The following is a 144,179-nucleotide window of genomic DNA, read 5'->3' as shown; positions in this document are numbered from 1 at the left end:
CCAATCCATGGATATCTTTCCACTGTGTTTTCTTCAATCACTTTCATCAGTGTCTTATGGGCTTCAGTGTACAGACAGTCCCTAACTTGCAATGGTTCAATTTACAATTTTGGGGGGGTGCCTGGGTGGCTCAGTCAGTTAAGCATCTGACTTTTGATTTTGGCTCAGGGAATGATCTCAGGGTTCTGAGATCAAGCCCCTGTGTCGGGCTCCATGCCCAGTGTGGAGCCTGCTTAAGATTCTCTCTCTCCCTCTCCTTTGGCCCTCCCCCTGTTCTCTCTTATAAAAAAAAAAAAGTGGTGAGAGTGAGCATCCTTGTATTGTTCCTCATGTTATGTTGAATATGATGTTAGCTGTTGGCTTGTCATATATAGCCTTTATTATGTTGAGTCATGTTCCCTCTGTATCCATTTTATTGAGAGATTTTATCATAAGCATATATTGAATTTTGTCAAATGCTTTTTCTGTGCCTATGGAGATGATCATATGATATTGACCCTTCATCACGTTAATGTGGTGTATCACATTGATTAATATGAATGTCCAACCAATCTTGCATCCCTAGAATAAATCCCACATGATTATGGTGTATGATCCTGCCAATGTATTGTTGAATTCAGTTTGCTAATAATTTGTTGAGGATTTTTGCATCTGTATTCATTGGGTATATTGGCTAGTACTGTTCTTTTCTTGTAGTGTTCTTGTCTGGATTTGATATCAGGTTAACACTGGCCTCATAAAATGAGTTTGGAAGGGTCTCTCCTCTTCTATTTTTTGGAAGAGTTTGAGAAGGATGTGTATTAATCCTTTAAACATTTGGTAGAATTCACCAGTGAAGCTATCTGATCTTGGACTTTGTTGCAAGATTTTTGATTGCTAATTCAATCTCCTTATTAGTAACTGGTTTGTTCAGATTTTCTATTTCTTCTTGATTTGGTCGTGGTAGATTGTATATTTTACGAGCTTATGCATTTCTTCTAGATGCCTAATTTGTTGGTGTATAATTATTCATAGTAGTCCTTATGATCCTTTGTCTTTCTGTGGTGTCAGTTACATCCTTTTTTTCCCTTGGTGAGTCTAGCTAAAAGTTTTTCAATTTTGTTTATCTTTTTTAAAAAATCAGCTCTCAATTTCAGTGATTTTTTTTTTTTTTTTTTTTTTGCTATGCTCTTTTTAGTCTCTAATTCATTTACTTCCACTCTGATCTTTATTTCCTTCCTTCTACTAACCTTGGGCTTCATTTTTCTCCTTTTTCTAGTTCCTTGAGATATAAAGTTAGGTTATTTGAGACCTTTCATGTTTCTTTTTTTCTTATAATAATTTTTTATTATGTTATGTTAGTCACCATACAGTACATCCCTAGTTTCTGATGTAAAGTTCCATGATTCATTAGTTGCATATAACACCCAGTGCACCATGCAATATGTGCCCTCCTTACTACCCATCACCAGCCTATCCCAATCCCCCACACCCCTCCCCTCTGAAGCCCTCAGTTTGTTTCCCAGAGTCCATAGTCTCTCATGGTTCATTCCCCCTTCTGTTTACCCCCCTTCATTCTTCCTTTTCTTCTCCTACCGATCTTCCTATTTCTTATGCTCCATAAATGAGTGAAACCATATGGTAATTGTCTTTCTCTGCTTGACGTATTTCACTTAGCATTATCTCCTCCAGTGCTGTCCATGTTGCAGCAAATGTTGAGAAATCATTCTTTTTGATAGCTGAGTAATATTCCATTGTATATATGGACCACATCTTCTTAATCCAATCATCTGTTAAGGGCATCTCAGCTCCTTCCACGATTCAGCTATTACAATGCTGCTATGAACATTGGGGTGCATATGGCCCTTCTCTTCACTACGTCTGTATCTTTGGGGTAAACACCCAGTAGTGCAATGGCTGGATCATAGGGTAGCTCAATTTTTAACTTTTTAAGGGACCTCCACACTGTTTTCCAAAGTGGCTGTACCAACTTGCATTCCCACCAACAGTGTAAGAGGGTTCCCCTTTCTCCACATCCTATCAAATATTTATTGTTTCCTGCCTTGTCAATTTTTGCCATTCTAACTGGCGTAAGGTGGTATCTCAAGGTGGTTTTGATTTGAATTTCCCTGATGGCTAATGATTTTGAACATTTTTTCATTTGTCTGTTAGCCATTTGTATGTCTTCATTGGAAAAGTATCTGTTCATATCTTCTGCTCATGTTTTGATTTGATTGTTTCCAGTGTATTAGTTTGAGAAGTTCTTTGTAGATCTTGGATACTAATCTTTTATCTGTAGCGTCATTTGCAAACATCTTCTCCCATTCTGTGGGCTGCCTCCTAGTTTTTTTGACGGTTTCCTTGGGTGTGCAGAAGCTTTTTATCTTGATGTAGTCCCACAAGTTCATTTTATCTTTTGTTTCTCTTGCCTTTGGAGATGTGTCATGAAAAAAGTTGCTGTGGCCGATGTCAAAGACGTTGCTGCCTATGTTCTCCTCTAGGATTTTGATGGATTCCTGTCTCACATTGAGGTCTTTCATCCATTTGGAGTTTATCTTTGTGTATAGTGTGAGAGAGTGGTCAAGTTTCATTCTTTTGCATGTAGCTGTCCAATTTTCCCAGCACCATTTATTGAAGAGACTGTCTTTTTCCCACTGCATGTTTTTTCCTGCTTTGTCAAAGATTAGTTGCCCAAAGAGTCGAGGGTCCATTTCTGGGTTCTCTATTCTGTTCCATTGGTCTATGTGTCTGTTTTTGTGCCAGTACCATGCTGTCTTTGTGATTACAGCTTTGTAGTACAGCTCGAAATCCGGCATTGTGATGCCCCCAGCTTTGTTTTTCCTTTTCAAGAAACCTTGGCAATCAGGGCCTTTTCTGGTTCCACACAAATTTAAGGGCTGTTTGTTCCAGTTCTTTGAAAAATGTCATTGGTATTTTGATTGGGATAGCATTGAAAGTGTAGATTGCTCTGGGTAGCATAGACATTTTAACTATGTTTACTCTTCCGATCCATGAGCATGGAATATTTTCCCATCTTTTTGTGTCCTCAATGTCTTTCAAGAGTGATTTGTAGTTTCTAGAATATAGGTCCTTTACGTCTCTGGTTAAGTTAATTCTGAGATAACGAATGATTTTTGGTGCTATTGTAAATGGGATGGATTCCCTAACTTCTCTTTCTTCAGTCTCATTGTTCGTGTATAGAAATGCAACTGAATTCCGAGCATTGATTTTGTATCCCGCCACATTACTGAATTGCTCTATAACTTCTAATAGTTTGGGAGTGGATTCTTTTGGGTTTTCCATATAGAGTATCATGTCATCTGCGAAGAGAGACAGTTTGACTTCTTCTTTGCCAATTTGGATACCTTTTATCCCTTTTTGTTGTCTGACTGCTGTTGCAAGGACTTCTAGTACTATATTGAATAATAATGGCGAGAGTGGGCATCCTTGTCGTGTTCTTGATCTTAAGGGAAAGGCTTTCAGCTTTTCCCCATTGAGAATGATATTTGCTGTAGGCTTTTCATAGATGGTTTTTATGAAATTGAGGAATGTACCCTCTATCCCTACACTCTGAAGGGTTTTTAATCAGGAAAGGATGCTGTGTTTTGTCAAATGCTTTTTCTGCATCAATTGAGAGGATCATATGGTTCTTGACTCTTTTCTTGTTGATATGATCTATCACACTGATTGATTTGCGAATGTGGAACCACCCTTGCATCCCAGGGATGAATCCCACTTGGTCATGATGGATAATCCATTTTTTTTTTAAAGATTTTTTTTATTTATTTATTTGACAGAGACAGCCAGCGAGAGAGGGAACACAAGCAGGGGGAGTGGGAGAGGAAGAAGCAGGCTCCCAGCAGAGGAGCCCGATGTGGGACTCCATCCCGGAACGCCGGGATCACGCCCTGAGCCGAAGGCAGATGCTTTAATGACTGCGCTACCCAGGCGCCCAATGGATAATCCTTTTAATGTACTGTTGGATCCTATTAGCTAGGATCTTGTTGAGAATTTTAATGTCCATATTCATCAGGGATATCAGTCTGTAATTTTCCTTTTTGATGAGGTCTTTGCCTGGTTTGGGGATCAAGGTAATACTGGCCTCATAGAATGAGTTTGGTAGTTTTCCTTCTGTTTCTATTTTTTGAAACAGCTTCAGGAGAATAGGTATTATTTCTTCTTTGAATGTTTGGTAGAATTCCCCAGGGAATCCATCAGGCCCTGGACTCTTATTTTGGGGGAGGTTTTTGATCACTGCTTCAATCTCTTCATAATTAATCAGTCTGTTTAAATAATCAATTTCTTCCTGTTTCAGTCTTAGTAGTTTATAGGTTTCCAGGAAGGCATCCATTTCTTCCAGGTTGTTTAATTTATTGGCATAAAGCTGTTGGTAAAAGTTTCTAATGATCCTTCCTATTTCATTGGTGTTGGTTGTGATCTCTCCCCTTTCATTCATAATTTTATTAATTTGGGTCCTTTCTCTATTCTTTTGAATAAGTCTGGTCAGTGGCTTATCGACTTATTTATTCTTTCAAAGAACCAGCTTCTAGTTCTGTCGATTTGCTCTACTGTGCTCCTGGTTTCTAATTCATTGATCTCTGCTCTAATCTTGATCACCTGCCTTCTCATGCGTGGGTTAGGCCTGTTCTTCTGTTCCAGCTCCAGCTTCTTGAGGTGAGAATATAAAAACTGCATTTTAGATTTTTCTATTCTTTTGAGTGAGGCTTGGATGGCTATGTATTTCCCCCTTAGGACTGCCTTTGCAGTGTCCCGTAGGTTTTGGACTGATATGTTTTCATTTTCATTGGTCTCCAGAAGTTGCTTAATCTCCTTCTTAATTCCCTGGTTTACCCAATCATTCTTGAGCAGGATGGTTCTTAGTTTCCAAGTGTTTGAGTTTCTTCCAGATTTTTCCTTGTGATTGAGTTCCAGTTTCAAAGCATTGTGGTCTGAGAATATGCAGGGAATAATCTCAGTCTTTTGGTATCGGTTGAGACCTGTTTTGTGACCCAGTATATGGTCTATTCTGGATAAAGAGGTCCATCTGGTCCAGTATGTCATTCAAAGCTCTTGTTTCTTTGTTGATTTTCTGCTTAGGTGATCTGTCTATTGCTGATAGTGGAGTGTTGAGGTCCCCTACTATTAATGTATTATTATCTATATGTCTCTATTCTGGCTAAGAGTTGGCTTGTGTATCTAGCTGCTCCCCTGTTGGGGGCATAGATATTTATAATTGTCATATCCACTTGTTGGATACATCCTTTAAGAATAATATAGTGTCCTTCTATATCTCTACCTACAGTCTTTAGTTTAAAATCTAATCTGTCTGATATGAGAATTGCTACCCCAGCTTTCTTTTGAGGTCCATTGGCATGAAAAATGGTTTTCCATCCCTTCACTTTCAGTCTGGATGTATCTTTAGGTTCAAAATGAGGCTCTTGTAGACAGAAAATGGATGGGTCATGTCTTTTTATCCAATCTACAACCCTGTGGCGTTTATGGGAGCATTTAGGCTATTCACATTGAGAGTGATTATTCCGAGAGATGATTTTAATGATGTCATGTTGCCTGTTAAGTCTTTGTTTCTATAGATTGTAAATTTCTGTTCTGTATCACTCTTGGGGCCTTTTTACTTTTATAGAACCTCTCCCCCCTTAATGTCTCCTGTAGGGCTGGTTTGGTGGTTACGAATTCAGTCAGTTTCTATCTCTCCATCAATTCTGAATGACAACCTTGCTGGATAAAGGATCCTTGGCTGCATGTTCTCCTCAGATAGAGCTTTGAAAATACCCTGCCAACCCTTCCTATCTTGCCAGGTCTGTGTAGACAGGTCTGATGTTATTCTGATATTTTTACCTCTGTACATAAGGAACCTCTTCGCCCTGGCCGCATTCAATACAGTATCCTTGGATCTAGCATTTGTGAATTGCGCTATGATGTGACGTGGTATAGGTTTGCTGTCATTGACCTTGGGAGGGTTCCTCTCTGCTTTTTGGACATGAATGCTTATTTCCTTTGCCAGATTAGGGAAGTTTTCAGCTACAGTTTGTTCAAATATCTCTTCTAGACCTCTCTCTTTCTCTACCCCCTCGGGGATGCTGATGATTCTGACATTGGAACATTCCATTGAGTCAGTAATCTCCCGTAATCTACATTCTTGAGATAGGATTTTTTTGAGCCAAGTTTCTGTTTTAACTTTCTCTTCTACCATCCCATCCTCCAATTCACTAATTCGATCTTCTGCCTCATTCACCCTGGCCGTCAGAGCATCTAGTTTTGACTGCATTTGATTCATAGCATTTTTAATTTCTGCCAGATTCGCTCTCATTTCCGCCCTTAGAGATTCTATAGTCTCGTTAATATTTTCGTTAATATTTTTTTCAAGTCTACACATCATCTTGACCATTGTTACTCTGAACTCCATTTCTGACAATTTGGTTATATTCATATCCATCAGTTCTGTGGCAGAGTCATTATCTTTTCTTTGCTGGGGGGGATTTCTCTTCCTCCTCATTCTGATGAGGAGAGGTTGTGGGGATGCCCAGGGCCCAAATTATTGAGCAGGACCCAGGCGGTGTGCACTTGTTTTATAGGGACCTTAGGGATGTGGGCTTCTTGATTTTTCAGCCTGTCATCTGGGGGAGGGGCCTGCCACACTGATATTCAGGAAACCCTGTTTGGGTAGAGTCGCCCTGTCCCCTGCGAGGGGGGATGGAGATTGGCACAATGTGAGCTGGTATTTCTGGGCTTTTGTTCTCTGATGGCTTTCCTGGAGGTTTTCTGTGGCTCTTCTGAGAGTCAGAGCAGCAGTGGCCGAATCCCAGCCTCTGTCTCAGAACAGAGGGATCGCGGTCCGCTCTCCACTGAACTCTCCTGGCCTCTTTAACTCTGTCTGTCGGTGCTGCTAAAAACCCTGCAGCGTCCCGGGATGTGCGCCCCACAGCCGGTGTCCCAGCCCTCATTTCCAGGGCCAGCGCATCTCTGTCCTTTGTGCTTCTGACACCGCCAGCCGCCCCCAGTTCCCGCATGCGCTCCCCAGCTCCCTGTTTCAGTGTGGTTCACGCGTGCTCCAGAGCTCCGTTTGTCAGTCTGGTCGCACGCGTTCCCCGGCTCACGGTCTCGGTCTGCTCTCTCGCCGGTGCCGGTCTGGGAGTCCGCCCGCTCCCCCGTGCAGGTGGCTACTGCTTCCCGGCGCCGAACGCAGCGGCTCCCTCCCCCTTCCGTTTATCTTCCGATATCTGTGTGCGGTTTCACGGCTCCCCGCTTCGTACCTCAATGTTCACACTGAAGATGTTCGTTTGTAGAGATCCAGATGTATCTTCCTGCGTCTCAGGCTGATTTCATGGGTTTTCAGAATGGTCTGGTACCTATCCAGCTTGACTCAGGGGACCAGCTGAAAAAGGGGTCCCCTACTCCTCCGCCATCTTTTTTCCCTCCCCCTTTCTTGTTTCTTAATGTAGTCATTTATCACTGTGAACTTCCCTTTTGAATGGCTTTTGCCGCATCCCTTAAGTTTCAGTATGTTGTATTTTGGCTTCATTTGTCTTGAGGTATTTATTATTTCTCTTTTGATATGTTCTTTGACTCATTGGGTGTTCAGTAGCATGTTGTTTAATTTCCACATATTTGTGAATTTTTTTCCTTCTAATTGGTTTTTCTTGCAATTCTAGTTTACTGTTGAGATAAAAAAAGATTCTTGATATAATTTCAGTCTTCTTTAATTTATTAAGACTTGTTTTGTGGTCTAATATATTATCTTTCCTGGAGAATGTACCATGTGCACTTGTGTATCCTGGATGGGGTTTTTTTGTTTGTTTGTTTTTTGTTTGCTTGGTGTGTTTTTGTTTTTGTTTTTTTTTGGGTTTTTTTGCATGGAATGTTCTATATATGTGTGTTAAGTCCATCTGATCAAATGTGTAAGACTGAAGATCTCTCCATGTTAAGATGAGTTTCTTTGGTGACCTGTGAGCTTCATGAACTTAGATATTATCCCCACCCAGATCTGGGGAGTTCCTTCTATTTCTTTAAATAAGCTTTCTGATGCCTTCTCCCTCTCTTCTCTTTCTGGGACTCTAAAAATGCACTAATTGTGTCTTTTGATGTTATCCCATAGATTAAGTTGGCTTTCTCTATTCTTCTCTTCTGACTGGATAATTTCAAAAGTCCTATCTTCTAATTCACACTTTTTTTTTATTCACACAGTTTTTGTTTTTTTTCCTTTTTGACCTATTTTGTTGTTGGTGTTCTCTATTGTAGTTTTCATCTTACTCATATTCTTCAGCTCCAGATTTTCTGTTTGGTTCTTTTTATGACTTCTGTCTTTCTTATGCTTCTTACTTTGTTCCTGTATTTTTTCTGATTTCATTGAATTGTCTTTCTGTGTTTTCATGTAGCTCATTGAGCAACCTTGAAACAGTTCTTTTGATTTATTTTCTTTTTCTTTTTTTAAATTAAAGCTTATTTATTTATTTTACAGAGGGAGAGCACACATGTGCATGCAAGCTGGGGGTGGAGTGGTGGTGGTGAGGGGCAGAGAGAGAGAGAATCTCAAGCAGAATCCACCCTGAGCACGGAGCCTGACATGGGCTCAATCTCATAATCCTGAGATCATGACCTGAGCCAAAATCAAGAGTGGGACACTCAACCGACTGAGTCACTCAGGCACCCGTGATTTCTTTATTAAGTAAATCACAGATATCGATGTCTTTGAGGTTGGTTACTAGAAGATTTTTTTGCATGTGGCCAAATCTTTTTTTATTATTTAATGCCAGTATAGTTAACATACAGTGTTATATGAGTTTCAGGTGCACAGTATAGTAATTCAAAAACTCCATACATCACCGTGCTCATCATGACAAGTGCACTCCTCAATCCCCATCACCAGTTTCACCCATCCTGCCACCCACCTCCCCTGTGGTAACCAGCAGTTTGTTCTCTATAATTAAGAGTCTGTTTTTTGGGTTGTTTTTTTCTCTCTTTTTTTTCCCTTTGCTGTTTATTTTGTTTCTTAAATTTCACATACGAGTGAAATCATATGGTATTTACCTTTCTCTGCCTGACTTCCTTCACTTAGCATTATACTGTCTAGCTCCATCCATGTCCTTGCACATGGGCTGGGCTGCTTCTGTATCTTGGCTATTGTAAATGAAGCTGCTCTAAATACAGGGTTGCATATAACCCTTTGAATTCGTGTTTGTATCTTTGGGTAAATACCCAGTAGTGCAATGGCTGGATTGTAGGGTAGTTCTATTTTTAACTTTTTGAGGAACCTCCATACTGTTTTCCAGAATGCCTGTACCAGTTTGCATTCCCACCAACAGTGCAACCAGTACCTGTTGTTTCTTGTGTTGTTGATTTTAGCCATTCTGACAGGTGTGAGGTGGTATCTATCATAGTTTTGTATTTCCCTGATGAGGAGTGATGTTGAGCATGTTTTGGTCTGTTGGCCATCTGGATGTCATCTTTGGAAAAATGTTCACGTCTTCTGCCTGTATTCAATTGGATTTTTGGGGGGGTGTTGAATTGTATAAGTTCTTAACGTATTTTAGATATATTTTTAAAAGATTTTATTTATTTATTTGACAGAGCGAGAGAGGGAACACAAGCAAGGGGAGTGGGAGAAGGAGAAACAGGGTTCCCATTGAGCAGGGAGCACGATGTGGGCTCCATCCCAGGATGTTGGGCTCATGATCTGAGCTGAAGGCAGACGCTTAAAGGCTGAGCCACCCAGGTGCCCCCTGAAGGGAGACTCTTAACCCACTGAGCCACCCAGACACCCCCTGGCTCTTATGTTTTAAATTCACCAATGAATAGTAAGCCTGTGAAACCCCAGGTCCCCACCCTCAAGTCAATAAAACCAGAACCTCAGGCCGGTGAACCCTCTGGCGCTCTCTACCTGTAACCTCGCTCACTGTGTGGGCCTAGGTGTGCTGTGTAATTTCCAGGTCTTTTAAATAATAAACCTGTCTGTGCTCTCATATAGGATTTTTACAGTTTCAGGTCTCACGTTTAAGTCTTTAATCCATTTTGAGTTTATTTTTATGTATGATGTAAGAAAGTGGTTCAGTTTCATTCTTTGCCCGTTGTAGTGCAGTGTCCCCAACACTGATTGTTGAAGAGACTGTCTTTATCCCACTTCGTATTCTGTCCTGCTTTGTTGTAGGTTAATTGGCATTTAATTGTGGGTTAATTTCTGGGCTTTCTGTTCTGTTCTATTGACCTATGTGTCTATTTTTGTGCCAGTACCATACTATTTTTATGACTACATCTTTGTAGTATAATTTGAATCTAGAATTGTGATACCTCCAGATTTGTTTTTCTTTTTCAATATTGCTTTGGCTATTTGGGGTCTTTTGTGGTTGTATACAAATTTAAGGATTATTTGTTCTAGTTCTGTGAAGAATGTTGGTATTTTGTTAGGTATTACAATCTGTGGATTACTTTTGGTAGTATAGACATTTTAACAATATTTGTTCTTCCCATCTATGAGCATGGAATGCCTTTCCATTTCTTTGTGTCATCTTCAATTTCTTTCATCAGTGTTTTATAATTTTCTGAATACAGATCTTTCACCTCTTTGGTTAGTTTTATTCCTAAGTATCTTATTATTTTTTTGGTGCAATTTTAAATGGAATTGTGTTCTTTTTCTTTCTGTTGTTTTATTATTGTATAGAAATTCAACAGATTTCTGCACATTGATTTTGTATCCTTCAACTTTATTGAATTCATTTAACAGTTCTAGTAGTCATTTGGTGGAGTCTTTCAGGTTTTCTACATATAGTATCATGTCATCCGCAAATAGTGAAAATTTTACTTCCTCCTTACCAGTGTGGATGCCTTTTATTTCTTTTTGTTGTCTGATTGCTGTGGCTAGGACTTCCAGTACTATGTTGAATAAAAGTGGTGAGAATGGACATCCTTTCTTGTTCCTGATGTTACGAGGAAAGCTCTCAGTTTTCCCCCCATTGAGTATGATATTAGCTGTAAGTTTTTCATATATGGCCTTTATCGTGTTGAGGTATGTTCCCTCTAAACCTCCTTTGTTGAGGGCTTTTATCACAAACAATGTTGTACTTTATCAAACATATTTCCTGCGTCTATTGAAATGATCATATGTTTTTTATCTTCTTATTAATGTGATGTATTGTGTTGATTGATTTGCAAATATCGAGGCACCCTTGCATGCCAGGAATAAATCCCACCTGATCATGGGGTGAATGAGTTTTTTTAAATGTATCTTTGGATTCCATCTGCTAGTATTTTGTTGAAGACTTTTGCATTCATGTTCATCAGAGATACTGACCTGTAGTTCTCTCTCTCTCTCTCTCTTTTTTTTCCTATGGTATCTTTATCTGGTTTTGGCATCAGGGTGATTCTGGCCTTATACAATGTATTTGAGTTTTCTTGCTATGTGTTGGAATAGTTGGAGAAGAATGGGTGTTGACCACTTTAAATGCTTGGTAAAAGTCACCCGTGAAACTCTGGTCCTGGGCTTTCGTTTGCTGGGAGTTTTCTGATTACCGAGATTACTGATTCAATCTCCTTGCTGATAATTAGTCTGTTCAAATATTCTAGTTTTTTCTGCTTCAGCTTTGGTAGGTTATATTTCTAGGAATTTACCCATCTCTCCTAGGTTATCTCATTTGCTGACACAGTTTTTCATGACATTCTCTTAGAATTGTTTGCATTTCTGTAGTGGTTCGTCTCCTCTTTCGTTTGTGATTTTGTTTGAGTCCTTTGAGTCTGACTAGAGGTTTATTAATTTTGTTGATCTTTCAAAGAACCAGCTCCTAGTTTCATTGCTCTGTTCTGTTGTTTTATTAATTTCTATATCATCTATTTTCCTTTAATCTGTATTATCTCCTTCCTTCCGTTGGCTTGGGGTTTTGTTTGGCTTCTTTTTCTATCTCCTTTAGAGGTAAGATTAGTCTGTTAATTTGAGATTTTTCTTGCTTCTTGAGGTAGGCCTGTATTGCTATCAACTTCCCTCAGAACCACTTTTGCTGCTTCCTAAAGGTTTTGGACCATTGTGTTTTTATTTGTGCTTGTTTCCATGTACTTTTTGATTTCCTCTTTGATTTCTTGGTTGACCCATTCATAGATTAGTAGCATGTTATTTAACTTCCATGTATTTGTGGCCTTTCGGGATTTTTTCTTGTGGTTGATTTCTAGATTCAGAGCGTTGTGGCCAGAAAAAATGCACGGTATGACCAGTCTTTTTTAATTTGTCGCGGCATGTTTCGTGGCCTAATATGTGATCTATTCTGGAGAACATTCCACGTACAATTGAAAAGAATGTCTATTCTGCTGTTTTAGGAGGGAGTGTTTTGAATATATCTGCTAAATCCATCTTGTCTGGTCCAGCATGTCACTCAAAGCCCCTGTTCCCTTTCTGAATTTCTGTTTGGATGATCTGTCCATCAATGTCAGTGGGATGTCAAAGTCCCCTACTATTATTGTATTACTATCAATTAGTTCCTTTATGTTTGTAACTAACTGTGTTATCTATTTGGGTGCTCCCATGTTGGATGCATAAGAATTTACAATTGTTATGTCTTCTTGTCGCATTGTCCCCTTTATTTTTTTTTCTGGGAAAGCATTAGTCTCCTTTATTGCACATCCATGGGGACACCTCAGCACCGATCAGGCAGCCGGAGAAGAGAAAGCAGGATGGAGGCGGGGGACAGGGAGATGCCCACCCTCATTTCTAGTCCTGGAAGAATTGCTTGAAGATGGAGCTCTTGGCTCCTCTGCTTCCTGTAGCCTACTATTTATTCCATCTGTTGTATTTTTAATTTCATTTATTGAATTCATCATCTCTGATGTGTTATTTTTATATCTGTCAAGGTCTCACTGATGTCCTCCACCCTTTTCTGAACTCCACTGAGTATCTTTATAGTCATTACTTCAAATCTTTATCAGTATGTTACTTATTTCTGTTCACTTAGATCTCCCGCTGTGGCTTTGTCCTGTTCTTTAATTTGGGAATATCATTCTGTCTTGTCTGCCTTGCCGTGTCTGTTTCTGTGCGTTAGGAAAATCGGCTACACCTTCTGCTCTTGAAAGTAGTGGCTTTACGAAGGGGAGGTTCTGTAGTGCCCTACGCTCCCGTGTCCCCTGTTTATCAGAAACTTGCCGCTTCAGGGGCGTCTCCTATGTTGCTTGAGTCCTACTTTGTTTGAGTCACTTTTGCTTTCAGTCCAGATGTCTGCACTGACTCTGCCTATTGTCGGCTGTGCTTGCTCTCTGGTGTTAGTGAGACCCGCGCAGTCCAGCTCTGAGGGGGTGAGGCCACAGGAGGGCTCTGGGGCAGGGTGGCAGCGTTAGCATAATTTGTGCTGAACCACTAGTCCTAGGCTCGATTCCTCAAAGCGCGGCGGCTGGGGGCGTGGCATGCCGTGGTTGGGCAAGGCACACGTGGCATTAACAAACTTTGCACTGACCCCTTGCGGGCTGGAGTGGGCGCGTTCTCAGGAGAACTCGTGGGCGGGTGCACTGCGGGCAGGTTAGGTAGCAAGTGTCCGTGCTGTGCTGCGTCCTGCAGGCAGCTCTCTGTTTATGCTGGGGGCGGGGGCAAGAAGGAAAATGGCTCCTGCCAGCTCCTTTGTTCCTGGAGAAGTCCCTGTACATGCTCCAAATTCCATATAAACAGATCTCCTTCCCATCTGTCCCAGGTGTTATGCAAACTTGACCTTCTATGTTGCCTCTCCATGGACTATTGTCTCTCATGGGTGAGGACTCAGCTGTCACTCATCTTGCAGGCTTCCCCATGCCAAGTCAGCTGACTTTTAAAGCCCCAGGCTCCAAGTCCAGCTGGTTATACAAACTCACAGAATTCAGCCCCTCTAGTTTTCAAGGCCAGACAATATGAGGATTTGCCTTCCCATGTGGGCTCCCTGGTGCTTTCCCTGTTCTCTGTCAACAGCTCCCTCCCTCCTAGGGGCAGCTCCTGACCACTGTTTCTGCCCTTCCTAACCTCTCAGATGCAGCTTTTTTCATCTACATCCAGTTGTGGAGTTTGTTCTGCCCATCTTTGGATAATTCTTGGTTTATATACCCAGCTTGAGTGATGTCTGGCTGTAAACGTGGGACGGGGTGAGCTTAGGGTCCTTCTACTCCCCCATCTTCCCTAGGATCCTTGGTTAATGGAAGATTATTGTGATCCTTTAGTGTTGTCATGTTTATTTGATTTTTCATGTTCCTTAAAGTCTTGTGTTGCTGTCTTCACATTTGAAGTAGGGCTCATCTCCAGTTTTTAATAACTGCCTTTAGGAGAGGAATAACTTCTGTCATCCTTGCTAAGGATTCTAAGACTTTCTTAGATCTTCTATGCATATACCTGCTTCAAAGCAGATTAAGTTTATTCTTAGGTATTCTTTTTATTTAAATTTTATTTATTTATTTATTTATTTATTTATTTATTTTTAAAAGATTTTATTTATTTATTTATTTGATGGAGAGAGAGACAGCCAGCAAGAGAGGGAACACAGGCAGGGGGAGTGGGAGAGGAAGAAGCAGGCTCCCAGCCAAGGAGCCCGATGTGGGGCTCAATCCCAGGACTCCGGGATCACGCCCTGAGCTGAAGGCAGATGCTTAATGACTGACCTACCCAGGAGCCCAGACATTTATTTTTTGAGAGAGAGAGAGCACAAGCGTGTGAGCAGGGGGAGAGCAGAGGAAGAACAGAGAGAGAATCCAAAGCAACTCCACACTCAGCTCAGCACAGAGCCCAACGTGGGGCTCAAACTCATGACCGTGAGATCATGACCTGAGCCAAAACCCAGAGTCTGATGCTTAACCCACTGAGCCACCCAGGCACCTCTATTCTTCAGTATTCTATTTTTGGGGGGGTGCAGTTTTAAATGTGATTGTTTTCTTAATTTCTCTTTCTGCTACATTAAGGTGTGTAAAAATTCAACAGATTTCTGTACATTGATTTTTGTATCCTGTGATCTTACCGAATTCATTGAACAGTTCTAGTAGTTTTTTGGTGGAATCTTTAGGGTTTTCTACATATAGAATCATGTCATCTGCAAATAGTGAAAGTTTTACTTCTTCCTTACTAATTTGAAGGCTTATTTTTTTTTTAAAGATTTTATTTATTTATTTGACAGAGAGTGAGACAACGAGAGAGGGAATACAAGCAGGGGCAGAGGGAGAGGGAGAAGCAGGCTCCCCACTGAGCAAGGAGCCCAATGCCAGGCTCAATCCCGGACCCTGGGATCATGCCCTGAGCCGAAGGCAGACGCTTAATGACTGAGCCACCCAGACGCCCTGAATGCTTTTTCTTTTTGTTGTCTGATTGCTGTGGCTAGAACTTTTACTACTATGTTGGATAAAAGCGGTGAGAGTAGACATTCTTCTTTTGTTCCTTATGTTAGGAGAAAAGCTCTCAGTTTGTCCCCATTGATATGATAGTAGCTATGAGTTTTTCATATGTAGCTTTTTTTAAAAGATTTTATTTATTAATTTGAGAGAGAGTGCACGTGTGTGCATGCGTGTGCACGAACGCGAAGGGGGGAGGTGCAGACGGTGATGGAGAAACAGGCTCTCCACTGAGCAGGGAGCCTGATGTGGGGCTCAATCCCAGGGTCCTGGGATCATGACCTAAGCCAAAGGCAGATGCTTAACCAATTGAGCCACCCAGGCGCCCATCATATGTAACTTTTATTATCTGAGGTATATTCCCTCTAAACCTACTTTGTCGAGGCTTTTTTTTTTTTTTTTTAAAGTAAGCCCTAAGCCCAATGTGGGGTTTAAACTCACAACCCCAAGATCAAGAGTCACATGCTCCACCAACTGAGCCAGCCAGTACCCTTGTTGAGGGATTTTATCATGAATGATTGTTGTACTTTTTGAAACACTTCTTCTGAATCTATTGAAATGATCATATAGTTTTACTCTTTCTCTTATTGATGTGATGTGTCATGTTGATTTGATTTGCAAATATGGAATCACCCTTGCATACAGAATCAATTCCACTTGATTGTGGTGAATGATTCTTTAAACGTGCTGTTGGATTTGGTTTGCTATATTTTGTTGAGGGTTTTGCACCTATGTTCATCAGCAATATTGGTCTTAGTTTTCTTTTTTTGCAGTATCTTAATCCGGTTTTGGTTCAGGGTAATGCTGGCCTCATAGAATGGATTTGGTGTATAGCATCTCCTGCATAGAGTAGTCTGTATTAAGTCGATGATCGCTTAAATTCGAATCCTTTTTTTACTCTTCACCCCGCACATTTTAGGTATATGGTGTCATACTTTACATCCTTTTATTTTGTGAGTTGCTTGACTCATTTTTACAGATATACTTATTTTTACTGCTTTTGAAAAAGTTTTATTTATTTTAGAGAAAGCTCACATTGGGGTGGGGGAAGGGCAATGGTAAAGGGAGAGAGAGAATCCCAAGCAGACTCCCTGCTAAGTGTGGAGCCCGACCCGGGGCCAATCCCATGACCCTGAGATCATGACCTGAGCTGAAATCAAGAGTTAGATGCTTAACCAACTGGGCCAGCCAGGTGCCACTATTTTTGCTGCTTTTATGCTCCCTACTTTTATTACTCTTACTTATGGTCTTCCCTCTCCACTCAGAGTCCCCTTTAACATTTCTTGTAGGGATGGTTTAGTGGTCATGAATTCATTTAACTTTCGTTTAGAACCTCTTTATCTGTCCTTCTATTCTGAATGATAGCCTTGCTGGATAGAGTATCCTTGGCTGCAGATTTTTTTCCCTTTAGCACTTAGAATATGCCACTTACTCTCTTCTGGCCTGCAGAATTTCTGCTAAAAAATCAGCTGATAGTCTAATGGGGTACCCTTCTATGTAACTTTTCTTCTTTCTTTCTTTCTTTCTTTCTTTCTTTCTTTCTTTCTTTCTTTTAATCTTTATTTATTTGACAGAGACAGAGAGGGAACACAAGGGGAGTGGGAGAGGGAGAAGCAGGCTTCCTGCTGAGCAGGGAGCCCGATGCGGGGCTCGATCCCAGGACCCCAGGATCATGACCTGAGCCACCCAGGCGTACCTGTAACTGTTTTCTTTTCTCCTGCTTTTAAAATTCTTTATCACTACTTTTTGCTATTTCAGTTGCTGTGTGTTTCGGTTGGACCTCCTTTGGTCGCTGACTGATTTAGAGTACATCAACAGTGGGGAGAGGGGACCACAGAGGGAAAGGGAGGAGCATCTTAAGCAGGTTCCATGCCCCCCCTGCCCAGTGTGGTGAAGCCTGATGCAGGGCCTGATCTCATGATCCTGAGATCATGACTTGAGCCAAAATCAAGAGTTGGACACTTAACCAACTGAGCCACCCAGGTGCCCATCCTTTGGTTGATTTTGTTGGGGGATCTCTGCTTCTTGGATCTGAATTTCTGTTTCCTTCCCTGGATTTGGGTAGTTTTCACTTTTATCTCTTCAGATAAGTTTTCTGGCTCTTTTTCTCTCTCTTCTCTTTCCAGGATCTGTATAATGCAAATGTTATTATGCTTGATGGAGTCACTGAGTTCCCTGAGTCTATTCTATGCTGCATAATTTTTTTCATTCAGGTTGATTACTTTTCATTAGTGTGTCCTCCAGGTTGCTGATCCATTTTTCTGCTTCCTCTAGTCTACCATTTATTCCATCTAATTTCATTTACTGTATTCTTCATCTCTGATTGATTCTTTATCTCCTCATTAAGGATCTCACTGATGCCCTCCACTCTTTTTTCAAGTCCATTGAGTACCTTGAAGATTATTACTTTAAATCGTCTCTCAGGCGTATAATCTCCGCTTCACTTAAGTCTCTCGCTGTGGTTTTGTCCTGTTCTTTCATTTGGAACATATTTCCCTGTCTGCTCATTTTGTTTGCCTGTTTCTGTGTGTTATGTAAGTCAGATGTGTCTCCCGCTCTTGAAAGGTGTGGCCTTATAGAGATCCTCTCGTGCTGTGCAGTGCAGTGTCCCCTGTTTACTGAAGTGTCTCCTGCCTGTGTCTGGTGCACCTTGCTGTTGTGACCAAACCGCTTTTTCCTCCAGTCTTCGGCAGTGGCTCTCTTTGCCTGTTGCGAGCAGTGTTTGGTCCCTGTGGTATTAGTGGATCAGTCTGTGGCTGCCTTGGGCTTGAGTTGAGTCAAACTAGGCATTTAGCAAAGATGTAATAGCACCAAATTGCAGGGTGCTTTCCCTGTGTTGTGCCCTGAGAAGCTTTGTTGGTGGGTGGGGCCTGCAGTCAGACCAGCTGTCTGCCCCCAGCCCACTTTCGGGGTCACGGTTGGGCTGCTGTGTGTGGGTATCTTTCCCCCTCCAGCTGGCGAGTGTGGATATCTTTCTCTCTCTCCAGCGCAGGAGGCACTTCAGAGTAGTGTCGGCCCTGTCAGGCCCGCTTGCACACTGCCAGGTCCTTGGCCCCCCTTTGAATGGGCTCTGGCCAAGAGATTAGAGGGGGCAGATGCACAGAGTGTGTGGGGCAGGACTTGGGGTTTTAGCAAGGTTTGTGCACAGGTCCCCTGGGAGAAGGGACTTTGCTGCTACTGGGACGGAGGCCCCACAAAGTGTGCAGTTTGGATACAGGCGTGCAGTTTGGATACACAGTGTTAGCACGGTTTGCTCAGGATTTCTGTGGGAGGGGACCCTTGGTGCCAGGACTGAGGCAACCCTGGCTGCAGGGGCCCATCTGCCAAAGCTGGGGAGGCAGCGCTTAGTGTAAGCAAGTCAGGTCGTGTATGGTGGCGCCACACCGGTTTCCACAGGTGGCTGTGTGTTCCTGCTGGGGAGCAGGGTAAGGTAAGTGTTGTCTGCCAGCTCCTTCGTTCCCGGAGCAGTTTCCCAACCGGCTCTGCTCCTCCAGACACACTCCTTGATTAGTAAATAACCCTCCCTCCTGTATGCCGCAGGCACTTTTCTGACTGCTGTTTCTGTGCGGTATCTCTGCAGGCCTTGTTTTGTGCTGTCTCTTTAAGGGCAGGGACTCAGTTTCCTCTTGCCCTCCCAGCTCTCCCAGAGCCAAGCCTGCTGACTTTTTAATTCCAAGTTTTAAGTCCTGTTGGTTGTAAGAACTCTTGAAATTCTGCCTCTCTGGGTTTCAAAGCTAAATGTTGTGGGGATTCTTCTTCCTCACGCGGGCTCCCTGGTATGACAGTCGGTCTGTCTCCCGCCTCAGCGCTTGTGGGTCCATCCCTCCCGCAGAGAGGCCCGAGGTCCGTCTGGCTCCTCACCGGTCTCCGCCCTTCCTTCCCTCTTTGATGTGGCCTCTTCTCGGCGCTTAGCGTGGAGCTGGCTCTGCCAGTCTTGGGGTCCTTTTCTGGGTTACTTACAAGGATGTGAGCGTTCTCTCGCTGTGTCCGGGGGACAAGGTGCACTTAGCGTCTCCCTACTCTGCCATTCTCCGGGCAATCCCTTGGGAAACATTTTCAATGGAAGAAGTGCTAGCACGCCCTTTGACCTTCCTGTGGGAAGCATCCTGATTGGTCGGTTGGGGCCTGTGGCTGTTTCCAGGGCGGTTACTTAATAAGCCTGTTTGCACCTGCCGAGCTTCACTGTGGACCATTTTGCCTCATTGAAGTCTTCACTGCCCAAGCCTGTTGCCTAAAAGCTCCATCTACATTTACTTCTGACATTAGCTGAAATGCTTTAAAACAACTTTTACAATTAAACGTGGTATTTACTGGAGGCGTGTAGTAGATAACCTAATGAGATTGAGAAGGGTCCCCTCTACTTCTATTGTTCAAAGCTTTGTTTGTTTTAAATCAGGAATGTACGTCATACACCTTTCCCCTACAATTAATATTATATGTTTTAAGACTGGGCTTTATTAATAGATTTTTAAAATATTGATCCCTTATTCTTGGGATAGATGATACCTGGTTAGGATATTTTTTTATTTATAGTTTCCTGTGCCAAGTAGTTTGCTAATTTTTAAAACATGTATTGAGGGATAATTTACATGTAATACACATATTTTAAATACACCATATAAGAGTTTTGACAAAGGAATACACCTGAGTAACTACCACCATGATAGAGAGCAGTTTCACCCCAAAATGTCCTTTGTGCCCTTTCTGGTCAATCCCTACCCTACCCCTCTATTCCACTGTTGCCTCTGAGAAACAGTAATCTACTTTCAATCACTATAGATTATATGACATTGTAGGGGAAAAGTTTAATCAGAACATTCACTCTTACGTATTTAGCTTCTTTAACTCAGCATGTTTCAGCGTTTGATACATGTGGTTGCATATATCACTAATTCACTTCATTTTATTGCTAAGAGATAAAGGGATATACCACACTTCATCCATTCTCCTGTGGATGTAAATCTAAGTTGTTTCTAGATTTTAACTATCATGAAAAATGCTATGAAAATTCATATACAAGTCTTTGTAGGTATGTTTTCAGTTCTCTTGGGTAAATACCAAGGAATGAAATTGATGAGTTATATGCAAAGCATATGTTTACATTTATAGGAACTATGAAACTTTTTCCCAAAGTGTAGGTACCATCTTGAAGTTGTACCAGCAGTATATGAAAGTTCCAGTGGCTCCACATATTTACCAACACATAGCATTGTCAGTCTTTTAAGTTCTTTCAATTTTATTTGGTGTGTAGTGGTATCTTATTTGACTTCAATTTGCATTTCTCTGATGACTAATGATCTTGAGTATCTTTTAATATGTTTTTTCGGCATTCATATATCTTCTTTGGTGAAGTGTCTGTAAAACTTTTGCCCTTTTTTCAAACCGGGCTATCTTATTAATCTAGGTATAAATCCTTTTTCAGGTACATCTTGCAAATATTTACTTCTGGTCTGTGACTTATCTTTTCATTTTGTTTGGTATATTTCAAAGACAGAAACATTAAATCTTGATAAAATCAAAAATTTTTTTCTTTTGTGGTTAATGCTTTTTATGCCCTAAGAAATTTTTGCCAACACGAAGGTCACAAAGATTTTCTCTTATATTTTTTCTAAATTTTTATAGTATTACCATTCACAGTCAAGTATATTATCCATTTCAGGTTTTTCTGTATGTTTAGTGTGAGGTAAAGTTTGAGGTTTGATAGTTACACAGGTGATAGGTAGGAAGATAGATATCCAATTATTCCAATAATGTTTGTTGAAAAGGCTATACATTTCCTTTTGAATTACTTTGAGTCCTTTGTCAAGAATCAATTGACTATATATGTGTTTATCCACTTCTGGACTTCGTATTTGGTTCCATTGATCTATATGTCTTATAACAATACACACTATCTCAACTACTGTTTCATATAAAGTCTTTAAATCAGGTCATGTAAAACTGCCAACTTTGTTCATTTTTTCCTAATTTTTTTTCTTCTACATATAAAGTTTAGAATGAGCTTGTCGATTAGAAAAAAAAAACTTGCTTGGATTTTGACTAGGATTATGTTGAATTTGGGGATAATAATATTGAGTCATCTGAATCATAAATATGATCTATATCTCTAAGGTTTTTAAAAATATTCAGTGATTTTTTTTTGTAATTTTCAATACAGAGCTAACACAAATTTTGTTAGATTTAATTCTAAGTTTAACATTTTTGGTCTTGTATGCACATTGTTTTTATAAAGTTCAATTTTTATAAGGTTTTATTTATTTATTTGACAGAGCACAAGTAAGCAGAGGTGCAGGGAGAGGGAGAAGCAGGCTTCCTGCTGAGCAGAGAGCCTGACATGGGGCTCAATCCCAGGACCCTGGGATCAGGATTTGAGCCGAAGGCAGATGCTTAACTGACTGAGCCACCCAGGCACCTCTAAAATTTGATTTTAAATTGATTTTTATATATGGACTTTATATTCTTGTTAATCTATACTAGTTTTTTTTTTAAGATTGATTTATTTATTTGAGAGAGAGAGTGGGGGTGGGGGATCAGAGAGGAAGAGAGAATCCCAAGCAGACTCCAAGCTCAGTGTGGAGCCCGACACAGGGCTCGATCCCAGGCTGAGATCACAACCTGAGCTGAAACCAAGAGTCAGGTGCTTAACCAACTGTGCCACCCAGGTGCCCCTGTACTAATTTTTTTTAAGTTTATTTTAAGGTTTTATTTATTTGAGAGACAGCATGAGAGAGAGAGAGATCATGAGCAGGGGGAGAGGTAGAGGGACAAGCAGACTCCCTGATGAGCAGGGAGCCCAGTGTGGGACTTGATGCCAGGACCCTGAGATCATGACCTGGGTGAAAGGCAGATACTTTACCTACTGAACCACCCAGGTGCCCTAAGTTTATTTATATATATATGTGTGTATATGTGTGTGTGTGTGTGTGTGTGTGTGTGTAGTTTACATACATATGTTTATATATATGTTTTTATATATATGTTTTATATATATAACATATATAAAGTTTATTTTATTTATATACACACACACACACATATATACATACACACATATGTATATATGTATGTATGTATAATCTTTATACCCAACATGGGACTCGAAGTCATGACCCCAAGATCAAGAGTCACGTGTTCTTCTGAGCCAGCCAGGAGCCCCAATCCATATTAGTTTTAAAGTTTTTATGTAGATTCCCTAGGATTTTCTACAAACACAATTATGTCACCTGTGAATAAAGACCACTTCTTCCTGTCCGATGTATGTGCCTTTTATTTCTTTTTCTTACCTTATTGCACTAAGATCTTCATACAGTAGGTCTCAGTCCATTTGGGCAGCTATAACAAAACACCACAGACCAGGTAGCTTAAAATATCAAATTTATTCTCGCAGTTCGGGAGTCTGGAAGTCTGAGATCAACCTGCCAACGTAGTCAGGGGAGCCCTCATCTGGGTCACAGAGTTCTTGTGTCCTCACATGGTGGAAGGGGCTAAGGAGCTCTGTAGAATCTTTCATAAGATCATAATGCATTTCATAAGGGCTCCACCCTTATGACCTAATCACCTCCCAGAGGCCCCACCCATGAATATCATAATATGGTATTAGTTAGGATTATAATTTCAAGGTATCAGTTGGTGGGGGAGGGACAAAAACATTCATACCATAGCACAGTATTAAGCAGGAGAAGGGAAAGCAGACACTATTGCCTTATTCCAAATATAGTGAGAAAACAGGATGATAGAGTAAGGTTTTTATAAGTGCCCTTTATTGAGTTGAACAAGTTTCTATTGCTAGTTTGCTTTAAATTTTGTTTTGAACTGGAAATCATTTTAAAAAATATGAAACACTTGGGGCGCCTGAGTGGCTCAGTTGGTTAAACGTCTGCCTTCGACTCAGGTCATGATCCCAGGGTCCTGGGATTGAGCCCCACATCCAGCTCCCTGCTCAGCGGGAGTCTGCTTCTCCTTCTCCCTCTGCTATTCTCCCACTTGTGGGCGCACTCTCTCTCTCTCTCTCAAATAAGTCAAATCTTTTTAAAAAAATATGGAACACTTCACAAATCTGCCTGTCATCCTTGCACGGGGCCATGCTAATCTCTGTATTGTTCCAATTTTAGTATATGTGCTGCTGACGCGAGCACTGCTTTATTTTTTTAAAGCACAAATGCTATTGAAATTTGTCAAAAGTTCCATCTGCATCTACTGAATCATGTGATCATTTTTTCCTCTCTCCTTCTGGTAACATGGTAAATTTCACAGATTGAAGTTTGGATGTTATGCCAACCTTGTATTCCTGAGATAAATACAACTCGGTCATAGAATATTAACCTTTTTATTTATTGTTGAAGTGGACTTGCTAATATTTTGCAAGGTATTTTGCTTCAGTGATCACAAGAGCTTTTATCTGTAGTTTTTTAAAATTGTTTTTGTGTGGTTTTAGAATCCGGGTAATGCTTATTTCTTAAATGAGTAAGAAAGCTTTTATCTTCCTCTATTTTCTTTTTTTTTTTTTTTTGAAGATTTTATTTATTTATTTGACAGAGATAGAGACAGCCAGCGAGAGAGGGAACACAAGCAGGGGGAGTGGGAGAGGAAGAAGCAGGCTCATAGCGGAGGAGCCTGATGTGGGGCTCGATCCCAGAACGCCGGGATCACGCCCTGAGCCGAAGGCAGACGCTTAACCGCTGTGCCACCCAGGCGCCCCAATCTTCCTCTATTTTCTAAAAGGATTTGTATAGGGTTGGTATTCTTCTGTATGTGTTTGATAGAATTTACTACTGAAGATATCTAGGCACCAACTTTGCTTGATGGTAATGTTTTTAATTATTCAACTTCTTTACTTCATATGGGGCTATTCAGACCATTTCTTCTTGATAATTTGTACCTTTCAAGAAATGTGTTCAGGGGCGCCTGGGTGGCTCAGTCATTAAGCGTCTGCCTTCGGCTCAGGTCATGATCCCAGTGTTCTGGGATCGAGCCCCGCGTCAGGCTCCCTGCTCAGCGGGAAGCCTGCTTCTTCCTCTCCCACTCCCCCTGCTTGTGTTCCCTCTCTCACTGCCTCTCTCTCTCTCTCTGTCAAATAAATAAATAAATAAATAATATTTAAATAAATAAAAAAAATGTGTCCAGTTCATGTAAGTTGTCTAATTATTGGTATAGATGTTCATCACATTCCAATATTATCCTTTTAATGTCTGTAGAAACTGTAGTGATGTCCCTTTTTAAATTCCCAATATTGGTAATTTGTTTCTTTTTCTCTGCTCTTTATCATTCTGGCTAGAGGCTTAGCAATTTTATCAATCTGTTCAAGAAATTGGCTTTTGGTTTCATTAATTTCTCTGCAGTTGATCTGTTTTCTCTTTCATTTATTTCTGATCTTTATTGTTAAGTTGCCTTCTGCTTTTGATTTGTTCTTTTTCTAACCTTTGAAAAACGTTTTTATTGAACTATAACTCACATACTATACAACACAACTTAAAATGTACAATTTGATATCTTTTAGTTCATTCACAGAATTGTGTATTCATCATCACAGTCAATTTTAGAACATTTTCATTATCCAAAAAGGAAATTCTATACACTTTAGCCATCACTTCCTGATTACCCAGTCTTCAGGCAACCACTAATCCGCTTTTGTTCTCTCTAGATTTGCCTATTTTAGACATTTCATATATATGGAATCATACAATACATTGTCCTTGGTAACTGATTTTTCATTTAGTATATGTTTTCAGGGTATATCCATCTTGTAGCTTGTATCAATACTTCATTCCCTCTTGTTCCTGAGTAATACTCCATTGTATGGCTTTTCAAGCTTCTTAAGGTAGAAACTTAGATTATTAATTTTGGACCTTTCTTTTTTCTAATATGGATACTAAGTACTCTAAACTTTCATCTAAGCACTAATTATTTCCATCATACTTACCTAGGGTTTTCTCTATTCTTTCTCTAATTAAATATATTTATTTTATTGTATTTTTTATAATGTCCTTTAATATTCTAAGAAAAAACTAATAGGACAAAAAACATGATATCTGATGTATATATCTCTCAGGCTCAACTGCAATACTCCTTGAAAAAAAATTGGGGGAGGGGTTTTACTTGTGGAATTTTTAAAAATTCTTTATTTAAATTCATATTTAGTTAACATATACTGTATCATTAGTTTCAGGGGTAGAATTTAGTGATTCATCAGTTGCTTATAACCCCCAGTGCTCATTGATCAAGTGCCCTCCTTAGTGCCCATCACCCAATTAACCCTTCCCCTCCACCTCGCCTCCAGCAACCCTCAGTTTGTTTCCTAGAGTTCTGTGTCTCTTACGGTTTGCCTCCCTCTCTATTTTCATTTTATTTTATTTTTCCTTCCTTTCCCCTATGTTCATCTGTTTTGTTTCTTAAATTCTACATATGAATGAAATCATATGGTATTTGTCTTTCTCTGACTGAATTTCTTCAAGAAAATACTTAATCACAATTAATACATTTCTATCAGCTGTTCTTGATCAAACTGCTGAGATCAGGGTTTCTCAACTTTGGCTTTATTGACATTTGGGCCTGATAATTTTCTTTCTTTCTTTCCTTTGTTCTTTTCTTTTTTCTCTTGTTTATTTGTTTGTTTGTTTCTTTCTGATATAACTGACATACAAGATTATATTACTTTCAGATGTACAATATGATTCAGTGTTTATATAGTGAAATAATCATAATCATTATCATCCATCACCACACAGTTACAATTTTTTTCTTATGAGAACTTTTAAGATTTACTCTCATAGCAACTTTCAAATATACAATACAGTATTATTAACTATAATTACAAGGGTGTACATTATATCTCCAGGATTTATTTATTTTATAACTGGAAATTTGTACCTTTTAACTACCCTCAACCATTTCACCCACCCCCCTTCCGCCTTCCCTCTGGCAACCCCCAATCTGTTCCCTATGAGTTCAGGGTTTTGCGTTGTTTCGTTTTTGTAGAGTCCACACATAACTAAGATCATACTACTTATCTCTGCCTGACTTATTTCAGTTAGAATAATGTCCTCAAGGTCCATCCATCTTGTCACAAGTGGCAAAATTTTCTTTTTTTCTATGGTTTAATAGTATTCCATTGTGTGTGTACACACACACTCCCCCCACATTTTCTTCATCTGTTCATCCATTGATGGACACTTAGGTTGCTTCCATGTCTTGGCTGCTGTCAATAACGCTCCAGCGCACATGCAGGGCCTATTTCTTTACAAGGAGGTGCTTTTATTTCGTTTAGAGAAATACCCAGAAGTGGAATTACTACATCATATGGTTGTTCTATTTTTAGTTTTTTGAGGTACCTCCATATTGCTTTCCATAGTAGCTGCACTGTAAATACATTGATTTAAAAACTATTTTGGTATTTTACTGTAAACATTAAAAGTAAATTTTCCTGTAAATGCTGTTGTATCCCACAGCATCCACTGTCTTTCATATCTAAATATTTCATAATTTCCCTTCTGGTATCTGACTCTCATTTTCTAGATTTCTTGGGAAGGGATCATAGGAACATAGAAGTTCCTACATGTTCATAGATTTGTCTGTGCCCCTTATACTTGAACGTTAGTTATGCCAGATACAAAATTCTTCGTTCACATTTTCTCTCCTTGACCATCTTAAATATATTAACCCATGTTCTTCTGGGATAAAAGTGTTGCTGTCAACATCTGATCATGATCTTATTTTCTAAGTCATGTGGACTTTCTGCCAAAATGCTCAAAGAAATTTTCTCCCTCTAAAATATTTGGTAATTTACAAGGATGTATTGGTGTTGGTCATTTTGTCCTATTCACAGATATACAATGTTCCTTTTCAATATATAGTTTTAAATATTTTAAAGAAAGTGTTGTGTCGGTCCCAGACTATTGATAGTGATGCTGTCACCTAGGAATGCCTGAGACACTTGCCTGGGCCCATATTACTAGTGGCAAATTCCAATAGACATTTCCTAGACTGGAGCCAAAGTTAGTGCTGGGCCATCCCTTGTCATTCTTGTTATGATTTCAGGGCACACCTCAGCAAACGCCATCAGAGGCTTAGAAGAACAAAATTTACTACTTGCAGATTCTGGAGGGTGCAGGGCATGCCTGACGGTGACATGGCAAAATCACAGGTCGAGAGGATGGGCAGGAGCACAGACCTGAGCTCTGTCTTTGTTAGGGTCTGAGGGCTGTGTGCCCAAGTTCTGTCTTTATTAGGGTCTGAGGGTGATGGGTTCATTCTTTACTGGCAAATTCAAGCATAAGAGTAGAAATTAGTGCATGGGAAGGAAAAAATAGGGACATTCAAGTGGTCAGTTATCTAGGATACCCAGGAATTTCTAGAACAGGAACTTCATGGGTGGGGACAGCCTGGTTCCTTATCCAGTTGTTTTGCTTGTAGCTGCATTATACAGTTGGCAATATTTTTGTTGGAGATGGATGTCTTCGAAATGGTGCCATGGCAATGAGAGGCTTAATGTCAAGCAGTTATATTACAATAAAAAACTTAGTGGCAGACACTTAAACTACAGAAAGTTTTCTTGAAATACAATTTTTAAGCATTCTCTTTACTTTGTTATGTATTTAGGAATTCCTATTATCTCTGTTAGATCTTCTTTGCTTATTTTCAATGTCATTTTTTAAATTCTTTTATTTCTTTATTTTAAAAATTGTTCTCCTTTTAAAGTTTTTAAAACTTTATCCAGTCATCTGTCAATGCACTTGGACTGCTTTCACCTTTCGGTTATTGTGAATAGTGCTGCTATGAACTTGGGTATGCAAATATCTCCTTGAGTCCCTGCTTTTGATTCTTTTGGGTATAAACCCCAAAAAAGGAATTGCTGGATCACAGGGTAATTCTATTTTAGGTTTTTCAAACTTATTGTATTGTAGTAAAATTTACAATTTTAACCGTTTTAAGTGTACATTAAGTACATTCATGTTGTGCTACCATCACCACCATCTGTCTCCAAAACGTCTTCATCTTCCCCAACTGCAACTGTATCCATTAAACAATAACTCCTCCTTAACCCCTGGCTGCAGCCCCTGGCAACCACTCTTCTACTTCCTGTGTCTATGAATTTGATTATTCTAGATACCTCATCTAAGTGGAATCATATGGTAGTTGTCCTTTTATGTCTGGCTTATTTCACTCAGCATGTTTACAAGGTTCATCCATGTCACATGGGTCAGAATAACTTTCCTTTTTAAGGCAAATAATATTCTATTATATGTATACACCACACAGTGTTTATCCATTACTCTGTTCATGAATACTTGGGTTGCCTCTGCCTTTTGGTTGTGAGCACTGCTGCTTTTATTAAGACGAGTGTACAGATATCTTTTTGAGTCCCTGCTTTCATTACTTTTGAATATGTACCCAGAAATCGAATTGCTAGATCATATAGTAACTCTGTTTAGTTTTTTTGAGAAATGACCATACCACTTTCCCGTAGCTCCCACCAGCAAAACACAAGGATTCCGATTTCTCCACAGCTTTACCAACACTTATTACTTTCTATTTTTTGTGATAATAATCACTGTAAAAGAGAGGAGGAAGTATTTCATTGTGGTTTTGAGTTGCATTTCCCTAATGATTTATGATGTTGAGTATCTTTTCATGTAGTTACTGACCATTTGTATATCTTTGGAGAAATGTCTATTCAAGTCCTTGATCCATTTAAAAAAATTCTGTTGCTGAATTATGAGGATTTATTTCTGTGCTATCTCTTCTATCCCAGTTGTCTACATGACTGTCTTTATGCCAAGTACCACACTACTTTGATTTCTATAGTTTTATTTATTTATTTATTTTTATTATTTTTATTTTTTTATTTTTTAAGATTTTTTTTTTTTTTTTTTTATTCGACAGAGGTAGAGACAGCCAGCGAGAGAGGGAACACAAGCAGGGGGAGTGGGAGAGGAAGAAGCAGGCTCATAGCGGAGGAGCCTGACGTGGGGCTCGATCCCATAACGCTGGGATCACGCCCTGAGCCGAAGGCAGACGCTTAACCGCTGTGCCACCCAGGCGCCCCTGATTTCTATAGTTTTATAGTAAGTTTTGAAATCAAGAAGTCTGAGACCTCTATTGTTATTCAAGATTGTTTTGGCTATTTAGGGTCTCTTGAAATTCCATATTAATTTTAAGGTGGCTTTTTCTATTTCCATTAAAAAATCATTGGGATTTTTATAGGGAATATAGTTTTCCATCCGTTCACTTTGAACCTGTGCATGTCTTTAGATACAAAGTGAATCTCTTTCAGACAGCATATACTGGAGTCATGTTTTTAAGCCATTATATCAACTTATGTCTTTTGTTGGGGGAGTTCAGTTTATTTACATTTAAAGTAAGTACTGACAGGGATTGACTTATTTTTGCCATTTTGTTTTATGTCTAAAATTTTTACTGTCCCTCGTTTCCTATATTACTGCCTTCCATTGTGTTTAGTTGGTTTTCTGTAATGGTGCATTTTGATTCCTTTTCATTTCCTTTTGTACATGTTCTATAGACAGTTTCTTTGTGGTTACTATGGAGATTATGCATATCCTAAAGTTGTAACAATCTAATTTGAACTGATACCAACAACCTCACACAAAATTCTACTCCTTCACAGCTCCATTCCCCTTCGTTAGTGAAGTCACAAATTATATATTTATATGTTGTGTACCCATTAACACAGATGTATTTTTTAGATATTTGTTTTTTAAAACAGAAAAAAGTGGAGTTACATATTAAAACTACGATATTGGGGCACCTGGGTGGCTCAGTTGTTAACTGTCTGCCTTTGGCTCAGGGCATGATCCCAGAGTCCTGGGATCGAGTCCCACATCAGGCTCCTCTGCTATGAGCCTGCTTCTTCCTCTCCCACTCCCCCTGCTTGTGTTCCCTCTCTCGCTGCCTGTCTTTCTCTCTGTCAAAAAAAATAAATAAAAATCTTTAAAAAAAATAAAAAAAATAAAAAATAAAACTACGATACTGATTTGTCTTTTGTCCATATATTTACCTTTACTACAGATATTTATAATTTCCTAGCTTTAAGTCAACATCTGGTGTCCTCTCAACCTAAAGCATTTCTTGTAGGGAAGGTCTAGTAGTAATAAACTCCCTTAGTTTTTGTTTATCAGGGAATGTCTTAATTTTTCCCTAATTTTTTATAGGACAGATGTGCTAAATATAGAATTCTTGATTGACATTTTTTTTCCTTCATCATTTTACATGTATTATTCCACTGCCTTCTGGCCTCCTAGGTTGCTGCTGAAAAATCCACTGACAATCTTATTTAGGTTTCCTTGTACATGACAAGTTAATTTTCTCTTGCTGCTTTCAAGATTCTTTCTTTATCTTTGTCTTTCAAGAATTTGATTAAGCATCTTGGTGTCATTCTCTTTGAGTTTAACCTACTTGGAATTCTTTACGTTTCTGGGATTTGTACATAATGTGACTTCAACTTTGGGAAATTATTGATGATTATTTTTTCAAATGCTTTCTCAGCAACTTTCTTCCCCAGGGATTCACTTAATGTGTATACAGGGCTGCTTAATGGTGTCCTATTGTCCCTTTGGCTTTGTACATTTTTTTTTTCATTCTTTTCCTTTTGCTTCTCAGACTTGATTAATTCAAGTGAGCTGTCTTCAAGTTTGCTGATTTATTTTCCTACCTAGTCAAGTCTGCAGTTGAACCCTTCTGATGAACTTTTCCATTCAGTTACTGTATTTTTTCAGCTCTAGAATTTTTGCTTGGTTCTTTTTATAATTTTGATCCTTTTGTCAATACTGTCATTTTGTTTATATATTGTTTTCCTGACTTCCTTTAGTTCTTTGTCTCTGTTTTCCTTTAGTTCTTTGAGCATATTTAAGACAGGTATTTTAAAATCTTCATTTAACACATCCAGTGTCTATGTTCCTTCAGGGATGGTTACTTCCATTTTATTTTCTCCTTTTGAATGGACCATGTTTTTCTGTTTGTATGTTTTGTAATTTTTTTTAATTGAAAATTAAATATTTGAAAAAACAGCCACCTCTCCCAGTTTTGCTGAATGGCTCCTGCTGAGGAAGACCTTCAGTAATTAGCAGGACAAGATCTGTTCCCTGTCTTGGAGTGGTGACTTAAGGTCTTTTCTTGGCATAAGTCTTGTCCTGCCTGTGTGTGTGTGGTTTGTTTAATCTCCCCATATACATGGCACTTTTAAATATCTTAATTTCCACAAAAGTTTCATCCTAGGCTATTTGGGGGGCCTTCTATTATATTGTGCTACCTGTCATCTCTAGCCTTACATATCTGCATGTCTGTAGTCCCCATACAGCTTTAACAGTATCTGATGCTTCCCAGGGCTTTTTCTAGTTACAAGCTTTTCCTTATCTGAGCTCTGAGTTAGGTGAAACAGGCCAGTCCTTCAGGCAACTGCCAAATAGTCTAGAATGTTAAAAACTAGGTCTGGTTTTTCTTCCCTTTGGTTCAAGAGACAAAACTGGGAATTGGGCAACTACTTCCTACTACTTCCTCAGCACCAGTTTTAAGGTAGGGCAAGAGTAAGTAAACACACTACAAAATGTCCTACCATTTTGAGTGTGGCTTTTTCTTTACTGAGCATTCACTTGGTTACTGTAAATCTTCGGCTGTTTTCCAGACCTCTAGACATCTATAAAGTTATCTTATCCAGTTTCTAGTTGTTTATTTCATGTTTCCAAGGAGAACCAGGGGCTTGGAGCTTCCTAGTCTGCTATCTTCCTCTAGAAGATACATTGATCTTGATACTCTTGATTCCTTGATAATTATTTGCAAAGCTAAGTAATTATTCTAAAGTGTTTTCCCCCATTATGCTAAGACATACAGAATTTACTCCCCCATCCCAAACAAGATGCAAACCACACATATTAAACTCTCTTAGTGCTCCCAAAAATGCAGAAGCAAACAATTTGTATGCTTTAGAGCAATGCTATTTAAGCTGGTTCTCACTGAGATAAGAACCTGTAACACGATGTAAAGAACACATTGCTTTTTTCATCTTGAAAATCTTGCAATGAAAAAGTCAACTGAACAAAACCATGTACTTGTTAATGTAGTTTTTTACATTTTGATGTAGTTCCCTTATCTTGTTGTAGACCAGTAACAAATCCCATGGCAACTTTTCTGCAAACCACTCTAAGTAGCACTGTTTCAGAGCAACTTTTAATTATTATCTTAGTTTAACTTTCTATAGACTATTTTCTCATGGTTGCAGAAATAAAAAAGGAATGTGAGAGAGATAACACTGATTATTTTTAATAAGGGCCACTTATTTTCCATCTCACAACAAAAGTCTAACAAGTATTTCATGTCACAGAGCCTTAACTTTGTTGCCTTATAAATGTAAAGTAAAAATAGAACATAACTAAATTCAACTATTATGTAAGTTATTTATCTTCTAAGAGTTAACAACAACAATAAATTTTATTATACAGATATCAAGGGATAAGACTGATATCTGTTATTAGAAGTTAACCATTATGTAGTTATTTTACATAATTAACTCCTGATATATTCAAACCTATATAAAACCTACATTGCAGTGGAGTTTACATTTATGGCTTTAAAGTAGATATTACAATAATAATTCTGGGTCTTTGCTGCACTTAAAATTAGTGAATGCCTTTTCTAGGAAAGATTGACTCAAGATACAATTCATTTCCCTAAAATGCCCTGAAATATAAAAGTACACATCACTCTGTGTTCTATTTGAAATGTTCTATTCTTTTTTTTTTTTTTTAAAGATTTTATTTATTTATTTGACAGAGAGACAGCCAGCAAGAGAGGGAACACAGGCAGGGAGAGTGGGAGAGGAAGAAGCAGGCTCCCAGTGGAGGAGCCTGATGTGGGGCTCGATCCCAGAACTCCAGGATCACGCCCTGAGCCGAAGGCAGACGCCTAACGACTGAACCACCCAGGCGCCCCTGAAATGTTCTATTCTGAACTCTTTAAAATATTTAGCCTAAAACAGATTTGTATAAGAAATAAGCCTATTGGGGGGCGCCTGGGTGGCACAGCGGTTAAGCGTCTGCCTTCGGCTCAGGGCGTGATCCCAGCATTCTGGGATCGAGCCCCACATCAGGCTCTTCTGCTATGAGCCTGCTTCTTCCTCTCCCACTCCCCCTGCTTGTGTTCCCTCTCTCGCTGGCTGTCTCTATCTCTGTCAAATAAATAAAATAAAATCTTTAAAAAAAAAAAAGAAATAAGCCTATTGGGATATTGGAAAAACCATACAACAAAATCTAAGGATTTTCTCTTTGGATTTTAAAGCTTATTTTATCTGTCATTATCTTGCTTTGTACAACTAATTTCAACAGAAGAGTGCTGCAATAGAAATTCAGCAAGACCTCAAAAAGCAGAGTATGGATGACTTCCACTCCTTTTGGCTGTTCCTTTTATTAAAAATCTGCTTTTACATTTGATAAGACTGCCTTACTCCTAATGTTTATTTTTTTTATAGATTATCAGTCTTACTGCATCAAAATGTATATTTAGCTGAACGCTGCACTCACACAGAATGTAAACTTAAAATCCTCAAATAAAAGTTAATAAAGCGGGCAGCCAAGAACATTACAGGTCTTACTACATAGTTAATTTTGCATAACTCATCAGTGTTGTGGGGTAATGTCCAAGGACATTAGGAGAATAGGAATATGAAATTTATTTTATTCTGATAAATCTGATAAGTTAACAAATGGTACTCTCTAGAGTTGATCATTCATTTTTCTCAGAGCCACCCAATTTTGTGCCTTCTAAAGCACATCTTTTACTGTAGTACAATAAGCACTGCCAAGAGAAGTGATTGCTTCTTATGTTGCTGACTATCCAGATTAAGATGTCATTTCTCATTCTGTTTTCTCCTAGCAATTTCTGTTTTGCAATTCTGTTTATTCTTGAGTGATTTATAGTTATTTCACGATTGGGTATTTGTTGTATTGTTTTGGTATTACACTGTCAATTTCTTAATGTCAGCAATCCAGTCATTCAATTGTTTAAGCCCATGGGTCCCTGCACGTATGTTGTTCATTTTTCAGCTATATGGACTTAAGTGGATACCTGATATGGAATGTGCATATAACTAGTTAACATTTGGTTAGGTAGAGAGATTTAAATTCTTCTCAGCAACAATATCATACGTGTGTGTATGCATGTGTATTGATTTACATATTATTTATGTGTGTGTGTTTACTGCTTCCAAAAACTCTTCTCAATCCTCTCATACTATAGTAACCATTTTAACATATTTTCACCAAAGTAGATGGTTGATAGCTTCTTTTTTTATTTTCTTAAATTCTAGTTAACATACAGTGTGATATTAATTTCAGGAGTACAATTTGGTGAATTTAACACTTACATACAATACCCAATGCCTGTCACAACAAGTGCACTCCTTAACCCATCCACCGGCCCCCCACCTCTCCTCTGGTAATCATCAGTTTGTTCTCTATAGTTAAGAATCTGTTGCTTGGTTTTCCTCTCTCTTTTTATTCCCCTGTGATGATTTATTTCTTAAATTCCACATGAGTGAAATCATATGGTACCTTTCTGACTTATTTCACTTAGCATAATACTCTTTAGCTCCATCCATGTCATTCCAAATGGCAAGGTTTCATTCTTTTTTTATGACTAATATTCCACTGTATACATATGCCACATCTTCTTTATGCGTTCATCAGTTGATGGACATTTGGGCTTTTCCCATAATTTGGTTACTATTGATAATGCTGCTATAAACATCAGGGTGCATGTATCCCTTTGAATTAGTATTTTTGTATTCCTTGGGTAAATACCTAGTAGTGCAATTGCCAGATCATGGGGTAGTTCTATTTTTAACTTTCTGAGGCACCTCCGTACTGTTTTTCAGAATGGCTGCACCAGTTTGCATTCCCACCAACAGTGCAAGAGCACTTCCCTTTTTCCACATCCTCTCCAACACCTGTTGTTTCTTATGGTGTTAATTTTAGCCATTCTGACAGGTGTGAGGTGCTATCTCATTGTAGTTTTGATTTCTATTTCCCTGATTGCTTCTTTCATCACTGTATTTACCATTTTAGCTTTCCACAGAATCCTAAGATAATTAAAAAAAAAAGAATCCTACCATGTTCTTATGTAGTGACATTTAATTATCCTGTTGTTTTAAGTTTTGGTGAATACTTCAGTTAACTCCATGTTGGTAATAATGGTGATAATTCCATGCTTAAAGTTAACAAATAATTAAACTCCTATCTTGAAGGATAGGCACGTAAGGTTGGTGAGGAAACTAGTTTGCACATTTTCCATGTTAGCTCTAGCCCTCATTTATTATTTGTTTTAATTGAAATGTAGCTAACACACAATGTCACATTAGTTTCAGGTGTACAACATAGTGATTTGACAGCTCTATCCATTTTGCTATGCTCACCACAAGTGTAGCTACCATCTGTCTCCATATAATGTTAACACAGTACCACTGATTATATTCTCTATGCTATACCTTTGATCCCCATGATTACTCATTCCATAACTGGAAACCTATACCTCCCCTTTCCCTTCACCCATTTTGTCCATGCCCCCCACAACTCTCCCTCTGGCAAAAATCAGTTTGTTTCCTGTATTTATGAGTCTGTTTGTTCAGTTTGTTTTTTAGATTCTACATATAAGTGAAATCATATATTTGTCTTTCTCTGACTCACTTCACTTGGCATAATACTCTCTTAAGTCCATCCATGTTAGTTAACCATAAAAAAGAATGAGCTCTGCATCTGAGATCATGATTTTTCTTGTTTTTGTTAATGTGGTGTGTTACATTGATTGATTTGCAAATATTGAACCATCCTTGTATCCCTGGAATAAATCCCACTTGATCATAGTGAATGATCCCTTTTTCCCCAGATTTATTTATGAGAGAGAGAGAAAGTGTGCGTGCGCATGTGTGGGCAAGTAGGGGGAGAGGCAGCAGGAGAGGGAGAGAGAAGAATCTCAAGCAGACTCCCTGCTGAGCACAGAACCCTACACAGGGCTCAATCTCATAACCCCGAGATCATGATCTGAGTCAAAATCAAGAGTCAGATGGGGTGCCTGAGTGGCTGAGTCATTAAGCATCTGCCTTCGGCTCAGGGCGTGGTCCCAGAGTCCTGGGATTGAGCCCCATATCGGGCTCCTCTGCTGTGAGCCTGCTCCTTCCTCTCCCACACCCCCTGCTTGTGTTCCCTCTCTCTCTGGCTGTCTGTCAAATAAATAAATAAAATCTTTTTAAAAAATCAAGAGTCAGATGCTTGACTGAGCCACCCAGGCACCCTGGTGAATGATCTTTTTAATGTATTATTTACAATTATGGTTTGCTAATATTTTGTTAAGGATGTTTGCATCTATGTTCATGAGGGATATTGGCCTGCAATTTTCTTCTTTTTGTAGTGTCTTTGGTTTTGTTATGCTGGCCTTGTAGAACGTATTGGGAAGTTTTCCTTCCTCTATTTTTTTGGAATATTTTGAGAATAGGTGTTAACTCTTCATTAATTGTTTGGTAGAATTCACCTGTCAATCCATGTAGTGCTGGACTTGGTGTTTGGGAATTTTTTAAATTACTAATTCAATTTTGTTACTTGTAATTGTTCTGTTTGGATTTTGTTTTTCTTCCTACTTCAGTTTGGTAAGTTCCTAAAAATTTCTCCATTTCTTCTAAGTTGTCTAATTTGTTGGCTATATTTTTGGTAGTCGTCTTTTATAATCCTTTGTATTTCTGTGGTGTTGGGTTGTTACTTCTCTTTGATTTCTGATTTCATTTATTTGGGTCATCTCTTTTTTTCTTGATGAGTGCAGCTAAAGGTTTATCAGTTTTATTTGTTTCAAAGAACCAGGTCTTGGTTTCATTAATTTTTTTGGGGGGGGGGTCTCTATTTCATTTATTTCCACTCTGATCTTAATATTTCCTTCTACTGACTTTGGCCTTGTTTGTTCTTTTTTTTTTTCTAGCCCCTTTAGGTGTAAGGTTAGATTGCATATTTGAAATATTTTGTTTGTTTCCTTAGGTATGCCTGTATTGCTATAAATTTTCCTCTTAGAACTGCTTCACTGTGTCTCAAAGACTTTGAACCATTGTGTGTTCATTTTCATTTGTCTTCGTGTATTTTTTAATTTCCTCTTTGACTTCTTGGTTGACCCATTCATTGTTTAGTAGCATGTTATTTAACCTTCATGTATCTGTTTATTCCAGATTTCTTATGATTGATTTCCAGTTTAATACCATTGTGGTCAGAAAAGATGCATGATATAATTTCAGTCTTCTTAAATGTATTGAGATTTGTGACCCAATATATGATCTATCTGGGACAGTGTTCCATGTGCACTTGAAAAGAATGTGTATTCTATTGGTTTTGGATGGAATGTTCTGGATATATCTGTAAAGTCCATTTGGTCTAATGTGGCATTCAGTGACACTGTTTCCTTATTGGTTTTCTGCCTGGATGACCTATCCATTGATATAAGTGGTGTGTTAAAGTCACTTACTATTATTGTATTACTGTCAGTTTTCCCCTTTATGTCTATTAATATTTACTGTATGTACTTAGGTACTCCAATGTTGGGTGCATAGATATTTACAATTATTATATCCTTTTGTAGGATTGATCTCTTTATCATTGTTAATGGCCTTCTTTTCTGTTGTTAGTCTTCTTTTTGTCTGATAAAAGTATTGCTACGCTGACTTTTTTCTCCCTTCCACTTGGATGGAGTACCTTTTCCCATCCTTTCACTTTCAGTCTGTGTCTTCAGTCTTAAGTGAGTCTCTTGTAGGCAGCATATAGATGGTTCTTGTTTTTTTATCCATTTCACCACCCTATGTGTTTTGATTGGAGCACTTAGACCATTTACAATTAAAGTGATTATTGATAGGTATGTACTTATTGCCATTTTGTTAATTGTTTTCTGGCTGGTTTTGTAGTTCTTGTTGTTCCTTTCTTCTCTTGCTGTGATCGGTGCCTTTCTTTAGTGTTTGGCTTTCTTTCTCTGTATTTTTGTCTGCCTGTTACAGGTTTTGGGTTTGTGGTTACCATGAGGTTCATACACAACATCTCAAGTATATATGTATGTATTAAGCTGATGTTTCAGTTTGAACACATTCTAAAATAACTTTTTTAATCCTCCACCATCATGTGTTCTGTGTATGGTTTCAACATTTTATTCAGAATTCTCTTCTAATTATGGCCTTTTCTTCTACATGTAAAGAAAAATCTTTAAACATTTCTTGTAAGGCTCGTTTAGTAGTAATTAACTTTCGTCTGGGAAACTATTTCTCCTTCAATTCTGAATGATAATCTTACAGGTAGTCTTGGTTGCAGGTTTTTTTCCTTTCAGCAGCTACCCCCCTCTAACTTACAAATTTCTGCTGAAAAATCAGCTGATAATTTTATGGGGTTTCCCCTTGTACCTATTTTCTTCTCTTGCTGCTTTTCAAATTCTCTTTAATCACTGACATTTTAATTAATGATGTGGTGTAGACCACCTAGAGTTCATCTTGTTTGGAACTCTGCTTCCTGAACCTAAATGTGTTTCCTTCCCCAGGTAAGGGAAGTTTTCTGCTCACTAGTCTCTCTTTTCCTTCTGGGGCCCCTATAATGTGAATGTTTGTTTGCTTGATGTTGTCTAAGAGATCCCTTAACGTATCCTCGTTTTTAAAAGTTCCTTTTTCAGTATATTGGGTGGCTCAGTCAACCAGTTAGGCATGTGACTCTCAGCTCAGGTCTTGATCTCAGGGTTGAGTTCAAGCCCCACGTTGGGCTTCACACTGGGCATGGAGCCTACTTAATAAAATAAATTTTTTTTTGTTCTGCTGTTCAGCTTGGTTGCTTCCTGTTATCCTGTCTTTCAGATCACTGATTGATTCTTCTGCATCTGCTAATCTGTTGATTCCCTTTATGGTATTTTCTTTTCTTTTTTTTTATTCGTTTGAGAGAGAGAGAGAGCACAAGCAGAGGGAGGCAGGTAGACGGAGAGGCCAACTCCCTGCTGAGCAGGGAGCTGGATACAGGACTTGATCCCAGGACCCCGGGACCATGACCTGAGCTGAAGGCAGACACTCAACCAAATGAGCCACCCATACACCCTGTTGTTGTATTCTTCAACTCAGTTTTTTTTATAGTTTGTCTTCAAGTTCTCACGGAGCTCTTCCACTGTTCTCTCCAGTGCAGGGAGCATATTTATGCTCATTATTTTCAACTCTTTACCGGGCATATTGCTCATCTCCATTTAGTTCTTTCTCTGAGGTTTTGTCTTATTCTTTCCTTTGGATCATATTCTCTGTCTCCCCATTTTGCTTGACTTTGCGTTTATTTCCATGAATTAGGTGGAACAGATACTTTTAAACTCAAAGGAATGATCTTGTGTACGGCCATTCCATGTAGACTGCATATACCTAATGACTTTGGTTTGCTGGCTGGAGCTGTGTGTGGCATAGGCTGGGGTGCTGGGGCTGTCCTTGTGGGATGGCCAGAGCTAAAATGGGCATAGTTTCTGGGGTGCTCCCTGGGAGAGGGCACCCAGGCAGGACAGCTGAAACTGAAGTGGGTGCAAACTGGGGTGTGCTGGGGTGGTCAGGGCAGGGGTGCCCTACAGGAGCAGTAGGAGCTGAGGCAGGTTCTGGGCCAGTGAACCCTGGAGCACTCCACACAGGGGTGCCTTGGCTGAGTGGCTGGAACAAAGGCAGGCACCGGCCAGGGGTTCTTGGAGTGCTGTGCCACAGGTGCCCTGGCAAGTCCTCTGGGCCTGTGTCACCTTACTTAGTGAGATGGCTGCAGCTTTAGTGAACACTCACTAAGAGTGTCCTGGTGTGTGCCCCATCTTGGCTGCAGCTTAGGCTGCCTTGGTGGGATGGCTGGGACTGGCATGGGCTAGAGGCCTGGGTCTCACTAAGGAGGTAAGCCTGCAGGGTGCCCAGACCCTGCCTCCATCCACCCTATCAAAGTGAAGGGGAACATAAACCATGGCACTTGCTAGCCCCTTCAACCTAACAAGAGTTCCAACAGCGCCACCATCCTTTGGCAGGGTTCCTTTATATTCTAGTTGCTCCTTTAAACCACAGCTTTTTTTCTGTGCCCCAGGACATCCAGGGCTGGTATGCAGCCATCATTAAAAAAAAAAAAAAAAAAAAAAAAAGATCGCAATGACCACTGGACTCAAAACTTTTTACGGGATTTTTTTCTCCTTTTCATTTGGAAAGAAAAATAGTTGGTAATGAAACTTGGGAGGGTTCTGTAAGATCTAATACTGAAGAGTTTACTGATCCCTGTGGAGAGTTTGGGTTGAATATAATGAGGAAATCTGTAAAAATATCATTTCCTTCTGAAATATATATTACTTTTATTCTACTTGCTAAAACACATAGGGTAATAAAGGTTAGTTCCCATTCACTGAACCCCCATTTTATTTCTAACCTTTTGCATTTACATTGTTTCTAACATTTTTTTAAAAAATCATCTGTGGTCATAAAATCTAAGTAGATTAAAATACCGAAGCTAATTCTCAATATTACTTACCAAAAGAGTTGTGGTGAAACAAAGGGTATTTGGGAGAAAGGAATTTTACAGTTGATTTTTTAATTGGTAAAAGTAATACCTTCTTACCCAAACAATTAGCCAAATTCTTAAATATTAAAATAGTGCATAAAGGATAAGGAGAGCCCTTGTATGAACTAAAATTCACAATAAGAAATGTAAAAAGTTAGTCTAAAGGGTCAATCAGTACACTTCATTAGGGTCACAGCTTTATATTATGACTTATTTTTGAATAAGAGAAAGCTTAAGTAACATTATTATATTAACTCCATAACCATAGTAAAGTTGTAGAACTCCTTTTGAAAAAGGAAACCTATTTTGATTAAGTATCTGAAAGTTCAGAGAGCCTAAATTTTCTACCACAACAGTGTGACATTAGAGTGAATGAAAACCAAGGGGATGAACCTAAGTCCTGTGCATTAAAAAACATCAACAGAAATCACCTGTTGTCACTGCAGCATGCATTCACATTCAAATATGAAAAATACCACACAGAAAACAGAAACATTTTTAAAAAAAGATTTAAGATCATAAATAGGTCACTGTTGTCACAACACATTTCAGAATTGAGAAAAACAAACATTTTGGCTTTTTAGAAAAGATCTTTTTTTTTTTTTTAATCAATTCCCTCATCATTAAAAGGACTTGTACATTTTTAAATTTCCAGTCTCCTAAGGCACAATATTTTACCAGAATGCCAATATTATCACCCTGCTATAGCAGGAATAAGAGGCAAGGTATTAGCACTAAGAAAAACAGCAAATTTTATGGACAAAATCATCAGTCATTTAAGGGGGAAAGAGACTAATGATCATTTTAGTTAAGACTCAGTGTTGTTATATAGGGCTTTGTATTAAAAATTTTTGTTTAATCAAAGTATTTTAACTCAGATTTAATTCGCCACAGAGGAGCTATGAGAGAAGAATGGGATTGGTAAAATAGAGTATACTTTCTTTAAAAAGATCTGGAAGGAAAAAAATCAACTTAGAATAGCATATGGGGCAAACATCAAATGGAACCGAGATTAGAGGCCTAGTTTATTCCTAGTCTTCAGGCAGATCCAGAAAAGTAAGACTAGGTAAACCTAATACCTAGGTTCATACTACGAGGCTTCTGCTCCTTCATCACATGGCCCATTCGAGCTTACCCCCTAAACACTGAGATGTAGTGAATACTATAATCAGATGCTTAAACTGTTTTCTTTATCCAACCAAGAAGTTCTTTAAGATACAAGTGTAACTCATTTTTAACTCTACCTTGCTTTATCCTCTGTGATACCAACTGAACTTTAAAGGTTTATATGTACAATATGGTGATTTAGTGTTACTTTTAAAAGAAAAAAAAAACCCACAAAGTTAGTGATTGTCCACAGATGAAACATCGGATGAGGTTCATGACTGAAATCAATCATGGAGTGTTAGTCAATTGTAAACTCTGGAAAGTTAAGACTGGGACATGTGCATATCAGACACATTAGAGTATAACAGGAGAGGAAGGGAAGCCTATGTGTCATTCCAATTCTGATAAGGTGCATGGTCTTCGAAATTCTTGTCCACGTTCATGGAGCCATTTATTGGATACTGTGAGAGAAAAAAATATATTAATATTCTCTACTATCTAACTAGTTTAACAAAGTTTCTACATGAGCTAAGTGTTCAAGGCCAAATAAGATGAAGGCAGATGATACCTAGGCACTCTTTTAAAAGCTTCGCAAAATGTTGGAAACACATTCGAGAGTCTATGTATGTGCATTTCCTAAAGTTTCTGATGTTCAGTGAAAGGCTTGAAATGAAACACAATTGAATTAAGATGTAGGTACAGACAGAGCACTGTTTGCAAAATACAATCTCTAATGACATTTGAAAAATGAACACAAAGCCGCTGGCCTACAGGATCAATTCTACAATCAATCACTATTATGTGCTCATTAAGTTTCCTTGATTCCAAGATACTGCTTTTCAATAACTCAAATGGAATTTTCTACTCCTCCTATATCCTTAGGGCCCAATCAGTGGCATCAATGTGTACAAAATATCTAAACCAGGACCTATAATTACTCTTTTATCTTTCTCAATTCCTGTATTCAATCTTTTATTCATCAAACCCTGTCACTTTTCCTTATATATCTCTTTACACTTTGACAGTTTTTGCTGCTGCCTTAGTCCAGGCTTTCATCCTTACCCACTTAGGGGAAAGGAGCCTTCTAAACTGATCTTCCCTTCACTAGCCTCTCTCCACTCTATCCAGTGATTCTCAAACATTATCATCATCAGGGGAGATTTTTAAAATCATAATGATCAGGTGTCACTCCTTAGTCCTGCTATGTCTGATATGGTAGCCACTAGACACATGTGGCTACTAAGTACTTGAAATGGGGCTAGTGATACATATTGAAATGGATTTATGGGGTTAAATAATATGTATTAAAACAACTCCACCTGTTTCTATTTTGTTTCAATGTAGCTGGTCAGGCACTAGCATGACGCTGAGCATCTCTCTAGCGTCACGTGAGTCCTGGACCCAGGCTCTAACATGCCTGGAAAACATACTGCTCTAGCTTCAAGACCAAATTTTAAAATTAAGCTTTGAAGAAGCCTCCCTAAACATAAGGAGTCAGCATCTTCTGTTTACATCTCTGTATTAGTGTGTACTATCCCATGTTCTAATGTATCCATTACCATGTCTCAATCAGAGATGAGTGTAAACTCCTCGAGGGAAAGATGGAGCTTATTTAAGTGGGAATACTGTTAAAAATCTGTCATCAGAATTCTGAGCTGTTGAAAGCAAATTTATATTAAGATCAGCAACTGGCTTGGCTGAATCCCTTTCAATGTTAGGAAAAATCACAAGAGAATATAGGAAATATTTACCCCATTTGTTTCCAACTAGCACAGGACAGGCTGCATGCCGTGTACTATAATCTCCTTCTCCACTGGCAAACAGATTATACCAGAAAACAGCAGTTCCCTGTGGAGAAAAATATAAAATTATCTGTAATAAGATATCAGGTTATCACTTTTTACAGTGATTAAATTTTCCTCTGTTCCTGTGAGGAAGTACTCCTCTATCGCAGCATTTTATCTTCTCTAATGGAATTCTAAAAATATGACAATCATTTACAAAATTTTGGTGATATGAAGTTGCTTGACAAATCTTACAATAGCAAGATGAGGGATAAACATCATATGGAACCCATTTTAGAAATGAAAACTTTTAAGTACTAATCCTTGGTGGTTCATTACTTCTAGTAATCATGGAAATTGTGCCATAAAAATATTCAAAACTTTACCTGGTATACGTAGTAAGTAAATTTTACCTAGTAAGGATTACATTATCTCTATCTTTAAAAATGTAGTTAATTAAACTATGAAATTGAGGTACATCTCTTCCTCAGGGTAAAAATAAAGAGACCCACAAAATTAAAATAACAAATCAAGTTTACCTTTTTGGGCCAAACACTAGCTCCTACTTCAGGAAAAACAGTGGCTCCTCCTGCTGACACATCACTCATCTATAAGAATTCCAGAGAAGTATTATCAGAAGCACTGGTGTAATAAGGTTAAATGTGCCACTGTGAGGAAGAGAGGACACTGCAGAGAATGAGGACATCTGGACTTCTACCTAACATAGGTTTGTGCATGCTACCCAGTTTTTATACAAAAGAAGATGCTGTTCAGGTTTATACACAAGTAAACAAACAAACAAAACACAAATAAATGATAGAGTCAGGAAGGGAGATAAGGATATCTTTTATATCTTACAGCCAGAGGTAAAAAAAGATTATTTAAAACCAATAAATCAAGTAATACAGGAGTATAATTATGCATTTATTGCATTAAAGTAGAATCTCCATGGGGGCAGGACTTTTGTTCATTGCTGAGCTTTAGTGTCTAGAGTAGTAATCGTAGGTGCTCCTCCTAGGTATTTACCTAACGAATATGAAAACATTAATTCAAAAGGATACATGCATCCCTATGTTTATTGCAGCATTATTTACAACAGCTAAATTATGGAAGCAGCCCAAGTATCCACTGAAAGATGAATGGATGAAGAAGATGTGGTGCATATATATACAATGGAATATTATTCAGCCATCAAAAAGAATGAAATCTTGCCATGTGCAATGATGTGGACAGAGCTAGAGAGTATTATGCTAATTGAAATAAGACAAATACCATATGATTTCACTCATGTGGAATTTAAGAAACAAAACAAAGGGAAAAAGAGAGAAACAAACTCTTAATTATAGAGAACTGATGGTTACTGGAGGGGAAGTCGGGAGGTGGATGGATTAAAGAGAAGATGGGGATTAAGGAATGCACTTGTGATGAGCACCAGGTAATGTACGGAAGTGGAGAATTACTAAATTGTACACCTGAAACTAGTATCACACTGTATGTGAACTATACTGGAATTAAAATCTTAAAAATTTAAAAAATGTAACCTAGAATAAAAACACAAATCTTCCAAATTGAGGAAGCACATGGACAAAATGAGACAAAGGAAACACAGATCATAAAGACTGTATCACAAAGCAAATCCCAATTATGCTACATCCTAGGGTCACATCTAATACAAGGGACTTATAAACACTGAAAACAAAGATTTGACAGGCAAATGTTACACCAAAAAACAACAACAAACCAGTTTGATCTTAATATCAGGCCCAGTTTTAATCAAAATAAAAGCATTAAGTGAAATAAAGATATTTTACTATGATAAATACATCATCAGTAGCAAAGAGCTATCAGCTCTGTAGGCAATGAAAAAAATGAAAAATGAAAAAATTGTGCTAAATGGCCTATCTGGGAATAGTATTTAAACAAGGGTGGGGGGAGGAAGAAGAATTACTAATCTAATCAAAATGTTATATAATTAAAGGAGAACATAACAATTAGTAATTAACATAAAATCTAATGGTCAAATCTAATCTTTATGGATATTGGACCAAATATAGCATTCATAAAAGTAAATGTTCGTTCATAAAAGTAAAATGTTTAACGTCTCTTAAAGATCAATAGATCAAGCTCTCTAAGAGAAATGCAAGTTAAAACCACACTAACTGCCAATCTAATAAGTGAAAGATGTACAAAGTCTGACAGACATCACACTTAAAGGTGGGATATAAATTGGTACAGTTATGGAGAGCTCACCTCTAGACAGTATACAAGAAAGCATACAAGTATACAAGTATCAGCTTCTCCCTGGTTTTTTCCCTTTGTGATTGTAATTCTCATCTTTAACTTAGTACTTAAATACTTTTTTTATGGTTATCTTAAATATTTTTGGAAACAGATAAAGTTGGGGGTGGGGAGAAGGAGAATAAGGTAGGAAGGTGAAAAGGTAGGTTGAATGGAGGAAATAGGGTAAAAGACACACAGGAAAGGTGGCAGGGAGCAATGAAGAAAGAAAATGAGACTGAGTAGAGATATACTGATTTCGGTCGGGAGTAGATAAAACAGCGAAAAGAGGCCACTTTCATATCATTCAGATGGGGGTGGAAAGTGCAATGAAATAAGGAAAATTTAAGTCTAGATATGAAATACATCTTCTTGAGTTAACGAAGTTTACAACATTGTTATGTTTTCCAAATATTATACAATATGTCCTGTCCTACATGTTCTTCTTACGCGACACTGCTATTCTTATTGAGTGGTAGGGTCTATGTCCTCCCCCCTCAGTCTTGGCAGGTCTTTATAATTGCCTTGATTAATAAAATGCAGGAGAAGTGATGTTATTTGACTTCTGAAGGTAGGTAATGAAAATGCCATGCATTTCAGCCTTGCATTTTGTGGAGATATGAGCTCTTGTAATCCAGTCACCGTGCTGGGAGGAAGCCCAGACCACACGCAGGTATCCTGGCCAAAGCCAGTCTCAACCTCAGCCTTCAAAACGACCCCAGTGCCAGGCATCCCTGACTGCAAATGCATGAAAGAGCCACAGCAAAAACCAGGAGGGAAGCCCACTCAACCTCACAACCAAGAGAGAGGAAAAGTTATTTTAATCGATTCAGTTTTGTGGTGATTAGTCATGCAGCAGTAGAGAACTGGAGCAAATATTATGACCAAAGTTAAGACTGTTCATATACCTAAACATATAGAAAAAATTAAAATCATACTGTTTGAAACTTTAGTAAACAATGTGAAAATGGTTATTCTTAATGGGGCTTCCAGGGCGCTATACTGTGCTCTTGATCTGGCTGCTGCTTACACCAGATGTGTTCACTTTGTGAAAATTTATCGAGTTACAGTACTTATGATTTGTATACTTTTTCTGATTGATATATATCAACAAAAAATTCAAAAGGAAAATTTGTCATAATGTGTGTGAATGTATATGCAGAGATGCCTATATACGCATATTAACATAGTCCATACTCCAAAATATCAACAATGATTGTCTCCAAGTACAGAGAATATTAGTTTTAGCATTCTTATTCAGCTTTTAATATTATAATTTGAAGAAGTTACAAATGCAAAAAAAACCCCACAAAAACCCTCCATTTACTCAGCTGTAAAAGCTTTAAATTAGAACGTTAAATAAGGGCTAAGGAAAACAAACATCTGAACACATCAAAATAAATGTCATGTAATAAAATCCCATCTTAAATTTTTAGCTGTAACTTACATAAAACAGCCATGTAGCAATTCTATTCCCTGTCCCCAGCTCTTTGAAAGCATCTGGTTCATCTTTCTGTAAATAAAACATAATTCAATGGTATAAAATTCAGTAATGCAAATTATCTAGTGGCAACTGACCACCAGTAATATGCTAAAGATATGCCAAAGACAACCCAAAACGTTCACTTATAATGTCCGGTGCACAATATACAGCAGGCACTCAAATACTTGTTGGATGTCAATTCAGCTTGTACAGTGAATACTTTTGATAAGACCACTGCGGGGGGGGGGGACCCAGATTTATTAGCCTAAATAATGAAAACCATTATCTACTATCCACAGATTATTAATTAAATTCATGCCTATAGTTTTGCTTCAAAAAAAAAAAAAACACACGTAAGACATGAGAGTCTCTTAGCTACATTGATGAACTCTATTCTCTGTAGGTAAAAAAATTTACCTTGAGGTTTTCTTTGAACTCACGATCCATTCAAATGTTTACTGCTACTATGCTTTCATTCTTTTGGACAGTCAGCACTTTAATCTGGCTGGAGAATTCACATCTGGCTCTTTAAAGTAGGGGCACGTGGGTGGCTCAGTCAGTTAAGCATCTGCCTTTGGCTCAGGTCATGATGCCAGGTCCTGGGATCAAGCCCTGCATCAGGCTTCCTGCTCAGCAAGAGTCTGCCTCTCCCTCTATCCCCTTCTCTGTCTCAAATAAATCTTTTTTAAAAAATCTAAATTACAATACAGTCTCTTGGCAGTTATTCCAGGAAAATGAAAATGGATTTTTCACACAGAAATTTACACACATCTTTGTGATAAGCCCCAAACTGGAAACTACCCTAATGTCCTTCAAAGGATGAATGACTAATGAAATAGTACTCAGCAATAAAAAGGAACACACTATTGATAGATTTCTGTAAGAACATGAACCTCAAAGGAATTCTGAGTGAAAAGAGATCTCAAAAGGATGCATACTGCATATACCATTTATCTAACAGTTGTGAACTGGCAATCATGGAGAAGGACAGGTCACATTAGTGGTTAGCAGCCGTGAGGCACGGGAAGCAGAGGGGCACATGCAGCTGCAGAGCAGTGCTCTACGGGGTCCGGCAGTGATGGTGCAGTTACGCACACTGATCGTGGTGGTAGTTTCACAAAGCTACTCGTGTAATAAAACTGCATAGACACACATGCACACCCAAATTAGTGTAAATATAACTGGTGAAATATGAATAAGTTCGGTGGCTTGTGCCAGTGCCTATTTCTTGGTTTTGATAATATGCTACAGTAATGGAAGATGCTAACGGTGGGGGAGGCTGAGGGAAGGGTTCGCAGGACCTCCTTGTACATTTCTTTACAACTTCCTAAGAATCTGTGATGATTTCAAAATAAAAAACTAAGAAAAAAACTTAGTTGCACTAATGTCAGGGTTTGAATTATACTTTTATATCATCCAAGACTCTCAGACATTTTTCAGTAATTGAAAATAGAAGAGAAAGAAACTAAAAATAAATTCTTTGCTGGCCTACATAGAAGAGTCTAGGATTCTGGGATTTAAGATGGTCAAGGGCTATAACACAATAAAGGCTGTGTTTTCTTTCAAAAGAATATACCCTTATTTTAAAATGGTAATAGATCAAGAAGTTTATTAAAATACCTGAGACAGTTCTTAGAATTCATTTAATTTTTTAAAAATATTTCTGATTTTACTTTTTCTGTTTTTTTAAAGATTTTATTTATTTGACAGAGTGTGCACACAATCAGGGGAGCTGCAGAGGAAGAGGAAAAAACAGGCCCCCACAGAGCAGGGAGCCCAACGTAGGGCTTGATCCCAGGACCTCGGGATCATGACCTGAGCCAGAGGCAGATGCTTAATTGACTGAGCCACCCAGGCGCCCCTAGAATTCATGTAATTATGATAAAGCTTAATTAATTAAGATTTGGTAATGTATAATTTAGAGCTTAATGTGAAAAAAGAAAAGTTACACCTTTTTAGCAAATTGCTTTGATATTATTCTCCAGTGTCTCTCTACATCTATTTCGTATTCTTTATCTTCCTTTCTCTCAGCATATTCTTATAATTTCTTCAGATTTATCAGCTAATTCGCTTCAACTGTTTTAATTTATCTAAACTTTAAATTTCAACAATTACTTTTTTCTACCTAGAGCTTCTATTTGTTTTTCAAATATGTTAAATCATTTTGAAAGTTTACTAATTTTCATCTTTTAAGTTTTAAAAATATTATACAGTTATTTTATATTCTGTATCTGATAATTCAAGTACCTAACATCCTGGGGGCATCTAAATCTGTTGGTTACTTCAGTCTCACCAATGGTGTCTTATTACCAGTTAGTAATTTCTTTTTCAATGAGTTCATATTTGGCTGACCTTACTCTTTAAAATTCCTGAGGTGTTAGAATGGGGATGCCTGTTTCCAGGGAGGACATGAGTTTGTTTCTGCCAGGTACCAGGGAGTACTACCTAACTGAACAACTTTAATTTCTCCTCTTCCAGGGTACTGAAAATTCAAATCCAAGGTTCATGTGGGAGCAGGCCTATGCTTTCAAACTCCCAGAAAAGGCTCTCATACACATTACATCCCTGCCAGGGTGATGACAGGTAACTCTCCTTAAGGCTCCTACCTCAAAGCAGATGATTTTCAAGGCTATTCTTTCTCTGGGGGTGTCATCCTTTTGGAGATTCGGGTGTTATGCATGGGTCTCAGGTTCGGCAGCCTGCGCAGTGGTCGGTCCTCACAGAGCTGCTAGCCCCCAAAGCTCTAGACTCCTGGAGCTCCAGCTTCAGCTTTTTTGCCACCCCCTTAACTCTAATTTTAGTTTCTAGGTTTTCCTTGTTCATTTTGGCTTTGGGAATTTCCTTTACTCTCTTCCAGGCTCAGCAATGCATTTAAAAGTATCTATTTTTTTTTCTTTTTACTGTGTATCTTAGAGTTTTTTACTGTTAAAAAGGTTTTATAGGGTTATCTATTCCACCATGCTTCCACAAATTGCAAACAGGCAATAAATTTTTAATTCTAAAAGAACAGAATTAACATGCCATGCCTGAGCTTCAACAGAACTCTTACGTTCTCCATTTTTTTTTTTTTTTTACTTACCCGTGCAAAATCAAAATGGGGTTCATACTGTCCTCCAACTCCATAATTTGCTACCTGAAGGAGAGGAACAAAGTATGCATTAAAAAGAATCGACTACTATTCAAAAAATTTATAAGTCCTATTTTGGCACCTTATAGGTCGTGGTTATGCACTCCTAGAGAAATGAGAAGCAAAGCAGTTTAAATCAATGAGAGTTCCTAAGGAACCAAGGATAAAAATCCTAAGGATAGCTACTATATGATTATTTTAGAACCTTAGTTAATATGCTTTTCTTTAGCAAATGTTTGGGGTACATGTTTTCCTCTAATACATAAACTAAAATTGAGTTAGAATTTTAAAATTAAAATGTTTAGATTTAAGATTTTCTAGAATTAGGGTTTTGAGGTTTCTATTAATTTTTACTAAACAACACTTTCCTTTGGAATTTAAATCAAGACTCATGTTGTCCAAAGCCCAAAATGCTGGTAAACTCCCAATCTATTTTAATAAAAACTCCTCCCACATATTTTTTTTACCCTAAAGTAAAAGAGGGAAGAAGTTAACATGAAACTTAATTATTCCTGCTGGAGGGCCTTAACAATTTCAGTTGGTAATGACAATCCCAGTGTGAAGCAGCAAAAGGGAGTGAGAAAAGTATCTGGTCTAAGTGCTAGCTTTCTTAGTTATAATATATGTAACTTTCAATACAATCTCAGTTTCTTGTTTGTAAACTAAGGAGAATGATACCCTAACTCCTTCCTTGCATCCCAATATGACAAAATGAAAGGAGAATGTAATTTAAACAGCACTGCTGATGAAATGAAAGGAGAACATAAAGAGTGTTGCCCACAGCAAAGTCCAAGTCCTATGTAAATTATTTTTACTCCAGGTATTTGACTCCTTATGTCGTAGACATTTGGGTCGGATCAGCCTGCTAAGTAGGACTGTATCAGGTAGCTTGAAAGATTCTGTGAAGGTTAAGCAGATGAGAATAAACACGGATCAGGAAAGATATAAGAGTTTTTAATAATATAATGAATACCAAGGAAGTTGTAGATTACTATGGAATAAATGGCAACTTAAGCCAATTTAAATATAGACAACCTTCTTCGCACAGTTCCAAAGTGCATAAGGTTTAGCTAATCATTAACACCAGACCCCCAACAACATATTAACTATAATTGCATAAAGTACTAATGTCGCTGCTAGTGCTTTAGTCCACAAATTACTATGTAAATAACAGCTACACATCATGATCAATTACCAATCATATCACTTCTTTCAAAGTCTGTCAGTGACTGGTCACTGCACATCTGTTATTCAGTTCATGCACAGACAGCAAAATATGTAGTTGTGTTGCCTCCCCATGGGATATTGTACAAAAATGGGTAGCTGGGACAAGGACTAACAAAGATAACGTTCAGCACAGAAATGGTAAGTAATGAGGCTGTAAGTACAATTCAAATCAAACCTAAGTGGAGACATAGAAAAAAGAGCTGACAAGGGGAATGCTTCCACTTGTGCTGTTCAAGAAACTCTAGATATGCAGCTGGAGGGACTCGGTGAAGGCAAACTTATTAACATAAGGAAAGTGATTGTGATGGAAGGGAGAAAGATGTCTTGGAGGAAGTAATGTTGGAAAGATATCTTAAAAAAAAAAAAAACCCTCAGGGATACTTAATATCGAAAGCACAAAGGATAAAATGTTGAAAACTGACTCAAACTTAAAGTACGACAGTTTGCGAAGGCAGAGAAAACATGCTAACTCTGTATCATTTCACAATGAGAAGAAGGACTGTTTAAACTATTCTTGATTAGTGGATCGAAGATCTGAATGTACAAGACAAAACCATAAAACTGTTAGGAAAAAACACAGGTGTAAATCTTTGTGACCCTGCGTTAGGGACTTCTGAGAAAGACGGCAGAGTAGGAGGATCCTAGGCTCCCCTGGTCCCATGGGCACACACCGAGATAATACCAAAATCAGTGTAAATAACTCAGAAAATGACCTGAAGACTGACGGAACAGACTCTCCGAGGCTAAATGTGAAGAAGAGGCCACAATGAAGAGGTAGGAAGGGCTGAGACATGGTCAGGAGTCAAACGGACTGTGAGACTGCCTGTGGGGGGTGGAGGGTACGCAGTGGAGTGGAGAAAGGAGAGGAGCAGACCTCCGCCCTAGGCATGGGGGACATGCATGGCTATATGCATATGATAAATCCCTATAACATTTGGTTTTGAAAATCAGAGGGACCTGGATTCTCAAGTTCTTATAACCAGTGGGCCTTAACACCTGGAACTTTAAAAATCAGCAAGCAGCTCCGGGAGCTGGAAGGCTAGAAGAAACTGAATCCCTGCCCTTAGACAATGCAACGAAGAGCCCAGATGAGATACAGCACAGAAGAGGCAGTTTGAAAAACGCCTGGGGTATACAGGAAGGAGATTTATTTACTAATCTCAGAGCATGTGCTGGAAGAACAGGGATTTTTGGGACACTTCTCTAAGAACAAAAGAGCTAGAAGGTGCCATTTCCCTCCCTTGTTCCCCCAGCCTAGATATACAGATACCTGTGGGAACCAGGGCAGCAGAACACTCTCCTGCTAACAGCGAGAGCCTTGCCTCACCGTTCTTCTGCAGACACGCCCTCTCCATCCCAGGCAGCTTCAGGTCCCCCATAGAGCAGACCTGCATGAACCTTACTAACAGCACACCTCCTCCTTCCCTGATCTCTTCTATAGACGCCGCCCCCCGCCCAATTCCAGCCTGGACAGGAGTTTTCCCAGGGGCTGTAAGCCCTCTCCCACAGCAAACCAGTGCATATCTTGCTAGCACCATGAGCCCCAGCTCTCTCCAATACACTTTTAGCCAGAGTCCATCCAAAGCAGTGCCATAAGCCTAGCAGTGTGCAAGTAGCCCTGGGAGGGGCCTCCACCACTCCAAAGAGACTCCTGCCTGGGGAGAGGTGAAGATAAATACACACACCCGTCAGACTGTGGCCCAGCGCGGGGCTGGTCTGACTGCAGGCCCCACCCACCAACAAAAGCTTCTCAGGACACAACACAGGGAAAGTACCCTGCAGTTTGGTGCTACTGCATCTTTGGCAAATGTCTGATCTGACTTAAGGCCACAGTGGCCCCAGACTGGCCCACTAACAACACAGGGACCAAAACCTGCTCACAACAGGCAAGGAGAGCCATTGCAGATGACTGGACTAAAAGCAAACATGGCTCAGCCGCACAGTGGGGTTTCATGCATCATATAGAGGAGACACCCCTGAAGCACTGGGTTCTGGTGAACAGGGAGCTTTGCACTGCAGGACCTCTTCTTCATAAAGCCACTACTTTCAAGAGCAGAAGACATAGCTGACTTACCTGGCACATAGAAACAGACACAGAGTTAGACAAAATAAGGGACAGAGGAGTATGTCCCAAAATGAAAGACGAGGATAAAATTTCGACAGACTTAAGTGAAACAGAGGTAAGTAATATACCTGCTACAGAATTTAAAGTAATAGTCCTAAAGATACTCACTGGACTTGAGAACAAAGTAAAGGACCTCAACAAAGAGACAGAAAACGTAAAAAAGAACCAACCAGAGATGAACAACTCAATAACACTAGAGGGAATAAATAGAACAGAGGAAGTAGGACAGAGTAATGGAGAGCAATAAAGTTGAACAGGAAAGAGAAAAAAGATAATAAATGAAAACAGACTAAGAGAACTCAGTGACACCATCAAACATAGTAGTAACTGCATTATACAGATTCTGGAAGGAAAAGGGAAAGAAAAGGAAGCAGAACATTTATTGAAAAAATAACAGCTGAGAAGTTCCCATATCTGGGGAAGGAAACAGAAATCCAGCTCCAGGAGGTACAGAGAACCCCCAACAAAATCAACATGAAGGTCTACACCAAGACACAAAGTAATTAAAATGGCAGAAAGTAGTGACAGCAAATTTTAAAAGCTGCAAGAGAAAATCATTACATAAAAAGGGAAACCCCATAAGGCTACCAACATATTTTTCAGCAGAGACTTTGTAGGCCAGCAAGGAGTGCCAGGCTATATTCAAAGTTCTGAAATAAGAACAACAACAACAACAACAACCCCTGCAGCCAAGAATACTCTAGCCAGCAAGGCTATCATTCACAATACAAGGAGAGATAGTGTCCAGACAAACAGAAGGTAAAGGAATTCATGATCACTAAACCAGCCCAATAAGAAATGTTAAAGGGAGACTCTGAGTGGAAAGGAAAGACCACAAGCAGGAGTAGAAGGAGTAGGAAGCACAAAAGCAATAAAATTAGGCATATGTATAAAAATCAGTCAAGGGTTTCACAAAATAAAAGGATGTACAGTATGACACCATATACCTAAAATGTGGGTAGAGGAGTAAAAATGTAATGATTTTAGAATGGATTCAAACTTAACTGACCATCTACTTAATATAGACTGCAATATGCATATGATATTACATATAAACCTCATGATAGCCACAAATCAAAAACTGGTAAAGATATGCAAAAAAATAATAAAATAAAGAGAAAGGAATTCAAGTGTATCACTAAAGAAAGCCAGCAAAGCATGAGAGAACAGAAAAAAGGAAGAACTACAAAAGGAACCATAAGACAAGTAACAAAATGGCAGTAAGTACATACCTGTCAATAATTATTTTCAATGTAAATGGACTAATAAGTGCTCCAATCAAAAAACAGGGTGACAAAATGGATAAAAAAAGCAAGACACATCTATATGCTGCCTACAAGAGACTCGTTTCAGACCTAAAGACACATGCAGATTGTAAGTGAAGGGAAGGAAAAGCATTTATCATGCAAGTGGAAGAGAAAAGAAAGCCAGGATAGCAATACTTATATTGGGCAAAACAGATTTGAAAACAAAGACTGTAACAAAAGACAAGGACACTATATAATCACACAGGGGACAATCCAATAAGAAGATATAACAACTGTAAATATTTATGCACCCAACATGGGAGCACCCAAATACATGAAACAGCTAATAATGAACATAAAGGGGGTGCCTGCATGGCTCAGTGGGTTAAGCGTCTGCCTTCAGCTCAGGTTATGATCTTGGAGTTAGGCAGGATTGAGCCCTGTGTTGGGCTCCCTGCTCAGCAGGGAGTCTGCTTCTCCCTCTCCTCCACCTCACCTCGTTCCTGCTCTCTCTCGCTCACTCTCTCTAATAAATAAATCTTAAAAAAAACCCATAAAGGAAATAATTGATAATAATTCAATAATACTAGGGGACTTTAACACTCACATCAATGGATAGATCATTCAAACAAAAAAAATCAATAAGAAAAGGGTGGCTTTGGATGACACACTGGACCAGATCAATCTAATAGATATACTCAGAACATTCCACCCTAAAACAGCAGAATATACATTCAAGTGCACATGGACCACTCTCCAGAATAGATTACACATTAGGTCACAAAACAAGTCTCAACAAAGTAAAAAGTTTAAAGTCCTACCAAATATCTTTTTTGACCACAATGCTGTGAAACTAGAAAGCAACCACAAGAAAAAAATCTGGAAAGAACACAAATACATGGAGGTTAAATAACATGCTACTAAACAATGAATGGGTCAACCAAGAAATCAATTAAAAAATACATTGAAACAAATGAAAACGGTCCAAAATCTTTGGGATGCAGCAAAAGCTGTCTTAGAAAGGAAGTTTATAGCAACGCACGCCTACCTCAAAAACTAGAAAAAATCTCATACACAACCTAACCTTACACCTAAGAGAGCTAGAAAAAGAACAAACAAAACCCCAAACCAGTAGGAAGAAGAAATAAAGATTAGAGCAGAAATAAATGAAATAGAAACTACGAAAACAGAATAGATCAATGAAACCAGGAGCTGATTCTCTGAAAAGATCAACGAAATTGATAAGCCTCTAGCCAGACTCTTCAAAAACAAAAAAAAGAGGACTCAAATAAAAACAGAAATGAAAGAGGAGAAATAACAATCGACACCACAGAAATACAAAGAATTCTAAGACAATATGAAAAATTATATGCCAACAAATTGGACAACCTAGAAGAAATGGGTAAGCTCCTTGAAACATATTAACCTCCTAGAACCAAATCAGGAAAAAACAAAAAATAGAGACTGATTTGGCAATGAAATTGAATCAGTAATCAAAAGCTTACAACAAACAAATGTCCAAGAGTAGATGGCTTCACAGGTGAATTCTATAAAATACTTAAAGAAGAGTTATACCTATTCTTCCCAAACTATTCCAAAAACAGAAGAGGAAGGAAAGCTTCCAAACACATTCTATGAGGCCAGCATTACCCTGATACCAAAACCAGATAAGACACTACACGAAAAGAAAACTACAGGCCAATATCTCTGATGAACACAAAAATCTTCAACAAAATATTAGCAAACCAAGTTCAACAATACATTAAAAAACTCATTCAACATGGGGCACCTGGGTGGCTCAGTAAGTGGCCCCTCTTGATTTCAGCTCAGGTCATAATCTCAGAATCCAGGGATTGAGTCCCATGTTGGGCTCTGTGCTTAGGAGTCTGAGAATTCTCTCTCTCCCTATTCTTCTGCCCCTCCTCTTGCGCTCTCTCTCTTTCTCTCAACATAAATAAATCTTTAAAAAAAATACACCTGTTTCACCACAATCAAATGGGATTTATTCCTGGTATGCAAGTGTGGTTCAATATTTGCAAAACAATCACTGTGATGTCATATCAGTAAGAGAAAGGATAAAAACCATGTGAATATTTCAGTAGATTCAGAAAAGTCTTTCACAAAGTACAACATTCATTCATGATACAAAACTTCAACAAAGCAGGGTTACAGGGAACATGGTAACATGATAAAGGCCATGTATGAAAAACCAACAGCTATTATCATACTCAATTATGAAAAACAGAGCTTTTCCCCTAATGTCAGGAAGAAGACAAGGATGTTCATTCTTAACACTTTTATTCAACATAGTACTGGGTGCTGTAGCCACAGAATCAAACAAGAAAAAGAAATAGCATTCAAATTGGTAAGGAAGAAATAAAACTTTCATTATTTGCAGATGACATGATACTATATATAGAAAACCCTACAGACTCCACCAAAAAAACTACCTGAACTGATAATTCAGTAAGGTCACAGGATACAAAATCAATATACAGAAATCCATTTGCATTTCTATACACTCTAATGAAGTAGCAGAAAGAAATTAGGAAAAGAGTCCGATTTACAATTTAACCAAAAATAACAGAATATCTAGGAATGAACCCAACAGAGGGGATGAAAGACCTATACTCAGAAAACTACAAAACACTGACAAAAGGAATTGAAAATGACTATATAACACTGATGAAAGAAACTGAAATGGAAAGATATTCCATGCTCATGAATTAGAAGAACAAATACTGCTAAAATGTCCATACTGCCCAAAGCAATCTACAGATTTAATGCAATCCCTATCAAAATACCAACAGCATTTTTTACAGAACTAGAACAATGAATACAAAAATTTGTATGGAACCACAAAAGACCTCCAATAGCCAAAGCAATCTTTTTTTTTTTAAGATTTTATTTATTTATTTTGAGAGAGAGGGAGTGAGAAAGAGCACAAGCAGGGGGAAGGGGCAGAGGGAGAAGCAGATCCTCTGCCAAGAAGGGAGCCAGACTCGGGGCTTGTTCCCAGACTCTGGGATCATGGCCTGAGCCGAAGGCAGACGCTTAACTGACTGAGCCACCCAGGCGCCCCTAGCCAAAGCAATCTTAAAAAGAACAAAACTGGAGGTATCACAATCCCACGTATCAAGAGATACTACAAAGCTATAGTAATCAAATCAATACACACGTAGATTAAGAGAATAAAATAGAAAACCCAGAAATAAAACCACAATTATATGGTTAATAAATCTTTGACAAAGGAGGCAAGACTACGCAATGGGAAAGACAGTCTCTTTAACAAATGGTATTGGGAAAACTGCTGGACAGCAACATGCAAAAGAATGAAACTGAACCACTTGCTTATACCATACACAAACATAAACTTGAAATGGATTAAAGAACCAATGTGATACCTGAAACCATAAAAATCCTAGCAGAGAGAACAGGCAGTAATTTCGCTGACATTGGCTGTAGCAACATTTTTCTAGACATGTCTCTTGTGGCAATGGAAACAAAAGCAAAAATAAACTACAGGGACTACATCAAGATAAAAAGCCTCTGCACATCAAAGGGAACAATCACAAAACTAAAAGGCAAGCTACAGAATGGGAGAAGATACTTACAAACGACATATCTGATAAAGGGCTGGTATCCAAAATATAAAAGAACTTATATAAAAGAACTTATCTAAAATATAAAAGAACTTAAAATATAAAAGAATTCAATACCGAAAACATAAATAATCCAATTTAAAAATGGGCATACGACATGAACACACATTTCTCCAAAGATGACATACAGATGGCCAACATACGCATGAAAATATGCTTAACATCATTCATCATCAGGGAAATGCAAATCAAAATCACATGAGATATCAGCTCACACCAGTCAGAATGGCTAAAATCAAAAATGCAAGAAACAACAGGAGTTGACAAGGTTGTGGAGAAAAAGGGACCCCTGTGCACTGTTGGGTGGAAGGTAAATTGGTGCAGCCACTGTGGAAAACAATATGAAAGTTCCTCAAAAAATTACAAATAGAATTACCATATGATCCAGTAATTCCAGAATGTAAAACCACTAATTCAAAAAGACATATGCACCCCTACATTTATTGCAGCATTATTTACAACAGCCAAATTTTAGAAGCAACTCAAGTATTCACTGATAGATGAATGGATAAAGTCATGGTATATAAACACAATGAAATATTACTCAGCCACAAAAAAAAAGAATGAAATCTAGCCATTTGCAACAACATGGATGGATCTAGAGAGGATAATGCTCAATGAAATAAGTCAGTCAGAGAAAGACAAATACCATATGATTTCACTTATATGTGGAATTTAAGAAACAAACAAAGGAAAAAAAGAGAAACCAAAAAACAGACTTAACTATAGAGAACAATCTGATGGTTACCAGATAGGAGATGGGTGGTGGGGATAGGTGAAACAGATGACAGGGATTAAGAGTACACTTGTTACAATGAGCACTGAGTAATGTACAAAACTGCTGAATCACTATATTGTACTTCTGAGACTAATATAAAATTGTATGTTAACTATACTGGAATTTAGTAAGAAAGAAAATAAATAGAAAGAAAAGAAAAAGAAAGCATAAGCAACTAAAAAACCCCAAAGCCAAAAAACAAAAAAAGACCTATCAGACTTTATCAAAATTAAAAATTTTGTGCCAAAGGACACTATCAAGAAAATGAAAGACGACCTACAGAATGGGAGAAAATATTTGCAAACCATATATCTGATAATGCTCCTATATCCAGAATGTAAAAAGGACACTTACAACTCAACAATAAAAACACAAACAACCCAATTAAGAAACAAAGGATTTGAACAAAATTTTTTTCAAAGAAATAAATAGCAAATATGCACATGAAAAGATGCTAAACATCATTAGCCATCAGGGAAATGCAAATGAAAATTATAATGAGAAAAAAAATCAGACAAGAACAAGTGTTGACAAGGACGTGAAAAACTGTGATCCTCATACACTACCAATGGAATTATAAAATCGTGCAGCCATTTTGGAAAACAGTTTGACAATTCCTCAAATGTTAAAGTTACCACATGACTCAGCAATTCCATATATTTTAGAATTTAAATGAAATTTAAATGTTTGTGCAAAAGCTTGTACGCAAATGTTCATAGCCACATTAGTCATTATAGTCAAAAAGTGCAAACAACCCAAATATCCTTCAGCTGACAGATACATGAAGTTGTGGTACATTCAAACAACGGAATATTATTCAGGCATGAAAAAAGAATAAAGTGCTGATACACTGGAAACATTATGTTAACTGATATAAGCCAGATACAGTAGGCCACATATTGTACTATTCCATTTATATGAAATATCTAGAAAAGGCAATTTCATAAACAGAAAGAAGATTAGTAGTTGCCTGGGGCATTAGGAGAGGGAATGGAGAGTGACTGCTTAAAGTTTTTGAAGTAATGATATAGTCTTATAATTAGATAATGGTGATAGTTGCATAACCATGTGCATATAATAAAACCAGGGTAAATTTTATGGTATATGAATTCTATCTCAATAGAAAAGAGAAAAAAAAAACCACATTAAAAAAAAAAAAAACTGCCCCTGGTTACCTGACAGGTTTAGTTAGGAATGACAAAAAATTACAGCGTGCTTAATAAATATTGTTACATATTGTTCATTTCCCTACAAATTTATAGTTAACAGTAAGAGTTTTTAATGTTTTGTAAAGGAATTTTAGAGATCACAGACTAATCCTAATTTTTCCCATTGATTATTAAGATCAGTTTGCTTGGTTTCAGCTTGCATATTCACTTTTAGGGTCCCAAACTCTCCTGCAATACCTATCCAGTGCCTGTATAATCTTAGGAAATCGCACCTGAAGCATCTTTTGAAAAAGTGTAAAGAAATAATGTGATAGCATATAGTTTAAGGACAATGTGATTACCTACCTGTAATTCCTCTGCTGTGGAAACATCTAGTCCTGTTAGATCTTGTATTCTCATATTAATTCGAGACACCACAGGGTTTTCATAGCCAGACAGCCAGGCACTAAGAACAAGAAGAAAATATTACTTATAATGTTTCAATACATAAAGACTAATAGCCATCATTTTAAAAGCCATAATATATGGGACAATAAACCACTATGTATAGGCATTTAGTTGGCTTGCTTGTTTGATACGATTTTTACTAAACAATGCTGTATTTTTTTTAATGTTACATTTTAGAGTTAAAGGTTAATAAAAATTCATTTATTTCAGAATTTCTTTGAAAACAGTTGGATTAATGTAAGAAGGCTATATAGGGCTATTACATTGAGAATTTTAAAAAATTCTGTAAAAATACATACCAAACTGAAAACCATTTTTCTTTTTACAGAAGGTATATAGGAACTGACTGGGGTGGAGGTCATAGGGCTTTGGGTTTTTAACCTGATTTATATAGTGTAAATATTTTATAAGAAAAAAAATCATGTAGGGGCGCTGGGGTGGCTCAGTCGGTTAAGCATCTGACTCTTGATTTCAGCTCAGGTCATGATCTCAGGGTTGTGAGACTGAGCCCTGTGTTGGGCTCCATGCTCAGTGGGGAGTCTGCTTGGAACTCACTCTCTCCCTCTCCCTTTGCCCCTTCCCCCGCTCACATACTCTTTCTCTCTAAAATAAATAAATCTTAAAAAAAAAATAAATCTTAAAAAAAAATTCATGTATTTCTTACATAAATGAAAATAAGTTTTTAAAAGGTACCAAAACACACCCAGTAGGAGGACTATAATAAAAACGTATGGACGGGGGCACCTGGGTAGCCTAGTCGGTTAAGTGTTCAACTCCTAGCTCAGGGCCTGATCTCGGGGTCTTCAGTTCAAGCCCTATGTTGGGCTCAAAACAAAACAAAACAAAACAAAAAGATGGACAGTAACAGGTGCTGGTGAGAACGTGAAGAAATCAGAACCCTCATACATGGCTAGTAGGAATGTAAAAATGGTACAGCCACTTTGGAAAACAGTTTGGCAGTTCCTCAAATTTTTAAACATACAGTTACCATATGACTCAGCAATTCCACTTCCAAGTACATACCCAAGAGAAATTAAAACATAAGTTCATACAAAAACTTGTACATGAATGTTCATAGCAGCATTATTAATAATGGCCAAAAAGTGGAAAAAATCCAAATATTCACCAACTGATGGGTAGATACATAAAATGTGATACATCCGTATGATGGATTATTGTGCCATGAAAAGGAATTGGGTACTGATACATGCCACAACATGGATGAACCTTGAAAACATTATGTTAAGTAAGCAAGATAAAAAAGACCACATATTATGATTCCATTTATAGGAAATACCCAGAATAGGCAAATCAACAGATACAGAAAGTAGGTCAGTGGTTGCCAGAGGAAGGAGGAAATGGGGAGTCACTGCCAAAGTACAGGCTTTCTTTTTGGGGTGATGGGAATGTTTGGAAATTAGATAATGGTAAAGGTTGCACAACTAAAAAGACTAAAAACCACTGAATTATACACTTTAAAGGAATGAATTTTATGGTAATGGAACTATAGCTAAATAAAAAAAGGTACCCCAAATTAAGCTATCTCCTTTGCATATGCTTTTTTCCTCGTCTATCAGCCTTTTTCTTTCTTTACTTCTCTCATCAACCTCTGATTCCATGATCCATCATTTCAACAACATTCTGCTAAATGCCTAAGTTAAACTGTCTGGCAAAAATATTATCCTCAATGAATTTTGTTCTCTAAGCTTATACCTGTGTCAACAAACCCTACTGGAGAAAGTCAAGAAATAGGGCAAATGTCTTCCACTGATAATTCATGAACACCAACTTCAAATGGGCCTTTACTCCTACTCCTTCTTCTACTGTGAACCCCAACCCACCTCAGCTTCCCTATTCTCTCAGTACAAATCCCCTACTTCAGAGAAAACAGAAACCATACAATCCACCTATGTTTGCATCTGTCTGTTCCTTTTGGGTCATCCAGTTCCTTCATTCCCGTTCCAAAGAAGAGATTTCTCTTCATTATCTAAGGCTAATCCTCTGCCTTAGATTCTATAATTTTCTGACATTTTAGGAAGCATAAATCATTGATTGGCCCTTTTCTCTCTTACATAATCAACTTTCCTTCTCAATTCCTCCCACAGCTTTTAACTGAGCTTAAGTCTCCTCTTCCTTAAATAAATAAATAAATAAACTGAGCCTGGGTGGCTCAGTCGGTTGAGTGTCTGCCCTCGGGCTCAGGTCATGATCCCAGGGTCCTGGAATCAAGCCCTGCCTCGGTCTCCCTGCTCAGCAAGGAGTCTGCTTGTCCCTCTGCCCCTCCCCCTCAAATAAAACCTCTCATATAAATAAAATCCTTTAAAAAATTCTTTCCCTCAAGGCCCTGTCTTCCTCCAGCTACCAACCTCTTTCTCCTCCCTCTGCAAGCCAACTTTTTCCACAGACTCTTCATTTCTTTTTTAAGATTTTATTTTTAAGTAATCTCTATACCCATTGTAGGGCTTGAATTTACAACCCCAAGATCAAGAGTCATATGTTCTACCAACTGAGCCAGCCAAGAGACCCAGCTCTTCATTTCTTAATCCATTCCAATCTAGCTTCCTTCACTTACCACTCCATCAAAACTGCTCTTGCTAATATCACCCATAACTACTGTGCTACTAAATCTAACAAGACTTTTACAATTTTCATTGTACTTGCTCTTTTAGTAACATTTGAATGTTCATCCTTCTTGAAACAACTCCTCACTCACTCATTCTCCAGGATTCCTTCAGTCTCTCTGGTTGCTCGGCTTTGATCTCCCTTATAACCTCTCCCACCATATTCTGTCTCCCTCCAGGTGCCCAGCATCACTTCTTCAGGAACATGTTCCATCTAACCCCAAGGCTAGTGCACGTGCTCTTCTCTCTGCCCAGAATATTCTTCTTTTTCACTTTGCAAAGATCAGACTTTGGATTATCAATTTAGTCATCTCTTCTTCAAAGAAGCCTTCCTTGACTCTTCCCTATCAAAACTACTTAATTTTTATTTTAATAAGAGGAAGAAGGAGGATAAAGAAGTTTTTACTAATCACAACATTAAATTGACATGCTATTAGAACTGAGCCAGGATAGGGGCGCCTGGGTGACTCAGTCAGTTAAGCATCTGCCTTCAACTCAGGTCATGATCCAGCCCCGTGTTGGGCTCCCTGCTCAGCGGAGAGCCTGCTTCTCCCTCTCCTTCTGCCTGCCACTCTGCCTACTTGTGCTCTCTCTGTCAAAGCAATAAAATCTTATAAAAAAAAAAAAACTGAACTGGGATAAATAATACTGTTAGAAAATTGACATTTCTCACACCCATTTCAAAAGAAAATATATAGGACTCTTCTTCATCTGATGGATTGATTTCAGTAAAATCATTTTAAAAATAGTAAATAACATACTTTCCCAAACTATGCTAAGAAGTTGTCAGAAAAGCTGCTATAAAATCAATAATGATAAGAATTGACAGGATTAGGGGCACCTGGGTGGCTCAGTTGGTTAAGTGCCTTTGGCTCAGGTCATGATCTGAGTCCTGCATCAGCCTCCTTGCTCAGCAGGGAGTCTGCTTCTCCCTCTCCCTCTGCCTGCTACTCCCCCTGCTTGTGCGTGCTCTCTCTCTCAAATAAATAAAATCTAAAAAAAAAAAAAAAAAAAAAGAATAAGACTTTGAAACACTTTCAGTTTTTAAAATAGCAAGGCTTCTGATATACCGCTCAAAACTAGCTTTCCATTTTGGTATATGACCTGATACACGGCACATTTGATCTGTTAGTAGTTTTTTTTCTATCAACTATACTTTGCCCTCAGTAGGGGTGTTATAGTTTCAAACAACTTTCACAGAAATATATTTTAAAATAAGTTTTATTTCACTGAATGGAGATTTTTATCACTCATGCACCTGCAGAAGGTAGTCTGAGCACATACATATTTGCCTACATATATGTGTGTATGTATGTGCTTTTAAAGTAGGCTACTTTTAACCATTAAAATAGATGACAAACTAAAATCCTTTTCTAGGTTGAAGAGGACAAGCAATTTGCTAAATGATTTTCATCGTTTCTGAACTCCACCTAGCCATGTCCCACCACCACAGCTAGAGGCCAGCCCACTTCATCAGCAGCACGAGCTTCTAATGTGCCAAAACCAGGTGGTTGTTGACTGAGCATTCGATGCTGCTTGCAGTCTTTCAGTAACTCGCTACTTTATGCCCAACCTTGGCATCAAAGAAACCATCCACAAGCTCAAGAATACCTTCCTCTGTAGAATGCACAAGTCATAGTTTCTGTGCCCCTACCCTCCCCGAGGAATAGACAGACACCTTCGTTCCAGCCTCTCTCCACTTCCTAGCTGCTGGAACGACATCATCAGTGAATGCCGCTCTTACTGTCCCAGCTGTAAAAGGCTGCCTTCCACAGAAGCCTTGCATTTCTGTCAGTGTCATGGTCTTTGCACCCAGAGATCTCTGCCAGCACACATTATCTACCGCAGCCTGGATCATCTCTTGCAGATCATCCACCGCATTCCCAGATGTGGCAGAGGTCAAAATACCCTATCCCGATGGAAATCCTTTTCGGCCTGTTACCACAAAGGACTGAGATCCTGCTGGCACTCCTCTTCTTTCCTCTAAGAGGGAAGAAGTATTTTTCTCTGCAGTTAATTCTTAACATTTTCTCTGATATAAGGAAACAAGATGCTCTTCACAAAAGCAATCATGCTTGTAGTACTTTCGATATATAACAAGACCACAGTGACTTTGGTAGGCACCTGCTAGATGCTACTATGGGAATCACCCTTGGTCCAGAGGGTGGAGGGTGGCAGCAGCTGTACCCCCCAGAACCATTCATCTCAGAGCAGCTGCAGCACATCAGGCAGAGGCTACCTCCGTGCCCCTGGAAGTGGAGAAGGCAGCTGCCCCTAATGTTTTTATAGTACTATATATCTTACTTTGTAGCACTTATCACAATAATTATATATTAATTTATTCTTTAAGGTAAGATGTCTTCACTCAACTACTAGTCCCAAATACGTACAAATTCTGCCTGGTTTTGCTCACCACTATATCTGCAGAACCTATTACAGTGCCTGGCATATAGCAGATGCTCAATAAATATTTGCTGAATGAAGAAATGAATGAATCATAGAGACTTCTGAGAACTAATCCAAGATTTATTCTATTTTACCATAATCACTTATCTGGTGATTCCCTGCAAATTTATGTGGACTGGCTGAGAATTCCTCAGTGTAGCAGAAATAGGAAGGATCCAAGAATTTTACTGTTACAAAGGGTGTAGCAGATAAATATACTAAGAACTATTTCTCCCAGTTCTGAGTTCCTCTGTCAGTGGACTTATCTTTCTGGCTGGCAACAATTTGATAGATTTTTGAACTTTACAATCCACAAACTACTGACTTGATTTTTATAGAGAACTGCAACACAAGATTGGCAAGTGTTCTATTAACATTTCAGGGGCATCCGGGCAGCGCAGTTGGTTAAGCATCCACTCTAGGTTTTGGCTCAAGTCGTGATCTCAGTGTTGTGAGTTCAAGCCCTGCGCTGGGCTCCGTTCTCAGCACCGAGTCTGCTGGAGATTCTCTCTCCTTCTCCCTCTGCTCCTCCCCCCTGCTCGTGCATGCTCTCTCTCTCTCTCTCAAAATAAATGTCTTAAAAAAAAATTCAAACTAGATGCATCTTGAGAATTGTTCCTATTCCATCCTGGAACCTATCACCCACAGAGAACCCGTCTCCTACTTCTGTTACCTTCAACTTCCTTCCCTCCTACCACAAGCGTCTATTCCTACCTTTTCTCTTATACTTTGGTAGAAGCATCATCCTTCAGCCTTACAGAGACTGGGTGTTTTCTCTATGCTTTTGAACCTACTCTTTCTAAGTCAAATTGTTGCCGGCCGGGAAGATGGGTACGCTGACATACTACATAGCTACAAGTTCTACCAGGAACTCAGTCCGAAGTGGGCGAAAGAAGTTCTAACTCAATTTATCAATTACTGCCGCTCTTTTTATCTTTAATCTTTTCTTTGACAATGCTTACTCTTCAGCCTAAAGTTTCCTGTTACCAAGAACGCCTTTACTTTTGTTACTCTAGCAAATTACCATTCCAATCTTTCACTTTACACTTTTAAAATTATAAAAGCAAGAAATGTGGGGCATCTGGATGACTCTGTCAGTTAAGCATCCAACTCTTGATCTCAGCTCACGTCCTGAATTCAAGCTTGTGAGTTCAAGCCTGGTGTTGGGTTCTGTGCTGGGTGTGGAGCCTATACACACACACACATATGCATTATCTATAAAAGCAAGAAATGTTATATTCGACAGTCTTGGGACAATGGATAACCACATGCAAAAGAAAGAAGTTGGGCTCTCCAACTCTTATCATAAAAAAGAAAAAAAAAAAAAAAAGAACTCAAAAGGGATTAAACACCTAAATGTAAAAGCTAAAATTATAAAACTCTTTGAAAAAACTGCAAGTGTAAATCTTTGTGATCTTAAATTAGCCACTAGCTTAGCTATGACATCAGCTATGACATCAGAAGTACAAGCAACAACAAAAAAATAAACTGGGTATCATCAAAATAAAAAATTTTGTGTTTCAAAGGACACCATCAAGAAAGTGAAAAGACAGCTTGGAGAATGGAAGAAAATTTCTGCAAATCAAATGTCTGATAAGGACTTGTATCTACAATATATAAAGAACTATTATCACTAAATAAAAGACAAATCAATTTAAAAATGGGAAAAGGATCCAGTCTCCAAAGAAAATATACAAATGGCCAATAAGCACATGGAAAGATGCTCAACATCATTAGCCACTGGGAAATGCAAATCAAAACCACACTGAGATAGCACATCACACCTACTGGGATGGCTATAATCAAAAACAGACAGTAACAAGTGTTGATGAGGATGTGAAGAAACTGGAATAACCCATATGTTGCTGGTAGGATTGTAAAATGGTGCTGCCACTTTGGAAAAGTTTGGGAGTTCCTCAAATGGATAAATATAGAGTTACCATATGACCCAGGAATTTCACTCCTAGGTATATACCCAAGAGAAATTTAAACTTATGTTCATATAAAAACTTGTACATGAATGTTCAGAGCAGCATTATGCATAATAGCCAAAAAGTAGAAACAACCCAACTGTCTATCAACAGATGAATAAAAGATAAAATGTGGTATATCCATACAATATTGTTCGGCCATGAAAAGGAATGAGTACAGATACATATATCAACATCAACGAACCTTGCAAATATGGCAAGTAAAAGAAGCCAGATACAAAAGGCCACATATTATATGATTTCATTTATATGTAATATCCATCCAGGGGCACCTGGGTGGCTCAGTCAGTTAAGTGTCTGACTTCAGCTCCAGTCATGGTCTCAGGATCCTGGGATTGAGCCCTGCATTGGGCGCTGTGCATAACAGGGAGTCTGCTTGTCTCTCTCCCTTTGCCCATCCCCCTACTCGTGCGCACGCATTCTCTCTCTCTCTCTCTCTATTGATAAATAAAATCTTTTAAAAAAATATCCAGAACAGGCAAACCCATAAAGACATAAAGTAGCTTAGTGGTCACCCAAGGCTGGGGGGGGGGGCCTGACTTGAGGATTGAGCAGTTATTGCTAAAGAGTGCAGAATTTCTCTTTCAGGTAATGAAAATGTTCTAAAATTCATTGTGGTGAGGGGTGCCTAGGTGGCTCACTCGGTTAAGCGCTTGCCTTTGGCTCAGGTCATGATCCCAAGGTGTTGGGATTGAGCCCACATCAGCTCCCTGCTCAACGGACAGCCTGTTTCTCCTTCTCCACTGCTTGTGCTCTCTCTCGTACACTCTCTCTCAAATAAATAAAATCTTTTTAAAAATAAAATAAAATTCATTGTAGTGATGGACACACAACTCTGGATATACTAAAAGCCACTTAATTGTACATTTTAAAGCAATGAAGTGTAGGGTTTATTTCCCAATAAAGCTATTTAAAAGAAGAAATACTTATAAAAATGTCAAACAATACAAAAGTATACAAAGTCTCTTTCCTAGTCCCACTCCTCACGGGTAAACTGTACATTGTAACAAATAGGTACATAGCCTCTCAACATTTCTCCTAGTGTATAAACAAACATACAGAGAAAATTTTTTAAAAAATAGGAATCTACTCACCTTCCAATCTCCCACATCAATATACACATTCACTTTTCCCCCCTGAAAATACTTCTGACATCTTTCCAAATCAATACATATAGCACCTCAGTTTTTTAAAAAAATATTGTGGTAAAAAATACGTAACATACAATTTACCATTTAACCCTTTTTAAGTGTAAAATTCAATAGCATTCACAAAGTTGCGCAATGATCACCACTATTTCCAGAACTTCTCATCATCCCAGACACTCTGTACCCATTAAACAATAATTTGCCATTTCTCTCTCCTCCCAGCCCCTGGTAACCTCTAATCCACTTTTTCTCTGCATGAATTTTTCATTCTAGGTAACTCCTATAAATAGAATCACATAATATTTGTCCTTTTGCAACTTATTTCATTTGGTATAATATCCTCAAGGTTCATCCACGTTGTGGCATGTATCAGAATTCCATTCCCTTTTAAGGCTGAATAATATTCCATTATATGGATATACAACATTTTATTTATCTATTCATCCATGAATGCACACCTGGGTTGCTTCCACATTTTGGCTACTGTGAATAATGCTGTTATGAACATGAGTGTACAAGTACCTGCTTGAGTCCCTCAATTCTTTTGGGTATATACCTAGCAGTGGAATTTCTGGATCATATAATAACCCTATGTTTAACTTTTTGAGGAAATACCATCTTTTCCATAACAAATATATCACTTTACATTCCCTTTCCACAGTGTTTTTTAACTACTGCTGATTCATTTTTTAAAATTATTTTTTAATTTTTTAAAAAAGATTTTATTTGAGAGAGAGTGGGACAGTAAGAGAGAAGCATACTCCCCGCTGAGCAGAGAGCTCGGTGTGAGGCTTGATCCCAGGGCACCAAAATCATGGCCTGAGTCGAAGAGAGATGCTTAACCAACTGAGCTACTTAGGCACCCCCATTTTTTTCATTTTTAAATATTTATTTATTTATTTATTTGGGGGAGAGAGAGAGAGAGAGCAAGCATGAGAGCAGGAGCAGGAGGGACAGAGGGAGAGGGAGAGAGAAAATCCCAAGCAGACTCTGCTCCGAAGGCATAGCCTGACTCAGGCCTTGATCTCATGACTCTAATATCATGACCTGAGCCAAAACCAAGAGTAGGATGCTCAATTCACTGAGCCACCCAGGTGCCCCTGCTTTTCATTTTAAAATATCTTTACTTCCAAAATGACCATGAAGGTCTACCAATAAAGCGCTGGCTAAATAAGGTTATTTCTACTTTTTCTCCATTACAAGTAATACTATAATGAAAATTTTGTATATCTTTGCACACTTGTGGGAATATCTCTGTAGGTTGAACTCCTAGATGTGGAACTGCTAGATGACTTTTACATTTTGATAAATGATGTCAAACTGTTCTTCTCCAAAGTATTTTTACTTCTACCATATGTTTATGAGAGCCCATTTCAGAAAATACTTGCCAGTATCAATCTTTTTAATTTTTGCTAATCTTAAAGGAAAAATATTTTAATCTTAATTGTTTAGATTTTTAAAAAAGTTTATATTGCACTTTTTGTTATACCATAAATGATCTCAATGGAAGGTCTGAGGCTTAGCAGTTAAAGTTATTAATGATTAAAGGTTAAAAAATAAACTGTTATCTTAATTGTGGTTCTGTTACTGTCACTAGAGAGGAAAATAAACTCTACTTATGCATGTAAAGTTATTTCACTTAATTTGACTTTCACGTGAAAACCTCTCCAAAACGTAAAAGGATTCTCTTTAGCTGGAGAACTCTATACATTTAAAACATTTCGTTCATCTGGATCCCAACTGCTAATCTGTCAGATAATCTAAAAAATTAGGCCTGAATTTAAATTGTTGTACCATTGCTCAAAAATTCAGTGGAGACACTGAGGGTACTGTAATATATATTAACTGTCTATTCTTTAGGATTTGGAAGACTTAGTCTTATTCCTGCATTAAATTAAATCAACAGAAATCAAGGTCCTTTCTTCTAAGAACTCAGTGTTTTTTAACTGAGTTAGAACATAAGGTTACAGTATTTTCCATTACTAATTAGATAACACAAACTATATTCCTTTTGGTCTTAATCATAGGAACCCCAAATCTAAGTTTCACATTCAGAGTAATGTTTCAACATTTCTCCCAATATATGATTTTTTATAGTATCACTGGAATGCTTTATTTTTTTTCTTTTAAGTAGTCTCCACACCCCACAACACAGGGCTTGAACTTACAACCCCTAGGTCAAGACCTGAGCTGAGATCAAGAGCTGGACACTCAACTGAATGAGCCACCCAGGCACCCCTGGAATGCTCTGAGTAAGGAGCAACATTCTCATGCTGCCTGACTATATTTCTAATATATTAATAAGGACATCATATTCAAGTAAATAGATAGTATCATTTCGGAGGTTTTGGAGATTATTACAAAACTTCCAAAGGAAGATGGAAGTGATACAATTTGCACTACCTTCTTCTTCTAACCTAACACATGTGAAAATTGACATTTTGCAATTAGCTAATATAAAAACTACATGATTTTTTTGCAAAGGCAAAAAATAATTCAGGACTCCAAGTGCCAGTTACAGAGAACAAACTTTCAATAATTCTTCTGCGTTTGATGGTTAACAAAGAAAGGCTGATCATGTAGCCTGGGAATTTATCCTGGCCCTTTGGTTCTTAGTGGGACAAGTATGCAATCATACTATAGATCTGTCCATTTCAGTCACCTCAATCTGAGAACTACTGTTCAACCTAACAGAGGGCAATGTTGTTGTTAAAAGTGACTCCAATTTTTTTTTAAAGATTTTATTTATTTATTCGATAGAGATAGAGACAGCCAGTGAGAGAGGGAACACAAGCAGGGGGAGTGGGAGAGGAAGAAGCAGGCTCATAGCGGAAGAGCCTGATGTGGGGCTTGATCCCATAATGCTGGGATCACACCCTGAGCCGAAGGCAGACGCTTAACCGCTGTGCCACCCAGGCGCCCCAAAAGTGACTCCAATTTAAAAAAATATCTGAAATATTCAAAGATATTTGTATTTGCCCCATACTATAAAATATTAATATGCTTTTATGTTGTATTTATTCCTTATTTACATGGGTAAATTAAATCTTAAGCATAAGAAAATGTCATATTATAGGAAATCTGTATATCAGAGTAAGAAAATGAAAACCACTTCTAAAAATAACCTACCAGAATCAAAGAAGCTTTTTCTACCACACTAGATTGTTTATTTGCCTATCTCTTAATATTACTTTAACTGGACTTAATGAGCTCACATAACTAAACTGTCTTTTCAGAGCATGTTACTCAATGTTTACTTTTCCAAAACTAAAATTCCATTTCTCTGCTTTAGCCAAAATTACTAGCATCTCCATTAACAAGCTGTAGTAAATTCTTAGTTTTGTCTTGTTTTTTTTAAATAATGCAAAGGACGGAGATGACTTACCAAAAGTTCAGAGATAGTCAATAAAATAAATAAACAGTAATGGATTTCCACACATACTTTACCCAAATAAAATTCTATTTGCTAGGATGCTGGAACATATTTTTCCTTCCTTGGAAGATGATGCAATCACTTAGAAATTTCTCAAAATACAGATATTTGAAATTCCCTTCTGACCCATTCAAAATACACATGTTCCCACAGCAAAAGGAACTACGTTAACTGACATCAGTACACATTAATTTTTCTATTTTACATTTGAGATGCCTTTTTCAGAGGTATAATGTATGAAGGAAACCTAAAACACTCATTTATTTCACTTGTAGGAATCTTCAAAATTCAGATTCCACTGATAGGTAGAAAATGTCTTGACATAGCTAATAAATTCCCTGAACAGCAAAAACTTACATGTTAAAATATGAAACGTTTAGGATATTTTATGGAGCAAATTCTTTCTTTAACAGTTAAGGCCTCTCTCTCAACATGAGTATTTTATTTTTAAAAGACTTGCTGAACAATTTTCCTTAAGAGTAAATAAGAATATCAGTGTGTTATGGAATTCAATTGTTACTAGGTTGTTTTGAACACAAATACACACACTCTACATACTTGGCTGAGATTGGCTGAATTTATTCTGGTGTTAGTCTTCCATTGCTTCTAATGCTGCTGGCTAAATGCCTTCAATTGCCGTATATAATATTTGGTTGTGTCTTTCTAAAAAATCCAAAATTGCTTCTCAGAGCTATAAAATCAGACTATTTTAAAAATAAGCTCAAACTGTTTAGAAATATTTAGTTCTTAAGGAAAAAAAGTCTGTAGATCACCTTTCCAAGAGTAATTTATTTTGCCTTATTGGTAAGAGTCCAATGACTCTGTGGGCTGGATATTTCTTCAAAAGGTCCATTGTATATACAAAAAATTTCCAAAAAGGACTTCCAAAGAACTAAGTTCATGAAATTTTCTTTTATGTGTTTCCTAAAAGCATCCAAACCTGGAGAATTTAGTGACAAGCCTTATGACAGTAAAAATGCCTAAAACGATGTAATAATCTTTGATAAAATATACAATGGCTTATTTTTTAAAAAATAAAGGGTTAATTTTTTAAGACATGAATAAGATTCTGTAATAGAATGAAAAATTAGCTGAACTTTAACCTGAAATTTAGAGTTAATTACAATGCACAGAAGCATTATAAATCATGTATCAAAACATTATCTAAATTAATTTCTACAAATCCTTAGTCTCCATGAAATCAAAATTGTATGATAGAAGTTAAATTTTCTTCATGTCTTCTAGTTTGCTGGGGGCAGGCAGCATGGGGCACACAGTTAGGAAACCAGAGTATGTGTGTGGGCATGCTGAAGGTTACTACCATATGAAGGACATAGAGCTTTGCCCAAAAAGAGTAAGGAAACAATGCATTCTGTACAGCCTTCCTAGTGCTTTTCCTATGACTTACAGCAATAATATCCAAAATTTTTTTGTTCCAGTAACTCCTAAAATAGTCGTTAAATCTATGTACTTACTTTCTGCACATTTTTTTAGTTGACAACTAAAATTTTTCATCAAATAGCTTTGAAAGATTTAATTCTGGCACACTGAAATAGTGGTAATTTCTGAAAAATGATCTTTTTTAACATATCCAGTGGAATCTAAATACCACAATGATTTGATGCCCACCATGATCCACTTAAAAAAAAAAAATACACGAATGAAGGTTTTTTTAGTACTTGGGAAATTTTATATCATTCTTTTTTTCCCCCCTTGAACTGCATTTTCATTCCATTCTTATCTTAGAATAGTGGCTTTCAACAGGGGTGGATAGGTGAAGTCTCTGGGGGTGGTGGTGGGAATTCTGCTTCCCAGGGGACATTTGGCACTCTCTGGAGACATTTTTGATTGTCACAACTGGGATGAAAGGCATTACTGGCATCTAGTGGGTACCAGAGATGCTAAACGTCATACAAAGCTATGACAACCCCCAACAACAATTATCTGATTCAAAACGTTAATAGTGCTGAGGTTGAAAAGCCCTGTCCTAGAGAAATATATTTCTATGCCTAAAAGTCTTTTATTACATTATACTTCTTAACAACAAAAATACTTTTATAAATTGATAAAACTATAAACTCCTTTAACATAAAGGTCTAATTATTAAAAATAATGTCTTCCAGGGGCGCCTGGGTAGCACAGCGGTTAAGCGTCTGCCTTCAGCTCAGGGCGTGATCCCGGCGTTATGGGATCGAGCCCCACATCAGGCTCCTCCGCTATGAGCCTGCTTCTTCCTCTCCCACTCCCCCTGCTTGTGTTCCCTCTCTCGCTGGCTGTCTCTATCTCTGTCAAATAAATAAATAAAATCTTAAAAAAAAATAATAATGTCTTCTGGAATGAGTTATTACAATTATCATTAGCACACATTAGTCTAAATAACATGATTAAACAATCATAACCCAATATAAAAAGTGAAAATATATTAAGATGTTTCTAATGAGATGGAAGGAGCTTATTTTGTTATTTTCAATATTCTCATTTTTATGAGAGCTGAGAAATCTCCATTACTTAAATAAGTAGATGGAAAAGGAGTTCTGTTGGAATAATGTCACTTATTCTGTGGGCTCCTTCTAAGTTATACATGAGTTACACAGTAATCTACTGTTAAAAATTATTTCAGTGATCAGCTAATAACTTAAGTACATTCTCTTTAAACATTGTTAAAAGCAAAGAATTTGTAACCAATTGACTTTGTAATGGAATCCTTCAAGGCATGAACTTTCTCAATACCTACAGCTATTCTGGTGACCCAGAGATTTTTAAACCTTTGTTTTACTATAGAAGCCAAATTAGTCCTTGTTTCTATTAAGGTTCTTTGGGAACTTCTCTTACTTCAATACGGGAATACAACTTCACTTTTCAAGTGGGGTCTGGAGTCTCAGCAGGCATTTTGAAACCTAGTAAGTTACTTCAGGAAAATCTCTGTTAATGCCCCATAACCACGTCTGTTTATTAGTCTATCATGAAAATTCAGGCATGGTTGTCATGCCTAAAGCCTAAGTCTTAAAAACCACACCTTGGGTTTTATGAAAATTAGATTCTCAAGAAAGAAAATGTCCAAATAGGACTAAAATTCTCTCCATTACTCCCTTACCTCTTAGATACTCTGTACTGTGCTGTGGTCAATTTTCCAGTCTCAGGGTCATGTACTGTAGCTCGGCTCAGCTACAAAAAAAGAGAAAGGACAAGGACTTACTCACGTAGCAGGCAATTTTGGGCTTTTGTTTGTTTTGTTTTGTTTTGCCAAGCCACAGGTGATTGGAAGGGTTCAGATTGGTCTGGATGGTAGGTAATGGTTTCAAATCAGCAAAAACATTTAGACAGGTGGCAATAAGAAAAGCCACTTCCAAATCAAGAGAAAATGGGTTGACATATTTTTGTTGTAGATTTATTGTCCTTTCACTTTTTTTAAAAAAATCATTTGAAGCTTTATGTAAATGATTTATAGCACTGGGTTTCACAGGAGCTTTCTCAGATCTAGAAGTTTAATGTCCTTTAAGTATTTTGACAAAAGAATAGTTAATAGTCTCTTTAAATTTATTTTTTAAAACTCTCACTGAGATAAAACTGTTAAAGTCTCTCTGGCAGCAAATAAATTCATGAGTAATAGTAGTTGGAAGACTGAGATCAGAAGCATAACTCTGTTCTTTTCATTGCCAACTTTCTAGTCAGCAAGTTTTTTAAAATAACTCCAACAGGAGGAATACAGATTACTCCAAAATGACAATGGTATTTCACAAGATGAATGAACAAATGCCAATACAAATCACCATGAAGAATGATGTGAATTCACTGCAGCATTTATGAATGTAAGAGAACTATATAAACAAAGACTACTCCCAGATTAATCCAGGCTGCTGTTTTTTCTTTTTTTTTTTTTCCTTTTTGGCAGGAAAAAGGAAAAAGAAAACAAGTATCAAGCCATTTCCTGGAGATTTGGTTCCTGACCTGAAGAGAAATGCAAAGCATATTAATTCCCTAAAAACAACAGACCAATTAAAGATTAAGAAAAGAACTTCTAGTTAAAGGGAAAGACCTGTGAAACACAAAGCAGTTTATCCATGCGTATATAAATAGGCGGTGACTTGAGCTGCAGACTGAAAATGACCTACTTCCCTTAAATGAATATTCCTGTAGGATGTACAAAACACTCATTAGAGGGCAAAATATGCAACATACACATCTCTTACCTTTTGCTAATTCTGTAATGTACCGTCTCCAAGTCTCCTGTTATTGGGTTTGAAATGGTGGCTCGCCTCAGCTGTGAAGCCAACCATCAAAATAGTTGCATTACAAAACAAAAAAATGAATCACATTTATCCAACCAGTCAGAATTCTGGGATTTTTACGAAGGAGGATGAAAAGAGAAAATAACTCCATAGACTTCCAGTCACCTTGTGTTGAGCCTTGAGAGACAGTTGGCTTTTTAGCTTTTTATATTTTTTCGTTATTTTTTAAATTTTGTTTTTGCTTTGCATGAACGGAGGGTACACAAACAACAGAGATTAGAAATTAAATTTCTTTCAGTGGTTGGAGGATGGGACTGTGAGGAAAGAAATTTCTAAAATCTGAAATCGAATTTATAGTTATAAGAATGGCTATTTGCAGTTAATGATCTATTTCAAACTTTTGATTTTAATTTTTTTTAGTGATGGAACTGTTTACAAAGGTTAATGTCCAAAATTTGTTTCAAGGTCCATCTTTTCTTCCTTCAACATATCGGTTCACGTATTTCACATATACAGGGAAATAATCTTGGACTTAGCAGAAAGGCAGATGAAAAGAACTCATAAATGTACAAAAACAGTAGGAAAGAGAGGACAGCCAAGATAATGACTTCAAACTAAAAAAAAAAAAAAGATGATTCTGAGATTAACAAAAGAGTATAAAATTTTTATTGGCATTGAATTTTTTGATTAAAATAATCCAACTGAGTTGTCCCTTTTGAAGACTAAGGCTTCTGAATCCAGACATACAAGACTTGACCTCTAAACTGAAATGAATTCTTAAAAAATATTCTACCAAGATATTTTGGTTTACGGGGTTTACTGACCACAAAGAATGGACTAAAACAGAAATTGAAAAGATACTGACAGAATATGATATGATATAAGTAGTACTCTGTTTGAAAGACTTATAAGAATTCCCTTGGACAACAGCTATACATATTAGACCAGTCTTTTCCATTTAAAATGTAATCTTTGGTTAAAAAAAAAAGGTACCAATTTGGAATAGTAAAACTTAACAGCAACAAAAATTCTGACCTTAAGTTTGAGTACAGATATCCAGATAATTAAACCTTTATAACAAGGATCAGCAAACTATGGCCCATGGGCCAAATTCAGCCTGCCACCGGTTTTTGGAAATAAAGTTTTACTGAAATATAGCCACACTCATTAATATATTTTCTATGGCTGCTTTCACTATACAATGTAGACTTGAGTAGTTGTGATAGATGGTATGGCCAGCAAAGCCTAAAATATATTTATTATTTGCACTTTTACAGAAAAAATTTGCCAACTCCTGTATAAGACAGCACAGATATGCCTAATGTTTATTTAACAATCGCTTTACGACAGTGATGGTAGTTTATATTACTATCGATGAGATCAAATAGGTTTTAAGAACAAGTCAATGGGAAAAAAGGCAAGAGCATCTCAGATTCTCATAAAAGAAGAATTTCTACGCTAAACACTAAGTTTATGAGATTGTGTTTAAATTGTTTTCCTTAATGAATCACTAAATTCTACCTCTGAAACTAATAATATACTATGTTAAATAAATTGAATTTAAATAAAATTTTTTTTAAAAATTGTTTTCCTTAAGATAAGTGATAGGAGTTAAATTCAGAAAACTATGATGTCCTTATTTCAAATTAGCATGATGCTTGTGCAATTATATCTTTCCAGTAATAATGTGCCCAAACGGGAATAAAAATACTTCAAGTATTCTTCCAGATAAAAATACAGAAGATATGAGAAAGTTGGTCTTTGATTAGCCTAGGAGACTAAAGGGTTTGAAAATATATACAAAACCTTTTCAGGAAGATCTGAAATATCTGCAAACAAAATCAGTGTGAATAAAAATCTCATCTATGATTTTCATAATTAAGTGCTTAAAACCCAGCTGCAGGGTATGTTATTTGTGTTAATAACAAAGTGACGAAAAGCTAGTATAAATAGAGCTTATTAACAACTCCATTCTGTTGTGACAATACCTAAAACTATCTGTGGGGTTACTGCCATATCAATGATCATTTTTGTAATCTTGCAAAGACAAAACTGATACACAGGTAGAGTAAATTGAGAGAAAAAAGAGAAAAAAATTACTTACCCTTGGTTTTGCTAGATCTTTGACAATTTCAATTTCTGCATCAGAAATAATATCATGGAAGCGAATAATACGAGGCTTGTCCCACTCATCCTCCTGTTTGGCTGGAGCCAGAATGAATTTAGGATTCCGGTTTCCATCATGGTAACGGCAAAAGAGTTTTTTCTGTCTCCGAGGAGTCTAAACATAAAGTTAAGGAAATGATAAACATATTAGAGTAATAATAGTTTTAATCTTGCTCCTATGCAAAAAAGAAACAATAATCATGCTTGTGAGCATTGATGGAAGAATATACAAAACACCGTACTCTGCAAGTATTTTGCATCAAATAGGACATTCAGGATTTTAAAAGTTTTATTAATGATTATTTTCTGGGAGAGATGCTAGGTCTTAAATAAGAAAAAAGGTAGGGTTTCACTTTTAACCCATTTCTCATCAAAATAAAGTCTGGATGTCTAAATATGAAAGAAATAATAAAATATTTATGAAAATATGGAATGAATGAACTGCATGGCTCCAATCTTCACAAAGTGACTGGGAAGCTCCCAGAAAAAAGTTTTAAAAGTTTTTAAAACCTCACCAGGTTTTCCTAAATACCTCCCAGTTAGATGCTTGCAGCATAAATAAATGAATTTAGTTTTAAAAAGCAAAGATGAAAATGAGTAATTCTAAAAAAGAAAAAATAAGTTATTAAAGACAGGTGCTTTTATTGATGAGTATTAAAAACAGAGTGATCGACAAAACAAATAAATGTTCCTTTCAATCTATATTAACTAAATAAGTTATCCATCGCTGATTCTTCTCAATTAAACAAGTATATAATATGTGAAGTGGAAATAATATTGGTTTGTTTTTTTTTTTAAAGATTTTATTTATTTATTTGACAGAGCGAGAGAGCACAAGCAGAGGGAGCGGGAGAGGGAGAAGCAGGCTCCATTCCAGGACACTGGGATCAAGACCTGAGCCAAAGGCAGATGCTTAACTGACTGAGCCACCCAGGTGCCCCTAGTTTTTGTTTTAATTATTAGCTAACATACTAAGACAAATAATGATGAATGTTTATTCTCTATGTATTTATTTACCTAGAGTCAAATCTAAAGATTTATTATAAGTCTTTGATACAATGATGAGATTAATTAGTATGAGAATAAAGATAATCCTTGACTTTGGGTGGGGTTGACGTGTGTGTCACAGCAACAAACTGGTATATTAAGCAGACTTCTGTTTTATACCTATGGTTCCATTTTGATCTCTTCTTTAAGAGTTATTAAAGGCAATTAAAAAAATATCTGCTTACTACTGGAAATTTGAACACTAGATATTATGGAAATACTGTGCATTCTTTTTAGGCTTGACAATAGTTTTTTGGTTATTTTTTGTCTTTATCTTCAACAGATATGTAATAAAATATTTAGGTGTGAAATTTAAAAAAAAATGTTTCGTGTGTCTATCAGAGTGTTATTATCCTTGTATTTACTCAAGCACCCAAAGCAAAAGTAAGCATGTTCTTCCAGGAGTCCATAAACTTAGCTCTCAAATGTGTCAACATAGATATGATCTAAGCATTTGCAGTTAGACATTAAGCTATCAACAATAAGTCCTCAAATACCAAAAAGTCATCAAAATATACAACCCAGCCTGAGTTTATTAGTAGCAGAGAAAAACTTAAAAGACTATTCAAATGTTTACACTTAAAAGTACTTACTTCAAAAATTCACTAATTCCTTCTACATATGCCTGCATTCAACTGAAAACTAGTACCACATGCTCTTCCTTAAAAAAGGGTTCCATGCATGATCAAGTAATGTTGCGAAGCAAATGTAGCATACCCATAATGTACATTATCATAAAAAGGCTCTGAAAAGTCCTGAGGCTGAACAAAAACCTACGTTCCCCAGACCTGAACTTTTATGTTTGTGGCCTTTAACTATTAACACCCTGAAGCACTATACTCTGAGTTATAAATACATAAATATACAATAAAGAAAAGGATATTTATAGGCACATTTGAGTATTTAAAAAAATAAATGTTAAAGCCAAAATCTGCTGAAACTCTTTCTGCATTTTAAGTATTTCTTAAATAGACTAACACATTTCACTAAGCAATCCTGTCAAGTCAACTAGGAGCAAAACCACAAAAGATAATTGTATAGATGAGTTCTTTGTTTTACAGGATGGGTTAAGATGGTATATTATTTCTGCTTAAGATTGCGGAAATATCTTTTGCATTAAAATGTAAGAAAAAAACTTATCAGTTCCCTTAAACCATCTGATCCTTCATCTTACAAAAATAAGCCTCTTTTGGCCTATGCAAAGTTATATTATCAAAAATACACAAAATGGCACAATGATTCAAAAGCTTTATTCTAAAGCTATTTTACTAATAGTTGGACCATATTAAATGTGACACCCACAATAAGTTGATGCGGCATACTGTAATACTTTAAGCCATTAATTCTAATTTTTACCACATAGGCATAAATATAAAAGAACTCTGATCCTCTCCAAAGCTATGTACAAACACACACACACACACATTCACACACACACACACAATTGGCTTTTCCACTTTACCATTTTGATACCCTCCCCACGGCACAGCATTTCGTACTTCTGTCTCTCTGGCAGGTAATCCACAGCAGCCCCTTTTTTCTTCAGTGTGGTTTTCTGATCAGATTGATCATCTGAAGCAGACTTATTGACATCTTTTTCTTTAGCCATTATATATTCAAAATATTTTAAGTTACCGTTAGCTCTCTGGTGTTCAGGATCTATTGGATAAGGAAGAAAGCATGACCATGGTTAAGTTTACAGTCATTCAAGCATCAGAATATAGTAATATAGAAATAGAGGACCATATAATTTGCTTCCAAACCAGGATACTTATGAGAGGGAAAGGAGGCACTACTAAAAACTATTATACCAGGGGTGCCTGGGCAGCTCAGTCAGTTAAGCGACCAACTCTTGGTTTCAGTTCGGGTTTGATCTGTGGCTGTGGGATGAGCCCTGCCTCCAGCTCCACACTCAGCACAGAATCTGCTTGAGATTCTTTCTACTGCCACCCCCACCCCGCTCACACATGCTCTCTCTCAAATAACTAAATAAATGAAATATTTTTAAAAAATTATTGTACCAAAACAATAGGTATAAACCAGTACTGCCCCAAGTAAATCACATACAGTCACCCTATATAAAAAGAGTTCTGCAAAGGAATCAGCCATTTGTGTCAAAGTAGCAAATATTCTACTTTGAGAACTTATTGATCAGCCAAATGAATTATGATCAATTTGATGCCAAATGAATTCTAAAATGTTACTCATTCTACTTATTTTAAGCAATGGAAAAGATTTTTCTGAGACCGAAATGTAATCATCATGGGGAAGACAGTGTATACAGTTCAAAAGCAATGTTCACCAGAGATACATTATAAATGCAGAACATAGCCTACTTCCGAGGGCTGAGAGAATTTCAGTACCAAAATTCTAAGTGAGATGGAAAAAGAGAAACTAAAGTCATAATTTTCAAATAAGCCAGAAGCCACTAACTGCCTCAGAATTGCTAGTCATCATTTTTAGCTATCTTTTAGTAGGGGAAAAGAGGACTACTCCACCCATCCAGGAGGAAAAAAAAAAATCCAAACACACAAACACACACACACAAATAAAAAAGAACAATACACAGAAACTTCACTTATGATATTAACTGAAGTGATCAGGAAATCTAGCCTTAGATTTGTAAAATATCTGTCTTTGAGAAACTGCTCACAAAATATGTTATAATATAAATATGATCTTAATTTTGTAAAAGAAAGGGAAAAGTGAGTATGTGCAGGGAAGAGGGTATATACTACAAGGAAACAAAATTTGTGGGTATCTTCCAGTGATTGGCTTATGGATGACTCTTCTATATATTTTTCTATTTTAAAAAATTTCCTATAATGACTCTTCAAGTCAGGAGGAAAAAAATCACTACAAAATACTGAAAAAGGGGTACTTGAACTAATATCTCCATTTATTAATTCACTCAACCAAGAAATAACCTAATTGTCAGAAGTTCATTTTCAGGTAACCAGTCCTTTTAAACTATTTGACTCTTCTAACATACACATATTAACCTGTTCAGAAAAATATTAATTTTTAAAAAGTTTTAAAGCTTCATTATATACCAAAGGCCACCTGAACTTATTAGCATACAACTCTACCTCCAGAGATTCTGATTTAGTAGGTCCGGGGTGGAGATCAAGGAATCTTTCATTTCTAATATGTATCCAAGTAATTTTGATGCACATGGTCTCTGGATCATACTTAGAGCAACAAGCTGGGAATACTAGTCATCAAATCCTCATAGGATATCACATTACCTAACATCTGAATATGACAAATATATTTTCAGTGTATTTCAAATCACTATTTTAAAATATGAAATGCAATAAAACAAAAACATTCTTCAAAGGAAACTGGTCAATATTTAATATGACAACATGGTTAATAAACATTTTTGACTGAGCTACTAGGTTAGGTCTGATTTTAAAGTTCCTGAGGAGTACATGGCAGAGAAACACAGCCACTGCTGTAGTACCATTAGCTGAGAAAAATGCCATTTATTTAATGGATAAATACAGGATAAAATTTGTCTAACAAACAGACTCTTGACTTATAACAAAAAGGACCAATGCATATTACTCAGTCATAAAAAAAATGAAATCTTTGCAGTGACATGTATGGAGCTAGAGAGTATAATGCTAAGCGAAATAAGTCAGTCAGAGAAAGACAAATACCATATGATTTCACTCACATGTGGAATTTAAGAAACAAAACAAATGAACATAATGGGAGAAAAAAGAGGTAAACCAAGAAACAGACTCTTAACTACAGAGAAAAAACTGATGGTTGCTGAAGGGGAAGTGGGTGGAGGATGGATTAGATAGGTGACGGGTATTGAGGAGGGCACTCGTGGTGAGCACCATGTGTTGTGTGTAGGTGACGAATCACTAAATTCTACATCTGAAACTAACATTGCACTGTGTGCTGACCAGAACTTAAATAAACACTTGAAAAAGAAAAAAAAAGTACCAAAGTTATATGACAAATTACATATCAGAATTATATATATTTATCATTATATATATAAGATATAGTTATCAGAATTATACACTGATCTTGTCATATAGCTTGGCACTTTTATATATCATGATTATCATACATTATATATATATATATATAACTTATAATTACATATATATATTTTTATATATAACTATATATATCAATATCTATATAGATATAGATATAGATATATTAAACCTTGAATTAGGCCAAATTAACATACCTAGTTCAAGAAGCTTCTTTGTGAGCAAAAGTGCCTTATCCAGGTCTCCCTGCTGGTATACCGCATAGCTCAAATAATCTAGAACAGAGACTTTATCAATGGTAGAAATCTCGCCTTCATCCAGCTGCCTTAGTGCTTGTTCCATCCACAGTTCCGTATGGTAATAATCGGCTTCTGTATAGGCCACTTTGCCCAACTCAAAACAGTCTTCAACTGTTAGAAAAGATTTGTGTTTTACTCCTAGGGAAAGAAAATAAAGAGAACTTTAGAAATATTTATTTAGGACTATACAGCTTTCAAAGTGCTATCTCACTTTTATTTGAAATTTTTAACTACCTTCTGAGGTAGGAAAAACAAGAATCATCCTAAATTTATGAACAAAGGAACAATCTACAAGGTAATGAAACATGCTAAGAATCACACTAACAGGGGTCATGGACCTAGAAAACCCAAGACTTCAATTATCAGCCATCATACCAAAATGAAACATCAATTAAGTTGAAGCATGCAATTTTTTCGCATAGCAGGAATCACCATAGAACAAATATCTTACTCCTAACCAATAATCTGGGCAACAAATGAATGGACAGGAAGAAAGGCAGACCTGTAAATTAGTTCCTTCCCTTTTCCATTCTCTCCAACAGCATTAATAATATGTAATTTACATACCATAAAGTACACCCATTTAACGAATACAATAGTTTTTAGTATGTGCAGAGTTGTGCAATCACCATTGCATTCTAATTTTAGAACATTTTCATCACTCCAAAAAGAAACATTGTAACCATTAGCAGTCACTATCCATTTTCTCCCCCTCTCTGCCCCAGCCCTAAACAACCATTCATCTACTTTTTGTATCTATAGACTTGCTTATTCTAGTTATTTCATATAAGTGGAATCATGTAACAAAGGGTCTTTTGTGACTGCTTCTTTCAACTCAGCATAACGTTTTCAAGGTTCATTCATGTTGTAGCATCTTTTTTATCGTTAAATAATAGTCCACTGTATGGAAAGACTGTATTTTGTTTATCAGGTGATGGACATTTGAGTTGTTTCTAGTTTTTTGGCTTTTATGAATAATGCCATTATGTAGATTCATGTACAAGTTTCTGGGTGGACATTTGTTTTCATTACTCTTATATGCAGTAGTGGAATTCCTGGGTCCCATGGCAACTCTATGCTTAAACACTTCCAGGAACTGCCAAACTGTTCTCCAAAATACCTACACCATTTAACAATTCCACCAGCAATGTATGAAGGTTCCAATTTCTCCACATTCTCACTAATACTTGTTGTCCATTTGTTTTTACTACGGCCATTCTATTGGGTATAAAGTAGTATTTCACTATGGTCTTGATTTGTATTTCTCTAATGACAATGCTGAGCATCTTTTCACGTGTTTATTCTCCATTTGTATATCATCTTTGGGAAAAGGTCTACTCAAATCCTTTGCCCATTTAAAAATTTGATTCTTGGGGCGCCTGGGTGGCTCAGTCGTTAAGCGTCTGCCTTCGGCTCAGGGCGTGATCCCGGAGTTCTGGGATCGAGCCCCACGTCAGGCTCTTCCGCTGGGAGCCTGCTTCTTTCTCTCCCACTCCCCCTGCTTGTGTTCCCTCTCTCGCTGGCTGTCTCTCTCTGTTAAATAAATAAATAAAATCTTTAAAAAAAAATTTGATTCTTTTTATTATTTTTAGAGTTCTTTGTATTATTCTGGATACAAGTCTCTGATCAGAAATATGATTTTCACATATTCTCTCCCACTGTATGGGTTGTCTTTTCACTTTCTTGATGGTGTGAAGTATAGAAGGTTTAATTTTGGTGAAGTCTAACTTAATTAATCCTTAATTAGTTATGCTTTTGGTGTTGGTATGTCAATAGCTTGTGAAGTAAAACTTCTGTCTTAAGAAAAGGAGACGGGGCACCTGGCTGGCTCAGTCAGGAGAGCATGCAACTATTGATCTCAGGGTCAGGAATTCAAGCCCCACGTTGGGTACGGAGACTACTTTAAAAAAAAAAACTAGTTAAAAAAATTTTTTGACATTTCACATGAAATTTTAAAAAAATTAAAAAGTAGGAAAATAGCCTAATCATTAAAGAAATATGAAATTAAAACAACCCTAAAGAAAAATATTTTTAAACAATAGCCTACACTTATTGAGGTCTTACTATGTGCCAGACATTTGTCACTCATTTAATTCTCAAAGCAATCCAGATGAGGAACTAAGGTAGAGAGAGGTTAACTACTGTGCTCAAGGTCACACAGCAAAGAGCCAGAATTGGAATCTGCACACTATGACTCGAGAAGTTTGTGTCCTATTATACCATAAAATGGCAAAATTTAATGGGGGCGGGGGGAGTCGTAAACTGGTAACTTTACTCTTAAGACATCCAGCAATATGAAACTGGATAAAATAATTTTATGCCTATGAATCGATGCTATTTTTCAATTATTTTCTTGAGTTTAGTACTAGGGGTTGGGGAAGAAACACCTTGTATAAACAACTTTTATAGCTGAACCAAATTTTATAGCTACAACTATAATAAACTAAAAGCAAGGAAATGTATAGGCCAATATGTCAACATAACGGAACAGCATTTTTCATTAAGAAAGATAATTTTTTTTTAGATTTTTGTTTATTTATTGGGCACCCAGGCACCCAAGACAGATAATTTCAAATGCCATATAGGAAAGCCAGAAAGATCTAGACAGAAATATGTCAAATGTTAAATTGAGGGCACCTGGGTGGCTCAGTCAGTTAAGAATCTGACTTCAGCTCAAGTCATGATCTCAGGGTCCTGGGATCAAGTCCCACATGGGGCTCTCTGCTCACTGGGGAGTCTGCTTCTCCCTCTCACTCTGTGCTCTCCCTCTCTCTTTCCCTCCCTCCCTCCCTAATACATAAAATCTTTAAAATTTTTTAAAAATTTAAAAAATGTTAAATCAATACCCTGAGGGATGGATTACAAGTTGTTTCCTAATCTTTATGGCTTTCTACCTTTCTATGTCTTTCTACCTTTATGCCTTTCTATTGTACAATTACCATTACTTCCATAAAAACAACAACAAAAAAGAGCTATATAAAGAAATAAACACAAAAAGTATAACTCTGAATGATACAAAGAAAACGATAACAACCATATAACATTCCATCTTTATAAACAGTAAGTCTGATGAGTTACTTAGAGATTTTAAGGGCCTGAGTTTTGTATGTTGTTCTTGGTTTCTATCATGTTAAGTAAATAATGAAGAGATGATTACTTCTCAAACCTATTCTGGGAGAAAAAATAAGCATCTGATATAAAATATCTGGAAACACCAGATAAAATGTATTATCTATTTATACTATAGCCCAGTTCACAGGAATTAAGCAATCTAGGGCCAAAACCAAAAAGGAACTTGAAACTCAGACAGGTAAGCAGAGGATGAAGCTACATTTAGCCTGGAAGCAGTCACCAAATCAGAAACCTGAAGACTGATTTTTAACCACCAGAAAAGGAACAGGAAATATTCCATGCAAAGTGGCAAGTTGGTCCTTAAAGTAGTGGTTGGTTGGTAACGTCATAAGACAAATGGCAGATGCAACACTTATACTTGGCCAAATGCACCCTTAGTTCAAGTTTTGCAATATTCCCACACACAATCTGAAGAAGTATACACAATCCAAAATTACAAAGCACATGATGGAACAAGCCATTATGAGCAAAATCAGCAAAACTATTTAAAAACTGCATTAGACATCCCCCCAAGTTCTTCAGATATTGGTGCTATCAGATTAAGAATACAAAATAACTATGATTAAAATGTCTAAAGAAATAAAAAAAATAGAAAATAAGAACATGTAAGACACCCTAAAAAAAAAAAAAAAAAAAAGACCAGGGAGATGTAAGTGGGAGAAAAAAAAGAGAACTTCCAGAAATGATAAATAGAATCAATGAAATAAAAACTTACTGGCCCAGTTAAACTGCAAGTAAGACACAACAAAAGAGGGGATAATAAACCTAAAAGAGAGAGCTGAGTAAATTACCATGGGACAAACTCCCCAGGATGCAGCAGAGGAGGGATAAACATGAAGCGCTAGTTAAAAGGAAGAAAAATAAGGTCTAATATGTCTACTTGGAGTCCCATCAGATGACAATAGAGAGAACATAGGAGAGGCACTATTTAAAGAAATAATGGTGGAAGTGGACAATTTTGCAGAATTAAAGCACATAAAACTTGAGAGTCAGGAAGTACAAAGAACCCAAAGCCAACATACATGTGTAATATATATATATAGGCTTCTTAAGGATATGTTTCAAAGATGAGGAAAACGTCTTTTTAAAGATGTATTTATTTGAGAGAGACAGAGACAGAGAGAGTGGGTGGTGGTGGTGGTGGTGGTAAGGGGCAGAGGGAGAGAGGATCTTAAACAGACTCCACACTGAGCACAGAGCCCAATGTGGGGCTGGATCTCAGGACCAAGAGTCAGACATTCAACCAACTGCACCATCCAAGCACCCCTCAAAGATGAGGAAAATCATTCTATAAGGAAAGTCTGAGGTACAAGAAAGAATGATAAAGAAATTGGTATACATATGAGCCAATCTAACTTAAAGTGAACTGGGGCACCTAGGTGGCTCAGTCAGTTGAGCATCTGACTCTTGATTTTGGCTCAGGTCATGATCTCAGGGTCCTGGGATCCAGCTCTGCGTTGGGCTTTGCACTCAGCGGGGATTCTGCCTGGGGATTCTCACTCTCCCTCTCCCTCTCCCCCTACTCTCATGTGCACACTCTCTCTCTCTAAAATGAAAATAAATAAATCTTCTAGAAAAATAAATTGAAGTGAACTATCAGATTGGCAGAAAACTCAGTTTGACAAGATTGCCATTTGTTTGGTGGTGCTGTAGGGAAATAGGCACGCTCACATATTGCTGATAGAAATGCAAAATGATGCAACCGCTACGGAGGGTAACTGGGATAATATTAGCAAAATTACCTATGCATTTACTCTTTGATTCGCTGGCATCACTTCTAGGAAAAATATCCCAAAGATCACTTAGCAAAAACAGAAAATATATGTACAAGGATACTGGCAGCATTATTTTTATAAAATAAAGAGACAACAAACAACCAGATGTTCATCCTAGGGGCCTGGTTAAATAAACATGGTACCTCCACAAAAATAGAATAAAATGTAGATATAAAGAGAAATGAGGATTTCTATATATGATATGAAGTGATATCTAGGGTATATCAATAAATTAAAACACCATGGTAAAGAAAGTATTTTTACCATATTTCCTGTGTTTATGTTGAGAAGAAACAGGAATACATACACATTTGCTTATATTTTCAAAAATAAACAAGGAAATAGAAAAACTAAAATGGTAGTTACATATAGGAAAAATAAACAGGTTGAGGAGTACAGAAACCCAAGTAAGACTTCCGTCAGTGGACCTCACAAACACAATTTAGACTTTGAAAGAATATAAAAAGTCTGACATAATTAAAAATAGTATGGGAGGGTGGTGCCTGGGTGGCACAGCGGTTAAGCGTCTGCCTTCGGCTCAGGGCGTGATCCCGGCGTTGTGGGATTGAGCCCCACATCAGGCTCCTCCGCTATGAGCCTGCTTCTTCCTCTCCCACTCCCCCTGCTTGTGTTCCCTCTCTCGCTGGCTGTCTCTGTCTCTGTCGAATAAATAAATAAATAAATCTTTAAAAAAAAAAAATAGTATGAGAGGAATGAGTGAAGGTGGTCCAAAGGTACAAACTTCCAGTTATAAGATAAATAAGTCCTGAGGAGGTAATGTACAGCATGGTGACTATAGTTAACAATAATGTATTGTATATTTGGAAGTTGTTAAGAGAGTAGCTCTTAAAAATTCTCCTTAGAATTTTTAAGGAGGAAACAAAGAGGGGTGCCTGGGTGGCTCAGTCAGTTGAGTGTTCAACTCTTGGCTTCAGCTCAGGTCATGATTTTATGGGTCACGGGATCAACCCCTACATCAGAGTTCACACTCAGTGGGGAGTCTGCTTGAAGATTCTCTTTCTCTCCCCCTCTCATGCACATGCTCTCTCTATTAAATAAAATCTTTTAAAAAAATTCTCCTCATAGAAAAAATAAAATTTGTAACTATGTGCAGTAATGGATATTAACTAATCTCACTGTGGTAATCATTTCATAATATGTGTATCAAGTCATTAAGTTGTACACCTATAATACACTACATGTGAATTATATCCCAATTTTTAAAAAGATAACTTGGGCAGCTCTTTTATTTATTTATCTATCTATTTAAAGATTTTTATTTATTTATTTAAAGATTTTATTTATTAATTTGACAGAGAGAGACAGCCAGCGAGAGAGGGAACACAGCAGGGGGAGTGGGAGAGGAAGAAGCAGGCTCCAAGCGGAGGAGCCTGATGTGGGGCTTGATCCCAGAATGCTGGGATCACACCGTGAGCCGAAGGCAGACACTTAACGACTGCGCCACCCAGTCATCCCTGGGCACCTCTTTTAAATAGAAAACATCAATAATAGCATTTTGCAGTTTTAGCTGTCACATGCTTTTAGCTCATTTGATTCTCTGGGCAATCCAATAAAAAGGGTATTAAGTCAGACCCCAAAATGGCTACTGCCCACTATGCTAACTATAGTTTCATGTTCCCATATTGGACAATCTGTTAATCTGCTTCATTTGTCAACACATTTCTAAATGTAAAAGATATTTAGGGGTGCCTGGGTGGCACAGTTAGTTGAGCATCTGATCTTAGTTTCAGCTCAGGTCGTGATCTCAGGGTCATGAGATTGAGCTCTGGGTTGGACTCCATGCTCAGTGCAAAGACTGTTTAACACTCTCTCTCTGCACCTAGATGGCTCAGCCAGCTAAGCATCTGCCTTTGGCTCAGGTCATGATCCCCGGGTCCTGGGATTGAGACCCACATCAGACTCCCTGCTTAGTGTGGATCTTGCTTTTCCCTCTCCCTCTGCTGCTCCCCTGATGCTTGTGCTCTCTCACTCTCTCTCAAATAAATAAAGAAAATCTTAAAAAAAAAAAAAAAGACTCTCTCTCTCCCTCTGCCCTCTCCTCAACACGCACTCACACTCTCTCTGTCTCAAATAAATAAATCTTTTTTAGCTTTATTATTTTTTAAAGATTTTATTTACTTATTTGAGATGGGGGGGTACAAGTGGGGAAAAGAGTCATAGGGAGAGGGAGAAGCAGACTCCTCACTAAACAGGGAGTCTGACACAGGGCTGGATCCCAGGACCCCAAGATCATGACCCCAGCTGAAGGCAGACACCCAATTGACTAAGCCACCCAGGCACCCCAAATAAATTTTTAAAAAAAGATATTCAGAAATAAAAACAATATAAAATTTTGAATAGGAGAAAGATATGACAGGAATTAAAAACTAAGCCTGTGATAAATTTGCTTTTGGTGAAAAAGACACATAATAAGAAAAGGGAGGACCAAAGGGGGGAGAAAGGAGGAGGCAGAGGAGAGTGTTTTCTAACTTTTGACACCAATGGTCAAACAGTAACTGTTAGACTTATGGTGGTTTAACGTTAATGTTAAAATATCTTGTCTACTACCCCAATTTCTCTGACCTAGATAAATGGAGAGATACAACATGTTCATGGATTAGAAGAAGTCTATATTGTTAAAATAACAATGCTGCCCAAATTCTTTGCAAGATTCAACCCAACCCCAATCAAAATTCCTACAGGAATTTTTTTTTTGTGGGGGGGAAAACTGACAAGCTCATTCTGAGATTTATATGGAAATTCAAAGACTCTAGAATAGCCAGAGCAATTTACCAAAGAACATAGCTGGAGGACTTATTCTGCCTGATTTCAATACTTACTACAGAGCTATAGTTCAGGGGCACCTGGGTGGCTCAGTGGTTGAGCGTCTGCCTTTCGCTCAGGTCATGATCCCAGGGTCCTGGGATTGGGCCCCACACTGGGCTCCCCATTCAGTGCGGAGTGTGCTTCTCCCTCTCTCTGCCCCTCCCCCCACTCGGGCTTGCACGCTCTCTCTCAAATAAACAAAATCTTAAAAAGAAAAAAAAAGCTGTAGTTCAAACTGCTTGGTATTATTTACAGGTAGACATACAAATCAATGGAACAGAATCAAGTCAAGAAATAGACCAATTTTCAACAGATGTCAAGGCAATTCAATGGAGAAAAAAAGCCTTTTCAACAAATGTTGTTCAACAAATTAAATATTCATAAAAACAAAACAAGACATCAATCTTTACTGCCTACCACATACAAAGTCAACTCAAAATGTATCCTATAGCTTAATGTGAAATTTCAAACTATGGAACTTCCAGATAAAAAAAAAAGCACAAAAAAATATTTTAGACCTCAGGGGAGACAAAGATTTCTTAGATTTGACACCAAAAGCACTACCATAAGTGAAAAAAATATCGGGGTGCCTGAGTGGCTCGGTCGGTTCAGTGTCTGGATTTTGATTTCAGCTCAGGTCATGATCTCAGGGCTGTGAGATCAAGCTCCATGTTGGGCTCTGCACTGAGCATGAAGCCTGCTTAAGATTCTCTCTCTCTCTCCCTCTCCTTCTGCTCCCCCACCTCTCTCTAAAAAATAAAATATTGATAATTAAACTTTATCAAAATTTAAAACTTCTGCTCTTTGACAAGAGCTAATATGAAAATAAAAAGACAAGAGACTGGTTAAAAATATTCACAACACATTTATCTGATAAAGAATTTACATCCAAAATATATAAAGAACTCTTGGACTCTTCACCAAAGAACAGATATGACTAACCAACAAACACAGGGAAAGATGTTCAATATCATCAGTCATCATTCGTAACATATATATATAACAATGTAAATTAAACAATGAGATATCACTATGCACCCATTATACTGGCTAAGATTAAAAAGACTGAATATACCAAGTGTTTGAAGTATTTAGAAGAAATCATACTGATGAAAGGAATGTAGAATGGTACAAAAACCTACTCAGTTTCTTAGAAGTTAAATATATGCCTACCATACAACCCACTCATTTCACTCCTAGATATTTAACCAAAAGAAACAAATAAAAACAATAATAATAAAAAGAGAACAATCTCTCTAACTGGAGAAAAATACTAAAATGAATGAACCCAACTATACAACATTGAGGGCATAACCACACAAAGAAATGTATTACTTCAGGTGTTTTTCAAACAATATTTTAACCAATCACATATATTCTAAGGATAAAAAGTACAAAGAAATAAACTGCATTTAACAATCTTAATGTTATTAATAATGTAAGTACTGTTATTCTGAAATTATTTTAGGCCTTTTACAGGATAATACAAAAAAACTATTATGTTTAATGTTATTGGAATGAAGTTTCGACACAAAAGAGATAAAAGTATATAAACCCTATAATCTTATATTTGAATTGGAATTAACAACACGAACTCACATATTTCCTATCTTTGTCCGTTGAAAAGCCCTAGAATCAATGACAAACTTAATAGCAATGGACATCCCTAGAACCTAGCTACACTCCACTCCCTGAATGTCATTCCCCATTAAAAAGAATCAAGGTTCACTATAGCAAGGCCTGATTCTTCCTGCTTTGGGGTAGAAATTTATAAGATAAACTTGGAAAAAACTGCCAAAAATTAAATTCCCTTAATAATAAAGAATAGGATAATTTCAAAAGGACAAATTAGCTGATCTAAAGATCAGCTGATCTAAAGAGGATCCCACTGGCCTCAAATAGGATACCTGGGCATCAAATGATTAATAATAATGGATTGAAATAGAAAAATATATAAAAATCCATGAGTTTATAATGATACTTCAGATAAAAATCACTGGTCACTACTAGAAGTTATTATGACATCAACTCATTACTCTGAAAATTGATATAAGAAAAGCAATCAAGGATTTATCTTGCCCTTCATATATAAACTCTAGTTCAGGGTAACAAAATGGTTCCTGAAAGAAAGTTCTTACCAATAGAATTCCAGCTAATAATTAAAAGTAGAAGGAACAATGAGATAAGACAATCACCTTTTTCAACCCCTATAGAAATAGTTCTAGGCAAGGATCATCAAAGTCTGCCAAAACAATTAGATAAAACTCATGGAAAACTTCATGTTGACTTATCAGTCTCCCACCACCAAAGCTACTCATCATCACTAACACACAAAGTGTGATGAGATGTTAGGTGTCTGGTATGCAATTCAACAGAAAGTTCAGAGCGCCACCTATGGAATTAATTTAAAAATTTAACTTGAATCTAATTGAGACTCAAGCTCTAACCAGTTTGTAGGAAACACAGGAATTAGAGGAATAAATTAACACAAAGAAAAAATCCGGCAACTCCAAAAACCAGGTTTTTCCAACTTAATCAATGGAATGGGAGGGGGGAAGGAGGGGAAGAGAGAAGAATAAAATAGATTTAAGAGATAAAACCAAATGTACAGCGATAAAAAGATACCTTTGAGATCACCAGAGAAACTGAGTATTGACTGGGTATTAAACTGTACTAAGGAATTACTGCCATTTTGTTAGGTTGGATAATAGTAAGTGATTGTTATTTAAAAAAAAAAAAAAAGACCTGATTGATTAGTTAGATATGCATATTTAATTATTTATGGATAAAATGACATCATATCTAGGATTTGCTTTTAAAATAGTCCAGTTAAAAACAACAACTAAAAGCAGGGGATAGAAAACAAGAATGGCAAAGTGTTAAAAACTTTTGAAGCTGGGTAATGGACACATGGCAGCTCATTATGTCACTACCTTTATTTTTTTGTTTGATATTTTCCACAACAAGAAATTTTATAAACAACATTAAGAAGGAGAAAGCCATGTCCCATAGGGCTCTTTTTATGCCTTTTAAAGGAAATCACATAATACCCTTTTTGACACTAACAAAAAAGAAAATGACAAATATGTGAAAAAATAATAAAATTAGATAATAAAAAATAAATACTACTTACCTGACATTTCCCTTTGAACATACAGTTCTAAGAATCAGGAAAGGAAAGATGGTGGTGGAGTAGGTGGACCCTAGGCTTTCCTCATCCCATGAATACAAGTAGATAAGTATCAAATCATCCTAAATACCCCCAGAAATCAATCTGAAGACTGAAAGAACAAATTCCACAACTAAAGGTAGAGAAGAGGCCACACCAAGGTAGGAAGTGCAGAGAGGTAGTTTGGGAGAGAAAGGGATCATGGCCACTGCGATAGGGTGGGAGCTGTGGTATCAGAGAAGGGCAAGAAACAAACTAGCACACAGGGGAGCACATGCGGAAAAGGAACCCCCATAACAAATGGCTTGGAAAATGAGTGGGCTTACTTTTGTGAGTTCTTGACACCAGCAGGACTTAAAGCCTACAGTTTTAAAGGTCAGTGTGCTTGACTCTGGGAGAGCTTGGGGGACATTAGGGCTGCTTTTGGAGAAGAGGCAAGGCAAATAGCCTGTGTACATACAGCACTGAAACAGCAATCCGAAGAATATCTGGGGAACACTGTCAGGAGGTTAACTGCTCATCTCAGAGCGTGTTCCAGAGAAGCAGCGTTCTTAGAAAGAACCCTCTGTGCACACCATTTCCCTCCCATGCCCCTCAGCATAAACACAGAGTCCCCTGCAGGAAAGAGCTCAGTGCCAGCATCTGCTACTTGCTTATGCCCACCCCATCCCCAGAATCCGGAAGTACCACCCTTCCCAGTCACACTTGCCCCAGTGCCAGAAGACCAGCACAAAACCCTGCCAACACCACATCTCTCAACCTGGGAGTTTTGCAAGCCCTCCGTTCTGGTGGTGGTGGCGACAGGTCTCATTTCACAAGCAGATCAGGGCACACCTTAAAACTCACCACATTCAGGCCAGGGACTAAACACTGCCCACAATAGGCAGAGAGCCTCTGCATATGACTGGCCTGAAGAATACAGTGGCCAGGACACAACAGCAGAGAGCATGCGGCATACACTGGAGACACACCTGAAAGCACTGGGATATGGAGAACAGAAGACATAATACTGCAGGGCACTACAGAACCTCTTCTTCATAAAGCCATTACTCTCAAAAATAGGAGATGTGGAGGGAGATAAGATGGCGGAGGAGTAGGGGACCCCTTTTTCAGCCGGTCCCCTGAGTCGAGTTGAATAGGTACCAGACCAGCCTGAACATCCACAGAATCAGCCTGAGATGCAGGAAGATACATCTGGATCTCTACAAATGAACATCTCCAGCGCTGAGTATTGAGGTACGAAGCGGGGAGCCGTGAAACCGCGCACAGATATTGGAAGATAAACAGAAGGGGGAGGGAGCTGCTGCGTTCCGGCGCCAGGAAGCAGTAGCCACCTGCACGGAGAAACAGGCGGACTCGTGGACCAGCACCCATGAGAGAGCAGTCTGAGACCGTGAGCCGGGGAACGCGTGCCACCAGACTGAAACGGAGCTCTGGTGTGCTCACTGGAACCAGACTGAGACCGGGAGCTCCGGAAGCGGGGCGGGGGCGGCTGGCGGCTAGTGGCTGGCGGTGTTAGAAACACAAAGGACAGAGACACGCCAGCCCTGGAAGTGAGGGCTGGGACGCCGGGTGTGGGGCACACATCCCGGGATGCTGCAGGGTTGAGAAGCACCAATAGAAACAGAGTTAAAGTGGCCAGAACATCAGTGGAGAACGGTCCGCGATCCCTCTGTTCTGAGACAGAGGCTGAGATTCAGCCACTGCTGCTCTGACTCTCAGAAGAGGCACAGCAAACCGCCAGGGAAAGCCGCCAGAGAACAAAAGCCTGGAAAGACTGGCTCACAGTGTGCCCACCCCCATCCCCCCTCGCAGGGGACACGGAGACTCTACCCAAACAGGGTTGCCTGAGTATCGGCGTGGCAGGCCACTCCCCCAAAAGGCAGGCTGAAAAATCAAGAAGCCCACATCCCTAAGATCCCTATAAAACAAGGGCGCACGGCCTGGGTCCCGGTCAATAATTTGGGCTCTGGACAACCCTGCAACCTCTCCTCGTCAGAATGACGAAAAGGAGAAATCCCCCCCAGCAAAGAAAAGACAATGAGTCTGTGGCCTCTGCCACAGAACTAATGGATACGGATATAACCAAATTATCAGAAATGGAATTCAGAGTAACAATGGTCAAAATGATGTGTAGACTTGAAAAAAGTATTAACGAAAATGTTAATGAGAATATAGAATCTCTAAGGGCAGAAATGAGAGCGAATCTGGCAGAAATTAAAAATTCTATGAGCCAAATGCAGTCAAAACTAGAGGCTCTGACGGCCAGGGTGCATGAGGCAGAAGAACGTATCAGCGAATTGGAGGATGGGTTAGTAGAAGAGAAAACTAAAATAGAATCTGGTCTTAAAAAAATCCAAACTCATGAATGTAGGTTACAGGATTACTGATTCAATGAAACGTTCCAATGTCAGAATCATTGGCATCCCTGAGGGGGTGGAGAAAAACAGAGGTCTAGAAGAGATATTTGAACAAACTGTAGCTGAAAACTTCCCTAATCTAGCAAGGGAAACAAACATTCGTGTCCAAGAGGCAGAGAGGACCCCTCCCAAGCTCAACCACGACAAACCTACGCCAGGTCACGTCATAGTGCATTTCGCAAATATTAGATCCAAGGATACAGTATTGAAAGCGGCCAGGGCAAAGAAATTTCTCACGTACCAAGGCAAAGGCATGAGAATTACATCAGACCTGTCTACACAAACCTGGAATGAGAGAAAGGGTTGGGGGGGGGGCATTTTTAAAGCTCTTTCAGAGAAGAACATGCAGCCAAGGATCCTTTATCCAGCAAGGTTGTCATTCAGAATTGATGGAGAAATAAAGACCTTCCAGAATCACCAGTCATTGACCAATTTCGTAACCACAAAACCAGCCCTACAGGAGATATTGAGGGGGGTTCTATTAAAGTAAAAAGGCCCCAAGAGTGATACAGATCAGAAAGTCACAATCAATAGAAACAAAGACTGTACTGGCAACATGGCATCATTAAAATCATCTCTCTCAATATTCAGTCTCAATGTAAACGCCCTAAATGCTCCCATAAATGCCAAAGGGTTGCAGATTGGATAAAAAGACATGACCCATCCATTTGCTGTCTACAAGAGACTCATTTTAAACCTAAAAATTCATTCAGACTGAAAGTAAAGGGATAGAATACCATCTTTCACACCAATGGACCTCAAAGAAAGCTGGGGTAGCAATTCTCATATCAGACAGATTGGATTTTAAACTAAAGACTATAGTTAGAGACACAGAAGGGCACTATATTATTCTTAAAGGATGTATCCAACAAGTGGATATGACAATTATAAATATATATGCCCCCAACAGGGGAGCAGCAAGATACACAAGCCAACTCTTAACCAGAATTGAGAGACATATAGACAAAAATACGTTAATAGTAGGGGACCTCAACACTCCACTATCAGAAATAGACAGAACACCCATGCAAAAAATCGACAAAGAAACAAGGGCTTTGAATGCCATACTCAACGAGTTGGACCTCATAGATATATATAGAACACTACACCCCATAACCAAAGAATACTCATTCTATTCTAATGCCCCTGGAACATTCTCAAGAATAGACCATGTTCTGGGACACAAAACAGGTCTCAATCAATACCAAAAGACTGAAATTATTCCCTGCATATTCTCAGACTACAACGCTTTGAAATTGGAACTCAACCACAAGGAAAAATTTGGAAGAAACTCAAACACTTGGAGACTAAGAACCATCCTGCTCAGGAATGATTTGATAAACCAGGAAATCAAAAATCAATTTAAACAATTTATGGAGACCAACGAGAATGAAAACACAACGGTCCAAAACCTATGGGATACTGCAAAGGCAGTCCTAAGGGGGAAATACATAGCCATCCAAGCCTCACTCGAAAGAATAGAAAAATATAAAATGCAGTTTTTATATTCTCACCTCAAGAAGCTGGAACAGCAACAGAGGGACAGACCTAATCCATGCACGAGGAAGCAGTTGACCAAGATTAGAGCAGAAATCAATGAATCAGAAACCAAGAGTATAGTAGAGCAGATCAACAGAACTAGAAGCTGGTTCTTTGAGAGAATCAATAAAATTGACAGACCACTGGCAAGACTTATCCAAAAGAAAAGAGAAAGGACCCAGATTATTAAAATTATGAATGAAAAAGGAGAGGTCACAACCAACACCAATGAAATTGGAAGGATTATTAGAAACTTTTATCAACAGCTTAATGCCAATAAATTAAGCAATCTGGAAGAGATGGAGGCCTTCCTGGAAACCTATAAACTACCAAGACTGAAACAGGAAGAAATTGATTTTTTAAACAGGCCAATTAATTATGAAGAAATTGAGTCAGTGATAAACAACCTTCCAAAAAACAAAATTCTAGGCCCGGATAGTTTTCCTGGGGAATTCTACCAAACATTCAAAGAAGAAATAATACCTATTCTCCTAAAGCTATTTCAAAAAATAGAAACAGAAAGAAAGCTACCAAACTCATTCTATGAGGCCAATATTACCTTGACCCCCAAACCAGGCAAAGACCCCATCAAAAAGGAGAATTACAGACCGATTTCCCTAATGAATATGGACATCAAAATCCTCAACAAGATACTTGCTAATAGGATCCAACAGTACATTAAAAGGATTATCCATCATGACCAAGTGGGATTCATCCCTGGGATGCAAGGGTGGTTCAACATTTGCAAATCTATCAGTGTCTTAGATTTTATCCAGAAAGAAAAATTCAAGAATCATATGATTCTCTCAATAGATGCAGAAAAAGCATGTGACAAAATACAGCATCCTTTCCTGATTAAAACCCTTCAGAGTGTAGGAATAGAAGGTACATTTCTCAATCTCATAAAAAATATCTCTGAAAAGCCTACAGCAAATATCATTCCCAATGGGGAAAAGCTGGAAGCCTTTCCCTTAAGATCAGGAACACGACAAGGATGCCCACTCTCGCCACTATTATTCAACATAGTACTAGAAGTCCTTGCAACAGCAATCAGACAACAAAGAGGGATAAAAGATATCCAAATCAGCAAAGAAGTCAAAATGTCTCTCTTCGCAGATGACATGATACTCTATATGGAAAACCCAAAAGAATCCACTCCCAAACTATTAAAAGTTATAGAGCAATTCAGTAATATGGCGGGATACAAAATCAATGCTCAGAAATCAGTTGCATTTCTATACACGAATAATGAGACAGAAGAAAGAGAAATTAGGGAATCCATCCCATTTACAATAGCACCAAAAACCATACGTTACCTTGGAATTAACTTAACCAGAGACGTAAAGGACCTATATTCTAGAAACTATAAATCACTCTTGAAAGACATTGAGGAAGACACAAAAAGATGGAAAAATATTCCATGCTCATGGATCGGAAGAATTAACATAGTTAAAATGTCCATGCTACCCAGAGCAATCTACACTTTCAATGCTATCCCGATCAAAATACCGAGGACATTTTTCAAAGAACTGGAACAAATAGTCCTTAAATTTGTATGGAAACAGAAAAGGCCCCGAATCGCCAAAGAACTGCTGAAAAGGAAAAACAAAGCTGGGGGCATCACAATGCCAGATTTCGAGCTGTACTACAAAGCTGTGATCACAAAGACAGCATGGTACTGGCACAAAAACAGACACATAGACCAATGGAACAGAATAGAGAACCCAGAGATGGACCATCGGCTCTTGGGCAACTATAATCTTTGATAAAGCAGGAAAAAACATCCGGTGGAAAAAAGACAGTCTCTTCAATAAATGGTGCTGGGAAAATTGGACAGCTACATGCAAAAGAATGAAACTTGACCACTCTCTCACACCATACACAAAGATAAATTCCAAATGGATGAAAGACCTTGATGTGAGACAGGAATCCATCAAAATCCTAGAGGAGAACATAGGCAGCAACCTCTACGACATCGGCCAAAGCAACCTTTTTCATGACACATCTCCAAAGGCAAGAGAAACAAAAGATAAAATGAACTTGTGGGACTACATCAAGATAAAAAGCTTCTGCACAGCCAAGGAAACAGTCAAAAAAGCTAAGAGGCAGCCCACGGAATGGGAGAATATATTTGCAAATGACACTACAGGTAAAAGACTGGTATCCAAGGTCTACAAAGAACTTCTCAAACTCAATACGCGAGAAACAAATACACAAATCATAAAATGGGCAGAAGATATGAACAGACACTTTTCCAATGAAGACATACAAATGGCTAACAGACACATGAAAAAATGTTCAAAATCATTAGCCATCAGGGAAATTCAAATCAAAACCACACTAAGATACCACCTTACGCCAGTTAGAATGGCAAAAATTGACAAGGCAAGAAACAACAATTGCTGGAGAGGATGTGGAGAAAGGGGATCCCTCCTACATTGTTGGTGGGAATGCAAGTTGGTACAGCCACTCTGAAAAACAGTTTGGAGGTCCCTTAAAAAGTTAAAAATTGAGCTACCCTATGACCCAGCCATTGCACTACTGGGTATTTACCCCAAAGATACAGACGTAGTGAAGAGAAGGGCCATATGCACCCCAATGTTCATAGCAGCATTGTCCACAATAGCTAAATCGTGGAAGGAACCAAGATGCCCCTCAACAGATGACTGGATTAAGAAGTTGTGGTCCATATATATAATGGAATATTACTCAGCTATCAGAAAGAACGAGTTCTCAACATTTGCTGCAACATGGACGGCACTGGAGGAGATAATGCTAAGTGAAATAAGTCAAGCAGAGAAAGACAATTATCATATGATTTCTCTCATCTATGGAACATAAGAACTAGGAAGATCGGTAGGGGAAGAAAGGGATAAGGAAAGGGGGGTAATCAGAAGGGGCAATGAAGCATGAGAGACTATGGACTCTGAGAAACAAACTGAGGGCTTCAGAGGGGAGGGGGTGGGGGAATGGGATAGGCTGGTGATGGGTAGCAAGGAGGGCATGTATTGCATGGTGCACTGGGTGTTATACGCAACTAATGAATCATCGAACTTTACATCAGAAACCAGGGATGTACTGTATGGCGGCTAACATAATAAAATTTAAAAAACACTAAAAAAAATTTAAAAAATAAATGAAAAAAAAAAAAAAACAGGAGCTGTAACTGACTTTCCTAACACACAGAAACAAGCACAGAAACTTAGACAAAATGAGATGACAGAAGAATAAGTCCCTAATGAAAGTAGAAGACAAAGTCATGGCTGGAGATCTAAGTGAAACAGATATGAGTGACACGCCTGATAGAGAATTTAATGTAATGATCATAAGGATACTCACTGGATTTGAGAAGAGAGTGGAAGACATCAGTGAGACCATTAACATTGAAATAAGGAATAACAGCATTGATAAAGGACTCACTAAATGAAATGAGAAACACAGCTGATGCAATGAGCAGCAGGCTTGAGGAAACAGTGGAACAAACTAATGACCTAGAAGACAGAGTAATGTAAGGTCATCAAGCTGAACAAAAGAGAGAAAGAAAAGTTATGCAAAACAAGAACAGACTTACGGAGCTCAGTGACTCTATCAAATGTAATAACATTCTCATTATAGGAATCCCAGAAGAAGAGAGAAAAAAGGGGGCAGAGGATTTATTTGAAGAAATAGTAACTGAAAACTTCCCTAATTTGGGGACGGAAACACATATCCAGATCCAGGAGGTGCAGAGAACGCCTAACAAAAATCAACAAGAGCATACCCACACCAGGACATATTGTAATTAAAACGACAAAATATAGTGACAAAGAAAGATTAAAAGCAGCAAGACAAAAGAAGACAGTTACATACAAAGGAAACTCCATAAGGCTATGAGCAGATTTTTCAGCAGAGACTTTGTAGGCCAGCAAGGAGTGGCATGATACATTCCAAGTGCTGAATGGGAAAACCTGCAGCCAAGAAGACCATCCAGCAAGTCTATCATTCAGAATAGAAGGAGAGAGAAAGAGTTTCCCAGACAAACAAAAAATAAAGGAGTTCATGACCACTAAACCAGCCCTGCAAGAAATACTAAAGGGACTCTGAGTGGAAAGGAGAGACTAAAAGGGACAGTATAAAGGTAGGAAACACAAAAGCAATAAAAATGAATTTTTCTTAAAATGATCAGTTAAGGAACTCACAAAATAAAAGGATGCAAAACATGACACCATATATCCAAAACATGGGAGGAGAGGAGTAAAGAAGAGGTTCAAACTTAAATGACCATCAACTTAATAAAGAGTGCTATATGCAGAAGAGGTTATATACAAACCTAATGGTAACCACAAACCAAAACCCACCTATAAATATGCAAAGGATAAAGAGAAAGGAATTAAATATATCATTAAAGAAAACCAGCAAAGCATGAAAGAGAGAAAGATAGAAAGGATCAGAGAAAATCTTCAGAAACAATGACAAAACAGGTGATAAAATTGCAATAAATACATGTCTACGGATAATTACTTTGAATGTAATGGACTAAATACTCCAATCAAAAAACACAGGGTGACAGAATGGATAAAAAACCAAGACCCATCTATATACTGCCTACAAGAGACTCATTTTAGACCTAAAGACACCTGCAGATTCAAAGTGAGGGGATGGAGAATCAGTTATCTTGCAAATGGATGTCAAAAGAAAGCCAGGGTAGCAATACTTATATTGGAAAAACTAGACTTTAAAACAAAGACTGTAGAGGTGCCTGGATGGCTCAGTCAGTTAAGGGTCATGATCAGCTCAGGTCATGATCCCAGAGCCCTGGGACTGAGCCCCTCACTGGGCTCTCTGCCCAGTAGGGAGCCTGCTTCTCCCTCTCCCTCTGCCTGCCACTCTGCCTACTTGAGCACTTTCTCTGTCAAATAAACAAATAGAATCTTTAAAAAATATATTAATAAAATAATAGAATAAAATAAAGACTGTAACAAGAGACAAAGAAGGGCACTATACAATAATTAAGGGGACAATCCAACAATAAGATCTAACAATTGTAAATATTTATGCATCCAATATGGGAGCACCCAAATACATAAGAGTTAATAACAAACATAAAGGAACTAATCGATAATAATACAATAATAATAGGGGACTTTAACACCCCACTAACACTGATGGGCAGATCATCTAAAAAGAAAATCAAGAAAGAAAGGATGGGGGGGTGCCTGGGTGGCACAGCGGTTAAGCGTCTGCCTTCGTCTCAGGGCGTGATCCCAGCGTTATGCGATCGAGCCCCACATCAGGCTCCTGCACTATGAGCCTGCTTCTTCCTCTCCCACTCCCCCTGCTTGTGTTCCCTCTCTCGCTGGCTGTCTCTATCTCTGTCAAATAAATAAATAAAATCTTTAAAAAAGAAAGAAAGAAAGAAACAAACGATGGTTTTGAATGACACACTGGACCAGATGGATTTAACAGATACATTCAGAACATTCCATCCTAAAACAGCAGACAACACATTATTTTCAAGTGCACATGAACATTCTCCAGAATAGGTCACATATTAGGCTACAAAATAAGCCTCAACAAATTCAAAAAGATCAAAGTCATAGCATACATGTTTCCTGACCACAGCGCTATGTTTTTTTTTGGGGGGGGGGGGACTTTTTAAAAAGATTTTACTTAGGGCACCTGGGTGGCTCCGTCAGTCAAGCATCTGCCTTTAACTCAGGTCATGATCCCAGGGTCCTGGGATCAAGTTCCATGTCGGGCTCCCTACTCAGTGAGTAGTCTGCTTCTCTCTCTCTCTCTCTCTCTCTGCCCCTCCCCTGGCTTTTGCTCTCTCTCACCACTCTCTCTCTCTCATTTTTTTGTTAAAATATTGTATTTATTTAAGAGAGAAAGAGCACGAGCAGGGGGAGGGAAATGGGCAAAGGGAGAAGCAGGCTACCCACTGATCAGGGAGTCCAACTCAGGGATCGATCCCAGGACCCTGGGATCATGACCTGAGCTGAAGGCAAACGCTTAACCAACTAAGCCATCCAGGCACCCCCTTATTACAATGCTATGAAACTAGAAGTCAACCACAAAACAACAACAACAAACTGCAAAGTCCACAAATACATGGAGGTTAAATAACAGGCTATTAAACTATGAATGGGTCAACCAGGAAATAAAGGAAGAAATTAAAAAGTACATGCAGGGATGCCTCGGTGTTGCAGTTGGTTAAGCAGCCGACTCTTAGTTTCTGCTCAGATTGTGATCTCAATGTCGTGGGATTGAGCCCCATCAGACTGTGCTGAGTGCAGAGTCTGCTTGAGATTCTCTCTCTCTCCCTCTGCCCCTCCCACTTGTGTTTGCTCTCTCTAAAATAAATAAATACATCTTTAAAAAAATAAATAAAAAGTACATACAAACAAATGAAAATGAAAATACAAAGGTTCAAAACTTTTGGGACACAGCAAAAGCAGTTCTAAGAGGGAAGTTTATAGCAATACAGGCCTACCTCAAGAAGAAAAATCTCAAACAACCTAACCTTATACATAAAGGGGAGCTGGAAAACAAACAAACCACCCCCCCCCAAAACTAGCTAGAGGAAGGAAATAATAAAGATTAGAGCAAAAATAAATGACATATAAACTAAATAAACAACAGATCAACAAAACCAGGAGCTAGTTCTTTGAAAAAGATCAATAAAACTGATACCTTTAGCCAGACTTCTGAACATATAGTTCCGAGAATAAATAAATATTGTGCTAGAAGTCATACTTCCAGAATAATGAAGTTTTTAAAATAAACTACTGGTCAAAAACAGACTTAACCTATGTCCTCGATAAAACAGATACAATCTTATGCATTTAAGTGTCTGATTATACTGCAAAGGAAACTGGTAGAAAAAGGAACACAGTGGTGTTTTCCTTAATAAATCTTGACTGAATGCACTTCAATGAGTCACTAAATTGGCTAAAACCAGACTTAGCTATAACCTATCCAACAATGTCAACATGTTTGTTTTTAAATGCAAGCAGAAAAGGAGTTCATGAGAAATAAATTAAGAGAAAATAAAGGCATGGACACATTTTACTAGTGCTCTGATATTCACTCTCTAGGGGAAAGCATCCCCTGGTCTGAGAATTCCAGTACCAAGCAGAATGCTAGCATGGAGGCACATGCACTGGAGGATTACACGACCAATACAATCTAATATTCGATACCTACAACTACCTCCATTCATTATTTTTTCCCTCCTGTTAGTCACTTATGGATAGTAACTAATTATCAATGTACTTCTAAAATGAAGATGAACATACACTTTTGACACTTTTCCCTTAACTATTACACACTCCACTCTGGGAAAAGATACCAAGAAGCTAACTTATTAATAGTTTAACATGATGCAATTCCAGGAATCAAAGAAACATTTAAATCTTGACTTTCTTACTATTTTTCAATTATGAAAACTGGTGTACATTTCTAAGATGAGCTTACAATGAAGCAATTAAGAGTACTTTTCTCAGGGACACGCAAAAGACATAAAGGACGGTCTGCCATTAAGACATGCAGGTAGCCCAGTGATATTTTTTACAAGACCTGCTATTCTAGCAACACTATTTGAAAGCCTGATGGAGACAGTAGAGGATTTTTTTTTTAATGATTTTTTTATTATATTATGTTAGTCACCATACAGTACATACCTGGTTTCCGATGTAAGGCTCGATGATTCATTAGTTGTGTATAACACCCAGTGCACCATGCAATACGTGCCCTCCTTACTACCCATCACCGGTCTATCCCATTGCCCCACCCCCCTCCCCTCTAAAGTCCTCAGTTTGTTTCTCATAGTCCATAGTCTCTCATGTTTCATTCCCCCTTCTGATTACCCCCCCTTTCTTTATCCCTTTCTTCCCCTACCGATCATCCTAGTTCTTATGTTCCATAGATGAGAGAAATCATATGATAGTTGTCTTTCTCTGCTTGACTTATTTCACTTAGCATTATCTCCTCCAGTGCCGTCCATGTTGTAGCAAATGTTGAGAACTCGTTCTTTCTGATAGCTGAGTAATATTCCATTGTATATATGGACCACAACTTCTTAATCCAGTCATCTGTTGAAGGGCATCTCGGCTCCTTCCACGATTTAGCTATTGTGGACATTGCTGCTATGAACATTGGGGTGCATATGGCCCTTCTCTTCACTACATCTGTATCTTTGGGGTAAACACCCAGTAGTGCAATGGCTGGGTCATAGGGTAGCTCAATTTGTAACTTTTTAAGGGACCTCCACACTGTTTTCCAGAGTAGCTGTACCAACTTGCATTCCCACCAACAATGTAGGAGGGATCCCCTTTCTCCACATCCTCTCCAACAATTGTTGTTTCTTGCCTTGTCAATTTTTGCCATTCTAACTGGCGTAAGGTGGTATCTCAGTGTGGTTTTGATTTGAATTTCCTTGATGGCTAATGATTTTGAACATTTTTTCATGTGTCTGTTAGCCATTTGTATGTCTTCATTGGAAAAGTGTCTGTTCATATCTTCTGCCCATTTTTTGATTTGTTTATTTGTTTCTCGTGTATTGAGTTTGAGAAGTTCTTTGTAGATCTTGGATATCAGTCCTTTATCTGTAGTGTCATTTGCAAATATATTCTCCCATTCCGTGGGCTGCTTCTTAGTTTTTCTGACTGTTTCCTTGGCTGTGCAGAAACTTTTAATCTTGATGAAGTCCCATAAATTCATTTTATCTTTTGTTTCTCTTGCCTTTGGGGATGTGTAATGAAAAAGGTTGCTTTGGCCGATGTCGTAGAGGTTGTTGCCTATGTTCTCCTCTAGAATTTTGATGGATTCTTGTCTCACATCGAGGTCTTTCATCCATTTGGAGTTTATTTTTGTGTATGGTGTGAGATAGTGGTCAAGTTTCATTCTCTTGCATGTAGCTGTCCAATTTTCCCAGCACCATTTATTGAAGAGACTGTCTTTTTTCCACCGGATGTTTATTCCTGCTTTATCAAATATTAGTTGCCCAAAGAGCCGAGGGTCCATTTCTGGCTCTCTATTCTGTTCCATTGGTCTATGTGTCTGTTTTTGTGCCAGTACCATGCTGTCTTTGTGATCACAGCTTTGTAGTACAGCTCGAAATCCGGCATTGTGATGCCCCCAGCTTTGTTTTCCCTTTTCAACAGTTCCTTGGAGATTCGGGGCCTTTTCTGTTTCCATACAAATTTAAGGACTGTTTGTTCCAGTTCTTTGAAAAATGTCCTCGGTATTTTGATCGGGATAGCACTGAAAGTGTAGATTGCTCTGGGTAGCATGGACATTTTAACTATGTTAATTCTTCCGATCCATGAGCATGGAATATCTTTCCATCTCTTTATGTCTTCCTCAATGTCTTTCAAGAGTGATTTATAGTTTCTAGAATATAGGTCCTTTACGTCTCTGGTTAAGTTAATTCCAAGGTAACGTATGGTTTTTGGTGCTATTGTAAATGGGATGGATTCCCTAATTTCTCTTTCTTCAGTCTCGTTATTCGTGTATAGAAATGCAACTGATTTCTGAGCATTGATTTTGTATCCCGCCACGTTACTAGAATTGCTCTATAACTTCTAATAGTTTGGGAGTGGCTTCTTTTGGGTTTTCCATATAGAGTATCATGTCATCTGCAAAGAGAGACATTTTGACTTCTTCTTTGCCGATTTGAATACCTTTGATCCCTTTTTGTCGTCTGATTGCTGTTGCAAGGACTTCTAGTACTATGTTGAATAATAGTGGCGAGAGTGGGCATCCTTGTCGAGTTCCTGATCTTAAGGGAAAGGCTTCCAGCTTTTCCCCATTGAGAATAATATTTGCAGTAGGCTTTTCATAGACGGCTTTTATGAGATTGAGAAATGTACCTTCTATTCCTACACTCTGAAGGGTTTTAATCAGGAAAGGATGCTGTATTTTGTCAAATGCTTTTTCGGCATCGATTGAGAGGATCATATGGTTCCTGAGTCTTTTCTTGTTGATATGATGTATCACGCTGATTGATTTGCGAATATTGAACCACGCTTGCATCCCAGGTATGAATCCCACTTGATCGTGATGGATAATCCTTTTAATGTACTGTTGGATTCTATTAGCAAGTATCTTGTTGAGGATTTTGGCGTCCATATTCATTAGGGAGATCGGTCTGTAATTCTCCTTTTTGAGGGGATCTTTGCCTGGTTTGGGGATCAAGGTAATATTGGCCTCATAGAATGAGTTTGGTAGCTTTCCTTCTGTTTCTATTTTTTGAAATAGCTTTAGGAGAATAGGTATTATTTCTTCTTTGAATGTTTGGTAGAATTCCCCAGGAAAACCATCCGGGCCTGGAGTTTTGTAATTTGGAAGGTTGTTTATCACTGACTCAATTTCTTCATAATTAATTGGCCTGTTTAAGGAATCAATTTCTTCCGGTTTCAATCTTGGTAGTTTATAGGTTTCCAGGAAGGATTCCATCTCTTCCAGATTGCTTAGTTTATTGGCATATAGCTGTTGATAAAAATTTCTAATAATCCTTCCAATTTCAATGGTGCTCGTCGTGACCTCTCCTTTTTCATTCATAATTTTAATAATCTGGGTCCTTTCTCTTTTCTTTTGGATAAGTCTTGCCAGTGGTCTGTCAATTTTATTGATTCTCTCAAAGAACCAGCTTCTTGTCCTGTTGATCTGCTCTACTGTACTTCTGGTTTCTGCTTGATTGAGTTCAGCTCTAATTTTGGTCAACTGCTTCCTCGTGCGTGGATTAGGCCTGTCCCTCTGTTGCTGTTCCAGCTTCTTGAGGTGAGAATATAAAAACTGCATTTTAGATTTTTCTATTCTTTTGAGTGAGGCTTGGATGGCTATGTATTTCCCCCTTAGGACTGCCTTTGCAGTATCCCATAGGTTTTGGACTGTTGTATTTTTATTCTCATTGGTCTCCAAAAATTGTTTAATTTGATTTTTGATTTCCTGGTTTATTGAGTCATTCCTGAGCAGGATGGTTCTTAGTCTCCAAGTGTTTGAGTTTCTCCCAAATTTTTCCTTGTGGTTGAGTTCCAATTTCAGAGCATTGTGGTCTGAGAATATGCAGGGGATAATTTCAATCTTTTGGTATCGGTTGAGACCTGTTTTGTGTCCCAGAACATGGTCTATTCTTGAGAATGTTCCATGGGCATTAGAATAGAATGAGTATTCTTTGGTTCTGGGGTGTAGTGTTCTATATATATCTATGAGGTCCAACTTGTCGAGTATGGCATTCAAAGCCTTTGATTCTTTGCTTAGTTTTTGCATGGGTGTTCTGTCTATTTCTGATAGTGGAGTGTTGAGGTCCCCTACTATTAATGTATTTTTATCTATATGTCTCTTTATTCTGGTTAAGAGTTGGCTTGTGTATCTTGCTGCTCCCCTGTTGGGGGCATATATATTTATAATTGTCATATCCACTTGTTGAATACTTCCCTTAAGAATAATATAGTGCCCTTCTGCGTCTCTAACTATAGTCTATAGTTTAAAATCCAATTTATCTGATATGAGAATTGCTACCCCAGCTTTCTTTTGAGGTCCATTTGCGTGAAAGATGGTACTCCATCCCCTTACTCTCAGTCTGAATGCATCTTTGGGTTCGAAATGAGTCTCTTGTAGACAGCAAATGGATGGGTCATTTCTTTTTATCCAATCTGCAACCCTGTGTCATTTATGGGATGGTTCAAACCATTTACATTAAGACTGATTACTGAGAGATATGATTTTAATAATGCCATGTTGCCAGTAAAGTCTTTGTTTGTATTGGCTGTGACTTTCTGATCTGTATCACTCTTGGGGCCTTTTTACTTTTATAGAACCCCCCGTAATATCTCCTGTAGGGCTGGTTTCGTGGTTACAAAATTGGTTAGTGACTGGCGATTCTGAAATGTCTTTATTTCTCCATCAATTCTGAATGACAGCCTTGCTGGATAAAGGATCCTTGGCTGCATGTTTTTCTCTGAAAGAGCTTTAAATATGCTCCCCCAACCCTTTCTCTCATTCCAGGTCTGTGTAGACAGGTCTGACGTAATTCTGATGCCTTTGCCTTGGTACGTGAGAAATTTCTTTGCCCTGGCCGCTTTCAATACTGTATCCTTGGATCTAATATTTGCGAATTGCACTATGACGTGACGTGGCGTAGGTTTGTCATGGTTGAGCTTGGGAGGGGTCCTCTCTGCCTCTTGGACACGAATGTTTGTTTCCCTCGCTAGATTAGGGAAGTTTTCAGCTACAATTTGTTCAAATATCTCTTCTAGACCTCTGTTTTTCTCCACCCCCTTGGGGATGCCGATGATTCTAATATTGGATCGTTTCATTGAGTCAGTAATCTCCCGTAACCTACATTCATGGGCGTGGATTTTTTTAAGACCATCTTCTATTTTCATTTTTTCCTCTATTAACCCATCCTCCAATTCACTAACCCGTTCCTCTGCTTCTGCAACCCTGGCCGTCAGAGCCTCTAGTTTTGCTTGCATTTGGCACATAGAATTTTTAATTTCTGTCAGATTCGTTCTCATTTCTGTCCTTAGGGATTCTATATTCTCAGTAACCTTTTCGTTAATAGTTTTTTCAATTCTACTCATCATTTTGACCATCATTACTCTGAATTCCATTTCTGATACTTTGGTTACATCCATATCCATTATTTCTGTGGCAGAGGCCACAGACTCACTGTCTTTTCTTTGCTGGGGGGGGGGGGGGGGCTTCTCCTTCTTGTCATTCTGATGAGGAGAGGTTGCGGGGTTTCCAGAGCCCAAATTATTGACTGGGTCCCAGGCCGTGCCCCTTGTTTTATAGGGATCTTAGGGATGTGGGCTTCTTCTTTAAAGATTTTATTTATTTATTTATGTGGCAGCCAACCAGCGAGAGAGGGAACAGAAGCAGGGGAGTGGGAGAGGAAAAAGCAGGCTCCCAGCGGAGGAGCCCAATGAAGGACTCCTTTCCCGAATGCCGGGATCACGCCCTAAGCCAAAGACAGGCGCTCAATGACTGCGCCACCCAGGCGCCCGGGTTGTGGGCTTCTTGATTTTTCAGCCTGCCTTCTGTGTTCTGGGGGAGGGGCTTGCCACACAGATACTCAGGCAACCCTGTTTGGGTAGAGTCTCCGTGTTCCCTGCGAGGGGGAATGGGGATGGGCACTCTCTGAGCCAGTATTTCCAGGCTTTTGTTCTCTGGCGGCTTTCCCTGGCGGTCTGTTGTGCCTCTTCTGAGAGTCAGAGCAGCAGCGGCCGAATTTCAGCCTCTGTCACAGAACAGAGAGATTGCGGCCCGTTCTCTACTAATGTTCTGGCCACTTTAACTCTGCTTCTGTTGGTGCTGCTCAACCCTGCAACGTCCCGGGATGTGCGCCCCACACCCGGCGTCCCAGCCCTCACTTCCAGGGCCGGCGCGTCTCTGTCCTTTGTGTTTCTAACGCCACCAGCCGCCAGCCGCCCCGCGCGCGCTCCGGAAGCTCCCGGTCTCAGTCTGGATCCGGTGAGCGCACCGGGATTCCGGTGTTCTGTGAGATGCCTGGTGGCACACACCCGGCTCACGGTCTCAGTCTGCTGTTTTGCAGGTGCTGACCACGAGCCCACCCGCTCCCCCGTGCATGTGGCTACCGCTTCCCGGCACCCGACCATGGCGGCTCCCTCCCCCTTCCGTTTATCTTCCGATATCTGTGCGCGGTTTCATGGCTCCCCGCTTCGTACCTCAATACTCAGCACTGGAGATGTTCATTTGTAGAGATCTAGATGCGTCTTCCTGCGTCTCAGGCTGGTTCCGTGGTTGTTTAGGCTGGTCTGGTACCTATCCAGCTGGACTCGTGGGACCGGCTGAAAACGGCGTCTCCTACTCCTCCGCCATCTTAACTCCAAATCCTCAACAGTAGAGGATTTTTATCTCATGTTTTGGTAGTTAAAGTATCTCTGCTTATTTTATCTATTAACCTATTCACAATTATTAGAGGCAGAATGCCTGGGAATTACATTCTCAAAAGAAGAAAATGAAAAAGAAGTAATGCAACAGTTGAAAGGGAAAGAGTTTCCAAAACAGAGAATATAAGAAGAGATAAATGGACAAGACGACGAAGAAAATGAAATAAAGGAAGTGATGTTGTCAGAAAAACACTGCAGAAAGCTTTCATATTTGATGAGGAAAAAAAGAATAAGTTGTAAATTAGTTAAAAGAGTCCTGTGAATTTATTATCACAATATAAACTATAATACTATATGACAGTAATGGAAAATTTTACCTAAAAACACAATTTTGTGGCTCTTCCATAACCTGGGACATTTACTTTAAAAATTCTTACACTTCACAGGGCGCTTGGGTGGCTTAGTCAGTTAAGCATTCAACTCTTGATTACAGCTCAGGTCACCATCTTAGGTCATGAGATCGAGCCCCACATGGGGCTCTGTGCTAGGCATGGAGCTTGTTTGGGATTCTCGCTCTCTCCCTCTCACTCTACCCCTCCCCAATCCCCCACCGCTCAAGTGCATGTTCTCTTTCCCTCTCTCTAAAAAAAACAATTCTTACACTTCACAGGAACACTTGTAGTGGATAAAAACTTGATTTATAAGGAGAACTATGTTTAAAATGCACACACTTGGCAAGCTGCTATCTTGCATCTGAGGCATCAGTACACTCAAAGCTACGTGAACTCCAGAGATGTGTAAAGAACCTATTGCTTAGTGGAGTAACCTTATCAGCTTACCAAGACAGTGATAAAAGTCATCAAGAGCATGAACACTCAACTTCCAGCTAAAGTAAACAGAATTTTATACATTAGACATTTTCCATACCAAAAAAAAAAAAAAATCATAGCTTTGGGGTAAAAAAATCATGGTATCTTTGGACAATATGGGTCTATTCAACAAATCAGGGTTAGAAACAACCTGAAACCAAAGGAACAGTCTATAAACTAGAAAGACACCAGTGATGCCAAAATACATATAAGTTATCAGATTTTATATGAAAATATCAACAAAGAGGGCACATTCGGTTAAGCAAACAACTCTTGGTTTTGGCACAATTCATGACCTCAGGGTTGTGAGATCAAGCCCCACATGAGTGGAGTCTGCTTGAGATTCTCTCTCCCTCCCCCGCCCCTCCTGCTCGTGCTCGCTCTCTCAAATAAATAAATCTATAAAATAAAGTAAAATAAAATATCAACAAAGCATTTCAAAAGATAGGCCCAAAGGAGGAGGAAGAAGCAGGCAAAACTAATCAAGGAGTTACATGGCATCAACATACATCCACTGAAATAAGCATTTCTCTGTTTTTTGTTTTGAGACAATTAAAAAAAAAAAAAAAACAAATATCCTTCCCCCCCAACTCTCACCCCCATTGTTTCTCACGTAAATTGCTATAGTTTTAAGTCTTACAAAAGCAAGGGTTAGCAAGTATATGAAGAAATGGGAAATCTTGGGGTGCCTGGGTGGCTCAGTCAGTTAAGTGTCTGCCTTCGGCTCAGGTCATGAACTCAGGGTCCTGGGACTGAGCTCCATTTAGGGTTTCCTGCTCAGCAGGGAGCCTGCTTCTCCCTCTCCCTCTGCCTGCCAGTCCCCCTGCTTGTACTCTCTCTCGCTGTATAAAAGCTTTAAAAAAAAAAAAAAAAAAGGGAACTCTCATACATTGCTAGTAACAGTATAAATCGGTGCTTCTGCTCCAGAGAACAATCTGGCCACATCTGGTAAAGCTGAAGAAACATATACCCTGACTTCTTATACCCTAAGGAAACATTTGCATGTGAGTACATAAGCAAAAGAATACATAAACAAGGATGTTTACTGAAACCTTGTTTGAAATAGCAAAAAATAGGAGATAACGAAAATGTCCATCCATGCATAAAGGAATGAATAAATCAATTGTCATATAATACCATAAAGCAGTTAGATGAATTTACTCAAAAAACTGAGTAAAAAAGGTTACAGAAAGATACACAGATTATTTAAAATTTTAAAACACAACAATATACATAGTGAAGTATAAAAAGACAGAAATATCCAACCAAGTTCAGAATAGTCATTACCTTGAGAAAGGAAGGAAAGGTGCACAAGGGGCCTTCAAACACATCTGGGAGCTTTTATTGTAACAGAGAAAGGTTTAGAGAACAAGAAAAGGCTAAAATCTGTTTATTATTTCACTCTAATAATAGTGTTACTTTGACCGCTTATAGGACATATTATGCTCAGAAAATTTCAGGGATTCTACTTATAAAGAATTTGCATGAAAAGAAAATTCAGTAAGAACTGAATCCAAAGCAGTGACTTGAAGAGGAAGAAAAGTCAATAAAGAGAGAAAAAGTACCTAAGAAAGGATAAATACTGTCCCAGTGAAAAGTAATTACACAAGGATGCCTGGGTGGCTCAGTCAGTTAAGTGTCTACCTTCAGCTTAGGTCATGGTCCCAGGGTCCTGGGATTAAGTCCCGCATGGGGCTCCTTGCTCAGCAGGGAGCTTCTCCCTCTGCCTGCTGTCCCCCGGCTTGTGCTGTCTCTCTCATCCTCTCTCTGACAAATAAGTGAATAAAATCTTTAAAAATAATAATAATAACAATAATTACACATATTCTCAGGGTGTCTTATTTTCAGCCATTCTCTATGAAAGTCTTACCAAGTGATTTCTAGATTAAAGGCAAAGTGTTTGGGGGAACCCAATGAATTTCCTAAGACTAAACACAGCAAAATCAGACTTAAATAATATTTAATGCCATTTTGATGGAAAGATAATAAAATTTTAAACAAAAAGAAATAGAGTAAAACAAATGAAATTTATTATCCCCACATACACCAAACCTGCTTCTTTTGTGTTCTTTATTTTGTTGGATGGAACCCATATAGTTGTTCAAGCCAAAAACCCTTATCAAGTCCACCATCAAATTCTACCATTACACCTCCTAAGTAGCCTGATAACCTATCCATTTCTCTCTGTAGCTACCAGCTACCACCATCATCTCCTAAATTTTTACAACAGTCTCCTCCCTGAATGCTTTGTCCCTACCCCAAGGTCTCAATCCAATCTCCATACAGTCCATGATACTCCTAAGATGAAAATCATGTAACTTCCCTATTTAAAACTTTTCAATGGTTCCTTACTGCACTGAGAGGATTTCAAACTCCTCCACATGTCTTACAAAGCCCTTCAAGAGATGGCTTGTGCTTAACCTATCCAGCCTCATCTCTCACTACTCTCACAAAACCAAACCCCCAGCGCCACCCCTCATACACTCATCTCTTGAACAAACTACTTGTTATCTGATATAATACACTCTCTCCTCTCTAGCCTTTATACACATTCTCTCTGGAATACTTTTCTCATGCCCACTTTTTTCTCCAATTTCCTCCATTTTCCTGGTGAATTCCTTACTTATTATATCCCCAATTTTTTTAATGTTGTATCTTCCAGGAAGTCTTCCTTTACGCCTCTTATCAAGTATAGAATTAGGTTTCCTTCTATATGCTCCCACGGTATCCTAAATTATCCTCATCATGGCATTCATCATACTATACCATAAGAATATAAGTACTCTAAGGGCAAGAGCTATATTGGACTTATTCATTATTGCATCCCTAGAACCTAACAGAATGGTTGGTACACATTATATAGTCAATAGCTATTAAATGAATTGATGTTTTATACCAGAAAACAATTTTTAAAGATAAGGCTATGACCTTATCAGAACTGTTGTAATGTATAATATTAGTAGAAACAGAAAATAATGGAATTATGTACCAGCTTAATGGAAATTTTATTTAATATTTTTGTACCATGGTTAGCATTCCCACTTGATATTTACCCCAAATAAAGAGAGATGAGCAAGAAAACATCTTAAGAAGTAACTCATCCCACTGTATATTCTTACTGAGGAAATCAATTTCAGTATGAAGACAGAGGTAACATGTTTTATTTTTCCAGCTAATAATGACATGGAGATAGTAATGATAGTAAGCCATATACTCATGGAAAAAGTGAGAGATAGCAGAAGCAAAATACTGTGTGAAGTCAGGTATCAGTAACACAAGTAAAATTAGCAAACTCTTAAATTTGTGGAAATGAAACAACACACCAATGTGACAACAACCAATGGAACAAAAAAGAAATCAGAGAAAATTAGAAAATTAGAAAATACTTAAAAACAAATGAAAACACACAAAATACCAAAACTTACAGGACACAGAGAAAGCAGTGGAAAATGATGTAATGTAATTGCTTACATTAAAAATCTAGAAAGATCTCAAATCAAGAACCTAACTTTACAACTTAAGAAACTAGAAAAACAAAAACTAAATCCAAAGCTTGAAGAAGAAATAAAATAATAGAGGTAAATTAAGTAGAATGTAAAAAAGAGAAAATTAATGAAACCAAACATTGGTCCTTAGAAAAGATCAACAAAATTGATAATCTTTTAGCTGCACAGACTAAGAAAAAAAGAAAAGATTCAAATTACTAAAATAAAAAATGAAAGAAGGGATATTACTACTGATTCTACAGAAATACAAAGGATTACAAGAGAGTAGTATGAAAAATGTACACCAACAAATTGGATAACCTAGATGAAATGGACAAATTCCTAGGAACAAAAAGCCTACCAAGACTAAGAAAGAAACAGAAAATCAGAATAGATCTATAACTAACTAGCAATGGGACTAATTCGGTAATAAGCCTCCTGGCAAAGAAAAGCCCTGGACCTAATGGCTTCACTGGAGGATTCTACTAAACATTTAAAGAGGAACTAACACCAATCCTTCTCAAACTTTTCCAGAAAAACTGAAGAGGAGGGAATGCTTCCTATTTCATTCTACGAGGCCAGCATTACCCTTACAGCAAAACCAAAGACTCTACAAGAAAACCACAGACCAATATCCCTTGCAAATATCGATGAAAAATCCTCAAGTATTGGAAAACAGAATTCAGCAGCATAACCAAGTGGAATTTATTCCTGGAAAGCAAGGATGTCTCAACATACAAAAATTGATCAATGTAATACACCACACTAAAAGAATAAAGGGAAAAAACACATGATCATCTCAACTGATGTAGAAAAAGTATTTGACAAAATTCAACACTTTTCACAAGAACACTCAACAAATTCGTAGTAAAAAGAAACTAGCTAACCATAAAAAAAGATATACTTGAAAAATCTACAGCAAATATATGCAATGGTGAAAGACTTTAAGATCAAGAACAAAAACAAAGATGCCCACTTTCACTACTTCTATTCAACTTAGTATGGGAGCTCTAGCCAGAGCAATTAGGCAAGAAAAAGTGATAAAAGGCAGCCAAATTGGAAAAGAAGTAAAATGATCTCTTTTTGCAGATTATATTATTATCGTCTATGCAGAAAACCCTAAAGACTACACACACATACACATACACACACACACACAGAAAACTGTTATAGCTAAAAAATAAATTCAGCAAATTAGCAAAGGACAGTCAACACACAAAACTCAGCTGCATTTCTACATACTAACAATGAATAATCTGAAAACTACTAAAACAATTTTTTTTGAAGATTTTATTTATTTATTTGAGAGAGAGCTAGTGAGCAGGAAGGGAGGGACAGAAGGAGAAGCTGACACCCCACTGATCAGGGAGCCCGATGAGGGGCTTGATCCCAGGACCATGGGATCATGACCTGAGCTGAAGGCAGACATTTTAACTGATTGAGCCACCCAGGTGTCCCCGCTAAAACAATTCTAAGAATAAAATACTTTGGAATTAACTTAACCAAGGAGGTGAAAGACTTACACAATGACAAGCACAAAACATTGTTGAAATAAAAGAAGACATAAATAAATGGAAACACATCCCATGTTCATGGATTGGAAAACTTAATACTATTAAAATGGCAGTACTACCCAAACTGATCTATAGATTCATACAATCCCTATCAAAATCCCAATGACATTTTTTGCAGAAATAGAAAAACCCATCCTAAAATTCATATGTAATCTCAAGGGACAGTCAAAACAATCTTGAAAAAGAACAAAACCAAAGAACTCAAACTTCTAGATTTCAAAACTTACTACAAAGCTGTAAGTCATCAGGGGATCCTGGGTGGCTCAGCTGATTAAGTGTATGCCTTCCTCTGCCTTTGGGTCAGGTCATGCTCTCAGGGTCCTAGTATCAAGCCGGCTTCCTGCTCACCAGGGAGTCTGACTCTCCCTCTCCCCTCCCCCCTGCTCTAATAAATAAATAAAATCTTAAAAAAAAAAAAGCTAGTCATCAGAACAGTGTTGTATTAATATGGCATAAAGATCAATGGACTAGAATGGAGGGCCCAGAAATAAACCCTCACATATATGCTCACATACTTTTTGACAAGGGTGCCAAGACAAATCAATGGGAAGAGGACAGTCTTTTCAACAAATAGTGCTGGAAAAACTGGATATCCACGTGCAAAAAAAAAAAAGAAAAAAAATGAAATTGGACACTTATCCTAACACCATACGTAAAAAATATCTCAAAATGGATAAAGGACCTAAATATAAGACCTAAAACAATAAAACTCTTAGGAAGAAAACATAGGAGAAAAGCTTCATGATATTGGATGAGGCATCAATTTCTTGTATATGACCCCTAAAGGCACAGGCAACAAAAGAAAAAATAAATTGGACCTCCTGAAAAATTTAAAATTTCGTGTATCAAAAGACATTATCAACAGAGTAAAAAGGCAACCCACAGAATGGGAGAAAATATTTACAAATCATGTATCTCATAAGGGATTAATATCCAGCATATGCAGACAACTCCTAAAACAACAACAAAAACTAATTAAAGAGTAGGAAAAGACTTCAATAAACATTTCTCCAAGAAAGAAATACAGATGGCTACTAAGCACATGAAAAGATGCTCAACATCACTGATGATTAGGGAAATGCAAAACTACAATGAGATACCACCTCACACCCATATGGACGGCTACTATAAAAAAAAAGACACAATAAGTGTTAGAGAGGAGGTGGAGAAATTGGAACCCTTGTGCACTGTTGGTGGAAATGTAAAATGGTGTATCTACTATGGAAAATAGTATGGCAGTTCCTCAAAAAACTAAAAATAGAATTACCATATGATCCAGCAATTACACTTCTGTGTATACACCCAAAGAATAGAAGGCAGGGTCTTGAAGAGATATCTGCACACCCATGTTCACAGCAGCACTATTCGCACTAGCTAACACATGGAAGCAACCCAAGTGCCCTGTTGATGGATGAAAGGATAAGCAAAATGTGGTATGTATGTATGTATGTATATATATGACGTATTACTTATTCAGCCTTAAAAAGTAAGGAAATTCTGACATTTCCTACAATGTGGATGACCCTTGAAAGCATTATGCTAAGTGAAATAAGTCCATCACAAAAAGACACATACTGTATGATTCCACTTATATGAGGCACTTAGAATAGTCAAAATCATAGAAACAAAGCAAAATGATGGGGCTGGGGAAAGTAGGGGATGGGGAGTTACTGTTTAATGGGTACAGTTTTAGTTTTACAAGATGAAAAGAGCTATGGGGATGGCTGCTAGTGATGGGTGCACAACACTGTGAATATACTTGGTGCCGCTAAACCACACATTTAAAAGTGATAAAGATGGTAAATTTTGTTATATACTTTTTGTACAATAAAAGATCTTTAAAGCAAATTATCATGAAACCAGCTGTAACCTAAATAACAGGTTTTGCTAAAAATAGGTCATTAAAGCAGGATGTTCCATATTATAGAACTTTAAAAATCTGTGTACACCCAATATGTCTTGGTTTTTAAATTATTGAACATAATATAAATTTTGATTATCAATTCCTTTACAACTTTACATAGAAACATTGGATGTTCTGAAGAAAAACATGAGGAAAACCGATTGTTTCTATTTTCAGGCTAAAAATGCCTACTTAAAGTTAAATCCCTATAATATTAAGCTTTCACAGTAACAAGCTATAAACTTATCTCCCCTGCCAGCTAAGTATAACAAGCTATAAACTTATCCACAACTATTAAGTCCTAGGGAAAGAGAGGGCTGTTTTGTCCTCAAAGACTGTGAAATAAACTAATGTTAAAAGTCTTAAAATACAAAAGTTTTCTTTAGATTAACTGTTCTAATGGACTGAATAGAACAACCAGGTAATAAATGTTTTATAGACTAGAAGAATTCTTACCTGGGAGATTACCCTTTGAGATGGTGTCTGTATCCAAATTGTAGGTGTCCTGGAGACGCAACAGAGCTTTCGCTGCCCCAACCTGATCTTCATCATTAGGGAAGTACTGTCTCTGAATGGTTAGGTTAGAGATAAAGCCTTGAAATTAAAAAAAAAAAAAAAAAAAAAAAAAAAAAAGGAAAAGAAAAAAAAAGACTCTAGAACCTCATAGACTTCCAATTTGCAATATACAGTGTTTATAAGGATTTTATTACAATTTTCTACCACACCATGGAAGTTCCACATGCTCAACAAGAAAAAAACTAAGTACACTGAATAAGACTTGAAATACCTCTAACTTATTCAATCTTCCCAAATCCTAATGTCACTTAAGTAATCTGAAGCCACTGCATAAATCATATCATATTAGGTAAAGATCAACATGATAATTGAGTTTTCAGTTACACAAACTAGCCTCCACACAAAATGAATGGATTTATGGATTTAAAAATGACATCCACTGGCAACCAATTACACTTTCAGATAATAGATGGTAAATAAAATGCATGCGCTTAAAGAAAGTTCTATTTTCTTCTTCCATGTGTCACACACTATATAAATATGTAAATATATCAAGTTTGGTAGAATTCTTTGAGGGGGAAAGAGAGATATTAATTATATATTTAAGATCAAGTGAGCTCGTTTACTAAAATATATTTAGATCTGTTAAATTACTGAATATAGTGATCAGCCAAGATTTGTTCTATATAAAATCTAATCTTAATTTTAAAAGGCTTTATATAAAATACAGCAAAAACCAAACTAACAAACTAATTACTGATAATTATATAACCCCTAAGGAGAATGGATGCTAAATACTCAAGGAACCAAAAAAACAAAAAAAGTGATTTAAAATTTTAATATGTGTCATCATATGCAAATAAAAGTTAGGTATGAAACTTCCCTCCCCTCTCATTTACCTATAATCAACTGTGTATTTTGATCAGCAAAAGGCCAGGCATTTTTATGTTAATGAAAATGTACAAATGAACAACTAGCTAGGAGAGGCCTACAGTTCATATCAAGCACATTTTTTAGTTTTAAGACCAACTCCTGGTCACAATGTCCACATGGAATTTTACAAGTTTTACAGATTTTTTATAACCCAAAATAAAATCCAAGAAGTTGCTTAAATCTTTTCCAATAAAAAAGAGGAAAAATATATGTATCATAGCACTATGGGACAACTACCACAGATTTGAGCATCGAAGTCTCAAGGTTTGGGACACCTGGGTGGCTCAGTTGGTTAAGCAGCTGCACTGGGCTCAAGTCATGATCCCAGTCCCGCCCTGGGCTCCTTGCTCAGCAGGGAGCCTGCTTCTCCCTCTGCCTGCTGTCTGCCGCTCCCCCTGCTTGTGCTCTCTCTCTGACAAATAAGTAAGATCTTAAAAAAAAAAAAAAAAAAAAGGTCTCAAGGTTTACCTTATAAAAGAACTTAGGTCATAAAGGTCATTACTTGAGAATTTTTTTTTAATTAAGTAAATACATAAACGTGTATGTGTGTGTGTACACATATATACAGGACTTTAAAAATATTCTCATGGTGCTATATAAAAGAGCAAATAATCACCGGTATTTCCCTCTCACCATGAAGTTTTCACAAGTGCTTGCCTTAATTTTTTTTCCTCAAGACTTCCTGTCCTATGCATAATAGTTTACTGCTCAGAAACACTCGCAAGCACCCTTGGAGTATTTTCATTTACATAGTTAACTCGGTTCTCTGCCTCTTTCTTGCTTTTCTTCATTCCACCTGCAGTCACTGAACAAATAGTATGTCTAAGCATATTCCCTCTAGTTCTTAAATTCCAGACTTAGTTTTCTGTCTGTTACTAAAATATCTAAAACACCTCAATACTCCAAATGTAATTTTGTTTTAATTAGAAAGACCTTCATTGTTACTGTTTCCAGTCTTAGTTTTGAAATTTATTGCCTACGTAAAAGAAGTCTAAGATTCAAAGTACTACGTAGAACACATCTAACACTTTTCCTTATAGTACCACTTCCAATACATTAACAATTGATGAGAAGATAGAGATATACGCATAAATTTTTGAAGTCTGAAGGTAATCCTAAAATGGGAAAGGATTACTCTCAGAAATGAAGCTATATGCCAGATAACTGATTTTCACTTTTGTAAATTTCAAAGCAAAAGGCACCAGTGCTAGTCATCAACAACAGAAATTACTTTTTTTTTTTAAACACTAAAGTTATTTTTATTTGTTTCCAGTTTTTATTCCCTTTTTTTAAAATCAAGGAATTCGGGATCTAGACTAACTCCAGTCAAACCAAACACACCCCTGCAACAATTCAGTTACAACACTGAACACTTCAAGTTCTGGGAAATGAATTTATTAGTATTGGCATTTCCACACCTAACAGCAATATTGTCTTACTTTTTTTGGCACTTTAGTCTTACCATGTGACTTACCATCTGACATATCCTTAAGGACCAGATTCTCCAACTCACTCCATTCAGTGTTCAGACGTTTCATTAATTTGAATGCATTTACTGGATGCCCAACAAATCCTTCCGGATCTTTTGTCGCTGTGCTGGTTAGTCTATCTAACTTCTCTGCCCATCTATAAATGTAAGACACATAAATGGAGAACACATATACTTAATCAGGAAGAACACAATTTAATAAAGCACTCGGAAAAAGAGAAAAGACTAAATTAGAGGTTTTTGAGTGAAAACTATATTCAAAAACTCTTTTTAAAGTAAAACTATAGGTTTTTTTAAAAAAGCAAGACTGTTATGGGTAAAATCTATCTTGGTAAAATCAAAATGTAACAAATCCTTTTCTTTTAGTTTTGTTCCTCTCAAATGGTTACAGTAAATGGAACCTATCTTAGAAAAGGTGTGTTGGATCCCTCTAGTAAGGATCTAAAAATTCATCTCCCCACAGGTCCTTAAAGTCAAATAATTGATTATTATAAAGTACAAATGAGCCCAATGGAAATTCAGTTACATGTTCATTTAAATTAAACTTATACCAAAATTTTACATTCAAATACCCAAAAACCATATTTTAAAACAAACAAAAAAACCCTGAATACTCAGCTACTCACTAAACAAAAGGCAGGAATTCTCACATCAGGATTAACTCTGAACCTGAGTCAGTTAAAAATAAATTAGCAGGTAAGGAAAAACTGTATCAATTAATTATTAATAATTAACAATACTTATTGTAATCTCTAGAATGGAACCATAGGAGTGAAGGATACATAGAATTGGAAAACTGCTCTAGAAGATGACTTGATTAGGGAGATTAGAGGAAGACAGAAGATATTAGCAACCATTTTTAAAAATTGTCAGTCAACACCCATACCCATTTATAGCCTTATCTCAATCCATGTTCCTCGACCTAAACTCTTGGCCCAGGCCTAACCCTTGTTTTCTGTGCTCCTATTTTAGCCATTTCAGTGGGCTTTTAAGACAGGTGGCTTCCATTTCCACTCAAAGAATGTTTTAGCTCTAGAATAAAAATATCCAGGTGGAGTCAGAATCATAATAAGTAGAACACTTCGCTTACTTTTTTATTTGTTCTAATTTGTCCTCTTCTGCCTTAATATAGTCTTTCAGAGAAGTCACCAGATCTTTCTCAGTATGGATCAAATCAGTCATCTGACCTAGAAGGAGGAGAAGGGAAGGTTATCAACTATCTACACTGGGCAACAAAAGCATTTTAGAATAATTTCAAAATGATCAAGAATTCTTGGAGAAGATTTAACTGGTATCAAACACAGATACGTTGGAGAAAACAACTTTTTTCTTTTTTTTTCTTTTTTACTAGATAAACAAAGACACTTGTGAAGTTCCAATTCTAATTTTCAAGCTACTTCATTTTGCAAATTGGACCATATTGGCAAATTCATCTAAAAATTTATTTTTAAATTACAAAACACTACTTTTTCTTCTTTCCTACCTCTACCTCTGTTGACACCTTTTTTTGTTCTTGAGACTAATTAGAATTAATTTTTTATTCAATAAACTAAAACCACACTAACAAAAGGTATACTTCACAAATTAAATTTAAACCATCCATGTTTAGTTATTTATAATGGGATAAGAAGACTCATTTTATATTCCAAAATTAGATGTCATAAATATAATACTTGTGTTTTAGTTAGCACTATGATCACACAAGGGTAAAACTGGTTAACAGCATAAAGGAAAACATTTTATTTAAGGCAGATGAAGTGTGCAAATAGGAAAATATATAAAGATACACATCAAACACGAAAAATATTTCTGGGGGAAAGAGGACATATAGAAGTCTTACATTCTATGTATTTTTGTTTGTTTCTTCTTTAATCATATGCTATTTTAGTAATACTTTCAAAGATTTTCTTAAATTATGATGTTGAAAAAAGATAACTTGTGTTCATAGCAGATTCTTAAATGCAAAAAGCAGGTCATGAAATAATGTGCAATGTATTATTTATACCTGTGCATTAAAAAAAGATTGTATTGGGGTACCTGGGTGGCTCAGTTGGTTAAGCGACTGCCTTCGGCTCAGGTCATGATAATGGAGTCCCAGGATTGAGTCCTGCATCAGGCTCCCTGCTCAGCAGGGAGTCTGCTTCTCTCTCTGACCCTCCCCCCTCTCATGCTCTCTCTCTCTCTCTCAAATAAATAAAATCTTAAAAAAAAAACTTAAAAAAAAGACTATTAAATTATTTGCTGAGTGGACTCATTAACAAAGAATTTTCTTGGTATGCTTTTCTAAATTTTCTTAAGTTCTAACCTGAAAATGTACTGCTTTTGTAATCAGAAAAAAAAAATCTTTAAATTTAAAAAACAGACTTGTAGAGGGGAAGGAACTAAATCAATGCTTCAGTCTCTGGCAATACACTGTATTTGTTTTTACTGATTTAAAAACACTAAAAAAAATGGGCACCTGGGTGGGTCAGTCAGTTAAGCATCTGCCTTCAGCTCCGGTCATCATTCCAGGATCCTGGGATGGAGCCGCATCGGGCTCCCTGCTGAGCAGGGAGCCTGCTTCTCCCTCTACCTTGCTTATCTCCCTCTCCCTTGCTGCTCCCCTTGCTTATTCTCTCTCTCTGTGTCAAATAAATAAATAAAATCTTTTAAAAAACCCACACTAAAAAATGGAAAATTTTAAATGCAACATCAATACAAACCAAAAAATAGTAAGACTTACCAATTGAAGTAAAAAAGCCTGGATGGGCCAAAGACTGGGGAAGTAGAATCCCTACAATTAAAATACACCAGATCATCTTGGAACACTTAATTTTTCAGGTTCACACACCTACAAGAGAAATATGGCCATTAAAACAACAAAACGTAGGGTAGTAAAAGTTCCTAACCGATTTTTCCTGCGAACAAAATGTAAGTCAGACACTAAGGTTGCCCATAGACTGTTGTTAACTCTTGTAAGTTGATTTAATAACTTAATCAATAAGAGCTACTATCTTGTTTTTCATATATCTAGAGTACTAACTTTACATTCCATGTTAAAGAAAAATATAAAGGTTTGTTATCTCCTGAGAATTTATGCTTAAAAATTCAACCCAAGTTTGTTTTCTCCTTAGCTACTACTACAATTAGAGTGATTAGATAGTAACTCTTTCATATAGTGAGAAAAATAAGTTTTCTGTTATCTATGTCTAAACTATGAATTTCCCATAAAAATACACTACTTCATTAATTTAACTTAAACATTACCAAAATACATTCTGAAATCTTCAAATATGTTTTAAAGAGAAAAAAAAGTTTTCAGAGCCACTGATTTATCCTTTAAATTTCTAACTTGTTCCATGTTTTCCCTACATGGCTTTCAATTTTAAAATAAGTTCAATTAAAAGTTGTACATTTTCAGGGCGCCTGGGTGGCTCAGCTGGTTAAGCGTCTGACTCTTGATCTAAACTCAGGTCTTGATCTCAGGGTCATGAGTTCAAGCCCAGTGTTGGGCTCTATGCTGGACATGGAACCTACTTTAAAAAAAAAAAAAAGATTTTTGGGGTGATGAAAACGTTCTAAAATTGACTGTGGTGACTGATGGTTGAAGAACATTGTAAAAGTACTAAAAACCACTGAATCATGACCATTAAATGGGTGAATTGTATGGTACATGAATTATATCTCAATAAAGCTGTTATTTTTAAAAAGTTGTACAGAATCCAAAATGAATAAACAGCCTTGTCGATTTAAGCTAGTAATTTCTCTCAAAGGACCTAGTGTTGAGGTTTTCCTTTCTACTGTGTTCTATGTAAAAATTCTTAGCCTAGTACACAGCTATGGATTTTTTTTTTAAGTTGGCAGCAAAGCCCTTCTGTATTTTTTCTTTGTCCCTGGTAGCACTGACTTTTCTAGAACGAATTCTTCACAGCAGATGCAAATCAACTAACCATCAGAAAGATTTACCCTTCTTTCCCAAATGTCCTGACAGCACTTTTCTAGCTCCTTTACCATCACATACACGGACTTTTTAAGTCCTCCTTATTACCTTCCAGAAGAGAAAGTTACTATTATAGAACCTCTTGCCCCAGTAACAGGCTCCCATTGGTTACTCTCCTTGTCTCCCTATTCCTCTTTGAGCCGGCACTTCTGACTATTTCCAAGTGACTTCACTTAAACCAACAGGTTCAAGTCCACATTGGAAAGCTCCCTATTCCGCCAAAACAAACAAACAAAAACAAAAAACAAAACAAAACCAAAAAAAAAAAAAAAAAACCCTTTCCCCTTCTTGAGTCTCAGTAAAAAATAGATCACCACAGAAACTGACATTCTCTTTCCTCAAGTTTGCCACAAGCTCCCAGATACTTCCAGAACCACACAGTAGTGAAATACACTGCTCTCTTGGCTGCTTTACAGTAACTCTTTGGGAAGGCTTCTAGAATGCAGCAGATGCGGACACTTCCTCTCCTGGGCTCTTGCCAAAGCACAAGGCTTTTTCAAAATCCTGGGCTGTCTGAAAAGTCTAGAATCTTCTCACTGTTTACACAGATTTCTGTCATAATTTTCTTCATGAATAAATGTTATTTCCAGAAAATAAAATGCTTTTGCTATACTAACAAAAGGCTAATCAGAAATGCTGTTAAATGTTAAACTCTGATAAGAAAGTTTAGATTTGTCAGGTAAGAGGGTATTTTTTCATAGCTAAAATATATTTTGTAACTCAAGTTTTTTTGGTCATCTTTCATTGTCCTTAAATCCCTCAATGAATCAAGAACCATTAGCCTACAGAAATCACTAAAGTTTGAAAACTGCATTTTAACAATGATAGAACTTAGATAGAAATTCAAAGCATTAATCAAATGAAGAATAAATATACCTTTTTCATGCTGCAAAATAAATTCTAGATGGATTAACAAAAAGTTACTAGATCTCTAAAAGGAGAAAAGAATCTCTAAACTTTAAAAAAGATAAAACAAATAACCTATCAAAAGCCAGACGGAATTCAAATACACAAAATAATCTAGGCTTCTATGTGTTTTTTTAAAAACCCAGAAACAGGGCACCTGGGTGTCTCAGTCGGTTAAGTGCCTGACTCTTGATTTCAGTTCAGGTCATGGTCTCAGGGTCCTAAGATGGAGCCCCACGTCAGGCTCTGTGCTGAGCATGGAGCCTGCTTGAGATTCTCTCTCCCCTTCCCTGCTCACACACAGCACACATGCTCTATCAAAAACAACAAAACAAAACGAAAAAGCCCCCAAAAAACGAAAACCAAAACCAAAACCCTATAAACTACAAATTAGGAAACTAAAGAAAATGGAACTCATTTAAGGAGCTCATACAAATCAGTAAGAAAAACACTAAGATATTAACAGAAAAGTAGATTAACAATGCAGAAAGTCACAAAAGAACTAAAAATAGTTTTAAAAGTTCACTCAGTTATCAAAGACCCATTTTTGTCCTTCAAATGAACAATTAAATTTAACAAATTTATAATTCAAAATATCTAATGATGGTACTATATATATGTCAAGGAACTTGAGTATATTCTTTAACTTGTGAATTTAAATGAAAACACAAAATTTAAACATGAACAAACTCACATTCATTGCTGGTGAGAATGCAAAGTGGTAAAGCCATCTTGGAAGACGGTTTGGCAGTTTCTTCAAAAATCATACTCTTACCATATAATCTGGCAACTGTTCTCCTTTGTATTTACTCAAAAAAGTTGAAAACTTATGTCTACACCAAAACCTGCACATGGATATTTCTAGATTTCTTCATAATGGACAAAACTTGGAAGAACCAAGACGTCCTTTAGTAGGTAAATGGATAAACGGGCACATCCAGACAATGGAATATTATTCAATGCTAAAAGGAAGTGAGCTATCAAGCCATGAAAAGACATGGAAGAATCTTAAATGAGTATTTCTAAGTAAAAAAAAGCCAATCTGAAAAGGCTATGTACTGTAGGATTCCAAAAAAAAAGACATTCTGGAACTATGAAGATGGTAAAAAGATCTATGGTTGGGAGATGGGAGGATGAAGAGATGGAGCACAGCAGATTTTTAGGGCAGTGGAAATATTCTGTATTATATCATAATGATAAATACATCATTTATTTTTGGACATACATTTGTCCAAATCCACAGAATATATAACACCAAGAGTGAATGGGTAATGTAAATAAACCATGTATGAACTTTGGGTAATTATAATGTGTCAATGTAGATTCAATCAAGTATAACAAATGTACCACTCTGGTGTGGGATGTTGAGGCTACCCATGTGTGGGGGTAGGGGTTTTTGGGAAATCTCTGTACTGTCCTCTCAATTTTGCTGTGAACCTAAAATTTCTTTTAAAAAATAAAGTCTTAAAATAAATTAACCTCGTACAACCCTGGTGGAATCTGTGTTGAATTAGATTAAGTTTCCACTACTCTGACAGAAAGTCATAAATAAATATGGATCAAAACAAAAAAAAATTAATACCGTAATATGATCCTAACTATGCATGAAAATATACAGAGGAAATTCACCAAAATGTAGTTGTTCCTGGACAACAGAACATTAGGTAATTTTTTTCTATTTCTCTGTATTTTCCAGATGTCCTAGGGTATATTTACTTTTATAGTGACAAAAAATTAACTCTATACAAAATCATAAACATACAATAATAATAAAACATCAACATATTATTTATGTCACCCTAAGCTTTTAATGAAGTGGTTAACTACTCTCTAATACAAAAAAGTAGCTAACAAATACTATCCCCATTTGTGCCTGTTCTACGTTCTAACTATATAAGCCTCCAGATTTCTCTCTCTGCTACAAAGATAGGAAGTTTATATGAAAGCAACCCAACCCAGCCATGAACTACATTGTCAGAGTAGCACACTTTTCTATTATCCTTCCTCTTACAGACAGACATATGATGTGGGCTAAGCCAGTCACTGACATAACATTCGAGGGGTGGGTTTGTGAAGTGGTACAAAGCAGCTCCTTCTAGAGTTGCTCAGCTCATAGGATTTGAATTTGGAGCTGCCTGTGATGATCTTTTCCACTTGTCAAGGACACATAGGAGCCCAATCTATAAACAGAATAAAGTCATCGAGAGACAAACAATTCCAAGCTCTATAGCCCTGATTCTTTCCAATTATTGCTTTGAATCTGTGAGCTACCCCAATAATCTTCCAACCCAGTAAAGGGAGACTCTAAATTCCCTTTTTAAGGAATTTTAAACTACATCAAGTTGGATTTCTTTTTTTTTTTTAAAGATTTTATTTATTTATTTGACAGAGATAGAGACAGCCAGCGAGAGAAGGAACACAAGCAGGGGGAGTGGGAGAGGAAGAAGCAGGCTCATAACGGAGGAGCCTGATGTGGGACTCCATCCTAGAACGCTGGGATCACGCCCTGAGCTGAAGGCAGACGCTTAACCGCTGTGCCACCCAGGCGCCCCTCAAGTTGGATTTCTAACATTTGCAATATAAAGATCAGACCCACACAGCATTACTCCAAACACAGTACTACACCAACCAAATGAAGACAGCCCTATATAGCAATGGTTCTCAAACATTAGCTATATCAGAATCACCTAAAGGTCTGAGGCATGTAGATAATTTACACAAGTTCTTAGATGATGGTGATGCTGCTGGCCTGGGGATCACACTTTGAAAACCACCAGATACAAACATCCCTTAAAATCACACAAAAGGTGCTTTCTACCTTTAAAAGAGTAAAATTTTACTTTATTTTTTGAAAAATATAATTGAATTTCTAATTATTCTAGTGAATAGTTCCTTTAATCTCTCTCTCTCTCTCTTTTTTTTTTTTAAGTAGGCTCCATGCCCAACTCGGATCCCAACATGGGGCTCAAACTCACAACTGTGAGATCAAGACCTGAGCTGAGATCAAGAGTCAGATCCACAACCATCTGAGCTACTCAGGACCCCCTCCTCCAATCTCTTTTAATACCAGATACTTGTTAATAAGCAAGCATATCTTTATCAATCACAGGTTTTTAAAACAATGGTTTCCTTACTTCTGATGTCTCACTTCCATTCATTTCCATCTTCATTCAGTTAGCAGCTTGCAAAGCAAATCACTATAAGCATCTAAGAGTCAAGCATCCTAAAAGACAATGGAGTTTTATCAAAAACTATAAGATAGAGGGGCTCCTGGCTGGCTCAGGCGGTAAAACATGAGACTCTTGATCTCAGGGTTGTGAGTTTGAGCTCCACAATGGGTGTAGAGGTTACTTAAAAATAAATTTTTTTAAAAAAATTTTTAAATACTAATATACAAATGTCTCCTGTTCTAAATCCTTAAACAAGCTTGAAATAGAATGTAAATGGGTTAAGGAGGATGCCAGGAAGGTAAACCTCAGCTCCTTGAAAAGACTGGGAGAAAAGAAAGAAAGAAAGAAAGAAAGAAAGAAAGAAAGAAAGAAAGAAAGAAAGAAAGAAAGAAAGAAAGAAAGAGAAAGAAAGAAAGAAAGAAAGAAAGAAAGAAAGAAAGAAAGAAAGAAAGAAAAAGAAAGAAAGAAAAAGAAAGAAAGAAAGAAAGAAGAAGGAAAGAAGGAAAGAAAGAAAGAAAGAAAGAAAGAAAAGCAAAGCCAAAGGGGAGTCAAAGATACAAAGAAAGAAAGAAAGAAAGAAAGAAAGAGAGAGAGAGAAAGAAAAAGAAAGAGAAAAGAAAAGCCAAAGGGGAGTCAAAGATACAAAGATAAATTCATGCTAGCATCAAATGTAGTATGGAAATGCTACAGATAAATTACTGATATTTTGGTTCTTGGTTAGATGGTAGGTTCATGAATGCTTATTACCTACTTTTTATAACAAATGTATATTATACATGTTTAATATGCATGAATATTATATTTTAGAAACTATAAGGAAAAAAGAATATGGAAGAAATCTTTCTGGAAAACATATTCTCAGGTAAGCCAGATAAAAATAAACAGCAAAGTATAATATCTATCCAAAACTTTCCCTACAGTCCTTCTCCCAGGAAAGTCCAGTCCCACACATTCACAGGTCAATCAAACCTGGGAACAGATTTTAAAACAGTTCTACTACATTGTAAATATTTACAACTTTGAGTTATCAGGATTCATTGAATTGTATGTACAAGTTATTTAATGAATTACTAGGAACAGGGTATCTGGCAAATAACTCTAGTAGCCTTTCAGTCTAACATTTTTCTTCCAAGAAAAAAATTGCAACATTTTAAAAAGTTGGTCTTTCCCAGATAAATCATTAAAAATTAATAAGGCCAACTAAAGAATGTTTGATATTCTAATCTAAACTTTCTCTGACACTAAAAATTTTCCACAGATCTCCTAGCAGTCTCTCCATACCTTTCACAACTGTTCCAAATCTTCTTCTAGAGGGCTCCAGCTTAAATTTATTTAACCTCATACAAATCCCACATTCAACTGTTGGTATTCCTGACATCTGCGTTAGACTTTAAATTTTTTTTTTTTAACAGTTTTTATAGTGAATGCAAAAAACCAGCACAAATCCAGGCTTCTAATTCAGGCTATAACAATGTGGTGCATATCAAGACTTGGCATGTCTCTTCCATCTAAGTAGGATGGATTTTCTAAGACAACTAAGAGTACTTACTAATAGAACTAGTTATATTTCTGTTCTTCCTTATAATCCCTCTGGCAAATTGCCATTTGTTTTAACTTAACACCATAAATTCCAGTCATACTTATGCTCCCAAAGAGAGTAAGCCACATCTCTAACACATACAATCTGACGGACTAAGTGCTTTAATGGCTATGACTAACTTTTCTATCAAAAACTCAGAAATCATGTTAGCTTTCCCACAGCTTTCTGTACTTGAGCAGTGAACCCAGTCATTGATATAATTCCAGCTGAACAACATTTTGAAATTTGGTTGGAAAGAAGCTCTAAATCAAGATATTAGCCTTAACTGACGTACAATATAGTCTGTCTTTTGGAGATTCTTTTCCTTGTCAGAAAGAACTGAATATAATATCATTTCAAAAACACACACCTATTTTTGCCTATATGCTGCCTCTACCACCACTACTCTCTTTCTTCTAGAAACTGCCCCTTCTACCTTTTTTACTGCCTCAATCTACCTTTAATTCATCCTCATAGTTTCATCAGTCATGTTATACAGCATGATACTTCTCCCTCACCAAGTGACCAAAGTTCTTTCCTGGAAATTTTGAAAATAAAATTGAGAAAAAAAGGGCAGGCACTCTTTGAAGGCCTGAATTATATAAAGCCTCAGGAGAAGTAATGGACCAGATTTTGACATATAGGTCAAAACGTAAATGAAGTTTATCTGGAAAGAATAAAAAGCGAAGCAAATATACAGAGAGGAAGATAGACAAGAGAAGAAAACATTCTGATGTTCCTGATATTCTTGAAATCTAATCACATTCTGGACTTCAATTGTTAAACAACTCCCTATCCCCACAATACTTACATAAATTCCACTGTATCTTAGTATGAGTTGGGTTTCTGTTTAACCCAGAGTCCTAATTAATTGTTTGTCTAACCCTGCAGTTAATATTTTTGTAGGCAAAATAAATAATAAGGTAATTTTTTGGCTTGTTAGAAATCCAATAAGTGCCACTTCTATATCAAAGATAGAGTTTACAGTAAATATTTTAATCCATTTTTTAAAAAGATTTGAATTGGAACTTGGATTCAAAATTGAATTTAAACTTGCTTTGTTTTTCTTTACCAGTATTCTACCTCACCTTTACTTCTGTGATGGTTATATTGCCTAGTAAGCACACCTGTGGTTGTGAAAATAGCATAGCAAAAAAGAAAATCCCCAGTTATTGATGCACTAGATTTGTGTATGTCTTTTAAGTAGTTCTAGTTTCCACTTTACATAGAATCATCAGGAAAAGTGTAAAAATTCAAAAGTGAAATTAAAAAATTTTATTTATATTTATATTAAACTCAATGTATAAAGTTTGTTTCAACTAGAAAAGTCAAGTTCCCCTAAACCAGAAACATTTTACAAATAAATGTAGGCTGATGGAGAAGGTTTGAGAAAGAAATGAATCTTATTATTTATTATTAAAATGGTGCTATTCTTCACTGACTCTTAAACTATGTATTTTAAACTGTATAATATACCTCTCAACTATTTCAAACACTTTAGTTAGAAACGCATACATTTCCCAATGTGGGGGGAAAGGTCAGGATTCTTATGCCCCAGGATACAGAATATAAAAAATTTACCAGAAGTGATATTAAAAGCCCCCCAATTAGTAAGATTCATCAATAATGTCCACCTTTATTTGGTGATCCCCTTAACAAGAAGCTGAATAAGCAAAAAAGGTATCAAAATATTAGGTCAAATTTGACTGCCAGCAAGTAATAAAAAAAAACAGTGATTTAGATGGAAGTGCCTAGGAGGATACTTGGCACATAGAAGACACTTAAGAAACGTTACTTTTGGATGTGGGGCAAGAACTTAAGAATAGATGGATCTGTTGCCAAGGGTGTTTCAAGGGACGTGGAAAAAGGAAAGACTTGGAGAACGGTGGGAAGCCCAGGAAATCTCGATCCTGGGCTAAGGTGGTGAGAAGGAACAAGTAGCCTAGTCTAGTAGCAGACAGATGCAGACTTTTATAATTTAAGGATTTGAGTAGGAGAAGTAAGTGGACAGAAGCAATGAAAGGGAAAAGAGAAAAGAAGTAACCATTAAATTATATATGCTTTATTTGTTACTTACAAATGCTAGTATTTCCAAATATTAACATGGTCTATATATTTCTCATTTTAAGAAAGACCTTGCAGTATCTTCTCTTGGCTGTATAAACTAGTTATTATATTAATGAAACTGTGTGTATCCAATAACATAAATGTCAATTAATATTGGTCAGGGCATTAAAAAACCAGCAGTAATATAAAAAGCAGCAATTAGAGATTCAAACTCTTAAAACTTTACACAGTAACTAAAAGAGCTCCAAAAAAAAATGTTAACTGAGAGGTGGGATCACAATTATCTTCACTCAACTTCTGCATTTTCTTTAATAAACACTTAATAGAACATTCAACAAACATTTAATAAGATTTCTATTTCTGTAAGTAAGCAAGTAAGCTAAAAAAAAAAAAAAAAGTCAAAGTAGCACTGAAGAGACAAATTCAAATCATGAACGGATTGAGAAAATCCAAATGTTTAACTCCCCAGCTCTACTAGTTGACACAATACCACCATCAATCCCTTTTGCTCCAAAGGGATTTTTTATTTACATAGGAAGCTCTGATAAGACAAATTTACTGTCATCACCACCCTAAGGATATAAGTGAAACGTAAAATTTAGATTTTTACATTTTAGAGTTTTTAAGCTTAAGTAAGGAATATGAGGTGATGACAAAATATTCCAAAAGCAGAATTTTCAATGAAACATGTAGATCAGTGGAACAAAATAGAGAATCTAGACACAGAAAATGGTCTGTTTGGTTTTGGCAAAGGTATAAAGGCAACTCAACAGAGGAAGGATAGTCTAGAATAGTTGGATATTCATGCACACACACACACACACAAAAAGTTTTATTTGGGCACCTCATACCCCCTAACGGACACTGGGAAGCTCCCTGCCTAGGAATTTATATAAATTTTGGTACAAATTCCATTTTTCTTAACCCGAGTCTCCCTCTTCTCATTCTAGCCTTCAATTCCCTCATTTTCCTAATGCCAGATCCAAAATTGTCAAGTTCAGGAAAAGATACATGAAATAAAGTTACATATACTAGATAAGGAGAGATGAATTCATGGTTGCAGAAGATGTGAATCTAGATATGGGTTTCCATTCAGTACTTACTCAGATTTAACATCAAGTAAAATGTTAGTAACATGCTTGCAAGGCATGTAACTTTCATGTCCCATTTTTCCTACAGAACATTTCTTATTACTCTTTTGATTCTCCCACTGTCTACTAGACACATTATAAATGCTTTTAAAATGAAACTGAGTGGAATGATTAAGTTAGTTACTACTAACCAGGGACCCTACTTTGTTTCAACCCTGGATATTGAAACCATTTATAATACATTGGTAATATGCTATTGTTTATTTTTCCCCCGTTCCATTTCCTCAGACTCAATCTGATCAACTTTCAAGAATGAAGTACTATGAAATGTGAATCAGAAAACAGACAACCTGGGTCCAAGTCCTAGTTCTGACGGTTACTATATTCTTGGGCAAATTACTTGACGTCTCTGAGCCTCAGTATCTTCATTTGTAAAATGCGGATGATATAAAACAACCCGGCAGAATTATTTTAAAGATCAAATTATATATAAAACACTTTAAAAAATATAAAGTGCTGGGGCGCCTGGGTGGCACAGCGGTTAAGCGTCTGCCTTCGGCTCAGGGCGTGATCCCGGAGTTATGGGGATCTTCCCACGTCAGGCTCTTCCGCTATGAGCCTGTTTCTTCCTCTCCCACTCCCCCTGCTTGTGTTCCCTCTCTCGCTAGCTGTCTCTATCTCTGTCGAATAAATAAATAAAATCTTTAAAAAATATATATATATATATATATATATATATATATATAAAGTGCTTTAGTCGTTATCAGGTAGATTAAAAAATCTTTTTAGAGCCCAGTCCAATGCCCCTAGAAAATTCTTTCGGGGGAAGGAAAAATTGCTGATGAAAGGTTTTATTGTCATGTGTTTCTTTTCCCCCAAAAAAGAAAAAAAGCAAATAGAAAGAAAACTGGTTAAAGTTGACTGTAGCCATACAGGTGGATAAAAGAAACAACTAAATTATAGCCTTCTCTTTGCACTACTTATCATGGAGAAACAGCTCAAATGCCTAACAAGAAAGAAAGGCTGAGTATATTAACATATTATAATATTACTATTTAAATGAAAAATATGTAAACCACCAAAACATGGACATATTTATTTGAAACACTAAGCAGGAAGAGGAAAAAGTCCAAGATAGTATGCATTCACAGATGACACTATGTAAGAAGCATGACTCCTATACTGTATTTTTGCCAAAGTCCAACCAAATATACTAATAGTCATACTGATCATCCAAAGCAACATGAGGAAAAGGAATGTTTCTCATTACATCAAGTTCAAAAATTGCTGTAGTAGTCTTAATGAAGTCTTTTGAACTTCTAGGTTTTATTAAGGCACAATATTTGGCCAGAGGAAAACCAATGAGAATTTAGCTTCAATTTATACAAATAAATTGCATTGGGTAGAAACACGAATGAAGCTTTAACTAGTTTCACAAATATACATACACACTTTATTTGGCTTGTCTCTTATAGTCATATATTGTATATACAAACACACCATTATGATTTAATTGTTAAGATTCAAGTTCTCACTGTATGAAGAGCAACAGTTTCATGCCAAGGACCTATACAATTTATTTTTGTTTACATTCAAGCATTTTCTACTTTCAGAGTAGAACCAAAGACAAATGACAACATATGGGGGGAGGGGAAGTGGGGGGGGGGGCAATATCATGTATGATTGCCTAGACAATTTAGCAATTCAACAATTCTCCCACCAACCCATTAACTTTTGCTAAAACCGTTTCAGCAAAAGTTTATTACTGTCATCTATATACTCAAATCTAGTCAGACTTACTGCTCAGTTCCATTTTCAGAAATATTCAAGAAATACTGCCTCAAGATACCTAGATGTACTTGAAGATTAACTTCATATATCTTTTATTTTTTTATTCTTATACTAGTTTCCATATGTGCAAGGTTGGGGGAGGGAAGTATCTGTAAATGGTACATAATACTTCATGCAGATATATGCACTTACATTTTCTGACCCAGGATCCATACCTTCTATCAGATTCTCAATGGATTTCATGACCTCAAAATAAGTTGAGAACTGCTACTAACGTATCTCACAGGGTACACTTCTCAAATCTAAGAGCAGTAATGATATCCCAGGTGATAATTAATTGCTAAATAAAATAAGGCATTCCTTCCACAGAAGTGAAGGCTCACAGCTTTACCACTGGGTCCCTGAAATAACTCCTGCGGCATCTCTGGAATAAAAGCAGGACTATGAACTTGGCCTTATGAAAGATACTGCTTGTCAGTACACAACCTACTCTGCAGTATTAGAAAAGGTGAACATCTCATTATCAGAAAGCCAAGGTTCACCTGCAACAACCTGGACTACCTAGGTGGTATAAAGCTTTTTTTTTTTTTTTCAAAAGTCTTTTGCACTAAATTTTTCTACAGTAAAGTTGTATATATTTCTTTTATCTGTTTTACTACCTTAGTTACCAAGGCACAAAATGACAAATGTAATTATCCGCTTATCAAAGTCCTGGCTTTAAGTACTTCAAAATAAAACTCATTTTAAGATGTCAAAGGAAACAGCATTATCCATCTAAAAAAGAGACAAAGTAGTCCTTTTCCTAGTTAGTCTATGTTAATCTATAAGAAGCATTTGCCATCAGCTATCTAAAACACTGGCAGAACTCAAGGCATAATGCTTCAAAATCAAAACTGGCATGGCTTTTAAAGGTAAGTCATAAAACCTATGCTTCCCACAGAAAGAAAAAGGTAAAATTTGAGGTTCTTATTTAAGATTCTGAAATTATATTCATAGGTTAAAAGCCAAAATTGAAGGAAAAAAACACACGCAATGCCTATTTAAATTTCAAGTGAAGGCAACACATATTATAAGTTGTTCACTTTCTGCTCCTTGACTATTTCCTGCTTAAGGTATCCATTTTCTCCATAGAAACTCAATCAGAAAAATCCCTTCAAAATGTTTTATAAATTCCAATATTCCTATTTCATCTGATTATCTTAGGAAAAGACTAGCCTCATTCATAAAGCTATTCACACATCTAAACCTAAAAGGCGAAATACGTTTCTTCCCAGAAACTTTTTTTTAAAAAAGAGCAAAAACCTGATGAAAGAACACTGCTGCCACGTCTTTTCCCCTCCCCCACTCACGTAGTGGCTGTTTCATCCCTTCGGAGTGCGTTCCAAGGGAAAGTCCAAAAGCCACAGCTCCCCGAGAAACCAGAAACAGTTAAGTTGAAATTGGCAAGTCTCTGTGGCCTTTCAGATCAATTCCTAAAAGGAGAGCCAGCTGCTTCTTCATCCCTTTCTTAAAGCAAACAGTGCAAAATTCCAAGAGTCTTTACTCTCCGGGAACGCATCTAAGTGTCTAAAAACTAAACTCTACTTAATACATTCGATTATTTAGGAGAAACAGTCTCCTAGAAATTGGTAGGAGAAATGGTACCATTCTTCCTTCCCCTTAAAACATACATCTGGGAGGCATTCATGAAATCCAACTCTAAGTTCTCACACAACCACGAAACTCGCTTCACTGATGTGCACTTTTAAAAAGCAGCACACACTCAGCTGAGAAAAAGTGAAGGGGGATGGTGAGGGAAGCTCGTGTGCCTTTAAAAAAAATCGTGGAAGAAGAGGGAAGGAAGAGGAGCTTCCCCGGCGACTGGGTGATCTGACAGCCGTCTTCCTCAACCCAGTAGCCCGAAACTCGGCGCCTGGGGCAGCGTCTAGCTGCTCCAGCAGCAGCGCTGCGCGCAACAGATGAGTCGAGCCCGAACTTCTCTGACTAGGTCCGCTGCCCGGACCGGACGACTTTCCGACAGGCTAGAAATGCCTCAAGTGCTTCGGCTCTGGCCCTAAGCTTTAAAATCCGCTCTCCACTCCGCCACATGCTAACCATCTGCCGCGGCGGAGGCCAAAAACGCACGCCCCGCCCTCGCGTGCCCCCAGCTTTTGTAGGGAGGACCAGGTATGAGAGCAGCTCGGAAAAATCAACAGGGTGAGCCCTCCCCGCGAAGGAAGGAATATTCAAGAAAGTCCTGGTCCCCAGGGCGGGGACAGAGGCTGCCGCAGCCCCAACGGTCGGGGGCGCCGAACAGGCAGGAGGAGGGATAAGGGGAGCACGAAGAAGGGCAGAAGGGCCTCTGGGGCAGCCAGGGGGCGCGGGGCGCGCGGCCGAGTCCCCAGGAAAGAAGGTATTCAGACTGCTGTGGTCAACTGGAGAACCCTCCGCCCCCAAGCCATCCCACCAGAGCGGGCAGGGAGCCGACCGCCACAGCTCTCCGAGCAGGGCCACAGCGGTCCTACGGCCTGAGCCACAGTCTAGAGAGGCGGGGAGCGTCTCACCTGGGAAGTGGGGCGGGAGGGGCGGCGCGTTCTTCAGTCCCCTGTAGCCTGCTCTCGGGCCGGATACCTGCTCCCTTCCCTCAGCCCGCTGGCGGCGCGACTGGGCAGCAGAGGGAGCCAGTTAGCCCTTTTATAACCTCTAGGCTGCGACGGCAGCGCTAGGGAGGAGGCGACTGCAGCCCTCGCTACGTGAGCTCGATCACACCAGCGCCCCGGCGACTGCGCAGGCGCCCAGCCCGCGCCTCCCTCCGGTCCGCACCCGCGGCCCACACCCGTACTCCCCGCCAGCCCCGGAGTCTTAGGCGGAGCGGGGCGCGGACGGGCAGGCGGGCCTGGTATGGGATGCGCCTGCGCAGGGTTCTCGCCACGCCGCCGTCACCTTCGTTGCTTCAGGTTTGCCTCGCTCCTTTTCATCAGGTTGTTTAAACGCGTTAATTTCAATCTCGGCTTCAGGTCTGGGCGTGGAAACCACCAGCAATGAAATAAATATGAGAAGAGGAACATGGGAACGTAGAGAATGAAGCAGAAAAGACTCCAGTGGAAAAGAATACAGTGCATCCTTGGTATCTCCGCTGTCGTGTCCCGGAGGCTCTTTGCTTTACTAACCTCCCTTTTTCACCTCTACTGTTATTTTATACGAATCTCACTCAGCCACCTTTACACTTTATCAGTAGATAAAGTATACGCACTCCGGAGACAGATTTTTTGAATTTAGTTCCCGGCTCAGCCCTGTAAAACGCAGGGCATTGACCTCTCTTTATCTCAGTTTCCTCATCTGTAAAATGGGAATGATGATAGGCTTCTCATAGGAATACTGGGAGAATTAAATGAGATAATGTACGTGAAGCACTTGGTACGTGCCTAGCACACAGAAAGGACTTGCTAAATAGTAGATGCTGTTGTTACACCATATAAGACACCCAGTGTTGTGTTTGGTCTTAGTCTAACGTTTACCTTGGCCATTATATTCTTGAAAGAACAAAGCCTTGCTATCAGGGAGCAGACAATTAAGGAGATTCTTTTACCCTTGTCAGTAAAAAGGAAGAATGACTTCTCTAAGACTTGTGATTCATTAAAAATTTTTGTTTCTAAAGTTTTCCATGTATGCCAAAGAGCACAGCAATTAACATTTGACTCTTACCTAGGAGGTGGAGTTGATTATATAGATAGAGAAATAGAGAGCAGGTACTTGGAAGCTCTAGGCATCCAGAAAGTAGATAGAATGATGTCTAACTCAGCGGTTGTCAAAGTGTAGTCGGGGGTCCACAAGATCAAAATTATTTCCTATTATTTCATACCAAGACTGTGCTTTTCCAGAGACTACATGTTTGGTGATATTGCAACAGATTGAATGCAGTAGCAGATGTGAGAATTCTGTTAAGCCAGACATTATAGAGACTTTCAGAAATGTAAAATAGTGCCACTCTTCTCACTAAATGCTTTTGGCTTTGAAATAATAGTTCTATTTCATTAAAAATGTTATTTAAGTTAATATGTAACAGATTTATTGTTTTTGTTTTTAAATGAATTAATAAATATTTTACATGTTTGTTTTAACTCTAATATTGTTAATATTGACAGATATGATCCACATATAAGTTTTTTGGAGTCCTCAATGCTGTTTAGGAGTGAAATGGTCATGAGACCAAGAATTTGAGAACTTCTAGTTTAAGCAAATGGCAGAAAGCCCTTTGACACAAGAGGCAAATCTTTGTCTCAAATGGAACTGTAAACAACATACCCACTAGCCCTATATGAGCTGACTGAAAATTGACAATCCACCCTAAAGATAAAATGGCCCCAAGCCCCGAGGCAAATTTAATGCAAAGCTAAGAAGGCTTCAACTTCAGGGGACTTTATTTGCACTAGCATTTTCCAAGGCCCTGGAAGGGGCCCTGGCAGTATATTCACATAGTTCACAAAAATTTTAGCTGCAATCTTTAGACTGCAAATTGGTTCCTCACTGATTTCTCCTCTGTAGCACTTCCGCTTGTCTAGTGGTGTAGGAGTGGCTAGCAGGCATTTTTTTAAATTTAGCTGAAGGAAGTTGAGTTAGAATACATTTGGTTTGAGTTTAGTGGGATATATTTTTGTAACTCACAGTCACTTCTATGCATAGTTAAAATATTGCCAGCTGTCCCAGTGTTGGAATGGCATCCAAGAATACTCCTACCACCCATTGTGCCAACCCACCCATCACTGTAAAACAAAGGTGCAGGGCCAGACATTTTATAGCTATTTGAATGTGTACTATGTTCTATCATCAAAAATACATGTATAGTGGAGCAGACACAAAGTTGAAACTTAGGGAACCTGAAGCTTATCTGTGGGATATCCTTCTATTTATTGGATGTGTGACAAGAAATTTTAAGTAACCCCTACCCCCAAGGGGACTCTTGAACTCACAACCGTGGGATCAAGAGTCATATGCTCTACCAACTGAGCCAGCCAGGTGCCCCCGAATGTGTAAAATTTTAATGAAAGATTTAATGCTTGCCAATGCTTAGCTAATAAAAGAAAGTTCTTTTCTGTTACAATTGAATAAGGATATTCACAACAACTAGTTAGAGTATTATCAGTTTAAAGAAAACTGATACGCCCTGAACTCTTTTTTTTTTTAAGATTTTTTTTAAAGATTTTATTTATTTATCTGACAGAGATAGAGACAGCCAGCAAGAGAGGAAACACAAGCAGGGGGAGTGGGAGAGGAAGAAGCAGGCTCATAGCGAAGGAGCCTGATGTGGGGCTCGATCCCACAACGCCGGGATCACGCCCTGAGCCAAAGGCAAACGCTTAACCGCTGTGCCACCCAGGCGCCCCTGACCTGAACTCTTTTAAGTCACATATGAAACAATCTTATTTTGAGGTTCTTCCGAATGTAACGACAATCCTAAAAATTTA

The 144,179-nt window shown here is 37.7% G+C and overlaps 1 protein-coding gene, 1 non-coding gene and 1 pseudogene across 3 annotated transcripts; all 3 read right to left on the bottom strand.

Moving 5' to 3' along the window:
- Nucleotides 1-23,335: 23,335 nt before the first annotated feature.
- On the bottom strand, nucleotides 23,336-23,438 carry LOC123783151 (U6 spliceosomal RNA). Its single transcript, XR_006777133.1, has one exon. It is a non-coding gene; the product is annotated as a U6 spliceosomal RNA (small nuclear RNA).
- Nucleotides 23,439-41,346: 17,908 nt separating this feature from the next.
- On the bottom strand, nucleotides 41,347-141,424 carry P4HA1 (prolyl 4-hydroxylase subunit alpha 1). Of its 2 annotated transcripts, none has more exons than XM_045783204.2 (15): nucleotides 141,279-141,424; nucleotides 126,875-126,982; nucleotides 125,243-125,339; nucleotides 124,138-124,289; nucleotides 121,671-121,808; nucleotides 84,583-84,822; nucleotides 81,829-82,025; nucleotides 79,258-79,434; nucleotides 77,115-77,185; nucleotides 61,185-61,284; nucleotides 50,584-50,637; nucleotides 47,469-47,534; nucleotides 44,284-44,352; nucleotides 43,712-43,808; nucleotides 41,347-42,421 (listed from the first exon to the last, which is right to left on the bottom strand). In XM_045783204.2, the coding sequence occupies exons 2-15, from the start codon at nucleotides 126,948-126,950 to the stop codon at nucleotides 42,351-42,353; spliced, it is 1,605 nt and encodes a 534-aa protein (XP_045639160.1). In that variant the 5' UTR covers nucleotides 126,951-126,982; nucleotides 141,279-141,424; the 3' UTR covers nucleotides 41,347-42,350. The 2 variants fall into 2 exon arrangements, with proteins under 2 accessions (XP_045639160.1, XP_045639161.1); XM_045783205.2 differs by lacking the exon at nucleotides 77,115-77,185 and adding an exon at nucleotides 76,019-76,089.
- On the bottom strand, nucleotides 61,249-66,356 carry LOC123783053 (enolase-phosphatase E1 pseudogene; annotated as a pseudogene).
- Nucleotides 141,425-144,179: the final 2,755 nt, after the last annotated feature.

Source organism: Ursus americanus, chromosome 6 (assembly GCF_024610735.1).
Source record: "Ursus americanus isolate L20-20 chromosome 6, mUrsAme1.1.p, whole genome shotgun sequence".
Taxonomy (NCBI): domain Eukaryota; kingdom Metazoa; phylum Chordata; class Mammalia; order Carnivora; family Ursidae; genus Ursus; species Ursus americanus.
Note: the sequence above shows the minus strand (reverse complement) of the source record. Positions and strands in the feature narration are given on the sequence as shown.

Coding starts and splice junctions, on each gene's coding strand:
- P4HA1 (XM_045783204.2), bottom strand. CDS start 126,950: ATGATCTGGTGTATTTTAATTGTAGGGATTCTACTTCCCCAGTCTTTG. Junction 79,435..81,828: donor GTGGGGAGGGTATCAAAATG/GTAAAGTGGAAA, acceptor CTTTATGTTTAG/ACTCCTCGGAGACAGAAAAA. Junction 50,638..61,184: donor CCACAGCAGAGGAATTACAG/GTAGGTAATCAC, acceptor CCTCTCCTTCAG/GTAGCAAATTATGGAGTTGG.